This window comes from Candoia aspera, chromosome 1, assembly GCF_035149785.1.
Source record: "Candoia aspera isolate rCanAsp1 chromosome 1, rCanAsp1.hap2, whole genome shotgun sequence".
NCBI lineage: Eukaryota > Metazoa > Chordata > Lepidosauria > Squamata > Boidae > Candoia > Candoia aspera.
In genome coordinates this window covers 149,462,708-149,594,482 of record NC_086153.1, presented here as the reverse complement: position 1 = coordinate 149,594,482, position 131,775 = coordinate 149,462,708, and the positions used below count along the sequence as shown (strand labels likewise).

Below are 131,775 nucleotides of genomic sequence, written 5' to 3'. Positions count from 1 at the left end.
CCATGACTCAGAGAAGGACTTGAACTTCTGATTCAAACTCCTGCTTCTTGCCATTGATCTTCTATACTATGTAAGACAGATCCTACTTTGTTAGTTGTAACCTACCAACAACTTGCATAAACCTTAGCACATGCATCACACAAGGACCAACGTTTTGTTACTTGTATATTTTTGACTACAGCTAAATTTGACTTGTGCATGTTCAGGAATTGAATTTCTTGATGAAGTAAACCAGCTGTGTACCATTCTGATCTGGGGGAATATTAGCTAATCCTATTTAATAGTGCATAAATGCTTGGATCCTTTTGATGAGTTACTGAGATACAGTTTCTGGTGATATTTATTTTTGTTTTTTGGTGCCTTTAAGTCAATCTTGACTCCTGGCAACTGTCTGGACAAGTCCATATAGTTTTCTTGACAATCTATTTGGCAATGTTTTTCAGAACTAGTTTGCCCTTGCCTCCTTCCTAGGGCTGAGAGGGAGGGACTGGCCCAAGGTCACCTGGCTGGCTTTGTGCCCAAGGCGGGACTAGGACTTACAGTCTTCCGGTTGCTAGCCCAGTGCCTCAGTCATTACATCAAACTAGCTCCCCTCTGTGAAGTATAGGTAAAGGTAAAGGTTTCCCTTGACATTAAGTCCAGTTGTGTCCGGCTCTAGGGGGCGGTGCTCATCTCCGTTTCAAGGCCGAAGAGCCGGCGTTTGTCTGTAGACACTTCCGTGGTCACGTGGCCGGCATGACTACATGGAACGCCGTTACCTGCCCGCCGAAGCGGTACCTATTAATCTACTCACATTTGCATGTTTTCGAACTGCTAGGTTGGCAGGAGCTGGGACTAGCAACGGGAGCTCACCCCGTCACGTGGATTTGAACTGCCGACCTTCCGATCAGCAAGCTCAGCAGCTCAGCGGTTTAACCCGCAGCGCCACCACATCCCTATCTGTGAAGTATACATGTTAAATTATTTTGGAATGTGTATTACAGGCTACCAGTTACCAGTGATTCCCAAAATTATTCCCATGTGCTATTTAAAAAAATTGTGGAACCTGTAAATTTCCAACAGTATGTTTACAAAATGTAGAAATCAGATTGCTTATGAAATGAACTTACTTTGTGATAGATCAGTAGAACTGTTAATTATAATTTATTATAAAAATGCTACCACTGTTTATAAATTTTTGGAATTACATAATTCAGAAAAGGAGCCTACCTCATGATTTTTTCCCCTTGCTATAGTTATTATTGTGGTTTTGATATTGTTTGTGTTTTCTAGCTCTTTTCTTTCAATATATGTACTACTTGGCTTCTATCCAATCTGAAATGTAAGTTGTTTTTCAGGGAAGTAGGGTGAATTAGAGATTGAATACTGACAGGATTTCATTTGTATCCGATTCATCAAGTTAGAACCAGCTTCTAATATCTAATATACTAATTATTCAATTCAAATTCTCACCCTGTCCTTAATTGTTCAGCTAGCCTAGAGGTACAGGGTTAATGAGGGCAAAATGAGGCACAGACAGCATGCGGATACTTGGATCTTCTTGGAGGAAAGGTGCTAGAGACGTTTGGTGAGACAGGTAGACAGACAGACAGGAAGAGGCTCTTACTAGTTGTAGGCATAAAATCTGTGCAATTTAAGATGTGGACTCAGTCTCTGTAATAGAGATGGAGCAACTAAATGCCATACTTGCATTAGCTTTGGGTTGCCAGGGAAAGACCATCTACAGATCCTAAAGGATGCCACATGTATTTGTAGATGAATCAACTGAAGGATCATAGTTGTCTAGGGACTCTACTATTGTTCTCAATAATGTTAAGAATTTTGATGCTCTTGTAGGGAGAATGGGGGCTACTTGTTCAAACTTCGCTGGTGATCCTGAAATGGGAACAACATTACCATTGCCGTATAATCTGTCTTAGTCTTGAATAAACATACCTAATCATGTACCCAAAAAGCAGCTACAATGAGCTGCCTGTTCAACATTTCTCTAACTGATCTTCCTTGCATAAGCAGAAGGCACCGTAAGGACGAGGGGAGCTCCAAACACCCACTGTCTCCATCTCAATTATAAAATGGCATAGGACAAGGGAAACAGACAAGACAGGAGAATTAAGCACCCATGTGAGAAGAAAATTGGTCCTAACTATGCAGAGACAGGGGATCTGAGTCCTTCCAGTTTTAGCTGAATTGCATTTCCCTCTCTCTCTCTCTCTCTCTCTCATCATTGGGCATCCTGGCTTGGGCTGCTGATCCCCAGCTCAGAATTAATGAGTAAAGAGATGGGTAATGAATTACAGCAGAGTGACCGAGATAGCTGTGGCACTGAGTGGTCTTTCAGTAAGTTGGCCAGAGCAGAGTGCTCACCATCCTGAAATGTGAACATGTTTTATTACTGGGATGAAAAGATATTAGCCATGTAACAGGGGAATTGCCGGGGAAAGGAAGAGGGAAATTATATGTTCTGACATATACCCATTCAATGCAGGGCTTTTGTCTATTCCAGTCAGGAAATATTTAAGCTGTCTGTATTTAGACTCAGAGACAAGGAATGAAGACTTTGCTACACGTGCAGGACAAAGTTCATCTCCGTAGCTTTTTAACTAGTGGTCTATTAATTAGACCGCTTGCAATGAAATTAAGAATTAACTACTTGGCTAAGTTCCAAAGAACATTTTTCACTGTGTGATGGAGGAAGAAATCATTTGAAGAGAAGAGGCACCTGGACCACATGTTTCAGAATCCAAGAAAAGGCTTCTCCAACCATCTTAGCCCTCCACCCAGTTTGGGGAAATTTTCCTTGCCATAACCATCCATCCATCCATTAGTAAATCATGCATTTAACTGCAACCAACAATTAGAAGTAATATTACCTTATATCAGGATGGATAACCTTTTGGGGGTCAACTCCAGTAATCTGGGTATAGCAACTAACTGGTTAGGACTGTTTTTCCATTTGACTTGAAGTGCTGCTGGGATTTTCCTTGTTATATAACCAGAAGATAAACTAGTTCTGTCATGTGTTTGCAATTGTAGTATTGTCCTTATTGTTTCAGTCAGAATCTCCCAGAAAGTGAATATTTTCATTCCTGTTTTTCACTACTAATGGCTTATCCAAGATCAAAGAAGAGTATAATATTTAAAACCTTCCCATATACCACTGTAGTCTTCTCCAAGCTGATGTTGGGACCACAACTCCCATAATTTGCAGCCCATGCTGACTGGGAATACATCTTGAAGAAGGCAGTGGTTCTACATGTTTTGTTTTTCCAAAGAACAAATCACAGCTTAAGAGGAATGATTCTTGGTTTACATCGGAAGATGGTGTATTAGAAATTGATGTGTCTTCAAACCTACATGGCTGCTAAGTTTTTGAAAACTATAGTAAATCTGAATCAGTAGAGAGCATGCATAATGATAAGTCTTATGCCTACTAGCTCTCCTTAGCTGTGCAATTAGATAAAATGACCTGCTTTGAGGTAATTAAGTTACTGTTGGTCTTGTCGATCCGTGATCTCGATCACTTAGTCCAGAATAAGCTACTTCAATTGCATCCAGAGTTCTTTAACCTTTCAGTAGGCAGAACCAGCACCTAATCTGGGTGGGGCCACTAGGAGATTATGAAACATAGTGTGAAAAGTGTAAAGAAGAGAAATAAACTTTATTTCAGCTGTATTGAAACTTAAAGCAATGGCTATTATTTATTTACTTATTACACTTATTTGTATGCTGCCCAATTAATTTTCAGCTCTAGGCATCTTAAAATCAACAAAATGAATTGCAAATTGAAAACAATCAGAGAAGCTGAATATCATCTCAACCCAACAGCCAGCACCCACTCAGTAGCTGCTTCCAATCAAGTGATATTCCTGACAATGAAGGATGGATCCTTACAAGACCACTGTTTTAATGCTTTTCTGGAATGACCATAGAGAAATGGCCAAGCTGACCTTGGATATAGGCTATTCTAGAAGAAAGGAGCTACGACTAAGAAGTTCTACTTCTGGGTTCTCATCTCCTTCAGGTCTCAAAGAGAGGGATCCAAAACATGCCCTTTGGCCAGAACATACTATATGGATAGATTCTACCTGGAACAAATGGTGCCAGGTCACACTTACCCATACCTTGAGTTGGATCTGGAACCCTCTGGCAGCCACTGCAGCTTCCCCAGGAATCGTGTTATTCTAGTAATTCAGTTTCTCCTGGTCCACATGAAGGCTGCTGCATTTTGTGTCAGCTACAGCTTCTGAATCACCTTTAAAGTAGCCGCATGGAGAGTGAATGTTCACTCTTGGGATAGTGCTTCCATGCTGATATTATTTGCAGGTTATTATTTTTTGTAAAAATGTAAAACTTAGGTTACAGAAATAATAGTAAAAATCTTAATGTGAAGGCTGTACCTCCTTTTCTTATGTGATCTTCAGGATGTGCAGAGGGATAGATTTTGCTGAAATCCCAGTTGATTTTTCATGAGTTGACATCAGTTGATGTTGTATAGTGGCCGTGCTTTGCAGTTGTTAGTTTCTTTTTTTAATAATAATTTTATTAAACATTATAGTTGAATAGATAAAAATATAAACTACAAAAAATAAAATAAAAATAAAAAGTAGGAAGTGCAGAAAAAAGGAAAAAATAATATAGATAAGAAAGAAAGAAAGATTAGCAAAGAAAAAGAAATATATAAGGAAGTGACTTCTCCCTTCATCACAACAAGTATAAACAATTTTAACAACTTATCACCTTCTCTTAAAATACAATAAATGATTTCTTCATCCCATATCTCATCTATAAACAGATCTTTACAACCTTGTTGTCCAGTCCTGGACAGCAAAACTTGATTAAGGGTTACCAGAAATAACAATGTATCTATTTTAACCTTGATCAAATAAACCTACTTTATATTCCTTCCTTTTACTTTTAACAATTGATTTTTAATCCCTTCAAATAATGTTCTAAAGCTTGTTCTTTTTTCATTTTATCTTGTTCCTTATCACAAAATCCTTCAGAACTTTAACAGATCTCTTTTGTAAATCCAATATAAGAAAGTTATCCAAGTCACTCTTTTGGTTTGCCATTTGCATATCCCTTTTACTTATTAAGATACCAGCTGGTTTCATTTGTATATCCACTGTAACATCTTTTTCCATATCATTTTTGTAGCTTGTCATTTTTAAATCCACTTTCAGATCAGTCTCAGTCTTGTCCATAATACTATTGCTTGTTCCTCTTCCATAACATTGTTTAAAAGCCATTTATATATAATGGCAGACACTTTTAAAATTAACTTCTGGATCCAGCACTCACAATATCCCCCAATATGTCCAGTGTTAAAATATTTTGCTCCAGCCTGTGCTAGTAAATCAAATTTTCTCCTTTAATTGTAATCTTTAGTTCCTTCTGGTTTCCTCTAGTGTCCAACATTCAAATTCCCATCCTATCATGTTTTCTTTTAAGAATTCAAAACAACAGCATTTTCCCACAGGTAGGATTCTAATGATTAATTTCAAAACCTTATTTCAGATCCATCTGGACCCTTAGTCCATTTATAACTTTCCAAAATCAACATTCTAATCACCCTTTTGCTGTTTATTCCAAAAAAAAAGAGAGGGTTTTTTAAGTCCTTAAACTTATCTCTAAAATGTCTTTCATTAAGGATTAAAGGAAACTCACCCAGTGCATGCTATAAAACTTGTTGATCAAAAGGTTCTTAATAGTTGAAAAGCAATTAATAAGCAATTTCGAAAAGTGATTAAGAAATGAGGCTTGGCAGAACTTTGTGTCCATAAGGCTACATTGCAGTGAGCTCATGGTGGAAATCCCTCGACCCCCAGCTGTTCAACTCACAAGCCGACTGCGGAAACCTCAGTTGCTGCAGTTTACTCACGAGAAGCAGCTCTCTGGGGTGCAAGTGGGTGATCTCACGGTCTCTCCTTTATTCAGAAAGACTTGGCCGGCCAGCCAAAAAATGCCATCTGGCCACCAATCTCACCACAATGCCGTCTCTGCTCCCACAGAGACATGTAGTTCACCATCAATCCTCACCGGAAATCCACAGATGTTAGCTTCAAGGAAGCAGTTGTTAGTTTCAATAAGAACTGCTCAGAGTGGTAAGGAATGCCAGCAGTGATGTGATCTTCAGAGCCTGCATTCTCAGAGATGTTATACGTTGTTTGTGTATAATATTCACTTGTCTAAACAGAATCTAAGGGTCTGCATTTCAGGGCAATGTGTAAAGCTGTGAATATCCATGCAAATGTGTAAATAAAATATAATAACATCCACAAAGAACCACAATAAAATGCAAACAATGATTAACAAATTGTTTGGTTGCATAACAAAGTGCAACGAGCAATTAAACAAAATGAAAGTAACAGAAGTTCTTCCACTTGCCTGGGCAAATTTTAGAGTCCTTAATCAGCAGCTGGAACGACTGTACAGCAAGAAATGTTACGGACTTGGGGTGCCAGTTTAGGCACATTAATCTCCATGAAGTTTGTTTGTTTGCCTGTTTGTTTATATGTCCACCCAACATCTCTGGGTGGTTTACGAGAAATCATCAAATACAACAACAACATGTTATTAAAAACCAGCTAAGACAATAAACTGGTGATCAGAACTAAAACATACTATAATGTATATTATATCATGTGTCTGTGTCTGTCTGTCTGTCTGTCTATCTACCCACCCCTTTTTTATTCTTCTTCTGAGTCTCTTCCCCATTTCTGGAAATGTATTGCTTCAATCATTGGCTCAACTTACTAGGAAGGTGATGAGCTGATCTCTAAATATCCCACTTTGTAACATGGAGAAGTCAGAGGGGTATCTCCCAGGTAACAGAAATAACATCATTCCATGGCTTAGAATTATGGAAATGAGCAAACATGAACTTGAGGGTTGCACGTTCTTCAACAGCATTGCTAGGTCTGACTGATCTGGTGTGGTACGCAACAAAACAAAGTATAACAAATATTCAAAACCATGTGTGATACCAAGTGTAATATATTAAATTATAATAATTAAAATTAATATAATTATTGTAATAAGTATAATACCAAGGATATTATAATAAATGTCCAATACCATTTGACCTTACGCTGGTTTCTTTTTCCTTCAATCTCTCAAAAGGTATATACAGCATGCATTTATATATGTGAGATGTGCACTTATTCTTGTTCACCAGTCCAGGACCTGATTATTTTCCTCCTGACTTACCTTAAGAGATGAAAAACAGGAACTTCAACATCTAACCTAAACATGTTTCTGCTGTTCCTGTGGAGAATCCTGTGTTCAAGTTATTAACCACACCATCCAAGGCATAACTATAAAAATATGTATCCCATTATGTCTGATGGTGCTTTAGTGGGCATCTGATTGCAGATGGAGAAATGTTGAAGTGCAGGGAATATATTTTAGCTGTTTCAGGAGGAAGAACTGTTGTAGAAAAATGCTGACTAGCAGGATGCATCAGAAAAAATGAAACAAAACTAGAGACGGTTGCTTATAACTTACACAAAACATGTGGACAGTCCTGCATAAATATTGTTTCCCTGGGACAATAACAGTAGGGACCTACATAAACTACATACTGGCATGTGGGTGGTCCCCAGCCCTTTTGGGTCAGTGGGAAAATCTGGACTGTTGAGAACATGTCAAGGGTGCTTGTCAGACGAAGACTGGGAGTGGGATGACTTGCTTGCTCACACATGGCTGCTCTGATTGGTGTAAAAAACCAGCTCATAAATATATAAAAGAGGAGAGGCACTTTGGTGCAGTGGTGAAGGCACCGGGCTAGGAACCAGGAGACCATGAGTTCTAGTCCCACCTTAGGCACAAAGCCAGCTGGGTGACCTTGGTCCAGTCCCTCTCAGCCCTAGAAAGGAGGCAATGGCAGACCACTTCCAAAAATCTTGCCATTAAAAACTGCAAGGACTTCTCCAGGCCGCCACCAGGAGTCAACACTGACTTGAAGACTATATATATGCTGTATGTATGTATGTATGTATGTATGTATGTATGTATGTATACATACACACACACCCCTTCTGGTTTCCTATTGCCGCTCCAGGACACTGGAGGCCATTATTTTCATTTTCTATGAAGGTCTGTGGTGCCTTTGTGTATCCCACTGGCCTTGTTATTACTCAGGATGATACTAGAGCTCCAGAATGAATGGCACTCCATGAATTGAGTTATGCAGCCTCACCATGAATTTGTTGACCATCGCCCCATTGTGAGAAAGGAAGAAAAAACTTCATTCAGATGATTTTATATCTCTCTGCTGCAGCTCCTTAATAATTTTGATTGTTATATTCTGCCCCTTTTCCAGCATTTTACAGTGATCAGAACTGGATTGGAATTCCAACTATAGTTACACCATTTCATTGTATAAGGACATTATGGTTGGCCTGATGTCAAGTGGGAAGGTGTGTTTTGACTAAATTAATCAGTGGGAAGAGAAGGTGCTTTGTTTCCTGCCCAAATCAAGATAAGCATAAGCATCCCACTGCAGGAATCAAAGTATAATTTATGTTAACTTTAGTAGTCAATCAGAACTGCACATGCAGGCAATCGTCATTATTAATACAGATATGAATCACCCAGATTCAAACAGAGAAGAGAGTTGCCAGAAGGCGGGGAAGAAGCTGCAAAGGGAAAGGGAGAGAATATTAAATTTTAACCATTCTTTCAATAGAGACTTTAGAAAATCAACAGTGTTAAGTCATGAACCTTCACCATTTCTCTTGGTTTCATTGCAAATGGCTGCTATGAAGTTTTTCCTTTTTTGTTTAGTATCAATCTTCAATCAAAAGGCCTTTGTCTCTGCTTTCCAAAGGTATGTATTTACCTTTTAGTGAGAGAGGTAGGAAGTATTTCCAGAGAATAAGGGCATATTCCGAAATGGATGTAGAGATCAGTACATTGTATTGCCAAATTATTATGGGGTGGGGTGGGGGGAAGAGTCATAATGAGAAGTTTGTGACATAGACAAATTACATACCAATTTAGTTTAATGCCAATATGTTGCACAGTGAGACTAAACTCAAGACAGAGCACAACTGTTTATTAACAAATCAGTTTAGCATAAAGTGTTTAAAAACTGCCACCTAAAACAAGGAAACAGTCTCTACTTCCTGACTGAAACAGTATATATTTCTATAAAGACAGTACTGCATGCTGTTTTTTGTTTTTCTTCTCACAAGCAAACAGGTTTCTGCAAACCTTTTGTGATCACCTTTTATGACATAATTAACATCAGGTTAATAATCCAAGTCTTCAGTGATTTCTAACATTCAGGCTCCAAATCTTTGACATGTTTTGAAAGACATATGGACTTTCAAAAAGCAAATACACTTTTATTAGTTAATAATAAACTTCAAGAAACTCAAAAATTAGATCACAATACTCTTTTCATAAATAAAAAATAAACTTATCCATCAAACCCGAATCCAATTTCCTCAAACTCATTTTATATATGGGGTAATAAATTTATTATATGCACTATTTTTCCTTGGATGTTCAATCCCACTTTTGCTCAAAACAATTGCTCAGTGGATTCCATGCAGATAAATGTGTTTACTCTCTCTCGTCCAGCCTTTCTCAACCTTTTGACCCTGGAGGAACCCCTGAAATGTTTTCCAGGCCTCAGGGAACCCCTGCACATTCGGGCTCAAATATAGGCTGGAAGTTACAAAATTATTATATTCATTCCATGGGTAGGCCTGTATATATGCATTAACACTGTTCTTAAACTAAAAATAAAGAATGAAACTTACCTCTTTAATGTGAAGTTGCCCGAATTTGAAATATTTTTTTAAATAAAGCGTGAACTCCCAGGGAACCCCTAGTGACCTCTCCTGGAACCCTGGGGTTGCATGAAACCATATGTTTTGTATGTTTATTAATCTTATTGCTTAGGTGCTCTTACTGCATAAGGTTTGGCTGTTCCAGAGATTCCCAAGAGGAGATTGCATTGTTATTTTCTGAGAGATCTTGTGAGTCACATAACATCGAGAACGAGGTATCAACAGTTTTAGAATCCAGCTCATTGTTTTGAAACCCTGATAATCATTCCATCAGTGCCGCCTCCAGTTTTCCAAGTAGGATGGTAACCCCTCAATCAAGGAAGGGATTGTACCTCCCAGCTGTTGGAGTTTGTGCAGAGTGCTGGAAAGCATTTCGCCCGAGAGATCAGAAAGAAGACACCAGGCATTTCAGAAAAAATAGTTGCATTCAAACAAACAGAGAACATAAACAGTTTCACCTCTAGCTCGCTGGAGGGGCTCAAAAGCTTCTTAAATACAAAAAGAGCATATTTACAAGTACATGCACACACCCAAGTGTGCTGAACAGAAAGAGAGGCTGCAAAAGTTTCAAGAGGCAAGGCAAGCAAGAAAGAAAGAAGCAAGGAGCTGGCAGAGCTGGCTTACTTAAATGCAAATTAAGCAAGGAAGTGGGGGATGGTTTGTTTCCCATATAAAGTCATTTGGATACTAAAACCTTGTTGACCACTTGAGGCCTGACCTTTTGACTCTGCCAAACACTTAAGAAAAATACTTGTTACCATGGATATCTGGCACCCTGGCATCTCTGTGACTTGCTCCCAAGCAAAACAAACAAATACCAACACCAACTTCTGGTGGAGACATGGCGGACTGAACAGCTGTGCCCATGGGCTCAGCAGGAAGAACTGACAAGGTGGCAGTTTTTTGGGGATTAGGCAGGTTTTTCTGTAGCCCAGGAGTGTTTTCCGGGTAAGGAAAACACCTGGAATCATCCCATCTGTCCTCAGAACGGCTGCTTGCAGCCCGAAGATTACAAAGAGTGTTCATGCTTGACTGGTAAGAGCAGCCGGGAAGCTGGGGCATCACCATTTCCAAGCCATGCTGTAGCCTTAAAGGGACACTAAGACTGGCCACCCCATTTCTAAATCACCCAATTTATATTTCTTTTAAGCACACGTACCCAAAGAGAGGCTTTCTACAGCAAGGAGAAGGGGGCTCTCTTGGTGCTTATCATTATTTTTGGGATCAATTTTTTTTAAAAAAATTCTTTTTAGGTTTTGGACTTGGTTTTCCATTCAAATATTAGGGAGGATGGAGAGTAAATAATTGTCTCCCTGTTATTATTTTTGCACTAAATTTGAAGATATTAGCATTTTCCTACATGTTGAATCAGCTGTTTCGAACTTTCAGTTTTCTGCTTCTACTTTCCCGGGGGAACTGTCTGCATATCTCACTTTCTCTTGTGTAAACACATTCCGGAATCCTTTCATAACTTCGGCTTTCGCTGGTTAAACTCCTAGGGGGCACCATAATCTACTATGTGAGACATGGAGGATTTCAAACAGATTTTCTCTGACTTCCAACAAGTTTTTAAACAGATTCTTTCTGATTCCTACCAAGTTTTTATGCAAGGCATTCGGGACACTGTGGAAAATATGAGGTCTAAAATGTGTCATCTGGTTGGGGAAGTTGTGGATGAAGCTGAGGAATTTAACAGCAACAGAAATGTCTCTTCTAAGAGTGAGATCAGGACTTTTGTTGAAATGCTAGATGAAGATGGAGAAATTAAAGGGAGAGATCAAGTTGCAAGCCATAATTGAAATTGATCTTCTGATGGAACGCCATGGAAAAGAAGGGGTTGTTATGTATGGGAGGTCTCCTGAAGAGAAGTTGGAGTTTTTGAGGTGGGCAGTTGGGCTGTTCAACTTTTTAAGAGAGAAGCTCTGTGTCCATTGTGGGGATGTGTAAATGCTCTGGTTTATTTTGAAGTGGGATAAGGGTTTAAGAATATTTATCTGGGTTGCTTTTAGGGTTTGGCTGATTTCATTTATCTAACAATTTGGATTAAGATTATTGAGGTATAATAAAAAAATAATAAATGTCTGGTTTGGGGTTTAATATGATTAAGATTATTAAAATTGTTGTATTATCAAGTACAATGGCAGACAATTTGTATATTTTTTAGTTTCATCTTTATTATAGTAGACAGAAATGTATAGACTAGTAATAGAAAAGAAATAAATGTTATCTTTGGGGGAGAAGTTGATTAGGAGGTGTGTGTTTATGTATGTGTATGTATGTGTGTGTGTGTGTGTGTGTATATATTCTTTTATTATAAGGGGAAGGAGCAACTGTATTCAGTGATTTTTATAATGTGCCAATGGAATGATTTATGAAAATAATGTGATTTTGGTTTAATATAGAGTAAGGAATTGATTATGTAAAATTGTTGTATATCCTTGTTGTTAAAAGTCAGAAGTCACCTCTTTCTGTAATTTTGAAAAATTTTCTCATATTTCTACACTTTCTTAGTTTTTTCTTTTTTTTCTTTGTTGTTTTTTGTTTTTCTGTAGCTTTTATCTTTGCTTGAAACTTAATAAAATTCTTATTTAAAAAAAAAAGAGGAAGAAGTTGTACCTTCCCTGTACCTCCACAGCACTGTCACCTGCTGGATATGATCATGTCAGGTTGCAACTTCCATGTATGGTTTAGGACAATGGGGAACTTCTCTTTGCCCAGAACAACATGACTGAAGCAGGAGGAATTCAAAGAGCACATGCCTGGTTAAATGGGAGGACTGGGAGGGATATAATTTCACTCTGCTGATGGATCTATGTGTACTTGGCTGATTTATATTTGAAAAAATGCAGCAAACAGATTATAACCAGTATCACACCACCATAAGTCCACAGTTCCTTCTTTCAGATGAATCTATACCAAGAGGTGCACCAGATGATTTCCCAACCTCAGGAAGGGGTATCTCTTAGTTCTGGTAAAGGTAAAGGTAAAGGTTTCCCTTGACGTAAAGTCCAGTCGTGTCCGACTCTAGGGGGCGGTGCTCATCTCCATTTCAAAGCCTTGGAGCCGGCGTTGTCCATAGGACACTTCCGGGTCATGTGGCCAGCATGACTCACGGAACGCCGTTAGTTCTGAGTTGGTAATATTTGTTCCATCAGCAGAACAATTTCATTGGATTTCATTTATAGAAGTTTCCATTATCTTTAAAAAGTTATCAAGCAGACTCAAGTGAAATTCAAGCCAATATGCCATCAACCTGGTAATGATGTTGAGGACTTAGTATTTGAATCTACTGTACATGTATTATAATAAAACTAATAGAAATATTTTAAAACTAAATTTAAAATAACATCCTGTATCTCTACATTTTTTACAGTTGTTAAATTAACTATATGCATGTTATAGGCTTTGGAATGCATGTCACCTCAACTCCAAGTAGTCTGGGATGCAACTGATTAAATATCTTTCAATCTGGTTAAGACCAAGCACAATTATGGGGCGAACACAGCCTTGGCCACCCTGGTGGTGATTTAAGCGAGGGCGTGGAATAGGGGATTTTCCATTGGTTCTCCTGATTCTCTTGGTTGCCTTCAGTACTTTCAGCCATGGTCAGGATGGATTGTTTTCACTTGCTACCTTCTCATCTGGAGAACCAGATGTGCACAAGACTTCCTGTGAACTTGGAGCAAAAGAGGAGAGGTCATGAATCACAGCTTACTCCAGCCCTTGCCTTATACTTCAGTTGAAGCCTAGAAGGACTTGCCAGACAACCTCATCCAGCACTAGATAAAACCACACCTCAGATCAACTGGTTTCACCACCCACCATGCTTCTGTTTGCAGAAAATTGCCTTCAGACAGGCAATCAGAGATTTGTTAGAACAAGCACAAAGCTAGAGCAACACCCAGGCATTTTGATTTGTTGACCTGAAACTCAGGCCTATTTAACTAGGGTTACCAAACGTGCTGATTTCCTTGGACAAGTCCTCTTTTAATTGCATTCTTGTGTTCTGCCCAACAGAGAAGAAAAGTTACCTCCAAATATCCAAGATTGAAGCAGTGGTGGTCAATGGCACTCCACACAACATCCATGGCCACCAGGAGGAGATGGCATATAAATAGAGGTGTTGGTGGCCACATGGTTGCAGGCAGCACAGATTGGGGATTCGGTGCCTCCAAGAAAGGCGGCCAGAGACCGCTCCTTTAACAAACATGGTTTCAGTGACCCAGCCCTTTCTGACTTCATATAAGTTTTGGTTTTTAGGTAGTACTGAGTGGTAGAGACTTTTGATTTTAAATGAAAATGAAACTGGCCAAAGGAAATAAAGCAGATTTAATGAGCTATTTGCACTTTCACTATGATGGAAAAACAAAAATAAATATACAGTCCCTTCACTAAAGTGTTCTCATCTGTCAAAGCTGAAATATGGTAACCACCTATTAGCTGGCTTTTGGCATATATCCATTCAAGCAGAGCAGTTTGACTGTCCTGGGCTGTTCCAACACCTCTAGATGGTCCAAAGTTCCTGGAATGCCTCCTCGCCACATTATTTGGAGTCTACGTACATTCATGGCTGCTCAATCTTTCTGAATGAGAAACTCATAATTTCTGTTCATGGTTTCTGCAGCTCACATCTTTTCATCCTCATTCCTTCTCTTCCAGTGACCAGGTTTTGTGGGCTTTTCCAAGATCTGACAAAGAAGCTGACATTCTTCGGAATCTGACCACTGCTTTTGAGGTAACAGCTTTTGGCAAACCATGAATATAGGGCAGAGAGGCTAGGTTCTCACATTGCATTAAACTGTAATGGAGTTAATTTGTTTTGGCTTAATGTAAGGTGAAACAAGCAACTTTGGTTTATAAGCAGTTTATGGCTTTGCATGTAATGCAAACCCAGCCAATTGGGGTCGATTAATAATCAGTAGCTTAGTGTGATATATAAACCTAGTCAGAATACAATATTCATTGAGGACCACTAGAGTGGAGCTTGAGAAAAAAAAAGGACACAGAAGGAAAGGAAAAAAGTGAAAAAAACTAGAGTGGAAGTAGAATGGCTGCAGGAAATGAAAGTATGTATCCTATATAACAATCTATCAGAAGGTAGATTAATCTCCCAAGAGAATGTATGGTAAGTAGACTTAAAGAAAGAGGATGTAGAAATTGCCTGGAACAAAATGAAGAGTTATACGTGCACTGGAGAGGGCAGCTACATTAAATGATCATCATCAACATCATCATCATTCCATAGAAATGTGTGGAGTTACACTAATGAGCCATATGAAAGTATGCTTGGTGGAATATTGACATGAAAGAGGGTGAAGGAGAAAAGTGCATATAAAAGAATGATTGCTGCAAAAAAAAAAAAGATTGAAAGATCCATATAATGCGTACTGAGAAAAAAAGAGCGTTACACAGAATATAGTCAAAGAGAGCAAGGAACAGTTAAACCAGAGCAATTTGGATGAATACAATATTTTGTTTTGGAAATGAGCAAAACGGGCAAAAAAGGAGCCTCCAGCAGAATGAGTAAAATTAAAAATTAAATTAAAAATTAAAAAAGGAATGACACTGAAGCAGGGAATGCTGGAAGGAGTATTTTATTGCTCTCTAAGGGAGCGATAGTGGTATATTGAAGAGTGGAATTGAAATGAATGCTACAACTGTAGTGTCCAAGAAAAAAAAATAATGAAACAGAAGTCATAACTGCTGTGCGAAAGTTGAAAAACAGGAAGGCTGCAGGTTTAGAGAGCGTAACATGGAACTGGTTTGCTTGTGGGTAAAATATGGAACTGGCTGTGCAACATGCTCTACCTGGGTCAGACTTTCTCTACACATCAGACCTGGGAATAACTTACTTTCCTCAGTAAGTTGACACCACACAGTTGCTAACTGCAGAAGCTTAAAGGCCATGCCCCAGCTACTTAATTACTTTTACTGAAGGTCTAACAAAGTCATATACGCAGAGAAGATAGAAGAGCACGGGAATCAAACCCTATATATGTGTGCATCAGCCCCAGGGTTTGATCCTAGGCCTTTTTCTCCAGTTCTTTTGAACCAAGGGATTCTTAGCCACCGAGACTGGAATCTCTTCTGTGTTTACCCAATTGTTCCACCTATCTTTATTAGTCATGCTGCCATCTTCAATCCTGACCAAAAGTATATGTGAAGATTGCATCTTTGTCTGGCAATTGGAAGAATGCTGTTATTTTTCCCCTACACAAAGAGGAAATGCAAAAACAAGGAGGAGGGTGGAACTAATGAGTTAGGTGTGCCTGAGAAGGCCTTTTGCAGGCACCTGGTTGGCTAGGGTGCAAAAGGTGACAGGGAGCAAAATTTAGGAAAGGGCCTGCAGTTTTATGCCAGACCAGGTTTTTGTTCTTCAGTGGGTCACTGAGAAGTGTTTGAATGTGAGAAAGAAAGATTACATTTGTTGATAGAAAAAGTGTATAATAACATGAACAAGCTAGAATTATGGAATGTTTTGCATAAGTGTGGAGTTGAAAGCTATTCGCTGAATCTAATAAGATTGGTATGTGATTGAAGTAAAAGCATAGGTTAGGATTAGCAATTTTGAGCAGGGCGTAAGATAAAGATGTGTGATGTCCCCTCGATGGTTTAACTTATTTATAGGTAAATGTATATGGAATGCTTATGGTGATGGTAGGAGTTTGCTTGCTGGCAATGAGAACATCATTGCAGATGATGCAATATCGTTGGCTGAGAACCTGAATGATTTGCAGCAAATATTAGATTGTATGATGCAACAAGGAGAATGGATATGTAAATTAATGTAGCAAAACCAAGGTAGCAGTGTTTGACAGAAAATGGTTAGCTTACCAGTTTTCTCTGAGTTTAGGTCCAGAGACAGTGAGAGGAAGCCCCCCAACCACTTCTCTCAGAATATTTTGCATATAAAGAACATAGAGGGAAAAGGCTGTAAAATAAAACAGATTGCCATGAGAAAGTATAACAAGTAATTACCCCATTCTCTATTTCATTCTGTTTTATTTCAAATAGATTGTCCTTTGGCAACCTGTTTCCCCTGAGAACATTATAAAGAATAAGGAGGTACATTTTTACGTCAATGTTTCTGATGTAAATAACGTGAAAGCTGAGCTCAACCGATCTGCCATTTTATTCAGGTATGATTCTTTCTTTCCTGTGGCTAGGATACTATCAAGCCATCTTCTCAAAGATGAAGAACTTTTACACCCTGTCTTTCTTTACAGAGTTTCCCTGGAAGATGTTCACAGAATTATTGGCCTGCAAACTGCTGAAGACACAGTTACCCCCCGCAGCTCTAGCTCGTTTTATGAACAATATCATTCTCTGAAAGTGGTAAGACTTGGTATAATTGGTTCCTTGGTTCTGCTCTTTATTCCTAAAACTGTGGTGGGTTCTCAGGGAACTTCTACCCATGGATTTCATTGTGCCACTACTCAATAGCTGTAGAGTCGTTTCAGGCCAACCAGCAAACGCCTTCCCTGGAGGCCATGAGCCAATACTTGCTCCATGCAACTGACCACACTGAAGTCAAACAAGGCAGAGTTCTCTTTCTCCAGAAGCCACCTGGTTGGCTGCAACTTGGCTCTGCAACTTGGGAGTTCTCCTGGATTCATGGGGGAGGATATGGCTAGGGTGACCTTCACCTGGCTTTGGCTGGTCCACCAGTTGTGGCCCTACTGGAGTGGGAGATCCTGGCCAGATAACCCACACCGTCATCGCCACCATGCTAGACTACTGCAGTGCAATTTTCAAGAGTTGGGGTTGCTTTGAAAACTACTTGGAAACTGCATTTGATACAAAATGCAGCTCAGAGGAAACGCTGACACCCCCCCCCCCCTTGAAATTATAATGGTACCTTCCTTGGCTTTTTCTTGGAAGGCTGTTAAGGCTAGGCTTTTTCCTATGGCCTTTAAGGTAACACATGGCAGTTTGTTCGAAAAATATCCTATTATTGTCATTTTGTTCCTTATTTTTATGCCAGAGAGACAAGTCAATCGTATATGCTTCATTTTATACCCTACAGACATAATTTAAGAGCTAAGACTTAACATTTCGTACTTGGCAATCCTATGCATGCACCTTCAGAGTTTAGTCACACAGTGTGGAATTTACTTCTGGATAAACCTACACAGGCTTGTAGCCTGAAAAACAAATACAAATACTTTAGGCAATATTGGAAAATAAACATGATTTCCATTATGAGGTATAATAACTGGATTGGTTATTTACATTTCCATTGGCATTCACTCAGGGCCACCAGATCTGTGGAAAAAATCCCAGGTGGTATCCATAAACTCTAATTCACTGCCACCATCTAGTGACCATCCTGAGTTTTATGACCTATGTCTTATACCACTAATGTAATGTTTTTAAGCAACTCCAGAATCTTTTTAACAACAATAAAAAGTGGGGTTTAGAAACATGCAAAAAATACACCCATGTTTCATCTTGTTCAAATCATTACATCAAGGCTGTGAAGTGGGCTAACGTGGCACTGTTGTCACTATATTGCAGAAACAGAGTTAGGACACACCAATTCCTTTCTCCTTTCTCCCCCATTATTGTTCTTCTAGTTGTTGGAACACCTCCTCGCAAATTGCCCAAATGGCTGCTAGGACCTTCAGAAATGCTCACTGTACCCCAGTGTTATGGAACTTGGTATAGTCTGTGCACAAGATACAATCACCCTGGAAAAGTGAGGGAGGGCTTGAATAGAAGAGTATTTGGGATCCCATCTATGTCATCTGGAAGTTCCTACTGGAATAAGGGTAGGATGTTGTTGCTTCAACAGTTTAAAATGCTCTGTCCGTGCTAAAAGAGCCCATTTTATTGTCTTAGATATATTCGTGGATGGATGAGATAGCTGCAGGACGTCCTGATATCATCCAAAAGATACACATTGGGAATTCCTTTGAGAAACGGCCGCTTTATGTTTTGAAGGTATGCTTGGCCAAGAACTCTTGATTCCTACACAGAAGCCCCAGAAGGGGAAATGCTATCTAAAACAGGGAACCAGGTAGAGGTGGAATCCAGGGAATATGGGAGGACACTGGAGATGACAATTGGGTATGCCCAATTGCAGCTTGAAATGACTTGGTTCAATAAGAAAGTGGACTCAAGAGAGCAGAAATCTCTCCCACCATTTTCTGTCCACTGGATTTTGGTTTTATTTTCAGCAGAGGGAAAACTTTAAATTTTTTTGCTTGTAGCATTGACATCGAAACTTGAAAGTGGCATATTATTTCAGAAACTGTTTTACAAGTAATGTCGACTTAGGATAATAAGTATGATCAAGTGGCCATGTGTCCTCTTGGGAACCTATGCCACTGAATTCCCTTTCATTAGCTTTCACACAGAAACAGAACTTCCAAAAATGCCATCTGGATTGATTGTGGAATCCATGCAAGGGAATGGATTTCGCCAGCTTGTTGCCTCTGGTTTATAGGACATGTAAGTCGATGGATTTCTTTTTTCATAATTTATTAACTTGCACATACATATCCACAAAGGGTACAAAAGAAAAAGGGTGGTGCATTGCAGAATTCAATGAATAAACATATAGATGGGTTTTGGCTCCCAACAGCTTGGAGTCTTTTATTTATTTTAAAGAGAAGGAAGAAGGCTGAGAGATTCTGTTAATGTGGCCTTACAATAAAGGGGAATTAGTTCATCTTGGCATGCTTCTTGTCTGGACAACCTTGCAAGGCTGTCATCAATCTTGCAGGTCTGAAAGTACATCTCTCCCCTGTTGCCTTACAGCCCAAGAAACTGGGGAGGGTCCCTTCTGAGACGTCTGCCACACCCCCATTCCTGCTGCAGGCCCAGCTGCCTCTTACCTGACTGTTCCCCTGGCTGCACTTTTCCCCCCTGTCTCCCAGGGTCATTCCCACATAACATTACAGAGAAGGAACAAGTCAGTAGGTCAACGATGACTGTGTTCATGCGGCATCCTGATCCACATCCTGGACCAGCCAACCATATTTAAGCCTAGTGGTGGCAAAACACCAGGTCACGTAGTCAGCTTGTAGGTTAGCACATCACTCAAATTCAGATAATTGGGTTAATTCCATACATCAGCTTGAAAGGGTAAAGTGGGGGGGACCTATTAGAAGTACACAGAACCAGCTCAATGTCTATATTCCCTGGAAGGATTCCTCATTCTTCATGGCATCCTAGTGGACATAGGGTGAAAGCCTTGATCCAAGAAGTAAGAAGCAATGGCAATAACTGGCAAGCAACTAGATCTACTCATCCTTAAGCTTTGCCCACATAGTGGGACTCGAAGGCACGGTGGGAAAGTCAGAGGGCAGCTAAAGAATTCAGAGCCTCATATTAAGAGGTTTTGTTTTGCTTTAAAGAAAAGCCTAATCCCTCTCCAATCTGCTGCACTCAGCTTGGGTCTTCCCTGTCATCCATTGACGTAGCAGGGCGGGAGGTGTAACCCAACATATATGACTAGCACAATGTTGGTGAAGACCAGCATAAGGAGCCTGTCCCCACTTCTGAAAACAGGACGGAAAGCGATAGGAGTGGGATAAGCTGCCCTTTCTTCCCACCTATAAACTCTTTCCAGTCCTGCCTGTGTATGCTACCTTGAGCTCCTGGAAGAAAAGTGGGAGAGAATTCCAACAGGTGTAGGAGAAATCTCTCCATAGAGTTCTTCAGTCATGGGGATCAGACACATTCTTCTGGTGGAGTACAATTGTTTACCAGAGGCAGCAAAAGAAAACCTAAAAGTGAGTGGGCTCCAACCCCTCTATATAGACTTATGCAAATTAGAATGCAGCTATGCTCAGATATGGCAGCACCTTAATAATTGATTGGATATAGCAACCTAGCATGCAGTTTCCATTAAATCTTATTTTTGCACCCACCTACACCTAGGCTATTTGGTTGCTAAACAGGGATACAACAATGGCAAGACTTCTACAGCATCTTGATTTCTATGTCATGCCAATAATGAATGTGGATGGTTACGAGTATACATGGACTACTGTAAGTGTACAATTTTTCTAGAAGTATTATGGAACTTGGTCTGGAAAATTTGAAGGCCCAAACAACCTACAATGAGATGTCTTGTTACAATGCTGCGTTATCCTATACATCATAACACAGTGTTGAAATTGGTAAGCTTTGTGCTGCAGGATTGCCTCTTTAAAGGTTACCGGAGGACAGAATGCAAATTTCCTACTAGATTATACATAAAAAATTAACTTCTAATTTCAATTTTTATAGAATCATTCATAACCAGGATAGTTTCTCCTTGACTATGGATTTCAGTTCTGTGTATAACAGCTATGGTGATGAATGGCCTTTCTTGTTGGGGGGAGGCACTGGGGATTGGGCAAGCAAGCGATAGGCGTGGTAATAAAAATGTCTGCTCTGGCAGATGATCCTGTGGTTGCAGCCAGTTACAAAATACCAGTTTCACCAAAGGCATATTGATGAGTTTATTCCCCCCCTCCTTGCAACCTTCCTCAAGCTTCCCATTTTAGTGCCCCCAGTAGTTTTATAAAACAAGTAAGTCTAAGAGGGCACAGTTCCACGGTTGCCTATCCCAAGCTATGAAATCCAAAGTCAGTTGGAACAACGTAACCTGTTGCAGCCTATTCTCTGGGAATAATTAGATGGTGTTTCACCTCATTGTATTCCGTCTCATCTCATCCCTGATGCAGGAAGAATGTATTTCCAAATATTGTGTAAGTTTTAAACTTAGCAATGAGCTTCACATTTGGTTTTTTTTTCCCTTGGGGCTCATCTCAACAAAATTGTGCACCTCTTGGAAGCAGGGAAAACCTAGGAAGTTATTTTGGCCCACAGGCTGAATGAATGGTTTCAAGAGTCATAGGGGCCTTGCTTGATAGCATACATTCATGGAATAAAATAAGGGAAGACATTTCTGCTTTTCAATATATTGCTTGATCCTGTACTCATTTGGATCCGCAAGATGGGTTTAGCAATACCTGAGCATTTAGTTCAAGCTATCTTGATTTGTATCTTCATTCCACACTAGATGATCTTAAGCCGTACATTCTGGTTTGGTCACATGCACGGTAAACTGTACTGTTCTTAGCTTAGCACATGGTGAACCTTACCACTTTGGTTCTAAACCAAGGTTACAATTTTCTCTGACTCTAAACGCTTATACCAATGTTTAGCGTAATGTGTGAACCTAGAACCTCAGTCACACATGACTCACAGGCTGCTGTGGGCAGAAAAAGGGTGAAAGGCAGCTCTCCTGAGCTCATTAGGAAAATAGATGGGGCAGATGGATAGACAGACTGAGACATATTGGTCGCACATTCTCCTCACCTTAATTACTCTGAAGTGAAATGGACATGTTCACTAATGTTTAACCAGAAAGATAATTTTGGTCTGTAAGCATAGATTCCTTACTACAGTCACCTATTTTACAAGTTCTTCAGCACCTCAAGCATTGGAGGCCTTAGTTCTAGACTCCAAACATTTGCTCTGACCGCAGGGCATGCTACTGTAGCTATGATGCCCACAATCAACACAAACCATGTAGCATTTTAGACCCACATTTGCTTGCTTCCACAGATCAGCCTAAGCATTTACAATACACTTACTGCCTACTCAGAACACAATGAGATTTCAATGGGTGGTTCTTTTGGAAGTTCTTTCGGAAGTCCTGTCTTCAAAGGTGCAATTCTGCGCTATGAGATTTCTTTTATGTGACAAATTACGTATTGGTGATATTAACATTAAAATATTTACGTACTTGGGGACGGGGGTTGTTATCTACAGAATCGAATGTGGAGAAAAAGCCGCTCCCAGCATGGCGACAACAGGTGCATCGGGACAGATATGAATCGCAATTTTGATGCAGGCTGGTGTGGTAAGATGATGTTCTATGTACATCCGCACAGGCACTATGAATACTTATTACATTAATAAGGTGCAGACTGATCTACGTCTACCAGGGGAAAACAAGTCTTGGACTGCACTTAAGATATATAAAGTACTCTCCAAAGCTATCCTATGTTAAACACCACTGAACTCAGTTTTATTTTCCTAGAGGTAGACATAGAATTACTCAGAAGATTCCCCAAGACTGGAATCCATAGGGGTTGGACTACATGTTCCATCAGTCCATGCTGGTCAGGGTTAGGGCTATCATCACAGCAGTTTTGGTGGACATCTGATTGGGGAAGGCCAAACTAGATCTTAATAGCTTGGAAAAATTAACAAGGGTAAATAAAAACGGTGGGTCTGTACATCACATCAGAAAAGCATCCAGATTCACCCAGTAATGAAGATTTTCTGATGGTTTCAGTTAGCTGCAAGTGGGAGGAGGCACAGGCTACACTGTTCTCATCCTCTAAATGAAATTGTCCTTTTTCTTAAATTATGCTAAGCGTCAAAATGCCATGTGCAAAACAGCCATATTATAAGGAAATAGGCCAACTACTTCCCTGCACCTTTATTTTTCTGAATAGACCCAGGCTGCAGAAGCCACGACCCATCTATGCCCTTCCACATTTGCCCTCAAATTGTAATTTTTAAGGTGACAGAACGGACATTTATTAAATACATGGGGAAAAGTTTTTTTAATATGACTCTGATTAGTTTTGCATTTTTTGGCAGTCGACCCCAGTCATGTGAATTAAAGGCCCAAGTGCCTCAACCTGGAGATGGGTGAACACCCCGATAATACAGGATTAGCAGTAGCCGACTGAGATTTGGCAGATGATCCCATTGCACTAACAATGTACAAGCACTTCACTCAATTTCAACCCCTGGTATAAATAGAAAAAAAAGTCATTTTGTTGCCACTGGATCCAAAAGTTTTAAGCTAATTAAAGCTTTCAATTTTTTTTTTTAAATAAAGGAAAAGGTGCATCTAGAGATGGCTGTCAAGAGACTTACTGTGGGCCTTACCCTGAGTCTGAACCGGAAGTAAAAGCCGTGGTTAATTTTCTCAGAAAGCACAAGGATCATATTAAAGCGTATATAACAATGCACTCTTACTCCCAGATGGTTCTGTTTCCATATTCATACACTAAAAATAAAAGTAAAGATCATGATGAGCTGGTAAGAACCGTTTTCTTTAAGTCCGAGTTCTAGAGGCCCTTTATGTTGCAGTTTTCGGACCTGGATTTTTTTCCTTCTTTTCTCGGCGGAGTACAAAGGATACTTCTTCCTTAAAAGAAATAGCCAGATGTTGAGTGTCTGTTCATAAGATCAACAAGTTGTAGCAAGCCATATTGTTGTGCTATGAATAACCAGCAGTGATGGCACCTTAGATGCTGTCATGTCTCCTCCTCTTCTTCATCTGAATGCAGCAAGCCATTATTTACAAAACAGAGCCAAACCATGGTCTGAAAATACGTTATGCTTTGTATAAAACGCTTTGCTACATTCAGCTAAAGGGAAATCAGTCTGCCATATGTCACAATCAAAAGTCTCTAACTTCCTCCTCCTCACGGTCATTCGCATAAGCAACTATTTGTTACCACATCTGAACTGAATCACTACATAGCCGCCTTAGTTTTGGCTTTTATGTACTGAGAAAACAGACCGTTGGATCACTGTGCACGTGTCTGATACATTTATCATTTTGAGGTATGCTTCAGGTCTGAGAATCACAGTAAGAAAGAAAGTAAATGTGATCACTGTTGTTGTAAAGAAAATTGGATGATCAAATGGCAAACCATATAACCCATCAGATGGTGAGGACCTTAATGACTGCCTTCCTTAGAAAACAATTAATTGCTCCTGGCATTGATAGCATAAAGGCTCTTTTAAGGATGCAGAGTTGTGTTATCAGACCCTACACACTCAGGTTGTATGGCTTTACTGACAAAACACCACAATGGATTTTGCTTGTCCTGTGCTCTTCAAGAGTTTTCACTGTATAACTCACAATCAAAAGACTGCTGCAGCAGTTAGAGCAGCGTTCCTCAAACTTGGCAACTTTAAGAGGTGTGGACTTTAGGAGTCGAAGTCCACACCTCTTAAAGTTGCCAAGTTTGAGAAACGCTGATCTAGAGGCTTCATGGAATGTTATTTCCACAGTTGGCGGCTTTCAGTAAGACGAAGGTCTTCTTTTGTTCTCCTCCTCCTGCAACTTCACAATCCATAAATGTGCTGCAGAGGCTCAACTCTGAGAAACCTATAGAAGGCTGCAGAGGGGACAGAAAAGCTAGTCAGCAGTATCAGTTCCACTGGCAGACAAACACAACTAGATACAAAATTAAATTCATTTCTACAGTCACGTTTTACGCCAGTTTTGCTAAAAGAAAGTCAATGCTGCCTTTCATGGTTTAGATCTCCCCTCCCTCCCTGAAAACGCTATTTGAGCCACAATATAATGCAGGAATTTCAAACCATGAACCAAAGTAAACAAGCATAGTAGCACTTGTGAAAAGGACACAAAAGCAAAAGGTGAAGTTTAAATGCATCACTGGAAATAGGGAGATTAATAAAAGGCCATGGGCATACAATAGCCTTGTTTTTACATTACGGTATGCCACAGATAGGATGTTAGGTCTAGAACTGATACACTCTTCTGCTTATTTGCAGCCTTAGCATTTATATTTTCAGAATGTTCACTATAAAAATGTATGTCTTTAAATTTTGCTATAAGGTGGTGAAGATTTCAGAATTTCTGGGCCATTGTTGGGAAGCTTAATTTAAAAGGCAGTTCCTAAACATTCAGAATAAGCTAAGGTCTGTTTGGACAGCTCTCTTTTTGCAATCAGGCTTAAACGTAAATTCTCAGTGATGATTTAATTAACTGGTTCTCTTCTTTTCAGCAATCTGTGGCAAACCAAGTGGCTATGGCTATTAGAAATGCGCATCACAACCACTATGTGACAGGGTCTGGGGCACAAACAATCTGTAAGTACAGTAAGAACATGAGGTACCTCTGTTTATCAATAGGCCACTGTTAAGTTCAGATGGCTGGGCTTGGATCATTAATACTTCTGGCTTCTCTCATAGATTTAGCTCCAGGAGGCTCGGATGACTGGGCTTACGACCATGGCATAAAGTATTCTTTCACTTTTGAGCTTCGAGACAAAGGAAGATACGGATTTTTGCTTCCTCAGAATCTAATTAAGCTGACTTGCTACGAAGCGCTTACTGGAATCAAAACTATAGCTTTACATGTGCTTCAACATATGTGAAGCATTATACAGTATGGAATTATATACAGACCACTTAATTGGTTACTATTTTAATTTCAATAAAACGTATTTTCTGTTTTTTGCCTCTCTTTTATTTATGATTAATAGTGTGGGTAACACTGCTGTTCAAACCTGATTCAGAAGAATGGCTTTTGAGCTCACATGAGCATAGCATTCCTTAGCTGCTGTTAAAGCAGCCACAACTTTCTTCTACATACATTTGAAGGAAGATGCTACTGCTTTAAGGAGTCAACTGGGACTCTTAAGGTAGCTGAATTTGGGGGTTGGGGCTAATGTGGAAACCTAAAAATATTGTGGCTGCTTTAATGAATAGCAGAGAGGTGCTATCCCTGTGCAAGGTTGAACACCTTTCTTCTAGATCATTTCTGAAGTGTGACAGTCCTACTAGAAATCATTGATTTTTATGTATTGTCTGTAACTACATTCAAAGGATAATGGCCAGATTTTAAGCCATTTTTTTAGAAAGAACCCAGCCTTTCATCCTTGTGTAGTTAACAGTGCACTGTATGAAAACATCAGAGAACCTGCAAGGTAGAGGATCAAATATGCATGGCAGTGATGGCTTTATAGTGATCCCCAACTTAGGAGGAATATAAAATACTCATCCTTTATAATTTGGCAACCATGTGGTGCTGAGTCCCTCTATCAGTGCTTCAGCCAGCAACATTAAACAATTTTAACAAGAACCAATAAACAAAACCACCCCACATTTCTCTTAATAGGACAAAGAGATCACACATGTAACTGGATCTTTTATCTATTGTAGACAATGAGAATATTTACATCATTCCTCTTCTTTATGATACAGTCAGGACCAGACATATTGGAACAAGGATAACTGTTTTGGCCTTTGGCCTCTGTACACCACCACATTGAAGTTGAAAGGAAATGCACCCAGATGGGAGCGAAGTCAGGACTTTCAGCTGTCATTCAAGGGGTTTGACAAAAGTGGGGCACCAACCATTCAGGAAGTACAGCCAGTGGCATACACACACACCCATCGTTGGTGGCTCATAAGTAATGGAACGAATGGCTGACAAGCAGCTGCATGGCCAGGTGTGGCCTGTTTCCTGGGTACCCCATGACCAATCAAGCAGATAAAAGGCCTGGAGGTGGTTCGGAGTGTTACATTTGCATTTGGTAGCTGTTCACTGGAACTCTCAACATGAGGTCCAAAGAGGTGGCCATGCGAGTGAAGGAGGCCATCATTAGGCTGAGAAAACAAACCCATCAGAGCGATAACAAAAACACTGGGAGTGGCCAGTACAACAGTTTGGAACATCCTGAAAGAGAAGGAATTGACTGGCAAGCTCAGCAACAGCAAAAGGCCCGGAAGACCATGGAAGACAACGAAAGTGGATGACCGCAGAATTCTGCTCATGCTCATGAAAGGAACCCTTTCACAACATCTAGCCAGGTCAAGAAAGCTCTTGAGGAGGTAGGCATGTCATTGTCAACATCTAGTCAAGAAATGGCTTTATGAATGTAAATGCAGAGGCTTCACAACAAGGTGCAAACCACTGGTAACGCTCAAGTAATGCTCAAGAACAGAAAGGCCAGATTAGACTTTGCCAGCAAACACCTAAAAAAGCCTGCCCAGTTCTGGAAGAAGATGCTTTGGACTGATGAAACCAAGATTAACTTGCATCAGAATGATGGGAAAAGTATGGAGAAGGAAAGGAACAGCTCATGATCCAAAGCATACCACATCATCTGTCAAACATGGTGGAGGCAGTGTTCTGGCATGGGCATGTATGGCTGCCAATGGAACCAGGTCACTGGTGCTTATTGACGACCTGACTGCTGATAAAAGCAGCAGGATGAATTCTGAAGTCTATAGGGCTATACTTTCTGCTCAGATTCAGCCACATGCTGCCAAACCGATAGGATGCCGCTTCATATTGCAGATGGATGATGACATTATCCATCTGCAATATGGATATAGCAAAAGCTACCCAAGAGTTTCTCGAGGCAAAGAAGTGGGATGTTCTTCAATGGCCAAGTCAGTCACCTGATCTCAACCCAATAGAGCATGCTTTTCACTTACTGAAGACAAGATTGAAGGCAGAAAGACCCACGAACAAGCAGCAGCTGAAGGCAGCTGCAGTAAAGGCCTGGCAAAGCATCTTGAGGGAGGAAACTCAGCATTTGGTCATGTCCATGGGTTCCAGACTTCAGGCAGTCATTGACTGCAAAGGATTTCCATCCAGGCATTAAAGGCAATCCTGTTTTTAATGATGTTGGTTTGTTCCATTACTTATGAGCCATCAACAATGGGGGTGTGAGCATGCCACTGGCTGTACTTCCTGAATGGTTAGTGCCCCACTTTTGTCAAACCCCTTGAATGACAGCTGAAAGTCCTGACTTCGCTCCCATCTGGGTGCGTTTCCTTTCAACTTCAGTGTGGTGGTGTACAGAGGCCAAATGCCAAAACAGTTATCCTTGTTCCAATATTTCTGGTCCTGACTGTACAACAGGGGTGTCCAACCCTTTGGGTTCCCTGGGCCACACTGAGTGAAGAGGAATTGTCTTGGGCCACACATAAAATATATAATATAGTTAATGTATATAAGTAATAAAACTTCATCTATTTTTTATAGTTTTATTACAAAATTTTAAAGAAGAGGGCAACATAAAACCAGAGATATTTGACCTTTGTCTTTGTGAAACTAATGCATCAATGTCTGGTTCAATGAAAGTGGTTGCAATTCTGTGAGTTCTCAAGGTGGTCAGAAATTTTAATTCTAATTTTACTCTTCGTGTGCTTCATCCTTGAAAATAGTTGCTCACAAATGTACGTGCTGCCAAAAAGCAATGTCATGAATAAGGTGTGATTATGAAGCGAGGGATATTTTTCTCTGGGAAGATAGGTCTTCTAAAAGTCCAGTAGAGAGACATGATCAAATATTTCTTTGAGTTGAATGTCTGATTGTAACTCTATGCATTCCATTTGAAAATTCGGAGGTAATGTAGTTATGTTGACTGAAAATGGAGTCAAAAATATACCAAAATATTGATTTTTCCAGAAATCTTGAAACCTGTTCTCAAATTCCTCTATCAAACCGAAAAGCAAGGTTGCATATTTCTCGCTGTTCGCAGGACTGTGTTTAGCCAATGTATTAAAATGTATACAATTATTTTCCGTAACTTGAGCTTGCCATACTTTAAGTTTCATTTCAAACACTGTTATGGTTTGAAACATTGCAGTGGTAAGTTGGTTTTCACCTTGAAGACGCATGTTTGACTCATTTAAATGAGCGGTCACATCCCCCCAAAACACTAAATCTGTGAGCCATTTTTCATCTTCAAGTTCCGGCACAAATTTTCTTTTTGATTCCATAAACGACTTGATTTCATTTTGCAAATCATAAAATCTTTTCAGCATTTTACCCCAACTTAGCCACCGTACTTCAGAAAAGTAAAAGATGTCCCGATAATCAGCATCCATACTTTTAAGGAACTCCTGGAACTGGCGATGATTCAATCCCTTGGCCCTTATGAAATTCACTGCTTTGATGACAATTTGCATGACACCATCCATTTTTGAAGCTTTTGCACATAAATTTTCTTGATGTAGAATGCAGTGATACTTCATAAAATGTGAGTTGCCGGTGGCACTTGCATCGTCTTCGATCAATTTTGTAAGTTCCTCACTTTTACTATCACCGGGGCACCATCAGTAGATTTACCAGGCATGTTGACAACGGTTAAAGAAAATCACTTTTATGTCATTTTTACTGCTTCATACAAATCAAGAGATTTAGTTGTGTCTTTTAATGGCACCAAAGAAGCCATTTCTTCAGTGACATTATATTTATCAATACTGCTAATAAAAATGGCAAGTTGACCTGTATCTGTAGCATCAGTACTTTCATCCATTGCCAAAGCATAAAATTTGAAATTAGCAGCTTTACTCTTCAAACTTTTTTCAATAGATTTTCCTATTTCTTCAGTTCACCTGGCTATAGTCTGGTGAGACAAACTGATTTTAGAAAAATCACTTTATCAGGACAAATTATATCTGCCACGCTTTCCAAACATTGCTTAATAAACTCACCATCAGTAAATGGTTTTGAATTTTTTGCAATTAGATTTGCTACCAAATAACTAGCTTTTATAAGAGTCCTTTTGAATTGTGACTTTTTAAAAAAAACATTGTTGAGATGACAAGGTTTTTTTTAAAGTTCCACTAATTTATCCTTACAAGTTCCTTGATACGCATCGAATTTGGTATGTTTTTCTGTATAATGCCGTTTCAAATTGTAGTCCTTGAAAACTGACACTTTCCCTACAAATTAAGCATAGTGTCTTAGTATTTGTCTTGACAAAAAAGTACTCATCTGTCTATTTTTCGTTGAATACTCTTCCTTCATCCGCAATTTTTTTTTTCTTTTTTGGGTTCTGTTTTCTGTTGAAACGATGTTGAAGCCATGCTGGAATAAATTTATTAGGAATAAATATAAATAATAAATATATTTTTAAAGAAATAATACAACAAGCCCATTGTAAATTCTTAGGTGAATAAACAAAGCAAAGTTTAATAATCAAGTAAGAGTGTAAAATGGGTGAACTTAGGGGCACCCAACACCATATGCACAACTGCATTCTGGACCAGTTGTAACTTGTGGGTGGTCCTTAAGGGCAGCCCCATGTGCAGTAATCCAAACGAGTTGTAGCTGAAACACCATCATCTAAGCAAAAAAGTGTTGGAGTAAATTTATATTTCACTGCTGCCAGGGTAGATCTCAAAAAACCCCATATCAGAATACAAAATGTGAGTTTTGGTAGTTTCATGAATTCTGGGGCATTTTTCCCTCTTAAGAATGTTTAAAAAAAGAAAACCAATGTCCTATTTTATTTTCGAGATCCATGGACATAGTCTAGGGGCCCTGATGATCCATGGCATAATGGATCTTGGATTTATTAGTTGCAACCAAATCATAAATTACTTAGCTATTAATTGGTTAGGCCTGGTAAGAAATGTAGAGGAAACAGGAAGAGAACTGAAGGAAACAGAGACTATTGCTATTAACGTAGACTTCAGCTGCTCTCAGATAAATGTTTATTGTGTAATTGTCCTTCAACATCAGACCCATAGTATTGACATCATTGGGTCCCCTTGAAACTTCTTGATTTGGACTGCTAAATATCCAGCAAAAGCTGTTTTCTGGCACCAAACAAGATGTCAGGCACATAGAAGCGCTAAATTTGTCAAGTGCAATGTGGCTTAGTTCCCCTTTTTTCTACTTTTGATATGCACGCTTTCACACTTTCTCCCCGAAGGGGACCTCCAGTGCCGCGTCTCCCAACCCCCTCCTTTGGGAGGAGAGGGCTGGGCAGGCAGCCCCCCGCCCTGGCTTCCCCATGTGGGGACCCCTCCCCAGCATCGCCTCCCTGGACAGCTGCAGTGCAGGCAGCCCTGGAAAGGAGGGCCAATCCCTTTCTAGCCAAAAGGGATCAGCCCTAAATTAGGTTGATTATATTTCCTTGAGACAAAAACGGGACATTGGGATGCAAAAACGGGACGGGGTTAAACTTGAGTAATATTCTGTATCAGTCCCTGTGGTGCTGCTTCCCAATGCCAGGGGCAGTCAGGCTGGGATCTCACAGCAGCGAGGCAAGGCAGAGCAAGGCTGATCTGGAAGGCTGATACATCACAGCAGCAGAGCTTCCCTGGCACAGCAGGGCAAGAGGCAGGCACTAGGACCGGCACGGAATTGCAGCCGGGCTCTGAAGCAGAAGTCCACGCGGCAGCAGTCTCAGAGGCAGCAACAGCAGGATGCAAGCCAGCAGCAGACGCAGAGATGGCGGTGGCAGGGAGACAAGCAGCAGCAGCAAGCCGGGGGGCAGCGACAGCAAGACCAGACCCGGTGACAGGCTTGGCGGCAGCAGCGGTGAGGTGCAGGTCAGCAGCGGTTTCTGGCACGACGATGAGGCAGAGTGACGGGCTGGGGTCTGTTACGTTGGCAGGGCAGGACTTCTGAGGCGGTTCCGGAGCAGAGGCTTGGGCTGGTTCTGGGAGCTCGATAGAACGGTCGTCTGTGACAACCAGCTCTTCTCTGGAGTGCCTTTTATTGCCTCGAATCTCCTGCCGCTTGCGGGTGGGAGCCAATTGCCCCTTGCGCTCCTGGGCTCTTTTTTCTGCCCTCCATGCTTGAATGCTGATAGGTTGCCTAATGTGCATGCTGATAGGCAGTTTTTTAAAAAACGGGACAAAATGGCCATTTACATTAAAACGAGGGGATGTTTGGGGGCTGCTTTACTAGCTGTTCAGGGCCGCATGTGGCCCGCAGGCTGGACACCCCTGCTGTGCAAGCTTTCCAGTGCCCATTAAAGAACAGCCTAAACTACACCACCTATGTGCAGGAGGTGCAATTATAATGCAAACTGCAGATGGTGGAACAAATCTTAAGAAAAAACCCAAGGAGGAAAATCTCCCCCAAATTATCCAAGAACACAGAAAGAAAAGGACCAATAATGGAATAGAATATTTAGAGAATGAAAACAAACGAAGAGGCAGAAATAAAATGAGCCAAACAGAATCACCTCATTTTCAGAATGGTTCACACACTGAAGCTATTTTAAAATGTCTCTGTGGATGGTTTCGGATAAAGCCAAATTAAAACGCAAACTGAAGATACATGTCACCCACAGCTAAACTTGCCAACTGGTCTATGCTTTTTGGGTGCCTCTTACTGGCCGATCACAGAAAGCATCCTTGGTTGGAGAGGCAATTGCCGACAGCTAAAATACAGGCAGCTAAATAACACAGTCAGCACTTCCAAATAAACAAAAAGAATATATACAACAATATTAGCTTCTGCATTTTTAGATTATGGCATAATACATTTCAAGAACATTTGGTGAGGATGTCTAGATAAGTTCCACACGGAACTTTTTTCGAATAAGCATGTTAACCAGAAACTAAATTAAACACAGTGTCAGTTTCAGATGTAGCCATTCTGGGATCCAATGAAGATCTGCCATGGAGGAAGAACTAGTAAAAATAATCACCCCACTCTTTCCTCTAGCATCTGAGAAATTCCACTGAGCATGTGTCTGGATCTATCTCATCTTCATACTTAAAAAAAAATAGACTTCATGTAGATAACATAAATTGCATTTTTCAAGATTACTTTTGGATGGTAGAGATTAGCAGCTTACTGATCTTACTGGCCAGTAACCTTACAGAGGAAATGTTATGGAAAAGATAAAAAAGAAATTTAAAAAAAAATCAGAACTGTTTTCTTCTTAAAAATTTAATAGGAGGTGATGAAACAGCCAAAAATGGACATTTTTACGTTCTTAAACACAAGTGAGTTATTAAATAAAATCCACGGTTAGAACTCAATGTTGTAAAACATGCAGTGAAACAGACAAAATGGTTTTTGTGTTTTGTACTAAATACTTTTCCTTGTCATTCTGTCTCAGAATCCACACAAGTATTTAAAAGAGTATTTCCATTCTTCCGGCACCATTATACTTAAAGGGAATAAGGACGAAAACATCAATATTATCAAACAGTGAAACAACACAACTGTGTGGCCAGGAGACTCTGGCTCAGGACAGGCACATTTCTGGAACATAGGGTTGTGAAAGTTTAGTGTCCTCTGCCTTATCTGGTCCAGACCCTTGCTGCACAGTCTTGCGTCTAAACAATCGTAGGCTCAGCCGTAGTAACTCATTGTCCACCACTGGAGGATTTGTGTAGGTTTGTTTCGTTGTGCCCTGTTGGGTAGAATATGACTGTGTATTAGCAATGGCTGCACGACAGGTTCAGATATTCTAACACACATTTTGGGAGCAGCATCTATTATCCGGTAAAAATACATACGCCACTCAGATTATTGGAGGCACAGCACCAAAAGCTCTAGATGAAAGATGTCTGAAACAATCTTAAGCCTTCTGCAGATAGCTAAGGAAACTCCAAATATTAAGAATCAGCACCTTTTTCATAAGATTAAATGTAAATCTATTTTTCAGAAAAATATTCTGCCAAAGCATTCAGGAAAGGCTTCCCAAGTAAATGAAAAACAAATAATTTTTACTGATTATTACTAGACTGGGGATTCAAGTCCTCACTGGATCATGGAAATTGCTGAGTGATTTAAGGCCAGTCACTTTCTCTCAAGCCAGCCTACCTCCCAGGGCTGCTGCTGTGAGAAATAACATGTGGATTGGGTCCACTTACGTTACTGTGCTCCTCAGGGAACAGGAGGACGCAAATGTAAATAAATTCCAGGCCTGTGGTTAGGCAGAAGGGCGGATACAAACAAACAATATATAGAAAATATTCTACAGTGGCTTGATTGTTGTAGTTCAGCCATACGCAGCTTGCAGCCAAAATTTAGCAGCCAATAGTATTGGTTCTGACATGTAGCAGAACTGCTAATTCTCACCAGCAAATCAGGCAGGGGTTTTTGAGGGCTGCAGCACTAGCTTGAGGGGGCATATCTCCTCAGACAGGTTCTCTAGCCCTGTCTCAGAGCCCCGAGCACTAGGGTATTCTGGGAGAACATTTTGAGGAAGATTATGCTTGCTAGAATATTTAGAATATTTAAAAGCACCTCTGAATGTCATGGATTTCACAGAAAGGCCATGAATATTATTTCAGTGGGACAACAGCTGCTCAACAAAGTTATATTTCATTGTAAACTGCCCAGAGTCCCTCCTTGCGAGGGAGATGGGCAGTAATAAATTTATGCAAAAAAAATAAATCCCATTTTTAGAAGTCTCTAACTTCCATCCATTCATTAACTTCATACTGCTTTCACAAAGAGGGGGGAAAAAAGCTTTAAAAGTAAATGAGAAAATACGTTGTAGCTCTGTAACTGGATGACTATATAGGCATTGATTTCCGCGTTAAAGGTTACTGAATGTTAAAATATGTTTCAGGTACTTGCCTTCTCATTTTTCACGAGCTGCTTGCGGATTGCGGAATCCCTCCTAAAGCAAAGAGCTTTACAACAAGGTCCCAGGTTGCACAGCAGTCCGGCTCGCTCTTCCTTTCGCAGTAGGGCAGCCATATTTAGGGCCCCAAATTCATGTTCAAAAAGATTCTCTGCATCTAAAAAGAGGCATAATCATAATCATAATAATATCCAAAGTCTTCTAAAATGGTGATTCAGATCTCCAATACTGACAAAGTACTTTGCAGAATAATATGAAGTCACCACTTCCTCTCACAAAGTCCAGTTTCCTGAGTCTAGCCCAACCCCACTTCCTCACCTTCTCCATGAAGGAAGAGGCACAAACGGCTTGACTACCTCCAGTATGGAGAAAGGGAGGTTTTATTCATACAGAGACACAGCAAAATTGTTTCAACAGAACAACTCAGTAAGATCTTTACAAACCAGTACGCATCATCCTGGTGAGCACATTGCTATCAGATCTATAAACGGGACTTGCACAATTAGAGGTAGCCTTTTCAGAGTGGCATGTGCTCAAAAACAAAAATTAATATGAACCGTTAAAGTTTTCTAACTTCTCTCCATGATCTGCTGGGAATAAATCAATTACCTTTAGGTTTCTCCAAAGTTCTCTGACAAGTTTCTTTGATTTTTGTGAAGAGTGGAGGGCCAGCCAGTTGCTTGGAAATGCCAACTCTCAACATAACAGCAGCCGGAGTAAATTTTAAAAGAGCGGCTCCGGGCTCTCGGGGCTCTTTTGGCTGCTTGGGCATCAGGCTAGACCAGTCTACATCAATGACATCCACAGGATCTGCAAATGCATACAAAAAGTAAGATATTTTCACTTGTCATTTCAGTCCTTTTTCTAAATAAGCAGCAGAGAACTTGAGCGTACAGTAACTCAAGCAAATGAGCAACATGAAAGCGAAGAGGAGAAGAGACAGAAACTGTAGAATAAGAAAATGCAAATGTTTCCTCTTTGAGATACCAAAGCACCCATCAGACTGGCACAGAGGCTGTTGCAACTGTCTCCTGGCTGCAGGCAAGCAAAATCGGTTGTCGCTCTCACTCTGAGGCAATCACTGCCCCCTTCAAAGGAAAACCAAAGTGGGATGAGACCCACTTTGAGATGGCTTAGGACACTTCCAGGATTTTTCTTTTCCCTGTTTGGGCTACTGCTGTCTTTGTCTTCTTTCAAATCTGCTTTCTGGGGTAGAGCCAGCAAACCAACTAGCTGCTTCCAACCATTGCAGAAGCTAAAGGAAAGTGCTCTAGGGAGGAAATGGGAGGTGCTCCTTAGGCCACACCAGCCAGCCTTCTTCAATTAAGAAAAGGCCCTGCCATCTCTCAAGGAGAATGGACAACCCCCAAGGACTGAACCACTAAACCAGACCTGTCTCCATTTCTAAAATGTTACTCTAAAAGTACAAGATGAGAGGGTTCAGGTGTCATAGCCTAATCCAAGCAAAACTGATTGGGGAATCTGGAAGAAGAGTTGTTCTTAGGCACAACCGTTGGCCCGCCTCTTATGGACTTGGCTCTGGTGCTAATACTTCTTAAACCACGCCATAATTTCCCACAGATATCCAAACTAGAAAACTGTAATTTCTACCTACCACCTAGATACCAAACTGATCTGATCTTTACTCTGCTCTTGGAATGAACTGCCAATGATTTGCACTGGTAAGCAAATTCCTCTTTCCTGGGGCCAGGTGAAGTGGAACAGCATAACATTATGAAACCATGACCATTTGTTTCCTTTGTGCATAGGTTATGCTGGCTTCAGTGTCTCAAGTCAGAAACTGTAATTTTGGAAATAACTTCCTAATACAAATGCAACTGATGGAAACTATTCCGCTATGCCTACCCGGCATCTTCTCCTCATCTTGCTGATCCTCTCTTTTTTCAGCATCACCTGCCAAAATTTCATCCAATTCATCGTCACTGATCGGCTCATATTCTCCAGCACCAGATTCCATTGACTGCATATCATCTATTTTTGTTTCATCATCTCCACCTACAAAAAGAAAGAAAAGCTGCAACATGCACTTATTCTTTCAAACTCTACAGATCCAACAGGAATGGCATGCCAAATGAGATGATGCAGAAGGCATAATTAGGTCTGCACGTTGTTCATGTCTGGAGCCAGATCAGGGAAACTGCACTCTGTGTTTAATCTTTTCCATCCATTTCCTTTCTGTGCAGCATAACATCCCATCAAAACTGCCATCAGTTGGGGAAGAATGGACAGGAGGTAGGTAAGCACATGACCTGTTTCTGTCTCTTTTTTCCCACCATCATCAGTTTTCACAAAGGGCAACAATATAATTCATACTGGGAAAAGTTGTGGCAGTAAAGAGTTAACTGTGCTCTCCTAGAGAACCTACTTCATTTGGAGTCTACTGGTAACTATACTGCTCAAAAACTGTATGAGGAAGCCTGAAATTCTGAACATTCAAATAAGGGGAAGAGCTACCAAATGATGCCAATAACATTTAGGTTGTTTAAAAGCAGAAAAACTGCCAGCGCTGTATTTTCAAAATGACTTTACCGTCTATGTTTTCCACTTTCTCAGCTTCAATTCCATCTTCAAATCCTGGCAAAGGGCCTAGGTCTTTATCCTGCCTTTCCTTCTCCTGGGAGGAAGAGTCCAGAGAAGTGGCTTCAAAAGCCTGATGGTCTTTACTTGCTTTTGCCTCGCTGTGCTTGGATATTTCTGCTTGAGAGGAAGCGCTAACGCCTCTATCTCTTTCCAGATTGTCAGGAAGCAGGCGTTCTTTTTCACGGTCCAGATCTCTTCGTTTTTCCCGCTGTCTGTCTCGTTCTCGAATCCTTTCCCGGTCTCTGCTCCTCAACCAATCAGATTTAGCTGCATCTCGGTCCCAATCTCTCTGCCTCCCATCTCGCCTCTCTCTCTCCCGATCACGGTCGTGCTCATGACGATCTCGGTCCTGCACTCTTTCTCTGCTGTCAAAGGACCCAGATCTGGAGTGGCCCTGGCGATCAGATTCAGGAGAACTTCGCCTTGAACTGTGGCTCCTCGAATCTTGTCGATCTGGAACACACAACCAATCCCATCAAAACAGATGATCAGGCTTTCATTTCGAAAAAAATCAGAACTTCAAAGCAAGGCCTGGCAGGACAACAAATCTATATCAGATTGCACAACCTCAGGTTAGTAAACCATGGTTTGCTGATCTGGAAACAAGTCCTTTGCCTTCCCTATTTTCCTTGTAACTTCAAATGGGAAATTTCTGTCCCCTCCCTTGCAGGAAATCTGCCAGGGACACCATACCGCTGGCAGACAGAGTTGAAGCCAACAGTACCAATTCCAAGATCCCCATTTCACCTCCCTCACACACAAACGTATCCATTCCACAAACACTCTTATCCTTTTTCATCCTTCCTCTCTCATCTGAGTCACACTCATCCCCAAAATAAAATTTTGGAAAAAGTTTCGACTGACCCAAAGCGTAGCTTTTTAAGAGCCCAATGACCACATGCAAGGGGGCCAAGGAAGCAAAGCACACAGGACAAGTTAACTTCCTTTCTTTTCCAACTCCCTCACTTAAAATAGATCCACCAGGGCTACTGACTAGAGGGGTTTTTTAAACGCTACCAATAACAAATGAACTTCTAAAAACCCTAACTGTAGGGTCTGAAGAAGGAAAGACAGGTTGAAGGTTGCCCAGCCCTGCTTGAATGACATTATACCTGGACAATTTATTACCACCCCCTTCTAAAGCAATTTTACACGGTTAGCCATCGTACAGCTGCACAAAGGGATGGCAGCAAGTCCCTCCTCACAGTGGCTCTTCGGGCTTCTGTCCTACCCGCCAGCCCAGGCTCTGGACCTCCCGAGGGTTGAAAGGGTCTCAGGAAGGGCCAGGGACGTGGCACGGGAGCAAACAAAGCAATGCCACTGAAATTACCAGAAGAGGTGCTACGGCTGGCTACCCCTCGTTTCAGCTGATCGATTCTGGACTTCCGCTCTCCAGCAATTTCAAGGCACCTCCTGTCTCTGTCGCTGGAAACGCTGTGCAAGGTCTTCTTCACTGCAGCCTGGTCATCTCCGCTGCGGTGCGCAGAATCGTTGGAGGGTGATCGGAGTCTACTTGACGTATGGCTCCTGTTGCTGCACAGGCTGCTGCTGCGCTTCTGCTCGGCAGGCCGGAGGCGAGGGGTTTCTTCCACCACGCGAGAAGCTTCCATGGTTTCACCTCGGGCACGGTGGCGATTTCTATGGGGTTCCTCAGAAGCCCTTTCCAGAACAGTTTCTCCGCGCTCCGGAACATCTTCATCTGACCAGTCACTAAAAGTTGTCTCCTCCCTCTTGGGAACTTCCACTACTGCCGATTTCTCAGGCACCACTTCCACCAGTTCTTCTCTCATGGTTACAGGTGGCGTCCTGGGGCCTTTTTTCTTTTTCTGATGAGGGCCACCGTCTTCCTCAGAAGCGTCAGAATCTCCTTTGGATCTCTTGCGCTTCTTTTCAGCGTTTTTCTTTTTCTGACCTTTCTTGGGAGAAAACACTTGGGTTTTCTCTGCTGCTGGCTCACTGATATAGCGCTCGATCCCACCATCGTCGTCTTTCTTTTTCTTTATTGTTTTTTTCTGCATTTTGGCTTTCTTCTTGTCTTCGTGCATATGATCCACAGCCTCACGCTCTTCAGAAACTCTTACAGTATCTGGGATCCTGCTCCTTGAACTCTCGTTGCCCTCTCTCTGCTCTCGCTGTTTGTCCCCAGAAGAACCCCGTTCTTTGTAATCGCTTTCTTCATAATGTCTCAAGCTCTCCTTTCGCTCTGGCTTTCTGTCACTGTCTTTCCACCGGCTCTGCTTCTCTTCTGAAAGGTGCGAAGGACTAAGCGAACGTGATTCTTGAGGTCGTACAACCTGACTCAATAAACGGCGTTTTTCATCTATAAAGGAGACAATGTGTCATGACGCGTCATTTTGGAACAAGCCCTTTATATCTATGGGTATTTTTTTAACCTGCAGCGAAGAAGAAAAAATTCTAGCTATGCTTTCTATTATGAGAAGAGGAAATTATTATACAAGATTGGAGGCTTGGCGTGAAAGTCACTTGTAGGAAAATCATCAGCATGTCCACACATTCTTCTCCTCCTCCTAGAAATATATCCCTCCTCTCCAAAGCCAAATGAATTTCAATCAAGATTTTAAAATCAGGCTGTTAAACACTACTGATTCGTTCATTTTCTGGAATACAGTACACTCTGGCCTTCTCAACAGTGGCAATACCAGCAAATTACTATATTCCACAAGATAAAGCAGACCTCTGAGAGTATATGTAGAAAGATCATACGTGAAGACTAAGGAAATCTCAGGGATGACGGGAGTTCTCTGGAGTTCCCTTCTGAAGTCCGAGACAGCATGCTTCGGATACCCTTTTCTGTTCCCTCTGCACTGACTTTCTGCCTTTTGCGGGGCGGGGAGGGTAGAAAAATGTGCTAAGTTCCTCACGTATCAGCCCAGACTGGAGACAAGTTGGGAGTTTATATGTGGTTATGGGTGGTGGGGTTATATTAGGCGGGGGCAGTGAACTTGTTAGCCATGTAGAGGAATGTATGGCCTGAAAGGGGGTGAAGGAGTCGCTGCTATAGTGATAGGTCAAAAGAGAGATGGCTGGAGGTGCTGGGCAAGCCACTGCAGACTATGGGAGACCAACAATTGGTGCTTGGACCTTGCTGCTGGATTTTGGAGTTCCCCCGTCTTCTAGTCCTGGAGATCTTCAATCTCCATATCTTGAAGATAGGTTAGAGGAAGGGGAAGGCTCATGAAAATGTGTCACAGGCAAATGTTTTGTCTTGTTGGAGAGTGCATGATCTGGATATGGAAGACATTAGACTGAGACCTTTGCAGTGGTCTGGCCCAGCTGAGATTTGTTACTGCCTTTAAGTTCCACAGATGGATGGACATATTAAGATTGTCCCAGTCACCAAGTGGATCCAAAGGAATTCCAAAGGACACTTGAGCACTTTCTGGCCAGTAGTTCCCTTGCATCCTGTCAAAATGGAAAAGATGCTCTCTAATGTGACCTCTGCCACTACGAGTTGAATCCATGCCCCTCTTGGCTTCTTCAAGTCACCAGGTGGGGAAGACTTGGGTGCAGGAAGTAGTTAATGTTCCTTGGGATAGGGTGATTCTAGCTATCCTTAGGAAGGTGGGGAAGTGCCCCCTCATCAAGAAGCCTTCTCTGGATCCAATTATATTAGAAAACTACTGCCCAGTTTCCAATCTTTCCATGGGGGGGGGGGTTATTGAGAAAGTGGTGGGGAATCAGCTGCCCTAGAGGAAATTGATTACCCAGGCTCCTTTTAGTCTGGATTCAGACCTGGGTGTGAGATGGAAATGGCACTAGTTACTCTGGTGGACAATGACTTTTGCCATTACCTGGAAGGGAAGAATGCAAGAATGCACCCCTTCTTGTCTTATTAGACCTCTTAGCAGCATTCAGTACTATTGACCAAAGAGCAAAAGGTGAAGTACCATCACTTTGCTAATGATCCACATTTTTACATCTCCATCCCAGCTCAGAAACACCATGGACGTGGGACTTCTGGAGGAAGAAATGGCAGACTGAAGACAGCTCTGCAGAAAGTGGAGCCAGTGACCACGGTGAAGAACGAAGAGCCAGTGAGTAGCCTGGCTCTTCGAACCTCTCCAGATAAAGAGAAGATGGGAGATTGCCTACAAGCGCTCCAGACAGTTGCTCCCCGTGAGGAGATCACAAGACAGCTGTCCCCAGGGTGTTTTCAGCACTGGGAGACGAGGGAATAGCCATCTTGCTCAAACCACAGTCGGCACCTTTAAAAGGACACTAAGTTTGTGTACTTCTTTTTCTAATCACATTTGGAAATTGCTTATTATCTACTTTTCAGCTATTAGAAACCTTTGGATTGATAAGTCCGAAACACTGGGTGAGTCTGCCTTCAATCCTTAATGAAAAAAATTTTTAACTACAAGCTTAAGAACTCAAAAAAAAATTTTTTTTTGAAATAAACAGCAAAAGGTTGATTAAAACTTTGATTTTAGAAAGCTACAAACAGACTAAGGATCCAGATAAATTTGAAATAAGGTTTTGGAATTAATTACAAAGAATCCTTCGTGTGGGAAAATGCTTTTGCTTTGAATTAAAAAAAAAACATAAGATTTTAAAAACTGGAAACTAGAGGGAGCTAAAGATATCAATTAAAGGAGAAGTACACATAAGCTTGACTAAGAGTTACAGAATGGCGCAAAATATTCTAACACTGAAAATATTGAAGGATACTTTTGAAAAATGGAGTCAGAAATTAATATTAACGATGTCAATAGTGATATCTAACTCTAAGGATAGATAATGTCTAAAAGATGTTATGGAAGAGGAACAAGTTTTACCTGACAAGACAGAGACTGAGTTGAAAGTAGCCTTACAAATGACAGGCTACAAGAATAACACAGAAAAAGATGTTACACTGGACATACAAAAGAAACTGGCTGACGTTTTAATAATTAAAAGTGACATACAAACAATAAACCAAGAGAGTGACCTGGATAATTTTTCTATACTGGACTTAAAAAGAGATGTGTTAAAGCTCTGAAGAATCTCATGAGAAGGGACAAAGAAGAAATGAAAAGAAATCAAGTTCTAGGATATTATTTGAATGGACTAAAGATTAAGATTGTTAGAATTAAAAGGAAGGAATATATAGTTGTTTTATTTGATCAAGGTTAAAACAGGTTGTTATTTCTGGTAACCCTTAATGGACTTTTGCTGACACCAGGACTGAAATGATAATGCTTCATAGATTGGTTTATAAATAAGAGATGGGATATGGGAAGAAGAGATCATTTGTTGTAATTTCAGAGGAGGTGAAAAGTTACAATTGTTTCTATTTGTTGTGATAAAGGTTGTGAGTCACTTCTTTATATATTTATTTTCTTTTTCTTTACTACAGTTTTTTTTCTTTCTATTCTTTATGTCTTTCCTTTTTTTCCTCTTTGTTCCTTTTGCTCTATTTTTCTATCTTTCTTTTAGTTTGCATTAGTTTGTACTATTGTAATTATAAACTTTAATAAAATTACTTGGGGAAAAAAAGAAAAAGAAATGCCATGGACATATTGACCAAGGCCTATAGGCTGTTAGGGCCTGGACTGGACAAAACAGGTGAGGCTGAAATCAAGCAAGATGGAGCTGCTTTTTCTTTTTCTTTTTTTAAGTTTTTCTGCCAGTTCTGGTTATAACTGGACAGAGTGGCACTCCCCTTGAAGGAGGTCGTCTGTGATTTGGAGGTCCTGACTCATAGCTACTGGTAGATATAGAGGTGGAGGCTGTGCCTAAGGGGGCGTTTGTCAATGTCTACCAGAGTGCCAGTTGTAACCCTACTTGGAATAGAAGGTCTTGACAACAGTGACTCAAGAACTTGTCATCACAAAATTGAATTACTGCAATGCGCTGTCACGGGGCTGCCTTTGATGATCACCCAGAAACTGCAATTGGCACAAAATGCAGCAACCTGCTTGCTAGCAAACAGGAGTCAACACAGCCATGAAACATCCTGCACTAGTTGTCATAGTTGCAATTCTACGTGCCTATAAAGCCTTATGTGGTACTCCAGGGCCACCGTCTCTAAATGGAACTGACTTGTGCAATACGTGCTATCCAACCAGATCTTCAAGAGTTCCCACAACTGCAAGTTTACAGAGGCAGGAGCTTAGTCTACACTTGTGACGACTATGTTGGGAAAAAGCTTCCCCACTGAGGTGGGATGAAAGCTCAGAAGCATTCCAGAAGCTACTAAAAAATTTTTTTTCCCCACTTGGAGATGAGTGTGTGCAATCTGCATTATTGTATCATTGTCTTGGTTTTTATTTATCTATCTATCCATCCATCCATCCCACCTTTACTATTTTTATAAATAACTCAAGGTGGGAACAGACCTCATACTCCTTCCTCCTCCTATTTTCCCCACAACAACAACCCTGTGCGGTGAGTTGGGCTGAGAGAGAGACTGACTGGCCCAAGGTCACCCAGCCACAGTAATACTGTTTTACTGTTGTAAACAGCTAAAAGTCCATGCAGATCACAGCAGTCTATAAATGACAGAATCAATAAATCAGTTCCTGTGACATTTTTAAGCCAATGTATGTATTATCTGTTCTGATGTTTTCTATCTATCTTTATTACTATAAAGACTGTCCATATCAAAAGACATTCACTCGATGTGAAAGAGGCAAAATACTGGAAGTGGGCCAGACTATGACACGTACAATGCAAGGTATCTGTCGTATCTAAGAAACACATTCTCTGCAAAGAGGACAGCCATGTACAAAAAAGAGGCAGCTTTGTTTACATTGTATCTTCTTCGGTCTTAGCTGGCAAAGTGACACTAAGGGGAGTCCTCATTTAATGTCCACTTATTCAGCGACTGTTCAAAGTTATGACAATGCTGAACTTATGATTGGTCCTCGCAGTTACAGCTGTCGCAGCTTCCCCACAGTCATGTCATCTTGATTTGGGCACTTGGCAACCGGTTCGCAATTACAACGGCTGCAGCATCCCATGGTCACGTGACCACCTTTTGCGACCTTCATTGCCAGCTTCTGGCAAGCAAAGTCAATGGGGAAGCCAGTAGCAGGTCACAAATGGTGATCATGTGACCGCGGGATGCTGCAACTGTGTGGGATTCACCTAACAGTGGCAATTAGGACTGCCACTGTTAAGTCGATATAGTCATGTGATGTTGCGCCTTACGACCGTGTTGCTTAGTGATGGAGTTCCTGGTCCCAATTACCGCCAGTAAGTGACGACTATCTGTAATTACTTATCCTATATACAAGAGTTTAGTCAGTTTCCCAGCTGCAGATACCACTGCACAATTTCATATGATGTTCTAGGTGCCAAAAACTATAGTTGAACAAATCAATAAATAAACAGATGGTCAAAATCTCGCCAAATCTCAAGTGAGAACAGAAAACTTGTAAATTAGAAATGGCTCCAGTCTCACAGGTTTTGAAGGTTGGTGGACACTATCTCAGGACATGGTGAGTGCTGTGGTATCCATAGGGGCTGTGTGGCCAATTCCTGCTAATCCAGTGCTTCCCAAGCCTGGATAAATTACCCCAAATTGGGTAAGAGTGGATTTTCTTTGGGTAACGACACTTGATCCCATTACCCAATCACAAAAGGGACATTTAAATTGACTTCAAGTGTTTTACCTACATTGGGTAAAAAGGACTTTCTGGTAAGCGGTTTTGGGTAATGAAGGAAAAAGTTTGGGAAGCCCTGTGCTAACCAGTACATGCTTTCACTCACTTTGATCATCTCCACTATTGTAGCCATCACTATCAGGCGAATGCTCACGGCGGCGTTTAGGGGATTTCCGAGGGCTGGGGCTACTTTCATTTCTATGACGTTTTCTGTATTTGACAAAAAGAAAATGTAAGTCATTAAATTCTAGGCACTTAAGTTCTAAGGAATCTCATCCATCTTCTAGCACAAATACAAACAGAACTGTTATATACCAACTTTCAAAATTTAAATTAAAGGTCATCATAGGTATTGATTAAACTAAGTAATACTCCTTTTAAGAAACCTTTACAGAAAGACAGATGAACTGTCAATGTTTGCTTGGATAATATTGGCTACAGCTTGTTCATTCCTTTTACTGTCCCACACTGCATAATAATCTATTTTCTTTTTAAAAAACAAACTCACTTTGATTTCCTCTCTTCGCGACTATCTCTTGTGGCCCTTTCTTCACGGACATCTTCTCTCTTGTCCCGGCGTTCTTCTCTTCCCCGCTCTTTGTCCTCCCACTCTCTTTGTCGTTCCCTTTCCTTATCTCTTTCCCGGCCCCGTTCTCTTTCCCTTTCTCGTTCCCGTTCTCTTTCCCGCTCCCTTTCCCGTTCTCGCTCCCGTTCGCGGTCATGGTCCCTATCCCGTTCGCGTTCTCTGTCCTTCTCTCGCTCTCGCTCTCGTTCTCGCTCACGGGCACGATCACGTTCAGCTTCTCTCTCTCTTTCCCTTTCCCGCTCCCTAGGTCTTTCATCCCTCCTATCTTCATTCCTGTCTACTCTTCGTTCTTCTAGTCTTTCATCACGATCCATATCATCGTTTCTTCCCTGGTGTCGTATAGGTGAGCTTTGCCTCTGATCTGTAACGATAAACAGGTTTTAGCTCCAATTTAATAATCTAATTCATTGTCCAATATCTGTGCACACTAATGCTTTAATTTCAAATCACTGCAACAGTTATGAAATCAGTAATTCTGAAGATATGTTTTGCACTGAGTATCCATAATGATAAAGAATTCAGAATCCACAGAGGGGGGAGACTACAGCTTTACTGTACAGCAAAAGGAACCCTCATCTAATTTCTAGTATTTAGGAGGTTTGCGCAGTAACAGTACTGGGCTAAATGAACAAGTAGTGCTTGTAATGGAAGTTCATGAAGTCAGTGTTGTCTCCTGAAATCTAGATTCCCCGACAGTGAAGGCTCATAGTTCATGAGTAACTGAAACAATTTAAACTTTGTTAATGTGAAACCCAAATGATGAATTAGTCTGCTATCAGAATGAAAAGATTATTGGTAAAGCTGTCACATCTATTAATGATGATTTAATATTTTTTTCCCTTCTTGGAGCATTACAGTATTATACTCTGGCAATATAACCTGATCTAATCTGTTTTTTTAATAACATTCAATAAATCCCCCCTCACCATGGGCAATCCCCCTTAAATGTCCTGGGCTAAGTGCCTTATGGGAAGAAATAAAAGGTGCAGCCAAAGAAAGCATGAGGCTGTGCTCTATCTGGTTAGGTTGCTTTTGTTTTATACAGACGGTTTTTAATCTAGCACTGCAAGCTACTTGTGAAGGCCAATAAAAAATCAGGATACAAAATCCATTATACCATGGTAACTTGTGGCCCTCCAGATGCTGTTAAATTCAATGCCTAGTATCTCCATTATTGTATTAGGCATACAAGATTAATTTATTTGAATTAACATCAATCAACAGAAAAGTGGTGACAATCACATCCCTCCTTAGCTAATTGCACAGGACAGAATGTATACTTTGGAGAGAGAACTTCAGGCAACGAAGTACCTGAAATGGAACTTCTTCAGTGCCACCCTACACCTGTCACATTAAGTGTGCAACACTGCTTCTTCCATAACAGAACATGCTACCCGTTCTTTCTACAGAGAAAAAGCCCCTTTGGTTTGTCAGGTCCAACATGCTCCCTTCCTCACAGTTCCACTCTGTGTTTGGTTGCTTTGGCCACATACGAGCGGCATGCACGAGCCCCAGCTTCTACAGATATGTTCACCTTTAATGTTATTCTAGTACTATCCCCTTTTAGAAAGGATCAGTCTATAAGCTAACAGTCAAAAACAAAGCCTGAAGAGCACCTACCCCTCTCTCTATTGTCACGCTTATCCCTTTCTCCATGTCTTCTCTCAAAAGAAGAATCTCTTGCATGTTCGCGGTTTTCATAGCGATCCCTATCGGGGTAACTGCTCCGCGATTCCCAGCTGTCATGGTAGCTGCTACTAGTAGTATGGCTATCAAGTTGAGAGCCTCTTGTTCCTCGATTGCCTGCTGAAAACAGACACACAGAAAACACGAAAGAATTGTTACATATGCATGTACGTATTTGTTTTCTCCCTGCCCATCTCCTCCCATCAGGGGACTCTGTTGCCACATTTAGATACTACAGATTTATTAAAAGAATTGCATTTTGTAAAAGGATTTCTAAATTATGTATGGGAACTGCCAATATACCCTTGGGCAAGTTAAAATGTTATTCCTGACCCACGTTCATAACTTGTTATATAAATCCGCCATAACTATAAGAAATTTTTGCTTACAAGCTCTGTCCTTTCCAAGTAATTTCAATTTCAAACTACAGAGTTCTGTATGTAGAAATCTAAGCAACCCAAGAGCTGTGAGTTTGCAAGTCATCAGCTGAGCCGAGATCAAACCCTGTGGTGAATCAAAAGCCTTTCACAGATTCAGCAAATCAAGCATAGACCCAAACAAAATCCACTGCTATGAAAAGAGCAGCCATGTTTAACCCTAACAGAAAGGTTTAAAGTCACCTGGCAGACAAACCTTCTCAAGCAATGGCGAATCTTCAGACCACTTTTCAAGAGCATCTATGCTTCAGTAAACAAGTCTGCATTCATAGACACCCCTCCTGCCTAGTCACTTCAAGAGCTACGGTCCGTTTCTCATCAGTGAAAAATAAAGATGAGACCTCAAGGGCACTCAGTGTCTGACTAAAAGTAACTAAACAATTAGTCTTCCTTTAGGATGAACAGGGTAATTTTCTTTCTTATTGAAAAGCAGAAACCTGTGTGATAATTACTTATTACCATCATTTCCACATTATTGAATAGTTTTTAAGAAATAGAGGATCCATTGGCATTATGGATAATGGTGACTAAATCTGGTGAAGTCATAGAAAGAAATTAGTTGCCGTGTAATTCATTTCTACCATACTGATTAAACGTATGTTTATGTAATGAATAGTGTAACATTCCTATTGTTTCATGTATTATACCCTTGTCTGTTAATTCAGGACCTCTCCCTCTACTTCTTCCAGATGTTCTGGATTCATTTCTCGTTTCACTTCTTGAGTCCGTCCGAGTTTCAACACGGGAACTATCTTCTCTGCCATGGGCTCTTCCATAGCTACGTGCTTCCTCCAAATACTGCTCTTCTTTCTTATGTTCTCGACACTCTCTGTCTCTGTAATCATGTGCATCTCGTGTAGAACGTAAGTCCCTCTGATCCCGACTTTCTTTATTGTCTCTACTACAATCCCTTGTATCCCGTGAGTCCCGTGAGTCCCGAGTGTCCCGAGATTCTCTTGGATCCCTGCGTTCTCTGTTATCTCTGGTTTCCCTTCGATCCCGTCCATCCCGGGATTCTCGATCATCTCTGTGATCTCTGGGGGTACTTTGCTCTTGATCATAGTCACGTTCATCCCTATTGTCTCTTTCTCTTCCCCTTTTTCCTCTTGTTTCTGGAAGTAAAATAAATACATGTGTAATTAAATATATAATCAACTCAATAGTATTAAAAAGCATAGGAAAAACTTGAGAAACAGTACTACCATAAAAGCATGTTTTAATTTCTTTAAAAAGAAACACTACATTTTACAGATATTCTTTATCCAGCTGTAATAGTATGTTTCATCTATAAGTAAAAGGTAAAGGTTCCCGTTTAGTGGTGTCTGACACTAGGGGGCGGTGCTCATCTCCGTTTCATGGCCGAAGAGCCAGCGTTGTCCAAAGACGCTTCTGTGGTCATGTGGTCAGCACGACCATCATGGAACGCTGTTACCTTCCCGCTGAAGCGGTACCTATTTATCTACTCGCATTCGCATGCTTTCCAATTGCTAGGTTGGCAAGAGCTGGGACAAGTGCGGGAGCTCACTCCGTCACGCGGCGCTTGGGTCTCGAACCGCCGAACTTGCAACCTTCTGGTCGACAAGCCTGGCGTCTTAACCGCTGAGCCTCCACGCCCCCATGTTTCATCTATAGTAGGCCTTATATTAAGGCCCTCCAGGATCTTTTTTCAGAAACTGTCAGACCTAATGAGGTCTAGAAATGTTCATCATTTGTTCCATACTGTGCCATTCCAACATACTACTACATATTTTGCACAAGATGTTTTTGAAACTCCCAGAAGCTGTTCACAAATTCCCCAACCTATTTAATTCATTTCCACAACTTTAACTGGTTACTGATCAATGGGCCCTTTTCCTTCATCACTAATCAGCTGCTTATTGCCACTTTAAAGAATTGTAGCCGGGCAATGAATAACAGCTTCCCTTTGCCACTACGTGCGGACACTTTTCCAGAAAGCTTCTTTTATTATATAAGCTTTAATAATGGCTTCCAACAAAATCTGGGACAATATGAGGACCTTCCTCAACCTGACATTTTGCAGATATGCTGAGGAAGTCCAGGTTTGGTCAATATCCACCGTTCTTAAGATTCGATAAAGAAACTGACAACATGATAGTGGGGTCTGTGATCAACTAAACCTGCTGCCAATAATTTCTTACCTGGTCATTAAAGACTTCTAGGAGAAGCAGAAATTGACATTTTTTCACTTTTATAGAAGAAATCAGGCATTCCAGTCCCTGGCTTATGTAAAACTTGATTCAGATAAACTCAAGGTTACAAATATTTAAATATATGCTACATTTATGGTCAGGTATATAACATTTATATTATCTGTGTTAAAAAAAAGTTACATTAACTGCACTGGGATCCCTCTTATGCCAAGATCAGTTTACATAAGTCTTTCTGGAACAGAAGGGTTCCATTAAATGGGATTGTCTGTATTCATACGGTCTTTATGGTTATTCATACCATCTCTTCTTTCATGGCGACGATCGTGTGATTGTGAAATCCGCTCGTGATCGTGCCGGCTTCTTTCTCTAACTGGCGAACGATGCCTTGAAGACGTCTGCTTTTGCTGTGGAGAAGGTGATGCTCGGTGAGGATACGGAGAGGAAGATCGACCTACAGGTGGTGAAGTTGTTCTTTTATAAGACGGGGAAGGAGTTCTTTTGTGGCGTGGTGATGGAGAACGTCTTTGAATAGAAGAACCCGACTGGGATGAAGAAGAATGATGCCTCGACGATACAGGAGAATGATGCTGTGTTGGTGGTGAAGCAGACCTGCAGACACAGAACTGTATACACATCTTGGTGCTACATACATTTTGAGCACTATCACACACACCTTTATAATTTTACCTTGCTAAAATTGCATTCAGATTGGTTCCACAGCTAAGCTGATTCCTGCCCCATGCACAATTTTCATTGCTAGGCATTTGTTTTCACTAGTATCTGAATAGACTGGATGGCTTTGGGTGGTTAAAAAACATGCAGCATTCAAATCATTTTCAATATCCATCTATACCAAATAGCAGAAGTTCCCTGGGCAAATTCGGTTAGACTACAGGTCAAATTTCATCTTCTTGTGGCATTTCTCACAGCTCATGGTTTCACTCTGCACGTAGAACACCCTACGTACAGCATTATGTCTTCCATTACAGGTATGGGAAGATTAATTCTAAGACCCAACCTGCCTTAGGCAACCATGAAGGGCTTGCACCCCAACCACAAAAAAGGCCACAATCCAAAATACGAGGGAGCACCCCTTACTGTGGCGTCATGAGCAAGCAACACCAAGAAAAATTCAATGCTCTGTTTCTCCCATACAGCAATTAGGCTTTATAACAAAAATTGAGGAAGAACCATCTTTTAAAGAGGGTCACTGGAATTGGGAAGAGGATGGTTAGCCCCTTTTTCTCCAGCACTGATTTCCTCTCAAAAATGTTCCTCCCAACACCAAGGAGAATTTTAAATAACCCCCTTTCATGTCAATGAAAGCTGTTCCAAAGACTCCCTACAGTGGGAAGGATTGTTTATTGAGGGAGCTGATGCATGCAGGTGAAGAATATCCCTTCCCCACCCAGCAAGAACCCCCAACTGAAAATAACCTGTTTCTATGTGCCAACTTAACTTTGAAATAGCTGTCAGTGATAACAATACAAGGCTATATTAAAGCCTGCAGAGAAAAAAAAAGTTGCCAAAATGAAATAAGTGTTTTCGTAAGAGGGTAAGGGGGGCAGGACAGTATCAAGTCTCAGGAAATGGAGTGTGGGGTGAGAAAATGAATGGGTATCAGTTTGGGGACCATCATGAGTTGTGTGTGGGATGGAGGTTACCCATGCAGATATATTATGATTAAATTGCGTTTGTTTTCAATCTTTTCTAACGATCAAGATATGTTTTTTTACCTTTTAGCTTTCAGGTGCAGAGTGTAGGCAACTGCACTGCAAAAACAAGCAGACCTACAACCATGTGGGACAAACACTAAAAACACTAAGAACATTTAGCTTTAACAGTGCAGCAAACCCATGAATAAACGAAGTCTAAAATACATACACATAGTATAACATATACATTTTTCAAAAATCCTACCTGCCAGATGGTGAAAAAGAATGTTTATGGCTGCTAGATTTAGCTGGAGCCCAAGATGTCTGCCTTCTTCTTGTGGCAGGAGAATATTCTCTTGAAGAAGAATTACTACCAGAATGATCTTCTGGACTAGGCGAACGTCTTTGTCTATGGGAACTTTCTGAGGGATCTCTGAGGAATATTCAGACAGCCAACATAGACATAATGTCATTAACAGCAGCATGGGTATTGTATTTGTAGCTCTAGTCAGCATGCCTTCACTTAAGGGAGAAACATGCTCCTTTTCTGGAAGGAGTGCTATAGGGTGCTAAACTTGGCAGGGATCTAGAGATGGAAGTACGTAACGGGTTGCTATCCATTTCCACAAATTCAAAAAAGGGCAAGCTACCCAAAGCTTGGTTTTTACAAGACATTTGCAAGTCAGAAATCACACTCAGCTCTCTCTGCGTGGCATCCATCAGCACCATCCGTCCAAGGGATTTTTCCATTAACAGAACAGTTAATGAAGTTATTTCCTTTTCCCACTCATTTTCTCACACACGTAGCCTATTTGTCTCAACATCTGTTTTGGAAGACTTAGTGATCCTCTGAAGCACATTTTGGGAAGGCATGGGGAAGGTCACAGAGAGAAAAAGTGGATCAGAAAATTGTGTTGAGTGAGACCATGCCTGCTTGCAGAATGTTATATTTTGCTCCAGCCTTTAGTAGTAACATGAGGATGTCTGAAGAAAATGAAAAAAGGTCAATTCCTATAATTCCAAAAATCTGGAGAATTGGGAATTCAGGCAGAAGACTAGCAGAGAGCATCCACGAACACCATCATGTCAGAAGACATGATGAGAACCCCTTAATCTCACAACACATGGTCAGACTCAACCATAGTTTCAACTGGGAAACTGTGAGCATCCTAAACCAAGCCAAATCCAAAAATGCCAGAGAATTCCTGGAAGCCTAGCACTCAGACAACGCAGACACATAGAGGTAAACAACATTTACATACCATTCAAAAGAGACAATAAAAAAGCCAAAAGACCAGTACACTCCCTTGCCAGCAATCAACACCCAGATATGCAAAAATCAACACTAGGATTAACACCAGATGAACAATCAAACAGCACAATGCACCTTAATCAAGGAACTATTAACTCAGTCAATCAACCAAGCAGCAAACAACAGCCCAAAGATCTCCCAAGGAGAGAACAACACCCCCACCAACACAAGCAGGGCAAGCCACTGTATATAAACTGAGAGCAGGGCCCGCTCCCTGTTCGCACTGAAGATATTGCCTAGTCTGGCAATGAAACGTCTGCAAGAAAACAACAAGGCTCAGAGAGCATCAAGACTCCACAATTGGGAATTCTGCTTAGGCTATAAATCAAGGATTTTGCCCTCAACAATTTTTTGGGGTAAGGACCTTCATAGGTAGGGCAATCTGGCAAATTTGGGTGGAGCTAGGTTTTTGGGACGGAAGAGCTGTTTTTTAAACTGTGTTATTAAAGCTCTCATGTTGTTTCCTGCCTTAAAATGTTACAAATTTTCAACAACAGCAATCAAAGCAAGCACCACAGAGGTACAAAGGGGTTTCAGAGCCGAGGGTGGCCTACCCCTGCTATAAAAGCCTATCTCATATGAACGGCTTTATATGATTTCTGAATATCTTGTTCAATTCTGAAGACTGAGAAAGCAATTCTTTCCAGAATGTTAAGAACATATGCTGAGAAATATTTCATGAGTCCTATCGTGCACAAAGTGTTCAAAGAGACGGTAAACATACATCCTTAGTGGGATTGGCGACTTGAATGCAAGTATGTCTGTGTTTTATTTAATACTTCGTGGATTACAAGTATAGAAAAATTAGACAAACTGAACAACAGTACAGAAAAATTAAACATACTGTATTTACCTTTGCTTCTCTTTTTTTTCTTTATTATGTCTTTCAAAATCACGCCCTCTTTCTTTTATCTCCTTTGGCTTTTCTTCTACCCTCTCTTTAGCTTTATATTTTTCCTTATGTTTTTTCACTTGGGTAGAGTCTTCTTGTGCTGGTGGTGGTGGACTAGGGGTACGAGGACCTTTCTTTTTATTGTGGTTGCTTTTTGAATTTCTAAAAACCAATATACAAACCAGTATTTTAAAAATTTAATCAGCTTATATTATAACAACATTACCTGAGTACCCTTGCAGTATTTTCTGACACCTAAAGTACGAAAGTGATCTAACAGCTGAGCACACAGACAGATATCACATTAAACTCCCATCTGAAGTCTCCCACAGTCATTCAAATGAACAATTGCTGTTCTTGATGGAATTGCCATGGATGAATCTTCTGCATGTGCCTCTGCCTAAGAGCTGGTTGCAAGGGCCTGCTACACATACTTTGGACACCCATTTGGCAAAACGGTATACCCAAAGGATGAAATCCAATGAACCAGGAGAAAAAGAAACTACCCCTCCCCACTACATCCTCAGAACTGGCTCCAGAGTAGTCACCAAAGCAGACCTGAAGGGGACTGCACTGAGGAAAAAACAGAGGAGAAATCCTCACCATGCAAGCAGTCTTCACCTAAAAACAGGTCTACGATCAACAGCAGGCGCTTAGTGTTTAACAGGTTTCATAGAAGTCTCCCTCACAATAACCCTACTCCATATAAGCCACAGCATGCCAATGTTGCTGGTCACCTCCATGCTGGGAATGTCCGCGCAGGGCCGTAGGACTGCTTGGTAAACAAAACCACTAATCCACAACAGCAATCAATGTAAAAGATAACATTTTATTTACAAAATATGCCAATCTACTTACCTCTGTTGCTCCAGGAGGGGGGAAGATACTGCTGAAACCTTCTTTTCCCTCTTACCAGCAGTGGAGGAAGATTTAGGGCTTGACCTTAATTTTGGAGATTTACTTGATTTTCTTGGTGAAGGCGAGGATGATAATTTTGATCCAATTGCCTCAGGAGAAATCTTTAAAAGAATGAACAATCAGTACATTTATATAACCCAATACTGCCCATGCCAAAGAACCAAGTATCAATGAAATTGATCTATAAATCCACAAAGCAATTCCATTATCAAATAGTCATTATATAAATGCATACATAACCTCTAAGGACCACCGAAGTACAAAAATTCAGACAGTTTTAAATTTCAATGTTTTGTTTATTTGGTAAAAAAAATCAGGCTGATATAGGCATTCATCAGATATTTTAAAATGACATCTAAAATATCAATACATGTAATCAGCTTTGCTTGCTGATAGGAGTCATCTAGCAGTTCGGATTCAGAACTACTTATTGTAATTTTGTGATATACTGAAAACTAAGAATAATGTTGATTTTAAGAATAAAAATAAATGTTTATGGATGAAACACGGTGAGTGGGTGTGTGTGTATATATATATATATGTGATTAAAAGCAGCAGATAAATTATTATTAATTTTGGGGGAGATGGGCGGTAATTAAATTTGAATATTAATAATAAATTATTATTATCCTGAAGATCTGTTAATTACCTTATCCAATAACTGAATAAATGCCCACTCATTTACTTAGTTATTTATGACTATGCAGTGATTCTTTTCAAGATACAAACCTCCTTTTTAATTACTATTTCTTCCCTTTTATCCATGTTCTCTTCTTCAAGCTTCATTAACTCCCTCTGGATCTTCTGGCGCTTCATTTCCAAAGACAGTTCATGATCATAATCATAATTAACATCCCCATTATCAGAATCTTAAGTTATGAAAAAGAAGGCAAGAAGGGAGTAGGGAACACAGACAAACAGTTAGTAACTCTTTCTTTATACAATTACACTTTAAAAAGTGGACATAATTCAACACATACAGACATTAATTTAAGACTGATTCCAATTAGGAAGTGAACATGCTTTTTGGAAGTTAGTCAGTGATGGCAACAGTGTAAGTAGATCCAAGAGAGAATATGCATTTTCTCTTTTCAATCCTTGAAACAACCTATCATCATAGTTTAGCTGTAGGCTGGCTTAAATGCAAATGTAAATGTTCTTCCCAAAGGGACAAGAGATCAAAAATATTTAACACAGAAAGAGATGGACAGAAATAAGTGCCTCTGCTATTGCTTCTCAACTCCCAAACTGGCTGTTTCAGCACCAAAGATCAGTCACCTCTACAATTCAAATCACTCAGTTCTCACTCTTGCCCTCCTTTTTATACATGAACTCAGTTCCCTCCCATGTCCTCCTTTTGTCCCTTTTCCTCTGTTTTTGCCTCCCTGAGTTAGGCAGCAACAGCATACAAGGGTTTGCTCTTCTAGAAATTTGCACTCTAATGACATCTCAAACAAGACAACACCAGGAGTGCATCCAATTGGCTTCATAGGTTGTCATTAAGTAATCTGTAAGTCAATGGTACGATGCATACAGGTAGTCCTCACTTACCGACCATTTGTGCAGTGACCATTTGAAGTCACAACGGTGCTGAAAAAATAACTGTACAGCCCATTTACAACCATCTACAACCTTCACATTTACAACCTTTGCAGCGTCCCTGTCACACGATCACCATTATAGTCAGCACAAATCCTGTGCCTGACCTGCATTTTTTTTTCTTTTTTTCTCCCCTTGCAGAGCAGACAGATTGGAGAGAAAGGGATTGCAAGAGAGTAAGCTGTTTGCTTTTCTACACATTGAAAGCAATACAATCACACCAGCAGCCTGGGGCTGGGAGCTGTGGGTGCACTACACAAACAGCTTACAGTACTCTGAAGTACTCTGAAAGAGAGACTTGAAATTTCTCTCCAATTTCTCTGCTATGCGAGGCAGGGGGAGAAAGAAAGAAAGCAATTTCTGTAGGCAATCTCTCTTTTGCCTGACCCTTATAAAAGGAATGCATACCAGAAAGGCCTAGTCAAAATACATGTTAATTTGTTTGCAAGGTTTAATAACATATTCTGTTTACCGTCTCTATTTGTTTCCCAGTCAGGATTTTCTTCTTCACTTTCTGGAGTCCTTTCTTTAGTAATTTTAATATCTTCCTTTCCCCTGTGCCTCCCTCTTGTAGACTCTTTCTACAGAAGAAAACATAAAGAAAGCTAGTTAGTTGCTTTTCAAAGCAGAAAATGGAAACTATGTTTATGTTAGCTTTATTTGTTGCAGTGCAAGGTTCACAGCTGACTTATTTCATAACTCAATTCCCAATTTTAAAAAACTGTATGGTGAAATATCAAAATTGATAAAATATTCTGACACATTTAATAATATATCATGCATCAAGAAACCTACTCAGAGAAGAGTACTCCTTCAGACAAAATGCTAAATTTGTGGTTTAGAATTCCAGAAGAAAAGCAGAAACAAGTCTTGGGCTTTAGTCCCTGAGTATCAATATGAACCTGAAGGCCAATACTAATTATGCTTTGAACAAAGCTCTTAGCCCTTATGTGCAATTTTAGGAAACTTCCTACACTCAGGTGTTCAACTCTTAGTTGCTACTTCACTCCCTTCATGCAAGTCGAAAACCAAATCTGGAAGCTGCAGTTAATCCAAATTCCCTACTATGTGTGAAGCAGAAGTTGTAGCAATCAGCATCCCCCACCCCCCGAATCACAATTTGGAAGCAAGTTTTTAAATTGGCTTCAGGACTGTTTGGTAATGATCTGGAGCCACCCACAAAGGAGGGGGGGAGGAGGCGGGGGAAAAGGGGGGTGGTGGTGGAGGCTTTGGCATCAGGGTGCCAAGATTTCAGGAGAGGTCGAGGAGTCCAAATATTAAAGGGAGGGCTGTTGGAGGTTGCAAGGCATCAGCCCCTCTCTAGTTTTGCAAAGGGGTCCTCGGGAGAAGAGGTGGAAAGGTGGGGAGAAGCTGGATTTGGGGAACCAGGTGCTGGTGGTGCAGGGAGTTTAATTCTTCATTAAGTTTCAAACTTTATTTTTAGTTTAAGAACACTGTTAATGCATATATACAGGCCTAATAATTTTGTGGCTTCTGGCCTATCTTTGAGCCTGAATGTGCAGGGGTTCCCTGAGGCCTGAAAAATATTTCAAGGGTTCCTCCAGGGTCAAAAGGTGGAGAAAGGCCAGTATACACCATAAGAGAGAGAGAAAAAAACAGTGTTCCGTTGGCATCTGAACTCACGTGTTCAACGAACTTGGTAATGGCTTAACAATAGTTAACAAACATACAAATTTTGAAATTGGAAGGAAGTGACATCTTAAATACTGTTTTTCTTATCAAAAATAAATTTATTGCTTCATTAAATAAAGTTGCCACGTTTTAATGAATCTTCTCCCCTAGGAACCTACGGTTTTGCCCCATGAACATGTATTTTAAAGCAACTAGCTTAATAAGTTTGAAACCAAATTACAAACAATTGTTACAGATCTATCTGTAAAAGGTGTTTTGGCTACATTTATACAAAGAAACTTTCACAGTTGAGCCAATAGAAGCCAAGGGGAATTCTCACTCCCTCACTCTCCTTACAGCCCCCTTGGCGAGAAAGGGAACAACATTTTTTCTTCCACAAAAAGAGGGAAGAAAACTATAGAGGCTGTGTATGTACACACACACATGAAAAAATAAGTGAAACTCTGACAAAGACACTTCACTTGAGTAAAACGCTAACATACTGAAAAGGCTTGGGAATTGAAATATGACAGTAAGTATGAGCCCCACATGGGCAAATCCAATCCACAATTTATACTGAAAAAGAACAGGATTAAAACCATTCATTCATTCATCCATTCATTCATTCAGTACAGTGAGATTCTTTTCCTTGCATAACAGCTCATAACAACATAACCACAAACTTATACAAGCAGTCCTCATTTAACGACCACTCATTCAGTGACTGTTCAAACTTGCGACAGCGCTGAACGAGTAGCACTTATGAGCAATCCTCGGAGTTCCAGCCATCACAGCATCCCCACAGTCACATGATCACGATCAGGGTGCTCAATGCCTGGATCGTGATTATGACGTCACAGTGTCCCACAGTCACGTGGTCTCCATTTGCAACCTTCTTTGCCAGCTTCTGACAAGCAAAGTCAATGGGGAAGCTGGCAGGAGGTTGCAAATGGTGACTGTGGTGATTCGCTTAATAACAGCAACCAGAAGTGCTGGAACTGCCATCACTAAGCAGTGCGGTCCTATGACATCGTGCTTTATGACTGTGTCACTCAGTGACAGCAATTCCGGTTCCAATTGCTGTTGTTAACCAAGGGCTACTGTAAAAAAATCCTTTTCAATCCCAAAAGAAGGGTTGTTAGAGAATATACAAAGAAAGGAGAGATATGTTAGTTTGAAAAATACACATCTAAAGCTTATTTCAGCATCCAGAATTACAAAGGAGATTCAGTGGATTCTGATCAGTGTATATTAACCTTCCCCAACTTAGTAGCTTTTCAGATGCTGCATGTGAAATTTTGGGAGTTGGTCCCACATAACTGGATTCACTAATCACATTTAAATAACTGGTGCTAAAGATCAACACTGGCAGGATTGCATAAAAGCCTGACATTGTTCCAAACAACACAAGATGGTAATTTTTGCAAACTCCTTCATGCCTTTGCAGTCCCAGTGCTTCCTGAGAAACTGCTCTTGACAGTTTTTGTGAAAAGTGGTACCAAGGGATGCAGGAACTATGGGGAACTGGTGAAAATCACACCATTCATTAGATCAGCAGGGACCCTCTTGATTCCCTCCATAAATCCAAGGAGCTCATGCAGACAGAAATCTGGATCCAACTTACTGTGCCCAGTTATATTTCACAGGTCACACCTCTCCATTTCTAATACTATTGTAGTAACCCTGGAAATATATGTATCCTACCCTAACAGGAGAAGACTGTTCTTCTGTATTATGTTTCTGTGGTTCACTTTCAATGTCTTGACGCTTATTCTTCATTCTTTCCCGAAGGTCCCCTGTAGGCCTTTCTGGTGACCTGTACAATGAAGACAGAGAAATATAGCTGCTTCTATAGAATTTATTATTTAAGAAAGACAGCTTATTTATAGCATTAAGTCCTGCAGTTTTATAGTTCAGTTCCATTCCCCACTCTTTCTATTTCTTGTTTATACAACACAGTTCCTGTCATGTTCATACATATAAATCACAATTGATCAAGGAGGGAATTTGTCTAATCATTTGATAAGCTAAACTGTTGTTAAACAATGGTACAGAAAACGCAAACAAACTCTGCACAAGTCATTGGGCACATTCTCAAAGACTTCAATTCATTCCCCCAAGGGAAAAAAAGTTCCGTAAATACACATTTTATTATATTCCTTCCACAATAGCAACTTAACCATATCAGATAAAACTGTGGATTGAACAAATAGGTAAGAATTATTAAACCTTAATTTGAACTGATATTTCAATCCTTTAATCCTTCTACTTGAATCATTTTCATCAATTTTCCCAAACAGAAAATCTTCCAATAAATATTCAGGATTTTCCCTTCTTGCAACACAAAATGCATTAACAGGGACTGGAGCATGACAGACTTTACTAAGATTTAGAATTGGAGCTAATCGTAGACTAAACTAACTGAATCAATGGGATTTAAACTAATCAAACTAATAAGCCCCAGTTAATGTCAATCAACTATCTCCCAACAGCATCCAATTCCTGAACAGGCTTCACTTCTTCTTCGGCCATTCCCAAAAATCTGTTCCTAAAATTGGTTGGGGGCATGGTGGATATAAATCAACCATTAAATACATACATACATACATACATACATACATATGTGTATATATTCTGAATTTTTTTTCATTTTATCATTTGAAAAAACAATTCTATATTTCTTTCTTACCTTGGTACAAAAGTCACCAAGGCTAAAGTATGCTTGTTTAAATTAAAAACAAGAGGATATGGGGAAAAAATCTGAACATTTAAAAAATATTAAAACAACCTTTAGAAGCTTTCTAATACTGTACTTAAATGGATTTGTTCTACCACCTTCTGAAAAGCTTAAAGAATGAGAACTGATCTTAGTTCTGAAGGAGAGTTTCCCGCTGCTGAAAATGGTACATGAGAAGGTTTTCTCATATGCCCCAACAGCAGGCCTTCTGCCAGTGGGAGTGATCTCAAAACAGCCTGTTACTAAATTTAACACTTGGATAGAGTCAAAATGGGACAGGCTCAAATACTTAAATTGCTTAAAGTTTTAAAGGTTGAGACTAACATCCTGAATTAAGCCCAGAAAACTATTAGTAGTTGGTGCCACATTTTTAAATGTTGCAGCGATATGGCCACTATGAATGGGAACCAATAAACTTCAAGTCCTCTGTAGACAACCTACAATAATCAAGACATGAAATAACAATATCCAAGACTGGGATAACTATTCAAAAGATAAGACTGAATGACAACTACTTTCCCAGTCATGTATGTGACTGAATTAACACTTTGTGCTATGTTGTGATTTATTTAAACATGGTATTCATTTTATTTTAGCCTTGTAAAAATGGCTCTGTCTAGTCTAACTGTCAGCTCTTGCATCTTAAAAACCATCGGCTCTGAATTTCTATTTCTTCGACAAGCTATAGGTGTGAAGAAGCAGGCCAGACAGGACTGCTGTAACCCTGCGTTTATCTGGAGCTTCCTGGGAGAAGCAAGACACTGCAGTTAGCTAAAGACAGCAACAACACAGTGAAGGAGGGTGAGAGGCAAAGCAACAGTGGACTCAATAATCCTAACGCCACTGTTATTTGCAGTAGGACACAGGTACCGAGTATTATTCTCATTCTGAGAGAGAGAATACTTTTTCCCCCCGTGACTGCAATATATTCGATCACTAGGCCGCATCTGCTGGTTGGAGGGGTCCCTGATCACATATGGCTTCCCCTTATGAATTTCCCACCACTATATGAACTTCATGCACAATAGTCTACTCCATCTAGGAAAGCAGTGCAATTACAAGAAGATTTAGGGGCTGCCAAGGTCCAGGGAAGTTAGCTCCTAGGAACTCTCTTCTGCCAGCACGTTAGATGCTGGCATTCATTTCTAACAAAGGGACTACAATTACACACAATAATGTGGTATTAAGAGATAATATGTAAGCTCCCTAAGGAGGCATATATTGGTTAGTATTAAGACATAGATTAGAAACAGCTAGGTTACAGATTTGCTATTTATTTCAGCAAGAATTTTCACACATTTGAAATTACAGAGTTCTTTAACTAATACAGAGAAGTACTGCTAGGTTCAAGTACCTAACATTAACATTTAATCAGTTGCACTACAAAAAAAAAAAAAAAAGCCTGGGGCATGCCTGGAGTAACTAATCACCCAGATAACCTGAAGCAATTAATTAGTATATATTTTCTTTTTCTACATCTTCAATTTGAAAAAGACTGTCCAGTTCAACCTGACGCAATACATGTCACTTCATTCTTCTATAAACTCAGTATATACCCAGTATGAAACACACACACACAGATAAATAGCTATGCAACAAAGACAAACAGATAAAACTTGATGTATATCCCACGATCACAAAGCGTCTGCAACTCACATGCAATTTTCCTACAATGCCTGAACAAGTGATGTTATCTAAACTATAATAAAAATTAACATTCAAAAAGATGGGTGTTTTCCACAGGTGAAAAGAGAATGCAACATACACCAAACCTAGTTTTCCTGAAAGCAGATCTTGACAATCTTTAGACTTCAAAGATTAAAGAAATTAGAAATGTTTTCAAGGAATGTTCACTCTTCTTTATCACTCACTGGCACATCCTGGTTTGCTACAATCCTTTTTTGTTCCTGTGTGATACTCAAAGTATTTGCTCCTATTCTTAAAAATGTACCAGAACCTTTTTTCAACAACAAAAAATATAGTAAACTCCAGTTGTATACTGTGAAATGTTTAAGACAATGGAAGCCAATGTGTCATTCACAAACTGTCAGTGTTGTTGTAGGAAAGACAGTATCCCCATCTTACTCTTCGAAGAGTTATCTGTTTTACATTATAGCATGAATTATTAAAATAACATACATGGTTCTTTGAACCATATTTTACTTAAAATATGACACATAAATGCTTCTTATTTTGATATTCAGATTTAGCTCAACTTAAAACCTCAAGGAGGCAAGACAAGTATTAAATTGGAAGAGGATAAGGATTTAAAGCAGAAAATCCAAGATGGTTAGAGGTTAAAAAATCATTCACTATCTCCAGATGATTAAAGAAGGTACACCTTTAGGAAATTAAATAATGGTGCTGTTTAATACTATTGTTTTAGATAAGGATTCTCCTTATAATGTAAATGATAATATATGAAATTAATGTACTTAGAAATACTAAAACGGATTGCCATGAATTTGCCCATTTTACCCTCTCAATAGTAATCAGCTTATCTGTGGGAAATAGCCGCTGATGGGGGCAGGTGGCAGGTGAGACAGTGTTGATAGGGACTGAAGAGAACTCAAAACACACAGTATTGAATTAGGAGAACTAGGCTATTCTGAACACAGAGCACTTCTCAAAAGAGTTGGGACAGGTCATTTAAGTTGAAAACATTTCAAATTTTTGCACACAGCTAGTCAAGATAACTCCCCCTTCACCATGTTCTTTATCAGAATGACTGTTTCCCCATAACAGCCAGAAGCACACAACCGTTTTGGTCAAGATCATTGGGGAAGGAGGCAGAAAACGAAAAAGGTTTTAATTTCCCTCTATGCGTTCACTACACTTTTCACAGCCTGCCAAACAGGTATATTGGCAGACTGTGCAGAGCATGATCTCTGCCTCCTTGAATGAAAAGAGACCTGCTCTTTTCATTCAGACCAGGATGGATAGCATCTGAAATCCAGCCTTTTTCTCACTATTCCTACCTGTCCCGCCTTCAAAGGCCTATTTCTTCCCAACTGAACTGAGTCTCCACTCCCAATAGGAAGAGCATGAAAGAAAAACATTACCTAGAGTTATCCCCATACACGAGACTCTCAATTGAGTGTATTGAAAAAATAAATGAAAGGAAAGCACATCTACAGTTATCCTTTGGAAACTGAGATACAGATGAAAACAAAATAATGTTAAATGTACATTTCTACTTCAGACTTAAGTCAGTTACATATAACTTAATGCTCTCCCCACACAAACATGAATCTATAGTCACCAAATTTACACGCCCAGAGTCGCTCTCTGAGTGAGATGGGCTGGGAATAAATCAGATATATATAAATAAATAAAACTGTATCATTTCAAGGAGGATAACTAAATTTATTTTCATTCTAGAGCAAGTTTTCTTATTTATTTTATTTATATTTGGCCCAAATGACATGTACCCTTGGAACGGTTTAGAGACAAAAAGCCCAACTACAAATAAAAGCCGAGACAATACAACGCTCTTATAAATTGTAAAAACCAGTAGTATTAATTAAAAAAATTAATGAACAATTAAGGGCCTGCTGGAAAAGGTCTTAGTCTGGTGTTCCTCAAAGTAAAGAATCATCTCCCCATTTGAATGGAGTATTATCTTACAGTAAAGTGTGCAGAGATATATGCTTCTGTATGCATTTTGCCTATTATATATGGAGGCTTATTTATAGTGTTTGTTTCTGCCAGTATACATACACACATCTGTCTACATAATACATATAAATATTATATAACACAAAATATACAGGGTTGTTCTGTTCTAATTAACAGGACTGGTTAATATTTGATGGATATCAATTTTCCAAAACATACTGAGAGACATGATTCCCTATATCTGGAGTGGGAACTTATGGCCTTCAAGATTTTATTGTATCACAGTTTTTATCATCTCTGACTATTAGCTTTATGGACAGAAGAAGATAAAATTGGAGTCTAAATAACTGGAGGGCTACAAGAACCCCATCTCTGTTCTACTTTCTACATCATTTTACATCCATAAATAACATGACAACAGAACTTTTACCACAACATAAAATGTAATATATTATGCTCCTAATCTATATTGCAAACAAGAGAAAGAAATCAGGACAGAAATCACACTGGGAGAAGGAAGCTGAAGGAGTTTGCAAGCCTTCTCCCAAACATTTAATGATTATTTAAAGAGCTCAGCAGACTTACATGCTTGTGGAGAGAAAAAAATAAATCCACTGATTTCAAAGTCTTGCCTTTCCCCAATCTAGAATGCATACTTCTTCATGAAATGCATTAATTACTATATGGCAAAAATAAATATTATGTTTACTCAGAATTGTGGACGTTACATGGGGTTAATTTCCATTACTGATCTGAATTGCTTTCTTTTAAAATCAATTCACCATGACAAGTCATCAATCAATTATAGCACAGATTTCAGAAATATGAGGATTCTTGTTTCTACAATATCTATTTAACATATATTATGCAACAAGAAAAGTGATTAGTACTGAATATTTTTATCAACTATTCCCATGAGCAAGTATAAAATCAAGCTTGTTTCCTGACTCAATAGAAGTATGCAATCTCAGTGATTGTTCAGAAAAGACTGTGCCATCAACTGTGTAAGATTTAGATGATAAAGACAGCAGCTTTATGTAAAAAAACTGGGCCCAGAAGAAAATCTTACTTAAATCAAATACTTCCACGTCCATACAACATCACATCTGTCTTCTTTCCTCACCTCATCTACTGAGCGCCCAGTCCCATTGTCACTTTTCACCATTTCACACCCTTCTCCCTCCTTTCCTCTCAGAATGACTGATTTTCTGCCATATCTTCCTGCCTCTGCCAATCCTTTCACCTATCATTTGTGTGTTCATTTTTCACCATATCCCCACAACAACCAAATTGCTTGTTCCCAATTCTTTTTTCAAGACTACTCTTCTGTCTTGCATCTCTTTTCTGTCTAGTCACCATTTTTAATCTCACATTCCTGTTCCAAACATCTTCTGCCTCCTCCACCTGTTTTTGCTCCCTTCCACTCCAACACTTACCTGCTGGCATGCCCTCCCACTCATTCATTCATTTCTTGCTCTCCTTCCATGGTGTCTCTTGTTTCCCTACCACTGGGGAACTATTCTAGTTTAACTAACCAGAGGCCTACTAGAAGTCTCTTCTGTTATTCTACTTTAACTAACCAGAGACTTATTTGAAGTACCTCACTTAAAAACAACCTTTACTTGTTCTTTTTTTGAACCCATGCACCCTTTCCTTGTTTTTGAGGGAAAAGTGGTTGTTCTCTAAAGTGTTTTATATAAAAATAACTGATATGTTTCTGTAAACCTTGAGATTTATCTCAGCATGAAGGTACCCCCTATTATTGCTCAGAGGCCTTATCCCAGCCACCCTACATTTGTGGCATGCAAGGCCTAATTCTGCATTAATATGATCAGCTGTTTATATTGTAGCACCATCATGCTTCCTCTGAAACGAAAGAATCATTATCACTTTCCTTTCAATAATGATAAACAATATTGGTCCCTAGGGTAATGATCTAACTTGCTATAAATAAGGTGGCTCCTTATATATTCATAAAATACCCACACAATGATTGTTTGCTGGTTAATACATCTTATATTCCAAACCAATCAAAAGCATAATTTATAAAACAGAAGTTCACAATTGTAATTTCATGTTCAAATGAAAATCAGAAATGAAATGTTTAACATCATGTTCCACACAATAATTCAAGTTCCTTTCCTTCAAAAGAAAAAAGAAAAAGAAAGCACATATCTCAAAAGAAGCATGAGCCATACCTGGCATGGCTCAGAAACAACTGGCACTGCAATCACACACATCTATTTCAGAAGTAAGCCCCACTGAATGCAACGTGACTTATTTCCAGATAAATGTTTATAGGATTGCAGCCTAGATCTTTTATACACTTATTTTTCCACACCTCAAAATCTGTCCTCCAACCCCCACTCCCATGAACAAATTTCGGAAGTGCATGGAAAAGTATAGGAGGCAGCAAAAATTAGCTTCTGTCCCAACTCCCCCAATGCAAACAAATCTGTTAGTGGAAGGAATTAACTGGATTCTACACAACATACATACATTTTAGCTGAACAAATTATTCCACAGTGTGAATTCACATGAGATCACAGCTCTTCATGAGTTACAAATAAAAATAAACTTCTCATGTACATCATTTTTCATTTTATAATGACAACTAGGAAAGAAATGTTGACATAAAGGTGTACCATACTGTGAAAGGATAGTTAGTTACTGATCACACTGCCAGATATAAAATTTTATAAACAGTTTGAGATTTTTGGTGTTGTCTTAATCATCTACTAGGGAGAATTTGAGCAAAACAAAGCTGTAATAACTACAATTTGTAGTTCTGATTGACAATGGTAAATTTTTTAAAGCAGAGATTAACATGTAACAAAAACATTTTATTTCCTGGAATCTACGCTCAAAAAGTCAGGGCATACCAATACTTCCAGAGTAACTATGTTCTTTATAAGCCACATCACTGCATTGTATTTTTTTTTTTAAGATGACAAGAAACAGCTTGAAAAAGCATGTGAATATGAAGCTGAGTTCTCCATTTACCTTCGGTAACTGCTGCTAAAGCCTTTACCTCGTGGTGAAGGGCCATGTACGAATCTACATGTGTTCCCATAGAGGCAGTTGCCAGTCTTCAGCCAGTTACGGCACTGTGTCTAAGAGACAGACATTACTGGATGAATTTCAAACTAATGTTGGAATACGGCTTGCGTGAAAAGTCACAGAATAATTCCACATATCATTCTAACCTAACAATAATTTAGTGCAAAATCAGATGGTTCTCATCACCAGATGTTGGATAACATAAGACATTTCAAGGTATATCGGCATGAACTAAGGTCTCTTCTCTCCTCCTAGCAACTAAAAGTCTTTTTTATGACCATGCACAAGACATGTATCACTAAAAATGTGATGCATGCATACAAATGTTGGAATTTGTCCTGTCTTTTCCTAACCTCTAACTAAACAATTCATCCATCCACATGCTTCATTCTGTAGAATATGGGTGGATTTGGTCCTAAATGTTTATAGAGAATTAGAGTTGGAAACAGATACATCATATCCAAATACAGCACTTCTAACCAGTCTGAACTATTAGCCATCAGCAGAGTTAAACATGGTGCACTGCATCAAAGAAAGTTATCCTGATGGCTTCAGATATTAAAACAAGCCACAATACGTAGGGGCAAAATAACAAGAGAAACAATCTAACAGAGTCACTTCCTCAGGAGGGGGATTTCTTTTCCAAGTCCAATATATTTTCATCATGAAGACAAACATTTATTCAGTCAGGAACAAGCGGTGGACAGACATGTTCCCCCCCCCCATCTCATCCCATCTGAAAGAGTGCAGTAGTTCATACTGTATCAGTCTAAGATAAGAAAGCCTTCATGGGTTTATTAAAACCAATGAGGCAATTTACTCCAATAGTAAGAGAAGAGAATAGCATTCCCTGCCATCATCTCTGGCCTATGAGAGTGTTACATTAAGAACAAAGAATACCCTTCAACTCACCTCTGCAGAACTTCCAGTGCTGGGTCCAAGTCTTTCAAATACACTGGGTCTTCTCGATGTGCTATCAGATATGGTCTTGGTATTTTCCACTGTGACCTTCCTTCTAATTTTTGACATTTTGTACTACTTCAACCAAAAAAAAAAAAAAAAAGGCAACACTGTAAAATTCTCAAGTTGAACTATGCAACTGAACTCACAGGAAAAAAAAATCAGTTACGCTATTAATCACCAGAACTTTCTGCAGGAAGTAGTCAAGTAGCAAATGCAGAATTTTATTTCAAAGGGATTACTTTAATTTACTTCATACTAGTAAACATTCTAAGACAAAGGGTCCATCTTTATACCTTCTTTTGGCTACCTTATCCATCTCTGGCTATTAGCTGAAGTAATGTACCTATGAGGTACTAAAATCAAATGGGGGGAGATGTTACCCATAGAAGAATGTTTTATTTATAGTAGAAATTAAAAGTACTTCCAAAAAGCTGCAAACAAATATGCTTATAAATGGTATACAATTTTGGACTGTAATCAACAGTTACATGACTTGAAGATAGCTCACCGGGGGAAAGCAGCTCATGCAAGCAATCTTTTCTTCCTCCACCGTACTGTCCCCAAACTTCCTCCAGACATTAAGGAGGACAGAACAATATGGGGCACACTGTACAAGATTTCAGTAACATGTGCTTGTATGTCAGGAGTGGGATGAAGAAACTGCACCAAATCTAGCAAAAGCGTCAAAAGTGTAAAAACTGAGTAAGAAAAGCTTCTTCAAGTTTTTCTTATTCAGTTTTGGGCAATTCCACCATACTGTAATGCCCTTTACTCTCTGGGTTTTAGGAGATAAAAAGAAAGGGGGAAAAAAAGATTGGTGCAGACTGCTTTCCTTTTGAATATTCTGTAACATTATCTTCAAAACATCAGTGACGCTATCAATTATAATATAAATCAATACCAACACTGGAAATCAGAGCTACTGTGCTGCTGAAATAAACGAGGGCACTTCTTTAAGTTAAGTTTTAAGATATGTGATAATTGCTAGCAACACTTTACGGGGTAAATACAGAGAAAGAGTGCTAGATCCCAGCCAAAAGAATAAATGTGGACTTCAGTAAAAAAAATATATATATATGTGTTCAGATATACCCCATAATCACTGTTTGAAAGCCATCTGAAAGCCTAATGTGTTTTGAGTCTTTCTTGCTTTAAACTGTGTTTTTATTTTGTATTCAAGGTGAGCAGTATTTCTCATTCAAGGCATCAGATCTACTCTCACCAGCATAGCCTCTGACAGACACATAAAATGCCTCTAAGAGTTTGTGCATTTTTTCCCCACAATATAAGAGAACACCTTGCAAGTGCCTAACATTTATATCAGGGCATTGCATATCGTTTCATATTAGTAAGTTCCAGAAAAAAGGCTTTACTTTTCTACAGTACTTCATATGTAAATGCAATATATCTATATTTATCAGTTGTATGGGGTACTGCGTATCAGAGAAGAAAACAAAACACAAACTATTCTTTAAACAAGAGCTCTTAAACTGATAGTATTATTAATACTCAATAAATTGGAAATCAGTGTTATGCATTATCACTTTTTTTGAAGCAACATTTCAGGCTCAAGAAATGTTTCTCTGGTTAGGGATAAGGGTATCCGTTTTGAATGAAATCCATCCTCTTCCATTTATTTTATTTCATTCTTTTTATTTTAAAAATAAAAGGCAATATTCTGCATGACGCAAACGATCTCCTAAACACCCTCCTGTCCCTCCCCCAGCAAGCCTGCAGAACGTGTTCCAGAAAGCCCCTAGCGCTCCAGAGCTGATGCGGTGAGAATACCAGAGGCTGCATGAGGAAGGAGGCAATCTTGGATTTCACCCAAGTTGCACCACAGCAGCAGTGGGTAATTTACTACGCATGACCTACTTTGATAAGTAGCTAAAGTAATGTTCCAATTCTGTTGCCTCCAAAGTGTTGGACTACAGTTCCTAGAACTCCTAGCCAAAATGGTATACTGCGGGTTAGGCATTTTAGGAACTCAACATCCCTAGAGGCAACAAAGTAGAAGTGCGGAGCTACAAAATCAGTGGTCTGACACATACCCAAAACTCTAACCTATTTTAAACTGTGATCCTTCATATATTATGTAATCCCTAAAATTATTCACAATTAAAAAAAATATTTTGATTTAGACTTGGCTTATCATACTTTGCATACGATGTAACGTGATTTGAAAAATCAAATCAGAGAACCTAACATTTTGGGAAATCATGGGCCTCAATTTTAAGGTATTAATAAAAAGAGATTTAAGAATGTAGTAAGGTTTTCATATTAAATGAACTCTAAAGATTTGAGAGTAGATACAAAATATAATGAGAATAAACCAAATAAAATAGTATCTATGCAAAATAAAAAGCAATCATTCTACGAAATACACCCAGGTTATTAAACTAATTTAAACTTTTAAACATTACCTTGACTGGGCAAAAAGTAAATTTTGATCTTTCACCAAAAAGTACCTAACACTAGCAAAATAGATAGATAGATAGATAGATAGATAGATAGATAGATAGATAGATAGATAGATAGATAGATAAAGCACCAATCCATACCTCCATGGGAAAGAATATTCTATTATCAAGATGTCACAATAACATAACATGTTTGAATCAATTACTTTATAAAAGGGGAATCAGTAGAAAATTTATTTATAATATGAACTAGATTTTCTATCCTAAAATTCTCTCATACCACTATAAACAGAGATTGCTTGAGTGAAGGCCCAAATCAATACAACACTGTACAAATAAGTGCATCCCTTCCTCTATTCTGAAGCCTCTAAAAACTTTTTGGGTAAAAAGGGGAACAGGGAAAAGCAGGAAAGACATGACCTTTGCACAGGTCCTCACCGTATATAACTTACTTCTATTATTTTCAAGAGTCTTTATTGAGAGACAACTGTGCTCTTCTTGGCTACATTCTGTACCATGACTGAGGCAAAAGTCAAAATAGATGTAGAAAGATTTTAAGAGGTCTTACTTCAAAAGCCGTATGTCCCCCTCTTCCCCCACAAGAATTGAGCTTATTTGCAAAATATAAGCAAAATATCCTGTATTCAAGGGGCACATCACACTGGCCATACTCAGATGCTTATCACTCAGCTTATTTATGAGATATGTGCAAATTGCAAACACACAGACACTGTCAGGGCCAGCCCAAGAACAAGGTCGAGTCAGTGTAATCCAAACTCCAGTTCTTTATTGCTCTCGCCATACAGACAGAATCTTGCCAGACTAAAGCTACTCTAACTGACCTAAGGGGAAATAACCTGGCAGACTCTAGGGCGGAGCTACCTTGAACCTCTTAACTTTCCCAGCAACAGTCCCCAGACTGTGAACCCTCTTATCCGCCTGGAATGCACTCCCTCCTTCCTGGGAATAGGCGACAGCGCCGAAATCCACCACAGATACTTTGTATTTACAGGATTGGGATAAAATGAGCAGCATGGTTAATTAGAAGCTTAAAAGTATCTTGCTCAAAAGTAATACACAGCTTAATAGGCTCATAGAAATTTCACCCCATTATTTATAGAAAAAGAAGTATTATTTCCATTCTACACTTGATCTTAGCCAAAAGGCTTAATCCCCCATGTTTCAGGTATTACTCCTCAATGGGGACAGGGAAAAAGAATTCCTTCGAACTGGGATAAACAAGCAAGAAAGAAATTCACTGCATTTTTTTATCTCTCTCCAACAGACTTAACCATATTAAAGCTTGTATGAAAAGCATGGAGTGGGGAATAAACCACACCGCTGCCAAGAAATCTACATGAATTAAGTCCCCAGGAGTTAAGAATGTAACTTGGAGGTAAACTGAAGAATTTACCCTTATTTAGCAAGCATGTGATTTACCAAAGAAGTTATAAGAAATTCTTCCTGCAAGAGTAAAAATATGAACCATTATGTTGCTTCCTACTGATTAATGAATGAATATTCATGATTCAGCAACATTTTCCTCCAGTGGTTTTGAACTATAACTTGCATAATTATTTGACATTCCCATGTTAGCAAGAGATTGTGGGCAACCATGGATTCAGAGCAAACTGGACAATGGAAAAAGTATTTAAGGGGGGGCAGCACTAGTTCTTGGCAATTTTTCAAGGAATGCAACAAGATTACCAAACTATTCACATGTTCAAAACTCATTACCGTAGTTATGAATAATCTGATTGTCCTCAATGATATCAGACTGAAGAATTAATTGGCTACTTAGTATGGCATCACTACCTTCACACTCTTAATACTAAACCCTATCTGCTAAAAGAAGTAATAGTGGAACAACAGAAGAGAGAGGAATTTTAAAAAGGCAACTAACTTAACAACTTATCTGGAAGTTTAAGATGGATTTCAGTGAACAATTCTATCCCTATTCCTTGCCTCCCACAATTACTTTCAAGTCAATCAGCAAGACAATTCAGACCAACACAATCTGTATCTATGCTAGAAAACTAAAGCTTGCCTATTGTCAGCACTGCAAAATCAGACCTTTTTCTTCTCCCTTAAATTGTTAGTGATCTGCTGCATGTCTGCTTTAAATTTAGTAAACAATATTAAAAATATATACCAATTTCATGAATTGTACAATAGCTAAAAAAATTCCAACAGCCTTAAAGTAATTCCACGGAAATATTTGATTAGGCAATATAGTATATAGAACTACAGTTTTATCTTACAATTACTTCTATCAAAAAGTTACTATTTTAAGATATGCTAATAATGCTTGCTTCCTTAGGTTTATATTTAAGCAAAAAAGCGTAGACATATAAATATGCACTTCCTAGTCACCTAAAGAAAAATTAATTACAGCTTGGCTAGGGCTCGCATATTCTTGCTGTTCAATTTGAGTAAAATTATTTTTTATTTTTCTGAAGGATAATTATGTAAATTGTATAATCTTTTGTTGGACACACAAATAAGTCCAACAAAAGATTATACAATTTATATATTTATTTCCCATTACACATCTATCATAATTTACACAAATCTTGATACATTTTTTAAAGATGAATACTCATTGCTTGTGTAAGAGCTGAAGTACTCAGGACAGTGCAGAGATGGGGAATCAAAGAGCACAATATTATTTGGGCATGCTCGTAGCACCTGTCAGGAACACCTTAATCCACATGCATCTTTTCTCATACCATGGCCAGTTACAAAGACAGCTGCATGAACCCAGGAGAAAAAAAAATACAGCTACTCTAAGGAACTCCTGTCAGGTGCAGCCCACATGCACCCCAAAACACAATTTGCATTACAAATTTGGATCTCTGCACAGCCTTAAAAATCATACCATTTCTCATAAAGACTTTTCTCCCTTTTGTTTATCCAGTAGGTGTATTTTTCTCGAAATCTTTTCAAGCACAGCAATTGACTTGAGTGTCTTGAGCCACATTTGAATAGAAACAGTTCAGATATTTGCAACACTAATCATTTGTTGTTATTCTTGAATATAAGAATATTCAAGAATATAACCATTTTTTTTTATTCTGATGACTGAATATATGTAACAAACCTGATCTTGGAGAGCATTCAATCATTTTCTAGTTAGAAGACCTATTTCACCAAAAACATTGTCTCCAAATTTTGAAATTCTTATCATATACCTACTAGAGAAGAAAAATGTATCAGACATTTATATGTTTATACGATACTCTTCTTGGTGTTAAATGTCATAAATGTAAAACTTTGAGATATAATTTTTGTAGTGCATTGGAAAGAACCCTCTTTGGCACCCTTAAGGATAGCCATATATTATTATCCAGGTGTTTACATCTCCCATTCTACTTTCAAAACACAAATAAAGTTACTTATTTTTATTTGTAACCAGGGTTTATATACCTTGGAAAGCATGTTTTTAGGTCGTGGAGAATAAGTAAAGATTAACTTCTCCAAGTTCAAAAGGTAGCAGCTAGCTAAATCTGGTACCCTCCTGTTTTGTAAGAACAAGTTCACTTGAAACTACAGGAATATGTGACCAATTACTCTAGTTCTGCCTTGGTGCAAAATCAGATTTTTGTACTAATGTCTTATATTGAATAATCCATGCTAGTACAGTAACTAACTTATCTTGATGATAAAACAAGGAAGTACCCTTAGAGGGTTGACAGGGGAATACACAGCACTAATCCTGCAATACATTTTCTTACAATTTGTACTGTAACTTGAGTAAATTTGTTAAATGTATTTATAGTCATTTTTTAAATAGAATTTGAAAGATATATTTAAATACTGGGCATATTCAATGTCAACCCATTGTTTTATTGAGATACCTAAAATAAACAAAGAGTGTGAGTTAACTGTGCTATAGGAATATATACTTACAAATATAGTGCTACCCAGTTTTTCTTTTTCTGAGATATATATAAAATATCTGTACTGATATTTCACTTGGTTGATTTAAAACAATTCAATTTTTCTTGCCAGCTTGAGATGGTTTTATCTGAAATATTTACAAGAAAAAGCTGAAAGAACATCAGCCTTGGAAGGGCTGTTTGAATGGCACTATTAATTCTAGAACGCTAAAAACATTTATTCTAACACTGCAAACTTCTGCTGTTTCTATGTTGGAGCATAATGAATAGTAAACTTTTAAAAATTGGTTGGATACATATACTCCTAAGTATTTAAAGGTTTACCTGACACAGTTTCCTAACATTTCAGATATCATATTTTGCAATATAGGGGGATGTGAATGCAGGTTCACTGAGATTTTTTTAAAATTAACCATTAAGCCTGACAGCCTCATAAAGCTCCAAATTTATCCTTGTGCTGCATTAGAGGGGAAAAGAAACATGTCATCTTCAAATAAATTTAACAACTTTCTTGAATTCACTTGCTTGTTTACTTGTAAGGTGACTAATGTTTCTATAACTAAACTGAATAAAGAGGATAGTGGATAGCAGTAAAAATTAGCAGTAATTTGGATTTTAAGTTTTATATTGATGTAATCAGTCCTTTTCTAATCTCTTAGTTAACCATTTTCGATGTTTGTTATTACATTTATAGTAGTGGTTGTTTTAAATATAGGACCTATACAGGTAGTCCTCACTTAGCAACCACTCATTCAGTAACCATTCGAAGTTACCACAGCACTGGACAAGACTTACGGCCAGTCCTCAAAGTTGCAGAGTCCCTGCAGTCACATGATCCCAATTCAGGTGACCGGCTCGCAATTATGATGGTTGCAGCATCCCACGATCACTTGACTACCATTTGCAACCTTCACTGCTGGCTTCTGACAAGCAAAATCAGTGAGAAAGCTGGCAAGAAGTCACAAGATGCAGTCACATGACATCGCGGTCAACGACCACACGCAATTTGCTTAACGACTGCAACTGGAACTGCCATTGTAAGTGTGGTCGCACAAGTACAAATTGCACTTATAAAAAAAAACTAGTCTTTCCCCAAATAATTTTACTTTATTTTTGCAAATAGCTTTAAAATGGAGTGTCATTAGATTCACTAATAGTCCTTTTCTGTTTAATCATAGATTGGCTTAAAGTCATGGTCATCTTCCTTTCTGCTACATACTTTGAGTATTGATAACTGAATACAAAAATGCAAGTCTACTCTGCTTAAAAGGACTGTCATTTTCTCCTTTAAAACAATGCAAGTAGAAAACCAATATTTTTCTGCTCACATACCTTTAAAAATGAATTGTTAAATATATCTATTTGTATCTTTACTTAAGACCCAGGGTCAATCACACATATATTATCAACAAAAAATCTCTGTCACGTCTCATCCAATGACCATAAATGAAATCAACCAGTTTGACTTTTGATCACCTTAGAACAAGAAAAAAAAATGTTCAACTTACTGTACTTGCTAAGTTGCTAGAATTACAATCCAATAAATTGATAACTAGTTTTTCAGGAACATCAAATTTTTAAAAAATCATCAAATTCATCAGCTTTCTTAAACATACAGTTCCAAAAATAATGCAAGCCACGACAGTTAAACATCAATTAAATCTATACTATGGATATAGCCAGATACACATCAGCCTTAACATCCAATTTTTAAGAATTCAGAGAACCAGCTATTCATATTTTCTCTACTTTCCACACAACACAATCACAGCCAGCGCTGTCCGAAGACGCTTCCGCGGTCATGTGGCCGGCATGACAGGCACGGAACGCTGTTACCATCCCACCAAAGTGGTACCTATTTATCTACTTGCATTTGCATGCTTTCGAATTGCTAGGTTGGCAGGAGCTGGGGTGAGTGCGGGAGCTCACTCCGTCATGCCGTGCTTGGGTCTTGAACTGCCAAACTTGCAACCTTCCGATTGACAAGCCTGGCATCTTAACCACTGAGCCATTGTGCCCCTTATCAATCGGATACTCAGTAATAAAACTTTTGTTATTATTCCAACTTAAATATTGGAGCAAATAATGGGAATCTGATAGTATTACAAAACTTTGGTCCAAAATGCTTTTTCTACAACAAATCCCAAGCTTAAAAACAAAAATCAGTAGGCTAAAACATGGTTGACCTTGTTAGGGAAATGGCACAAGACAGAGGAGAGTCACAGGCAAACACACACTGGTGTAAAGCAAGCCCACACCATACAGCTGATGAATATGGTCAACTCGTTTAAGCTGCAGTCCTATGCACAGTCATTTGACAGAAAGCCTCACTGAGTAAAGTAAAGCTTACATGCACAGGAATAAACTATAACCCTACAATTTTCTGCAATCTTTTCAGAAATGTTCTTCCAAGGAACTGTAGATAGGCAGACTTGAATATTTCTAAATGGCTCCAATAAGAGTGAACACTTTCTCATTTTCTGCACAGATATTAAAACATACAGGATTTCACCTAGCCATCCTAAAATAGGAACACCACAAATTGTATAAGCAACCATTCTAGCATATAAGCAACATTTATTTTTACCCCTGATAACAGAATGGTACAATCTACTTAAAATTTCCAGTGAACAGAATCAGATCCATCTTGCACTGAATATATAGAAACAAAAAGGGACCCTTATTCGCATATCTATAAGTATACATATGTATAAGAAGTACAGTACTATTTATTTTATCAATGACCAGTATAAGAAGAAATGGTGGCAGATAAGACTTCATCTTAAAAACAGCAACACCGCTTTCCAGAACACTCATACTGAGAAATATCTCCCACTGAAATCAGCCGTGCTTCCTTCCAACTTCAGAGCCAGCTTTTAGTGTTCTGAGCTCCTGTATAACTAATTTATATAACTCTCCTTTTTTTAAAATGTTGTACATTAAATATATGAAAATAGTTTACAGAGTTTCGAAAAACAAGCTATCTTCTTCATAGCCGATTCTGAGCTCCCAATCACACCGCCAACCTCTGACACATACGAATATGCACCTGATGGACTTGACAGTTAACCTAATGCAGTTCTCATATTCTTAAAACAAAATAATTATATAGAAATATATGGAAGAACGGCTTTAACTAAAATTGCTACCTGATCTGAAGTATTCTAGCCCAGTTTGGATTCTGCCTTTCACTAGGTTCAGGGGATACAAAATCAGAAGAAATCTCATCCAAAACATCTGTGAAACCACCAGCATGCCCTCCCCAACAGGCACCATGAGATTTAGGGCGAAGCCACTTTGTAATGTGTTTTATCACAAGGCGGAAAAAAAAAAAAAAAAGCAAAACCCCAGCACGTGTTCACAGAGGTTCAATCCTAAGGGCGAGAGTCACGGCAAAACTACTGCAAAAGGGGGGAGCCCTTCCCATCCTCGCAAGGGGTGGCACTTTTCTCCCATACAGTCCGAGGTGAGGAGATGGATCTCATGGAAATGTCTCCGCGGGTCATTCTTCTCCTCGGCTCTGGACTACCCTCAGAGGCGCGCACTGGCGGAGGAAAGCCGCCCCGCTGCGCGCCACCGCGCTCCGCTTCCTCCCTCCCCCTCCCGGGCCCCGTGACTCACCTGCTCTCTGCGCACCCGGCCTGGTCCTCCCCGCCGCCGCTTCCGCCGCCGCCGCCGCCCTGGGCGGAGAGGGGGGGAGAGGGCGAGGGGGGAGTCCGTCCTCCCGGGCCTAAAAGCCGCGCCACACAGGGAGGAAAAGGAGGAGCGCGGCTCGCTCCGAGAGCGGAGGCCCCCCAACGGCGCTCGTCCGCCTCTCCTGCTCGCCGCGCAGGCCAACCGAGGGGGCGGGGGGGGAACCGGCCCAAGCCGCCGTGATTGCGCCTGCGTGACCAGCCATCTCCCCGCCTACCACTTCCGTTGCGAGGCGAAACGCCGGAAGCCGTGGCGGAGGCTTCTGACGGAGCAACGCCAAAGGAGGGCTCCTCGCGGGAGGGGCCGGAGACCACGTGACGTCCTGCAAATGTTTGAAAGCGTGCCGTAGCAGGTGCTTTCTGCCTAATAGTTGGCACAATTTCATCTCCTCCTGATTTTTTAGTGCTGAAAGTCGCCCGGGGGGACTTTCGCCGTAGAGCTGACCCAGGCCGTGGTCACAGCCTCGGTCGCGGCCATTGAAAGTCGTAGCCAGGCCTGAATCTTCTTTATACGTTGTGGAATATAAAAAGCCCTCATGCTTCGGTATGCATTAACCGCAGCAAGAGGGAAGGAGCTCCCTCCAAGCCGTGGTCCTGCCCCCCCCAATATTCTTGAATTTTCTCTCGTTCTCCCTTTGCCTCTCTTCATGATTATTCTCTATGGGCCCCGAAAGGAGTGCCGCTCTAGCGCTCTATCTCCCTGGTGAAAGCCGGGCATGGTTTGATTTGCAAACCCCGGAGTGGAAAAACCACGCTCAGTTTCGGAAGCGACGCGCTTGCGAGCTGCACACGGAGCGCGCGAGCCCCTGAACCTGGGCGATCAGTTCCTCTCCCGCCAAGAACACCGGGCCCTGGCGGCCGGAGGGGCGGGGCAGCTGCAGAAGACGCGAGGACTACGTCACCCAGGCTGCACTGTGCTCGCGGTCACGTGATCTTCCCGGCTGCTGGTGGATCCTTCCTTCCCGGCTGCTGGAACATGGCAGTACTGAGTCCCGGGGATCGCTGGGCCGAAGGTAACGCTCCGTGCCGATAACGCGGCCAGAATCGGGGGAACCCGGCGGTTGGGGACTTAAATCTTCTTAGGGGACACTGGTGATCCAAAATCCCAGGTTACCAGAGAACAGAGCTTGGTGATACGTTAAAGTTAAAGACTGACCGGTGTATTGTGGCTGCAGCTTTAATCAGAGGGATGTTGGGGCACTGGTCAAATGAGAAATGCACATGGGAACAAAGGAAACGATAGTACTTTAGGAAGGCACTGCTTCTATTGAAAGTTCAGTTGTGTAAAAATATTGCATAGAAAAGTATAAATTTATTCCTTCCTCTTGTCTGCGTGGTTTTGAGTTTTTCTCAGTCCATGTATGTGTGTGTGTTTACAGAAAAGGACAATCATCCACGCATGTGGTTTGCAACAGTTTTGTGCTGCTGTTTAAAAAGAAATCGCCTTTGAAATGCATTTTTCTTGCAGCAGATAAACATAGCAGCACTTTGATATGTCTCAGAGGACCAAGGATTGGAGAGGAGGAACTACCTAAAAATTTAAGGAAAAACTTTCACCAGTACATATAATGTGGTACCTGGATGTACTTGCACAGTAACTAGAAATACAGCATAAAAAATAGAATTGTATGAGTTTTTAATCCACATTATTAATGAAAATATTTGGTTGACATGCATTGCTGTTGAATCACAAATCAGACGAGCTGAAATTTAATTTAAGTCGCCTTTCTGTTTCCTGTACCATAGGAAGAACTTCTATGTTGCTTCAAAATGATGTTTCTGACAGAATTCACACAATCAGCTGTGTGAGACATATGTGAACTGGTTCCAAAGATTCAAATCTTAGGTGATGGTAATCTTGGAAGCTGCTGAATTATTGTCGGTGCTTATCATCTTTTCAAAATAAACCTGTGTAACATTCTTCATAGTAAGCTTCCCTCAAAAAAGAAAATATTATTACACATTGTTAGACAAAGTTTAAATAGGTAAAACAAGATGTGGAGAGATGAGTATATCATGATTTTAAGGGACTTGCACAGCAGTTTTCTTATGTATTTTATGAGTGCATGGCTCACAATAAAATAGGATATATATATATATATTGTCTGTCATTGTTTCAGCATTAATTGATGAGCTCAGAAGAAATCCATGCCCATCGGAGGAACTAAGAGACAATTTTGACTGCTGTGGCTGTAGTGACTGTATGAGAATGAAAAAGGAACGCATGTGTGACAGTGGAAGAAGCCAGTCAACGTGTGGTGAAGGCAGCATGACCTACACCAAGGAACAGTTACTTGGAGTGCAAAGGTAAGTAGGAACTTTCTTAACTAGAACATGTTCCTATTTGTTAGGCTTGCAGCCTGTTAGGCCTGTTTAATTAATAAATTAATTTATAAAACTAATCTCTACGTCCCCTGGTCTGGTGCCCACCAAATGGGTTGAGCTGCATATCCTATTATCCAAGATGCCTAGAGAAAATTATGAAAATTGTCAAGCAAGACATTTGGAGAGCTCCAGATTTGGGAAGTTCTTTCCACTTTGGGCATGTTATCTTGTATGCACTGAATTTCAGTTAAATGAGCCAGTTCCAATGCATTACTGATGCCAGATAGTGGCCTACCAAAGAAATTAGCAGTGGCCTCTGTTTCATTTGGAATGGAGCCACCCATATCTTACATATTGTACAGCAGATATGTCAGTTTTGAATTACATGGGGATACTGTAGAACACTAAGAAGATCCCACATATTTACTCTCAGAAGAACGGTAGTTGCCCAGTTCTGAACATGAGATTATAATTGGCTTAGTATGTTGCATAACTACAGAAATACTGCATCTCTTGGTTAATTATATCAAAAGCTGCTGGGTGATCTAGGAAGCACAAGACAAGGAGTTCTCACTTCTGTAGGATCAGAGGCTTTTGCCAGAATTATGAAAGTGGCTTTGTGACCCAAGCTCTGCCCCTTTCATCTGTCACAATGCAGGTAAAAAAACCCCACTGGAATTGGCATCACAATAGTGCAACACAGGCGTCATCTTTTGAAACCCCACCCTGCTTCCATCTATGGATGCTTCCATTTTAAATTCTCAAAGCTGAACTTGAACTTGGACCGTGCTGGATGCCCAAGAGCAAGAACCTCTTTCTATCAGTGAAGCAGATCTGCAAAGTATAACAAAATTAGAAAAGCGCCTTACTAGATTGGAAGGGATGCTTGGGTATCTGAGAAGACTCTGTAGGTGCTATTTGGGAAAAAGTTACAAAATTAAAGAATTGTGCTTATCTTGTAGAATAAAGGACAGTAAGAATTACTATGAAATTCTGGGCGTAGGAAAAGATGCAAAAGATGAAGAACTAAAGAAAGCTTACCGGAAACTTGCCCTTAAATTTCATCCTGACAAGAATTGTGCTCCAGGAGCAACAGATGCATTCAAAGGTAAGTTGAAAGGGACTACAACAGACTGTGAAGATCTTACTGTGCTGTGTTGGCCAATGGGAAGAGATTTTTTAGGAGATGTTCCTGTATACAAATGTAGTATTTGTATAAGTGAAACGCTAAGAAACGTTCTAAAGTTGCCACCTCTTAGGAAACAGTTGCATTTGAGTCTTCCTCCCATAGGCTTTTTTGTAAGCACCTTATGTCAGTGATTGATGTAATTTCTCAGGTTAGTATGAGGCCTCATCCAGATTATATGATGATTTGAAATTCCGTATTTGCGTTGCCATCGGACACAAAAGATGGCTGTGTGGTGGCAGGTCATGCTTGTGTAAGAGAACAGTAAGGCAATCCCTTTACTGGGATCTCATTCCAAGGAGAAGGTGTCTTTAAGTACAGTCGTGGTTACCACCCAGAAGGATGTGAAAGGAGTGCAGTCTGTCTCATTTGGAAAGTGATTCTAGTATGTGAGGTGATGTTTTCATTAAGGCAAGTTGGCTTGTAAAGCCTGTGGTCTACTCCCAATTGTGCTGCTTTGGTATTGTGCTGAAAACCAATTTTCCTTCAGAAAGAGCTAATTTCCTGTTTTCTAACATTGGACTGGAACTAATACTCAGGTATTAATATCAGACGTCCTTGTCTGTAGAGGAGTTCATGTCATGCTAGGGTGCAACATAGCTTGGCTTTGGGTTAGCATGATAGGAACCTAGTCACTGTGCTTTATAAGCCACAATTTATGGCTTTAGGTTCTTCATGGATCGGGTCATTAATGATTGATTTAAAGAACCATGTTCAAACGAAACCATTGACATACTGCAGTATATGAACCCAGATATTTGGGGTCCGATAGTCAGTAAGTGGTTTAGGAAGTTTATCTTTCTCATAGCTGAGTTTGTCTTTAGTTGGGAGAACTGGCGGAGGAGGTGATCTTTGTCAAATTCTGTCGCAACCTCTGGATATCAGAAAATTTTGCATTGTTAAAGCGGTTTTTGAACCAAAGGAAGCTATTTATTTGTTTGTTTGTTTGTTTGTCCTAAAGCCATAATGATTTTTATCCCTGCCATATAACTGTTCAGCTTTCCAGAGATGTCTAGTAATATAGCAGTAAAGTGGAGGATTGTAAATTACACCTTTCCCTGTGTTTCATCTATTAAACATTTTTAATTGGCAGTTACTCGTTATTTTTTGCCAGTCTCTGTCAGTTCTCCAAAACAGACCAAACTTGGAAACCAAAGATAAGCAAACTAATACTACTATTATAAGGTTGTAATAATAGAATCTTGCAAGTCTGAATGTCCTTCCCCACTCCCTCCCTTTATCTTCTTGAGAACTAGGGAGGGTCCTGTCTGAGACGCTTTCTCAAATTACATCTCTGCCCCAGACTCAGATTTGCTTTATTTGACCCTTGTCTTGGTTGTCTTCCTCCTGTTCCTCAAGGTTATTCTTTCTACCCATTATAGTCTCCCAACATTCAAACAATAGAATAGGCATCTCTATTGGATGTGGAACAAAAAGATGTCTTGTTAGTTGGAGTTACTCCTATAATACGGTCATGCATTTCATCAGATTTGGTTTTGGTTTTTGATTGGTTGTGTTTGTTTTCTCTTGCACTCTACAGCAATAGGCACAGCTTTCGCAGTTCTGAGCAATCCTGAAAAGAGATTACAGTATGATCAGTTTGGAGATAAAGAAGATGCTTTTTATACCAATGTACCCAACCATTGTAACTATTACAGAGAATTTGAAGCAGATATAACACCGGAAGAAATATTTAATATGTTTTTTGGAGGGAATTTCCCAACAGGTGAATATGTATCATTTTTAGCTATGGTTTAAAGTGCAATGAAAGCTACTGTTCAGACATCTGTTCAAGCCTCTGTCTCCTGCTGCAGGTGGCCTTCTTCATCCCTCTTTGGTCATTAATTGCTAATGAAACTCCAGATATGAGTTTTTATGAGTATCTGAAGCTTCCGGAGAACTTCCGAAACTAATTAGCTGTATTTTCTTAACATGTGCGGCATATATGGCCATTCAACAAGATAGAATGCTATTTCAAATAGGCCATTTCATAGCACTATAGCTATAAAGGACAGGAAACATAAAATAGCTTTCCTTAATTGTTCAGACTGTTCCTACTCTTAATGTAATGGTTGCCTATCTTAAAGTATTCTCAGACTCACAAGCAAGAGCTTGAATAAAATCTGGTTTATTTAAGAATAGTATGCAAGTACAAAGAAAGCTGAGAATGAGCAAAAGTGCGCCAAATACAAACTAAAAACCCTCGGTGCGAATGTAAGCCCTCCCCCTCGTACAACTGTTTCACATTCCCCATCCCAGGTGCTCCTAACGAGTTCTGCTAATCAATGGGTAAAAAGGAGGACCTTGAACACAAACGATAACCCAAACACATTCCATCCCAATGAAGAAAGCTAGAAAGCCTGGTACAAGGTCTCCCAGCAGCTCCCTCCCAACCGGAATGCGCGTCAGCACCATGGCATGCGAAACGTTATGATGTACATTAAACACCATGGCATGCAAAACGTTACGATGTACATTAAACATTGCAACGATGAACATGACACTTAATAGTACAGTTGGTTTCCTCTCAACCTGAGGCCCTCCAGGTATATTGGGTTAAAATTCTCATTTTTCCCAACTGATATTGAAGAATTGTGGAATGTAGCCAATACATTTGCAGGACACATGGGTTTGAGAAGGCTGCTCTGCTTTATATTAACATTACTAAACCGATCCATACTGCAGCTCTGAGAAATCTAGCTAACTTACGACAAAATCAAACCATGTAGGTGACCTGTAAGGCAATATGGCTGTTACTGGTTTAGTTTTACTGGTTTACTCCCTCAATTTGGGCAGTCTGCTTATATTATTACATCAGCTGTGGTAATCTTGACCCTTTGTAATGTCACCAGAAACGGGAAAAATCATGTAATTCTACAGTAGCACTGTATTCCTTTTTTCCTTAATAAGGCAAGTACTATAGATGAATGTCTGGATCCCAAGTTTCACATGCAGAATTCTGCTCACTAGATGTTCCCACTGCTGGAACATGGAGCCCCTTGAAAGTAAACTCAGGGCAATGAGAACAGCATAGGAAGAGTCTTTTTAATGAACCAGAAGAGCTCTTGTGTTTATGAAAAAAGGCAAGCCAAGTTGAAAATTAGCTTTTTAAAAATAAAATGAAATCGTAGGTTCTTATGACTCAAGCAGAAAGTCATAAAGAAATCCCTTTAGAACGGCACCTTTGTTCTACTGCTATTTCAACAGGAAATATACACATGTTTTCCCATTCTTCGGTGGACCCCCCGTGTTATCCACAGCGGAACAGATACGAGAGGACATGGACCCAGGATGAACAGGAGGAAGAAATTAGACCACAGGTACATGGGGAAGGGAAGGAGTTATAATCACACATAAACAGTGCTGATTTGTTGCCTATCCATAGGAAGGAATCTTGTTTTGTTTGTAATTAGTAAATATTTGAACTATTTTAAAACAAAGTGGTATTTGCAGATCTTAGAAGACTCTTAATTGTAACTTGCTCCTCTAAGAAAGATTCTAAAAGCATTTGAGGACTTAAAGTCTTACGTAAATGTGGCTACAAATTCCATTGAACGACATGGTGTTTCCTTTGGAGGATTTTTTTAATTGATTCAGAAATATAATATCAATAAGTGGACAAAGGAGTTACCAAGGTTGTATAGTTAGTGCTATATATATCATTGATGAGAAATTAACCAAACTACATTGAATTATTTTTATAATATGTGAAATAATTTAAATCTCTGAGATGATTTTCAAAATCTTCACTGTTTTGTTATAGATGGATGGGTAATATTTAGTTTCTAACTTCAGCTTTCTAGTATCCTGACTGAGTAACAAGCTGTCCTTTGCATAGCACATTGACCAACTCTCTTATGCAGTGGCAATACACCTTCCTTTGAATTTGAATCAGATATTTATTTAGTTAAAATAAACTCTAAATGGTTCTGCTTCCCAGATCTCCAGCCCTTCTTTCTTCTAAAGAAAATATGAGCTAGAACAGGAATGAGCAGTCATCCTAGTACCCATATCTGCTTCAAACTTGTTGTACCCAACTCTCTGGAGCCTATTTCCTCCTTCTGCCTTCTATTCTTTAAATATATTATTATTAATAATGATAATGATAATAATAATAATAATAATAATTGTATGCTGCCGACTGTCAACATCTCTGTAGATACTATTCCATTTTATCTATCTATTGTTGTCTAAAACCTAAAAATCAAGACTCAGCATTTTCTGACTCCTGGGCACCATCAAATTAGCTTGCATCCACAAACAAAACAAACCTTCCAAAACTGAAACCATGAGAGATTTTGGCATAAGATTTAATATTATTTTTTTAATGTTATTAGAAGAACAGAGGATAGTTCTAAAGGGTCCAGCAACCTGAAGTAAACGGGCATTCATTTGTCAGACCAGAAATAAGAGCTTGGTGTGGTAATGAAGGGCCAAAATTAATGTAAAATTTGATAATTCATTAATGCTTTGCTGTGCAATGTCATATTTGCTCAGATTTTGCCCCTATAGGCAAGTGACTTAATCAAAGGTACTACGTTTTCACCAATACTTACTTTCGTGCTAAATTAAAACAGCCCCCTATCTGGGGATGATCGTGTTATCATTATGGTTTCCATTTTCATCCATTTTGCCCTTTTATGCTTCACTAACCATTGTTTTCATTTCCAGAATACCTACTCAGCATTTATCCAGTTACTGCCAGTCTTTATGATAATAGCTGTATCAATAGTAACTCAGCTGATGGCTACTAATCCACCCTACAGCCTCTTCTTTAAATCGTAAGTCTAGATCAGTTTCTTTGCTCACCTGGGAGAATAGAGGCCACTTCTTGACACTAACTACATCAGGTTTAATCTTGGTGCCGGAAGAGGCCTCTACTTAGTTATATATAAATAAAGTTTAGTTGAAAAGCTTTTTACCTTGGAAAAGGCATACCCATAGTTATACATGCCACGATTAATGCTTTTTTGAAGAGAGAATTTAACTTCTGTGCTGAAAATTGTCTGAAAGATGGCACATTAAACATACAAACTACTTTGACTTAGCACTGTATAGAAAGCAATATTGTTTTCATTAAAATGTGGGTATTTTTTTTCCTTTTCTTATCTGAATATATTACATTAAGATCCACAATGCCTTCACAGAAAGTCAATTTCCAGTTTAAACATTTTGATGCCAAAGGATAGATAGGAAATAATTAAATTGTTTTCAGTGGTTTTTGTATCAGGCAATTTTAAATAAAAACTAATCAGAAAAAATGCCAGTCTTACTTTGTAGGTAGCCACTTTCAGCAGAATGTTATTTTTTAAAAAAATAGTGTAAAAGCAAGATTATAAGGCAACCTAGGAATTTTAGGAGTTGTAATCTCAATACATCACAAGGACCACAGTTTGTGGAAGGTTGTTTTATTGCATATGAAATATGGTTAGCTGTTATAAGCTAGATTCAAAACAAATAAAAAGACCACTAAACAGAAGCTGGAACTCAGACATTTACTGCCTATAATATTAACATCCTTAAATGATACAGGTCCATGAAACTTGTAGGAATGCTTCCTTCCATATGGTCCCACAGAATTAATGAAGATAAGTTTTAGAACCTCCTAAACAGTTACATGTTTGTTTATTTATTTTATTACTGCTCATCTCCCCTCCAAAGGAGGGACTCTGGGCAGTTTACAGAAACAGAATTTAAAATTCAGTATAAATACAACAATAAATAGACAATAAAAATATTAAAATATGATAAAATCCAGATGGCTAAAAGTTGTGTTTCAGTCCATGAGTATACAAGATTGCCCTAGGGCGCTAGCCATCCCCATGAATGGCTGTTCCCCAGCCTGCTCCAGGCATGATGGCAAAACCAGGTTTTTAGCTTTTTTGTAGAAGTCCAGGAGCAAGGGGGCTTGTCTCACCTCTGGGAGAAGAATGTTCCAGAGGGCGGGAGCCACTGCAGAATATTGCAGAATCCCTTTCTCTGTGTTTTTAGTAGATTTTATGGTAGTAGGATTTTAAAGAATTGTATGCCACTCTGAATGAGGCATAGAGCCAGGATAGATTTTTTTAAAGGAACGATACTACAAATAAAATAGATAGCAAAGAGGTTTATCATGTTAAATTATGTTAGCACTCTCCCAAAAGCATAATCTTACATCTTCTGCTAATTCGTTTCATCTTCCAGACTGTGGGCCTGTGCCTTTCAGAAATGAGATATGAAAAACAACAACAAAAACTCATGATAGTTAGCTACTGAAAAACTGAAAAATCTATAATTCTTCTGGGTTGTATTCAAAAGCCTTTATGTGTAAGCCATGATATGTGGGCAGGATTCTGAGCTTTATAGGATTATATAAATTGATTAGAACAAAGAAATATGTTTTATTGTGATAACAAAGTTAAAGCTTCTCCCTTCACAGAAAATGCAGCTGCAGATCAACCACTCCTGCTTTATCTTAAAGTTGTGTCATGTAAATACAGTGCAGTAGCTCCTTCTGGTCAAAAGATGTTTGAGATGGGACTCATGGTTTGCTTTAAGGAGTTTATGATTTCTCTCTCTGGCTACTTGCTGCTGGATGTAGTGCTGACAGAGGTGGTTTATAAGTGCACCACTTGGAAGAGAGGATATTGGAGCTAGTCATAGTGAGCCACATTTTGCCTCTGCTGAGCCATGTCAACGATTCCGCTTGCTTGCTTGCTTGCTTGCTTGCTTGCTTTCAGAGAGCAGGAAATGTTAAACAGAAGTATAAGTTGGAGAAAACATATTTCAGGTTTGTAAAGAAGACATTAATCTATTACCCTCTTGTTTAACATCACAGGTCTCTAGGGCACACTGTTGTTAGAGATACACAAAACCTGCAGGTTCCTTATTATGTGGATAAAAACTTTGAAAATAATTATCATGGAGAAGAACTTGAAGAACTTGAAAAACTTATTGAGAAAGATTATATTGATCACATCCAAACTAGTTGCAGGAAAGAAAAACAGCAAAGTAAGTTTTTTTCTTTTCCTAAGCATCCTGCATTGTTTTCAAATTTAGATTAAAAAAACTCACAAAGAATCAAATACAACAAGCTCAGCCGCCAAAAGGCCTATTGTTTAGAAGTGATATATCGAGCAAAAATACAGATAATGTGGTTCACTTCGCTGTAGAGGACCCTGACAACATGAAATCTATCTATTTGATGTTAAGCATTTGTCTGCATCAATATAGTTGTCTGTGGTTCTGATTCCCCAGCCTGTATCAAAAGACTTCTCTAGCTGCTGGGTTTTACAGCACTCATGGATGCTGTTCTGCCAGTTGGATCTAAGAATTGTATTCATACCTAACTTTCTGTGTTTAAGTAGCTTTTCTTTTTGACCCAGCCAACGAGTCAGGCTTTGAAATTAATATAACATTTTAAATATTCACATTTTTCAGTACATCACTGACAAATATGTTTCATCTTTCAGAATCAGAGTTATCTAATTTGGCCAAGCTATACCGAGATGAGCGACTGAAGCAGAAAGCCGAATCCATCAAACTTGAGAACTGTGAAAAGCTCTCCAATCTCATAGGGATTCAGAGGAGTCGCCAACTGGCAGAGGCATGAGAGAAATGTTGTGACAAGTCATCTCTTCTGTTGGCAGGAATTTCCATTAGACTCCCTTCCTTTTATAATGAAGGGGAAAGACAGAGAGAAAAGCGTCCCATTCAAACCACACACCAAATTATTATTGTGTTCACGGAAATGTATTTGGACTGAGATGTAGAGGGAGCACTTGCTGTGGTGTATACAGTATATTTAGTTCCAGGGTCCAGTAGTATTTCAGTGTTAGTTATTCTTTGTTTACTTACATTTTGTTGCAGTCTTCATGTGATACATTGCCACCATTCAAGTGCCAAGTAGGTGCTTTGCAGGATCATAGCCATCACGCTTACTGAGCCTACAGTTTCTCAACATTTACCTTGCAAGGCATCATAGATAGAAGAGAAAAGGGTGGTCCTAGTCTTTCATTTGTGTATATGCGTATAGATACAAGGACATATATACTGTACAAACATATATACAGTTCAGTTTCAAGAGAGCGTACAGAGGAGTGTCTTAAGGATACTCTGTTTTCGTTATGCTGTAATACGTAAAGCACTTGGAAAACCTAAAATGCTGCATGGAGATTCTGCAGGCTCGTCATCCAAATGCATAAGAAAATGGGGAGAGAAGAGAAAGCAGGAACTGGAGCAACGACTCTTAATCTGGCCAGTGGATGAGGATGGATTGGTATTCATGTTGCCAAATCAGACTTGGACACAAAGAGAAGAAAATGGCCTTAGGTCTCCAGAGCATACTCTGAGAGAAGCCAAACCAGGGGGCCTCACAGGTGACAGAGTGTGAGCTAGGTTCCAACCTGTGGCCCAGAGCAGTGTTTCTCAACCATGGCAGCTTGAAGAAGTGTGGACATCAACTCCCAGAATTCCCCAGCCTGCATCTTCAAGCTGCCAAGGTTGAAAAACACTGGCCTAGAGCAATCCTGTGCATATTTACTCAGAGGAAAGCTCTAGGTTGGCTAATTTAATTTATTTCAATTATTACAGTACTGTGACCTAAATTACATTTCTTTTGACCTAAACCTTGCTGTCAGAGCAACCTAGGCTGGTACCTTCCAGATGGGTTGAGAGCGGAACACATCTTCTGATTCCTAAACTGTTACCTCTGGGAGTTCCAGTGCCAAACTAAGGACGGCATTACCACAGTGTGTGCTGGCATCGTACGTGCTGAATATTGTGTTTGGAGGGGCATGCTAAGATCCAGATTTCAGTGAATTTCCTTGCAAAGGTCATTTTGCTTGTGACATAAGCAGTATGGTCATAGCTACAGCTACTTTCAAGTGAGGGTTCCATGCAGAAGCCTTACGTTCCCTCAATGAGTATAGCCCAGCTACAAAGTCTAGAGGGGAAATCCATGCCTTCTTAGGATCTGTTGGCGGGAAACGTTTGGCGTAACTTTCTTCTACAAATGTGAATGGCTAGCCTTATCCATCGGGCTGTGATAGAAGAGCAGCTGTGGGGTTTGCTTCTCTTTCCTTTTCCTTTTGTGTAGCATCTGAACACAGGGTCATAAATAATTCCCTACCAAAATAAAATGTCCGGTAATCCCGTGAAATACGATAGCCTTGAAAAGAACAGCATTGTATAAGATGATGGTCTAGAAAGTTTGTGTGATTAAAGATTTTAATTATTTGATGAAAGGAGATGAACGGGGCATCATCCTATGCTACATGGTAGTGTGATCAGTACATAACAGTGAGTTTTATAAAATACTGTACTTTCCTCCAAGGCAATTAATAAGCTTAAAGAGTTTGCTCTGTCATTTTGAGATCCATGGTTTATCCTTAGGGTTCCTCCCGCAATTCACTTGATTCTGCACAGCCCAGTGTTGCATAAGATACCTTTCAGGGTTAAACAGATCTCATAGACCGTACCCGACACTAAAATTTATTTTGGAAGACCCCTGCCTCATCAGCTGCATTTTACAAATGTTTATATTGCAAATTGCAGGAAAACCAAGCTCCTGAATTTTGATATCCAAAATTAACTCTATTTTTGCCAATTACCCCATTTAGGCTATAGGTAAATCTAGCAGATGTTTGCATAAACTAAAGGCATGGTTCAGCCTTCGTGAAATAGTTTCTTTTTAAATGTTCTTCAGATGTGCATGAGTTCTGAAAAAGTTCTCATTTATTTCAGATCAAGAACCAGCTGTTTATTTATTTGTTTAAGTTATTGGTGATATTTATTTCTCTGAATGTACATATATATTGGCAAAATGGTGATTACGTGATAGCATTGAATCATTACTGTATAGTTCATTTTACAGAAAATATTTAGGTGTGTGATGTTCCAGAGATGCTTTCCTTATTTAGAGAAAAACACCACACACACTTTGTCAGAGCAATTTGTGAATTTGAAGTAAACAGCTCTCTGTTAATTTGACCACCTCTTGGGTAATTTCAGTGCATCTGCTGTTGAAGATTTCATCCTTGGATTGGGAAACAAAATTTTGTGTGTTTGTGTGTGTGTTTTATATACAAATCATTAAATGTATTGCTTTAAAAAGGCAACTAGTGGCTGTATTGTATGAAAAATGAAATAAAAGATACGAGTATCAAAACTCCCGGTTAGATTTGTTGCCTTTGTTTGGGGCTGGATTACTGCAATCAAGTCCTTACAAAGACTGATTTGTAAGCAGTAACATATCTCAGAGGGACTTAGACTGAAAACCAGGAAAACGCATTGCCCATCTCTAGCAGGGCAGAAGCGCGCCATCAAGCGGATACTATTAGGAGCCAAAATGAAGAGTTTGTGCTGAATACAAACGACAATTCTGAATGCCACAAACAAGGCAGCTGCGCTTAACTCCATAGCCGTGTGGCTAGTTTACGGTTGCGTGTCAGTGCAATTGTTCTGGGATTGCATAAGTAAACCATGGTTCCTCATGCAGCCTCAGCTTGTGAAGAGCTCAAAGGTGCGGCGTTACTTTGCTGTGGATAGGAGAGAATTTTGGAGAATGAGAAGGTAACGCCAGAGAAAGTCAGTCAAGGCAAGAAATGAAGTAAGAGTTTTCCCAGCACGGGGAGAAACGACCAGACTTGCCCTCCAAATTCAGGCGTAACATCAAGGCTGCTGCCTGATTAAGTGAGTTTGCACAACTCGCCCTACCAGCACCATGCGGGGAGGCATCGGGGGAACGCGCCCCGCCACAGCGCTCGGCCCAGCGCAAAGGCGGCGGGAGGACCCCGCGCGTCGCAGGAAAGCAAAGCGCGGCTCTGCGCCCAGGCTCGGCCCCTCCCTTTAGGACCCGGGAGTTCCATTTTCGAACGGGGAGGCGGCGCCTCGGGCCTTCAGCCAATAGCAGCTCCCTCGCCAGGATTCAAAACGAGGCGGAGTCGCGCCGCTCCCGGTTACTTTTGACGGCGGGAGCCGGGGCGTCGCACGGGAGTGCCCGCGGCTCTGAGGCAGAGTTTGGCTTGGCCGGAGGAGGAAGCGCGGCTACTTTCACCGGCCGAAACCCGGCGCTCAATGGCGTCGCCCGCGGCCTTCCAGCAGTTGAGAGAGCTGATCGAGGTCCAGGAGACTTTACTGGACCAACTGAGGCGAAAGGTGGGGCAGGGGGGATGCGAGAGCCGCACTCCGCGTTCGGCAGCTTCCTTCCCTCTCGCGCGCTTCCAGATGCGTTGGACTATGAAAAGCCTAAATTCAGAAGCCTGGGACTTTTAGTCCCGCACTCTTGAAAAAGCTGGCCGAGCAGCTGGTGCCGAACAGCAGCTCGAAGTCGCCTCGTTCCGGCCGGGAGAGGGGCAGAAGCCGCACCGGAGGAAGGCCCGTAGTTTACCCGACATCCTTGTACTGTACACAAGTCTTTATTTTTTCCTGTTTGCTGAGGGTGAGGAGAGCATCGTCTCTAAAACTGCCCCACTGCTTCGGTCAAGTGTGAGGAATGCCAAGATTTGCAAACGCCCAGAAATACCTTAGAAACACTGTACCTGGAGCGGGCGCAGGGCCTTTCCCCATTCGCATCGAACGTGCCCTTTCGTTCTCGAGGTCTGCGTGGTGTTGTCTTCCTCGGGTCCCCAGCCCATGAGTGGAGCGGGTTTATGTTGCCCTTAGCTGTACTGTCTCTGGGTTAAGGTAGCATTGCGGAAACTCTGCCAGGATTTTTTCCCCACGCCTTGCCTTGGAGGGTGGTCAGGTGACCACAGTGACTTGACACAGGCAGCTTAGGGGTTGGCAATAGGGACAGCAAATTTCAGGCTGGTATCCTTTTTTGACAAACTCACGATGGTCAGAGAGCACTTTATTTATTTGCTTTTCAAATTTAGTCACCGCCCTTCTCACTCAAAGAATGACTGGGTGGTTTAAAAAACAGGAATAAATAATAATTAAAATACAATAAAACGATGTTCTTAAATAAGTAATATAGTTCTGGATGGGGTTGAACTGCCCCAGACAGACCCGGTGCATAACTTGGGGGTCCTCGTGGACTCACGACTCCTGCTCGAAGAGCAGGTGGCAGTCGTGGCCAGGAGGGCCTCTGCACAACTTCGTGTTGTGCACTAGTTACGCCCTTTCCTGGGTTGAGATGCCCTCTGGACAGTCACTCATGCCCTGGTCTTCTCCCATATAGACTACTGCAATGAATTCTGTGTGGGGCTACCCTTGAAGAGTATCCAGAAGCTTCAGCTGGTCCAGAATGCAGCCGTGCAGGCAGTTATGAGTGCCCCGAGATCAGCATATGTGACACCACTGCTGCGCGAGCTGCACTGCGTGCTAGTCTGCTGCTGGGTCCAATTCAAGGTGTTGGTTGGGACCTTTAAAGTCCTACATGGCATGGGGACAGGCTACCTGAGGGGCCATCTTATCCCCATAACATCAACCTGTCCCACCCAGTCATGCAGAGACGGCATGCTACGGACCCCATCTGTAAAGGACTTCCATCTGATTGGGTCCAGGAGGCGGGCCTTCTCTGCAGTGTGCCCACCCGTTGGAACATTCTGCCCCTGGAGGTGAGGCAGGCCCCTTTGCTCCTGGCCTTCCAGAAGGGTTTGAAGACCTGGTTCTGCCACCTCACCTGGGATGGGAAGGGCAACAGCTCTTCCTGGGGAAGGCTGGTGTCATAGAGTCCTCCCTACAGAATATAATATCCCCCACTTGGATTTTATATTTATATGTATTATTTTAGTATCTTGGTTGCTTGCTTTGTAATTTTATATCTTGATGCTTTTAAATGGTTAATTTTATTGTAAACCACCCAGAGTCCCCCTTTTCAGGGGGAGATGGGCGGTGATAGAAATTGGAATAATAAATAAATAAATTCTGAGGCATAGATGGCAACTAAGAAGTTCTTGATCTATGGGAGCATCTTCAGGGTGCTAACCATCCCCGGTTTGGTTACCCCTCATCGTGCCCCATGCGAAATGGCAGAGCCGGGTCTTCACCCGTTTTTGGAAGGCCGGGAGAGAGGGGGCCTGCCTCACCTCTGGGGGAAGAGTGTTCCACAGGGCAGGGTCCACAGCAGAGAAGGCCCGCTTCCTGGGTCCCACCAATCAACAGTCTCTCATGGACAGGGTCCGTAATATGCGCTCTCTGCCTGACCGGGTGGGACAGGTCAATGTAATGGGGATGAGATGGTCCCTCAGGTAACCTGGACCCATGCCATGTGAAAGGGGTACTAAATATGAGTCCTTCACTCTGCAATATTTTGTTGAGAGCCCAGTATATAATTGATTATGAAAGGTGAAAGGTCCCCTGTGCAAGCACCAAGTCATGTCTGACCCTTTGGGGGGATGCTGCTTTTGCAACATTTTCTTGGCAGACTATAGAGCGGGGTGGTTTGCCATGGCCTTCCCCAGTCGTCACCTTCCCCAGCAAGCTGGGTACCCATTTTACTGACCTCAGAAGGATGGGAGGCTGAGTCGACCTGAGCTGGCTACCCAAGAGAGAATCCAGCTTCCGCTGGGATCAAATTGATTATAAGTCATGCTAAGTAATAAAACAGTTGTGTTTGGAGGCTGTGGCCTGTCCTTCAGCCTGTTGCCAAAGATAATTGGTGCCTGTAAATTCTCTTGCACACATAAGGGATGACAGTGGGAAAAGGCCAGAGTGTGACAGCCATTGCTAGAAACAGAGCTCTGGAAACACTGATCTTTGGAGTATGTTTTATCATTCTTACAATATAAAGATAGCCTGCAGGACACATTTAGACTCTTAAGAATCTAGCCCAGGTGTATAAGGTGAGTTTGTCACTCAGACAAATTCCTTTCTCCATGCCACTGTTGCTACAACTATGCTGAGGAGTATGGTCAGAAAACTCATCCTTACACCTGGTCATTTGCATTATGCAAACAGCTGACTGGTGGTGTAGGTTAATTGTTCCTTTGCACATCTGAAGAGACAACATTGTAGGCCTAATGAAAATGGGGAGTCTGCAGACACTCTGTGGTTTTCAGTTTTTTCCTCCGGTGGGGTGAATAAAAAAAACAGAAGTGTATGAGGGAAATGAAGGCCATGACTATATAAGAAGATGCTTATCCCAATTGGCCCATTGTAGACTTCGTTGTTTTGTGTACTAATGAAAATATAATTAATAAAGAAGGATGTGACAGCCTCCTTTGCACATATTGTGAGAACTAAAAACCAGGCCATGAGGACAACAGAGACATTCCAGGTCACACACTTCCACTGGACAGTTAATTCACTGGATGAACAGATTCCTAATCAGCCATGTAGTTTGAACATAGCTGTAGTCATTTAAAATAGATAACTGTTTTGAAATAATCTTTAAACAGGCTAATTTTATATTTAGATGTGCTTAACTCAACAGATCTAATTACATGAAGTTGAGACCTCACCTAATGATAAGGTTCTTATATACAAAAAATGATTTACAAAATGTATTTTTTTTAATAGATAAAAATACAGGAAGAGAACTCAGTAAACAAGGAGGAATATGAAGCTGTTGTGAAGAAACTAGAGGTGCATAAGCTTCAGTTACTAATTTGTGATATTTCTTGTGTAAAGATAAGGTAGGGATAAGTAAAATTTCTGTGATATCTGGAAGAGCTGTATCCTGGTTGTTATGTGACCTTTACATGTGTTGTTATTGTTTCCATTTGTAAGAATTGCGCTGTAAGATTATAATGGTTTCAGAGTTACCTGAATACTTGAATGTTGGTGAAAACAGAGATGGTACTTACTGGTTAACATTTAGTCTAGTAATATGAATTCTTCACTTGTACTTTAATTTTCAGAAGGAAGAGAAAGAACATGCAGAGACGAAAAATACCTTAGCTATAACATCTGAACGTCTGGAGTTCGCCCTAGGAGAGATTGATATTTTGTTGAAACAACTTGAGCGGGAGAAACAAGCATTTGAAAACGCGTACGCTTGTAACTTGGTGGGGGACACCCTATGAACAGAAGTGGTTTTATAGTTTGGCTGGGATAAAAGGAAGGTGTCAAATCGCCTTTACCATCTTTAAATTAGCCATTGGATAGTCTATCTTATGGGGCCATCACTTGCCCTTTTCCCACCTTCTGAATCAACCATGTACTGCTAGCAGCAGCAGTGATCATCTAAATGCTGGGAGAAATGAAACCTGATGATAGGCAGAGTCAGGGCCGCTTCAATCACCAGTTTCAGTAGATTTAAGCATAGCTAATTGCATTAAATCATGTTACTTGCTTTTGGAAATATAACCAGATTTGATTTTTTTTTTTTATTGTATTTGAAACAAAGATAAAAACTACAGAAAAACAAAACTACAAACAGAAAAAGAAAAAGAAACTAAAAAGTGTGAATCACAAGAAAAGAGAATTGTAAAGATTACATACAAAGGTGACTTCCAGCTTTCAACAGCAAGAATATACAGAAATTTCCATAATCAAATCTTTATATCAAACCATGATCACATTATTTCTATAAATCCTTCCATTAACACAAGTATTAATCACTAATACAATTGCTCCTTCCCCTTATATATAAAAAAGTGTGTGTGTATGTGTATTTCTAGTTCAACTTCCCTCCACCTTAGAACACCATCCATTTAATTATTTCCTTCCTACCACTATTCTATGTGTTTCTGTCTACTATAATAAACATCAAATTATAAAAATATATAAATTGTCTGCCTTTACAATCAATAAAACTACAACAGTCTTAACCCTATTAAACTTGAAAGACAATATAAAATATATCTTATCAATACCTTTTAAGTCTTACAAATCAAAAATCCTGTAAATCTTAGTCCAAATCGTTAAAAAAAATGAAATCATAATAGCCTCATTATCAGTCCAGTTACATGTTCTTGATTTTTTAGCCCTCCAGGGCATTGACACATATCCCCATTACACAGAAGGCATTTTTTTTCCTTTTGCTTTAGAAAAGCCCAACAGCCCTACTGCCCATCTCAAAGACGCAGACTTCTCATCTGAGAATCCCCCCCCCCCCCGTATTCTCTTCTTTCCCATATCACTGATTCAGGTAGTCATAACAGTTCCCAGCATGGTAACTCTCTGTGCAGTCTTAAACTCAGACTGTCATTTTAACCTCCTCAACACCAAACCACAATCTTCATTACTTCAATCTCACTGACAGTAGAAAAGTCCCCATCTTTCCCAAAATCATCTTCATCCATCAGTGTTTTCAGCCAGATGACACATTTTAGCAACAATCCCTTCTCCAATATCCCGAACACTCTGCAGAATAGCTTGGCAGGAGTCTGAAAGAATCTCTTTAAAAGCCTACTTGATGCTCACGATGGAACTTTGAGAAATCTTTAAAATCTTCCATGCTTCAGGCAGTAGATTATGGTGCTGCCTAGCTAGTTGACTGGTACAAATAGGAGTTAATGAATTAATAAAAAACTTCTGTCTGAAATTGACAAGAAAAAGTGTACTAGCAAACAAGTCCCAGAGAAAGTGAACAGAAAGCTAAAAATTTACAACAGCAGATCCAACAGGTAGGAAAACAATCTATCCTTCAAATTCAGCAAAAGAAATAGTAACAGAAAGGCAATTATGTATTCTCAGCCCTTGTTACACTTTAGATGGGAAAACCAAGCCAAAACTTTTTAAATAAAAATTAAAAATATAATCCAAAAGTAATGATAATTACCAAGGGATTTGTCCTGACTCCCAGGAAACACTCTGAGACAGGGAACTGGTCTCTAATGTTTTATTGATAATACACAACAGTAATCCTAACAAACTGAACAAACGTGGGAAAACCCAGCCATATAAACCCTGCAGGTTAAGGCGGTCCCAATCTGTGCCTCTTGGAATGGCTCACCAATTCCTCAGTGCTACGCATGCGCTTAACAGTCTGGAAGGGAGCCCCCTGCTCACCATCCTTACTCATGACAGGATTCTATTTCTTCTTACTGTAGAAAGCTTCTTTTAGGGTACAAAACTTAAAAAATAAATTGGGTGCTTTAGAAATGGGAAGGCAGGACTTACTTCCCCATTAAGAGGCTGCAGCGCAGCTCAGAAAAGATGAAATCCCAGCCTCCCGGCAAACTCTTACTGTTTGTGCACGCTGTCCACAATCTCCTGGCTACAACTCACTGTCTGGAGGACAAATGGGTCAATTCCCAGCATTTTCCTTACTCTGGAGAAACGCTTTGGGATATAGAAAGAGCCAGCCTGTGCCCGAAAAAACTGCTACGATGCCAACTCTGCCCACGACGCTCGTGGGCAGGGCTGTTCAGTCTGCCATAATCCCACCGGAAGTCTCAAAATATAACCAGCAGATTTGAAACTTGCCACAAAATTCTGGAATGTGGAATGCTGTTGGCTATTTGGCTCTCTCTGTAAATACTGAGATTAAACCAGGAGCCCCCCAGCTCTTCAACTCATTGACCCCTCCATGAAGTTTAAGATTGTTCATCGGCCCCCAAACATTTATTGTATGAAAATAATTTAATAAATATTTTAATAGTACTATGAATAATAATACTAATAACAGCAACAAGTATGGACAGTCCTATTGATCCCTTTGGAGAACCCTGAATTAGACCAAACCTGTTGACAATCCCTCTTTCTGGATACTGCCATTGGGCAATGCCCACATTCAGAGAACTAATTTGTTACTATTATGTACAACAATATTGAATGCTATAAAGAACTGTATGTGAATGTTTTGAGTCACTACAACATAATAGAAATATATGAAATAAATAGCAGAAGCTTAAAGGGAGTCCATTTGTGGGCATAACTGATGTTGCCCTGCAGGTCAGACAATTCCAGGTTTCAGATGTGACTCTGGTAAATACCCTAAGGGATACGTATAACTAGCTCCAATTCATTTTATCCAAAATATGACCAAAAAGGTATGGAGTCCCTATTCCAGCTGCAGTTAATGGCGCTGGCCAGTCGAATATGTAAATGAAGCTGCTTCGTTGTTACTTGCCTTGTAGGCTTTCTCAAGTAAACAGCAAAGTGCTAAAACAGTCACTTCAGAAGGACAAACTTATAAGCAAATGTACAGGTAAGTTCAATAGATGTTTTAAATGTTTGAAGGGCACATTTTATTCATTTAATTTCTATCCCTCTATTATTTTTATAAATAACTCAAGGCGGCAAGCATACCTAATATTCCCTCCTCTTTTCCCCACAACAACCACCCTGTGAGGTGGGCTGGGCTGAGAGAGAGTGACTGGCCCGAGGTCACCCAGCCGGCTTTCGTGCCTCAGGCAGGACTAGAGCTCACCATCTCCTGGTTTCTAGCCTGTTGCCTTCACCACTAGACCACTAGTTTTTTTTTTAGTGAAACACTTCTAAATGCATGCTTTAAAATAACATCTACCTTGCAGTGTGACTGGTCTGCTTAATTTGTTTTTAGACACACAGCTCTTCACATTTGCTGTGTGAGGTTGGGATTCTAAGGGCATGTTGAGAGGAGAGGAAATGGATCTGCTCACTGAAACTCACCAGTGGATTCTGCTGTAGCCTTTTGAGATTTAGGAAGGGAAAAACTAAATGATTCCCAATTTCCTGTTACAGAAATTGAAACCCATATCCAAAAGCAGGAAAACATTCTAAGCTGCAAGGAAAATGAGATCAAGGAGTTGCGTCACTTCATCAACAAGCAGAAGCAAACCTTAAAGTAGGTACCTCAAGCAGAGATTTCTTTCTCCCTCTGTTATTGGTGGTTCACTCCAGCAGGAGACCAACGTTCTTTTATTTAAAATGCTTTTAGTAAATTTAGTGAAAACGTATTATTTTATTTATTTAAAACATTTGTATGGCTGCCCATCTTAGAACACAACTCTGGGCAGCTCACAACAGCAATACAGGTAGTCCTCACTTACCGACTGCAACTGGGACCGGCAACTCCATTGCTAAGCGACACAGTTAGAAAGTGATGCATCACGTGACCGCGCCCAACTTAGAACGTCAGTTCTGGCTGCAGTGGGTAAGCGAATTGCCCATAGCTGTTAAGCACAGTGTCACGTGACCACAACTTGCAACTTATTGCCGGCTTCCTCATTGATTTTGCTTATCAGAAGCTGGCTGTGAAGGTCACAAATGACTGTGGGACACTGCGACGGCTGCAAGTCTGAGGACTGGTTGTAAATCTTTTTTCTGTGCTGTCATAACTTTGAACGGTCACTGAACAAGCAGTTGCTAAGTGAGGACTACCTGTAAAACAAACAAAAAGAAACCCCATAAAAACAAAAACTTGGCATCACAGCCATCCTCCTTGGATGCCTTCAACGAGTTTCCATCTCACCCTGTCCTGGTACCTGGGGGAAGAGCCAGTGGCCTGCCAGATCTGTAGGAGAAGAATGTTCTGTAGGGCAGAGTCCCCTACAGAAAAGGCATGGTTCCTAAGTCCTACTTGATGGCAACATTTAAGGGACAGGACCTGGAGCATGCCCACTGTATCTGACCTGGTGGGGCAGGCAGATATCCACAGGGAGAGGCATTCCCACAAATAATCTGGCCCCATGCCATGCGGGGCTTTAAAGGTTGAATTGCACCTGGAAAGAAGCTGGGAGCCAGTGCAGTTCATCATGTAACAACATAGGCCAGCCTTTCTCAACTTTTTGACCCTGAAGGAACCCTTGAAATATTGTTCAGGCCTCAAGGAACCCCTGCACATTCAGGCTCAAATACAGGCCAGAAGTTACAAAATTGTTATATTTGTTTCATGGGTAGGCCTGTATATATGCATTAACAGTGTTCTTAAACTAAAAATAAAGAATGAAACTTACCTCTTTGATATGAAGTTGCCCGAGTTTGAAATAATTTTTTAAATAAATCGTGATGTCCCAGGGAACCCCTAGTGACCTCTCGCGGAACCCTGGGGTGCCACAGAACCGTGGCTGGGAAACTGATATAGGCAAACTAAGAGGTGCCCAGCACTGTGCATGCTGCCATATGCTAGATGAGTTGTAACTTCTAGGTGGTCTTCAAGGGCAGCCCCATGTAGAGCAGATTGCAGTAATCCAACCAGGAAGTGACCAAGGCCTGAGTGACTGTAGCAGGCCTCCCTGTCCAGGAATAGGCACAGTTGGCCCATAAGATGAATCTGGGCAAAGCCCCTCCTGGTCACAGTTTCCACTTGCTCCAGCCCAGTTCCTAGAGGTAGCATGGTTGAGTTGTCCTCTTGACATAATCAGTTTCTTTCCATTTTAATCCTTGTTACGTCTATAATGTTTGGCGTCAAATTGTCCTCTTTCTATTAGTTCCTTAGGTCTCAATATGTAATCAACAGAAAAAGCAGGCATAATATTTAGTGAGATATAAAATTCCTGTTTCCTGAGGGTATCTGGTTTCTATCAGTTGTTGGCTTCCTAATATAAACGGAGTCTCCTGCTTTTTACTCTTTTCTCTTCGTGTCTATCTGCCTTTCTTTTGGCAACACCTTCCAGTTTGTTTTCAAAGGCTCTTGGCCTGTTTTGATATCACATGGTTTTAACAGTATCCTTTTGTTGGTATTTCCATGAGATAATATTTACTTGCCATGTGTTATGAAGTTAGCTTATTTCAGCAAAGTGGTTAAGATTAAACACAGTTCATCTGGTTTCATTAGAAGTGCAGTTGATCAAAATCAGTAAAAAAGGGTGAGCCTCCTTGCAGAACTACCAAAGCAAGGGACGATATGATGGCTCAAGCCCACAAGCTCAAGGATTGCTGCAATTCCTTCCTCCCTCCCTCTCCCAATAATGTATGATTATGAGGACATCTAAACCAGCTCCATTACTGGCTAAGCACCCACATACTGTTTTCCCTTAAGCAGGAGTGGTAATAAATCTTTCCAGCTGTGTGTGTATCAGGAAGGACTTTGTATGGGTACACATGAGGGTAGTCCCCCATTTATTTCTTTGAGTTATTCGATATACCAGTAAAGACAACTCAGTCTGGATGCCTGATCTGACACCAGAATTATGTGGTAGGGGCTCTTGCTGTTTTTTAAATGGTTGTGTATTGTTGTTTTGCAGGAAACAAGCATCTGAATTCAAGATTCAGAAACAGCAAGAAAGTTACATAGCAAATGTGCTTGGAAAAAGGCTCCAGAAAGATTTTAAGTAACTGCCAAAGCATTCCCTTAAGTTGCTAGTTGAGGACTGTCTTTCTACTCCAAAGGATGGATTTCCCAGGTTTCCTCACTGAGAAATTCACCACAAAATGTCAGCTTTCCATTTCTCATTCTGTCTATTGGGCCAAAATTGGGTATCCTTTATTTGTGTAATTGTCTAAAATACTGGGAATACAACACAGCTATTCTGAAATGAGCTGCCATTCTTTGAATGTTCTATTTTATTATTTATTTATTATTTAAATTTATATCACCGCCCATCTCCCCCCAACGGGGGACTCTTTAAATCCTGTAGAGCAGTGTTTCTCAACCTTGGCAACTTGAAGAGGTGTGGACTTCATATGGCTGGCTGGGCAATTCTGGGCTTTGAAGTCCATACCTCTTCAAGCTGCCAAGGCTGAGAAACACTGCTCTAGAGGAACACAATTAAGGGTGGGAAGAGCCATACAACAGCAAGCCTAGCCTATCCCAATTCCTTATGTTGTGTGTAATATGTGAGTAATTAGATCAGAAGAGTTGTGCTAAGAAATGTGCTTCTGAATTTTTCATTACCTATAGAAAAGACTTGAAAAGTTCTGCTGGACTGTGGATGGGAAAGAATCAGCTCCACAGATATAAAGATCCATTATTATGAGAAGGCAGCCCTTTGGTAGGATTGAACAGAGCACACCCTAACTATTTTAGTACAGCACTTCTCAGATTATCATGAATAATTTCTGATTCTCTGTGTCTTGGAGAAGACATGCTTGTGATTCGTATAATCAGCCATGCCCTGATTACATCTCCTGGATGACCCTATTTAGAAGATACCATACATGGGAGAAGTAATATATTTTGGCTTAAGCCGCCTCATTTACCAGCCCAGGCGATGTACCAATTATAGCTACACAATAGGAAGACAATAGAAAGTCAAACCTACTCCAGGCAGAAATGGCCAATTTCAGTTTAGTCTCTGCTGGCTCTTATCCCAGTAAATGCCCAACACCTGGCATTTATTCCAAATGTGATCTCTGGATTCACAATGAATTGGCCCTCCCAGCTCACTTAGGTCTTACATCTCTGATTTATATGAATGGCTGAGTTGTTATGGGAGTTAAGAACAACTCTACATAGCATTTTGGATTCTGATTCTTTGAAATGCAGTTTCAAAAGTGCAAACCTCAATTAATATATTGTGTTTACTTTAAAGAATTAATTGTCATGAGATTTACATATTTCTTTTCTTTTTTTTAATTCCCAAGACTTTAAATTTAGCTCCATTGGTGAACTGATCTGACCCAGAGTATCCAGTAGCTTATGATCTTGGCATGCCTCCAGTGGATTAGCACCTGCTGCTGTTCCTTTGCTGATCCTTTTTGGAAAAAAATAAACAACATATTTTGCTATAGTTTCCACTAAGTGCAGCCCATTGCATCTCATCCATGTGCTGTAAATTAATATACATGTGTGTATGTTTATCTGCTATATGTAGAATGGTTTGGTTTCAAGAGAAAGAAAGAAAAATAACATTTCCTATTTTGTGGATATTGAATGTAAGAGAGATGTTTTATGTAAAGCCTGAAAGCCATATTGTAGCTCAAACTGAAACTTTCTGGCCCCGTCTTTGAGAACAGAAGATTGAGTCTCTCCACTGTAAATCAGCCACTTAAGTCAGTGTCAGATATACTTCAGCTACAGTACCTTGGCTACATTTCAGTATTGAGATGATGTTTGGGGAATTGGATCAATATAATCATCTGACATTTAGATGCTGAAACATTTAGAAGAACTCACGTTGTACCAGTAGTCCAAGTACTTCCAGGGGTAATTTTAAACATCTTAATTTAGCAGTTCTACTTATCAATAGAGTGTTTGTTGCTAGTACTGTTTGGAATAAATGTCAACTTTGCCACTGAAAAACATGTACTGTATTTACATATGTAGAATAAATCACAGTCACAGTGACAAAGCATAACACGAGAAATTAAACAGAAGGTGAAGTATAAATATACATGGAAAGTGAGAAGGAATGCTTGAAATTTCCTCCAATGTGTACTCACTTCAGGTGAATGGAAGTTAGCGTAAAGTAACCCATGGGTTTTTTAAAAGCTATCTTATGAGCATGCAAAATAATATAAGTATTGTATAGGTTAATGCAAATGCTGTGTTTCCATTATTAAAAAAAAATGAAGACTCCAAACTTGACTCTGTTTATATGGGATGGCCATGTAGTCTTCAGCCATGGAGATATGGCTTGCCACTGCCTTCCACAATGTATTTGTACTTCCCAGTCTAGTTTACAGAATTGGGATTTCCATGATCTCCCCTCCGAATGCTAATCATCTTTAGCTTCCAAGCCCTGTCAAGGTCAACAAGTTCCTATTACATGCTGAGACATTTGTTATTTCCATAGTAAAATGTAAAATACACTAATTTATTGTATATCTAATGTTAATAGGGGAAGAAATGTATATTTGGGTGTCTTAGTGTATTACATGTTCTTAAAAGAGTAGTGAAGGTCTATTTTAGGTAAGATCATTTAGTTGTAGAACAAAGCCACCTTAAAACCTATCAAATCTATGATTGGAAAAGGGTACGGAGTAATAAATGGAAATGGCACATTTGATGAAACATCTCAGCATACACCATAATTGATATGGAGTAGCCAAAAGTGTTCAGAAATTCAGCTGGTCCACAAAGGTGCAGCCAGATTATTATTTGCAAACCACAGCACTGGTGGGAGAAGCTGTGCTTTCATGCTGAGCTATTTCTCTTTCAAAAAAAGTGTCCCAGGATAAAAAGGTTTTCAAAATCACAGATCCAAGTTTCAGAAAGGCTTCTCTGCTTGCCCCAGTGGGGATGTAGTATTCCATTCCTCATTTAGGGAGAAAGAGCTTTGCACTTTCAGCCTGGGAATCCAGACTATCAAGAGATGGTCCTTTTGGGAAATGAGTGCAGAATCCACAGAGCTGGTAATGAGCTTTTTATATATGTGTGAAGATCTTAATGGAAGAGTAGGCTGGATCTGGCCTTCTTCAACAAAATGACCCCTGGAAAAGATCTAGATGAAAGGACCTGGGATCTTAGTTCCCAGAGAATGAATTATGAAAGGGTCAGATGAAGAGATCTAGACTTGGGTTATGAAAGTCTGCATCCATTGCTTTAAACACCCTGTCATCTACTGCACCATATTCAGTAATGGAGATCACCAAGGTCAGTTCTCCATAGCCCACAGGGACCCCAAAAAAGACAGTAAAGTTAATCCTCTTCCACCCCTTGGCAAAATGAATGCTGGGAGTTGGAAGTCCATGTGGCTTAAAGTTACCAAGGTTGAGGAACACTGGTATACTGTGTGGATGATGAGTGCTTCCAAAGCAGATTTTTATCCAGTTCTTGGGCAGCATGTCCCCCTGCTGATCACGTGACGTCTTTGAATCATCTCTGATGTAAGAGAACCCCACAGAGACTCAATTTCCATTTCATTCTCTGAGGTTGGCTACATCAGCTGTCCTTTTACCTCTCATTTCCACTGCATTTTAAAATCAGCCCATGATTTCTCCACAGTATCCTCATTATAGCTTTCAAACATTTTCAAGAGTCTGAAACCTGCAGAGAACATCTTCAGCCAACTAACAAACATCAGTCACTTCACTCTTCCTTCACAAAGGAGCAGCAAATAAGTTTCTAGCTTCTGCCCTCCTTGCCCACCTTGACACATATATTTCCTTTGCAAATGTGTGTTTATGAGCCATACATTGCATACATTCTTCCTGATATGCTACTACGGAGGAAAGACTGATCTTAAAAATTTCACAAATACAGCAAGGTGTTGGAATTATCAGGGATCAACTCAGCATTGTCTCATAAGCATAAGGGGGTTGCTCTAGTAAACACATCTCTATTGTGCTTGTGGGATGTCACATGGGTCACCTGATTTCCACTTCCTCCTCCTCCTTGGGCTTGGGGATTAACAATCTCCACTACCTCATGGGCAGACATGCAAGCAGTGGGGCTGCAGAATGCAGCTCCTCGCCCTTTCTATTCCACATAGAAAGTGTCTACAAAGAACCAGTGATAATTAAGTGCTTTCTACTATGAACCTACCAGTATCCAGATCTACTGAGTAAAAGTAAGCTATCTCTATTTTCTTCATCTAACTATTGTGTGAAGACTGAATTTATTTCTGAACGCAATTAAGCTTAATGTGCAAGTTCTCTTTTGGCTCACGCGTCTACTCTGCAAGATTGCTGTTAGCTGCTTTGGAGTTCTTTTATTAACATTTACAAACTCCATCACGAGGCACCTCAGAAGTTTTCTACTCACCATGGTGCCAGATCAGCCCTGCTGAGCAAAGGTGACATCTCAGCAGCTTTTTAATCAAGGGCTTTTCCCCCAATAGCAGTGATCACAATGGCATGTTTCTAAGATGGGCTCAATTAAACAATAGCTAGGAACAGTGAAGCAAGGGGTTGGGGAGATTGGCAGGCAGTTTTCCAGTAGCAAAACAAATGCCTAACATGCTGGATGAATTTGTTGGGACGTACATTCATCCATCTTGAAGCAATCTGATCTTCTGGCAGCAGCTCTTCAAACTTTCAGTCAGACATTTTTTTCAGTCCTATCTAGAGACACCAGCAAGTGAACAGGGTCTTCTGTATGCAAAGTATTTGGCCTGCTATGAAATGGAATAGAGAGGGCAGGGGCTTTCTAGCAGCAAGTGGTCACAGTGTCAACTTTCTGTCCCCACTGGAGGCAAGGAATAAGGGCTAAGGGGGGAGGGGGTGGCTTCCAGACTGTCTTAGAGAGGAACAAGCCAGAGGTCCCAATTTGGACATCACGCTCAACACACTCTGGAAAGAGTTTCTGCTGGTAAGAGAAACCAAGTGGGAGAGACTGAGAAGCAGAATACCAGCATACTACATGTGTGTGCTTTGTTTTAACATGGACCAAGGAAAAAAAGAAACAGAAAAAGACAGCCTGGAGTGTGAAAGCACTCCAAAGGCACTTGTAGAATACTGGTGCACCAAGTGAAGAGGCCATTTAGTGTCTACCCAATCTATGTGCTTGCCAGCTTTGGTGTTTTGTTTTGTTTGTGTTGTGGGGGGGGAGTGTGGATGTTAGCTGGCTTACTTGCCTGGGTTTGCATGCCTGTTTTGCCTATTAATTAATTAATTAATTAGCACACATTTGTCTGTGAACTACAGATTGAGCAGTATAGGTCAGTATTTCACTTCTGCGAATGTTTTCCTAACATCACTTCTTTAAAAGGGGTATTTCTTTCTGCTTTGTGTGAGAGTCCTGCAGTATGATTTGGATTTGTGGGCTCTGAATCATCTTTGCTTTGTACCTTTCATTAGTTGAGTTGCCTGTTTCTGGGCCGCATCAGATTGCCTTTTGTACTGTGAATATCGGAGCAGAAAACTGTTCAGAAAGAGAGGATCTGCATTTTGCAATTCAGGCTTCACCTCTTCCTGGTAATTGATCTAGCTCCTTTACCAAGTTACTTTTCCTTTAGTATTTATTGCTGGTCTATATTTTGTCTTGTGATTGATCACTTCTATCATTTTGTGAATGGGAAAGCCAGACTTCCCACTACCCCAATAACTGTTTTGTGACAGTGCTCATAATGTACTCTCATACTTTCTGTTGTCCAAAAAAAGTTACTGATTTATTTGAAGTCATTCTAGTTTTTTTTTAATTCATCACATCATCATCATCGTCATCGTCATAATAATAATAATGATGATGCCATCCAACTCCCAGCAATGCTCTGGGTGGTTTACAATTGTTAAAACAGTGAAAAACAAAGAACAATACAAAAACAGCAATGTTCCAGCCATCTGCTGTCTTGAGTTTAAGATCTAGCCCCATCATACACTCTTTTTTTTTTCCTCTGTCTTTGCTGCAAAACATAGTTCTGGCACTTACTGCACATGGCTGTAACAGCAAACCAGTGGAAACTCAATTTCCTCACCAACCTTTAGACCCATTTTCTCCTTGCCTTGCTTCACAGTTGAAAGCCCATTTGACCCAATGCTCCCTTCTGCCACCACATAATCATGTGAATTAAAAGGAAAAACCAAAAAGTTTTTCTAACCAGTTGGCACACAGGAACTGCTAGGTTAACATGCTTTGCAAATCTGATGCTTTGCTTTGCGTTGTGTCGCATTGCATTTGTGTCATGGGAGAGAGAACTTGATTTCATGGAGCCCTCAGGAGCAGGACTAAAGTCAATGACTCACAGTGTGGATTTGCTGGTGGATTCAGAACTGAGCTACTGGCTGACTTGAGAAGGAGACAAAGGAGAAGGGAAGGGGGAGGATGCAGGCAGTTTCTGCAAGATCACTGCCATGCTGGATCCCCAGATGGAGAAGACAAAGTTGGGGGATTAAGCACAGGGTTTTAGGTGTCTTAAGGATGGATTGCTAATGGAGTGGATGATGCGCAGCAGAGTTCTTTGACTCAGTTTACTCACACCTGTAGCTTTATTTGTGGACATTTCAGATATATAAGGACAGAGCTAGAAGGGATTTTTTAAAATCATCCCATGACAACATCCTTGCAGATGCTTTCCCCCTTCGTTCTTGCTCCTATTTTATGCAATTGTACGTAGATGAAATTAATGTCATTTAAAGACCAGCATTTCTTCAATTAGATTGCAAGCCTAAGATTCTGGTGGTCAATTTTATGTTAACTAATTGGATTTATTAACAAAAGGTGTTCCGCAAAGCATTCATTTTTCAGAGTATATTGCATTTTGAAACCAGCTATTACATATTTACATTTCAGACTGTGTTCTTTCTCTCCCAAGCAACTCAAATGTAGCACCGATATTTTGTTTTCATGGTGTTTTTTTAACACACTGTTTATATGTGTGTGTGTGTGTTTGTGTGTTTCTATTTTCTCAGCACAGTTTGAAAAGGCACATGACCCAGCTAGGGCTTTGGCTTGTTTTCTCATGACTGGATTAAACACGGGGGAGTGGATGTGGAACACGAGCTTCAGTTAGAAGATCAAGTTCTCAGGCTTGAGTGGGAACAGTCCCAGCTGCACTCAGGATGAAAAGGGATCGCATCTTCCATTGTTTCATTACAGGCTCACATGGTCTCCACGGCACAAAAAATGTTCTCCTCTGTGACAAGCAAGAGCCCACTTTCTTCTCAGCCTGATGGACTGAATGAAGAAGAGCTCAGCAACTACAGCTGCGAAGTCCATTCTGCTCTGGAGAAAGAAGACAGCCATGTTTCTAGCAACTGCACCTCGGACACTTCTAGCTCGTATCGTTCCGCACCAAGCTCAGAAGAGGCTGAGTGTTTTAAGGACTGTATTGAATACTTGGAAGAAGCTGGAGGGGATCGTGCCATGCAGTGCACTTACTGTGATTTGGAATACGAACAAGCAGTGTTGATCCTCTCTGCAGACCAGACAAAACCTGCTCACAGAAGCAGGATCTCCACAGCTACGGCCAGCCAACCTCACGAGACTTTTAATGGCTTCAGCAGCTCTTGCCAAGGGAAAGGAAACAGTTCTTCTGCAACTTCTGGAGACATTCAAGTTCATTTTTCCCCAAACAGGAGCGCGACTTTAGGAGGATCAACACCAGTCCAAGGGGCGAGAGTGCAAAGCCTGCAAGCAGACCTCCCCAGTGCTATAAAAGATCAAAACTGGAGAGACAAACTCTGCTCCAGTCATAAGGAAAGCCAACAGGTTCAGATGTCAATCAAAGCTAATAATAGCTCAGACCCAGTGTGCAGTAGTAGAATGGGTCTAGTCACACAAAGGCTGCAGCCAGGAGACAGCGGATCTAAATTCTTGGATCATCCTGCACAATTCAGTGCTGATAAATCCAAGGAAATGTTGCCCAGTGCTCGCAAGCTGAAGAAGACCAGTCTTGGCAGTCGAGCTCACGGTCCTGTAAGTAGCAAATCAGCATGCCCCAGATATTTTGTTGAAAATTCAAGGGTTTTGAGTGACTCTGATGAGGCTGATAACGAAGTGGAAAAGCTTACTGCTGTGTCTTTCCAGAGCCTCTCATGTCCCCAAGGCAGTTACCTAGATATGTTTAGTTCTAGTAATGGGACATCATCCAGCTTGTCCAATTCCTTGCCAGAAGATTGCAGTGGAATGAACAGGTGGCCGGCATGCAGTGATCAGAGGAAAACAATGGTGGCTGGCCACGGCAAAGGAAACTGGCCATTCCCACCACCAGGCAAAGCCCCAGAAACAGAACCGCTCAGTGGAGTACTGGGGAAGGAATGTTTTGAGTGCGCTGATCTCAGACAAGAGAATGCGGATGGCAGAAAGAGCCTTTCTAAAAAGAGAATGGTGCCCAAACGCCAGATCCAGCTGAGACGGAAGGACAAGAAGGAGACGGGCTTTTGTGCTCCCGGGGAGCCTGCTTCCTTGCAGTCATTCACACAGCCAAGGAAAGAGTCGTCCGCAAAGGGGAGGAATATTAGTGATGAGTTTCGGATAAATTATAAGCAATTTCTGAAAGCAGCCTCTCTGGGCAGTGCTTATAACAAAACTAGGCTTGCTTCAAATCTAGTGAAAAATGTCTTGGCTAAAAAATTGCAATATGAGCAAAGGATTAAAATGGAACAAGCCTCTTTCCAGGGCAGTTCACCCTCGTCGGTCCCTTCCTCCATAAGTAACGATCTCCAGGGGGATAGCTTAGAAGGCAAGTCAAGTTCTCTGTCCAAATCTGACTGCAGTTTTTCAACTGAAGATGTGCAGAGCCATTCTACCACCAGCGAGCGGTCTGAACCTATTGCTGCCAGTAAAGACAGCAGAAGGGCCTTGAGGCCGACAAAGGGAGTTGTGCTCAATGAGCAGCTAAGAGAGAATGTCTACAAACTGAAGAATACGTTTAATGAGCTGAATGAGCGAATGAAGTACCAAGAAGCAGCGCCACTGAACAGACTCCCAGTCTTGGCAGAAGGTGGGGTGAACGTGCTAGAATCCGGCAACATCAGGAAGCAGGCCTCCGGGGAACGAAAGGACTATTGGAGGGCCCGAGCAGTGTTTGAGGCCATGCAGGATGACCCCAAAAGCTTGCCTCGGGTTCCCAAATTTGCAAAGTCACAAAAGCCATGGCCAAATCTGAAGCAGCGAGCCATTCAGCAAAAGAAGCCCCTGCATTCAAAAGAAGAAACCTTTCCTCCTAAGCCCTCAAGCCTTGGGGTGCCCAGCGACACCTCTAGGAGCACCTTCATATCCAAAACTAAAGAAATGAAACTCATCCCACAGATGAAGAGCAAGCACAACATTCCCAGTGCCTGTAGGCACACGTCTTGGGACAGAGGTTCCACCGCCAGGAGGCTGCCTACATTTCAGAGCATGAAACTGTCATCAGTCATTGTTCCCGCTTCTGGCAAATCTCATAGCACTGGAAGATTCGATTGTCCTAAAGCAGCTTTCACAGAGGGAACTACTCAAAGGCAAGATAAAGGGAATGTAAGGATGCATCAATCTAGAGATGTTAAAAAATTAGTGAATGATACCTATAACTCTGGCTTTAAATCAACAGACACCTCCACCTCCAGTGCTGGCCTGAGTTCTTGTACAGAAACAGGTGAAAACAACTTAACTGTGTTTCCAAAGGAATCCGCTGCCATCTCTCCTCTCTTCATACACTGCACCTCAATATGTAGGAAGGACTATGTACAGGCAGAAAACCACATGCAGGAGAAAAAGCAAGCTCAGATCGGGGGCTTGGATATGTCAGTGCTTTCTCTCCATGAAGCCAGCACAAAGGAGTCCAGTGACAATTTTCATCCCGTGGTACCAAACAAATGCTCGGGCATCGGTGAATCTGTGGTACATATTACTACAATTCAGTCCAAGAAGTTAGCTATCGAAAATAAAGAATTTCAGCCACCAGTTGGAAAGAAACCAGTGCTTTATGAGCGGAGTGAATTGAAGGTCAGACCTTCTTCTACCACCACCAAGAAAGAATCTCAGCTTAATATTAAAGTGAACAGTTCTATCTCCAAGCAGTCACACATATCAGCAACTGATTATTTCCCATGCTTGGGTTGCTCTACAGCAGACAATATGACCAACAAAGAAACATGGCCTCAATTTAATCATAACCGCTTAAGAGAAAATAAAGCTATTGCTTCATCTGAGATCATTGTGATTCCACCTTCTGCATATGCCCAGGAAACCTCAACGAGAGAGAATAGTTGTGCAACTAAAAGTCATGTTCTGGACCCTTGCAAAATGCAAGAAGCTGAACTGCCCTATCAGAAACATCTATGGTGTGACCCCCTCTCAGTGGCTCCCAAAGATAGTAAAGGTTATTCTGTCCTTTCTAAAGAAGAAAATATGTTTTCCGAATCTCTGCCATCCTGTGAAAACTGTAGGCACCCACAAATTGTCCGACCTTCAATGATAAATTCTCCAAACATGCAGACACAAACTCCAGCAAATAATCAATTTGTTGATAGAGCATCTGAAACAAGAGCACTGGAAAATTGCAAACCCTTAGAAAGCCACCACAGAATACCTTCAGAAAGTACAATTTCAGATAATCCCTTAACAACAAGAGAGTATATGGAGGGAATCAAGCTAGTGTCAAATTCGTTGTTTACCCCATCAACCTCTTGTGGAAAGCTCCATGACTCTGGATGTGATTATTTTAATGACAGTCATCAGGCAATAAATGAACAGTATTTTTCTGCCACCCAAGCTGACAATACAAATTACTTAACTATTCCTGTGAAAACCCATCCATCTGAGCCAGTCCCTAAGCAGTCGCCACCTTTGCACGTGGATAACACTTCATTTACCTCCAATGTCTCTTTCCAGCCAGGATTAGACCTACCTGGAAATAAAATGAGCAATGAACTTTTCCCACCAAAACAAATGGAGAGGAGAACACCCTCTGAGAATTTCTTACACAATGCCCCATGCCTTGGGCAACTCCCCCTAAGACATGAAGAGTCCCCCAGTTTCACAAGAAGAAATGAAAGAGTTTCACCATTGGGTAAGAGTGCTCCAAGCCCAACAAGACATTTTGCTGCCCCTCTACAGGCACATCGAAAAATGCTGGTTGATCCTGAGAGTGGGAAATGCTATTATGTAGAATCCCCAAGGCAACCTCAGTTGAAGATGCTTTACGACCCAGAGACAGGGCAATACATTGAAGTGTTAATACCACCAGTTCCTCTGACATCACCCAGTGGGCTTTATCAATCTCCTTTTCCATCAATGGTAATGAATCCAGGAAGTTATGGGCAACCTTACATGACATATTCTGGATGTCCGGGTTTCCCCCCTCCACCTGCACCACCTGGCCCTCTGGATCTCCAAGACCAACCACCTGTTCAAGAAAATGTGAACTTTAGTGATGGTTTTAACCATTTTGCAAAGCATGAAGCTCCTTCAGCTCCTGATGGGAACTATATGGAAAGTTTATATTATATTCCCACTGGGATGAATTCAAGTCCTAATCCTAGCCAAGCTTTATATGCTCCATCTACAAGTTCTGGTCCTTTGCCTAGGATGTGACATGCAATGAAGCAAACACTTCTGCCAAAAACTGTTTTTGTATTCTGATTCTCCTTCTTCTCTTTCTCCTAAATGTCAAGCCAAACCTCTTGGAAAAGGGTATGGCAGGAAAGTTGGTTGCCTTTTGTTCAGTTTATTAATTTGTTGGGTTCTGAAGGATGCAAGAGGTAATGAGACACCATGCCTCATTACACACACTTTGCCTCCTTGATAAATATATGTTTTATACAAACATCTCTGTCAACAACAGGCCACATTCTAGTGCTTACTGAACCCAATGGGAGTTTTGGCTTTTCCAACAGAAGGACCAGGATCAGCCTAGAAGGTTTTCAATTGCAATTTTCAATTCGTTTCTTGAGGCATGTTATAACAGTGTAGTGTTCTAATGCTAAGCCTGCTCCTGAGGAATCCAGTTGTTCACAACCTTTGACTCTTCTGTAGAAATTAAATGTTCATTCACATTTCTCTGAGGGATGATACTTCGACTATTACGGACAAATCACCAGTACTTACAGACATCATTGTTTCTTACCGGTATTCCGCTTTTGCCGTTAGAGTTCAGTCAGTTAGTAGAACTTTCTCTATGAGAACCGAAGTCCATGTGGGTTGGACAACCTGAGAGAAGACTTGGATCTTCCCCTGAGCTTCACCTTTGTCAGAGCTCTGTACTGAAGAGACAGATCTCATAACTCCAGCCTTGGTAAGTGGCACAACAGAAATAGTAAAAATCATGGGTGTCCGCAGGGAGGTGGCAAAAGATAGGACACGTGGCATCATATGTGTGATGATACCATCACACAAATAGCACCTATTAAGCAATTTGTGTCATCTGTATGATGCTGTCATGACACATGAGACTTCCTCATGGCTAGTACTGAATGCCTATGATACAAATGCCAGCACTAGTATACCAGAAGGGAGACTAATCCTTGCCAACAAACAGGAGAGAATTTGTTGAAGGAGGCTTGGTAGTTATGTGTGATTAACAGAGCAAGTAAATACCTGGCATCATGCTAAACCAAAAGATGGTTGGTTTGGTTTTGGCTTAACATAATTAAAGCAAACTACAGCTTAACCAGATACATGAAGCCAATGTACCTAAATAATGAATTCATATGCTCCCATGAAAGTATCTGAGATAGCCGGGTATAAAAGCAGGCAAAATGCTTGCTCCTTTAATAATTAGGTAGAGTAGAGAATTGTGGCAGGTGTACCTGAAAGCTCCTGTTCTACAGCATTATAAATGTGCAGGAGACCTGCCACACTGCTATTTCATTACCAGATGCTGTGAACCCCCTGGGAATAAGGAGTTAAGGAGGGTTATCACTTCTTGACTGCAAAGATCTAGATGTCAGCAAAGAGGTACATAAAACTCTCTTTGCTGCAGCCTCATGGTCCTCCAGAGTTTCCAGACCAGATCCAACAGCTCTCCAGTTAAAGGCCATCCATTTGTTCTGTCTTTGGGCTGGAGGAGACAGAATACCTCCTCCTCACCTTGTCAGCCTCTCTCAGGAGCAGTGATACCAGCTGCTTTCAAAAGGCAAAAAACTGCCGCCAACAACAAGTGGAAGTAAAGCCAATCCATTGTTGCTGCCCATTACCTGGATCTATCCTATCTAAGGCCGGGAACAAAGAGGATGCTAAGGGAGATTGTGATAAGTTAATTTCCTGGCCCTAGGATAAAATCAACCTGTCTCCCTTTTTTGCTGCCTTTTGTCCCTAAGTTATTCTAATTCCCAGTCTTGCTTTTGGTAGACTAACATAGAAGCCAGGCTTCCATGAGGCTAATTTTTCTCATTGTAACACTGCAGTAACAGTATTTCCCCAGGTATGTGTCACTTCAAGGTACAGGAGCTGCCCTCCCCCCCACCCCCTGCTTTGCTCTTCCCTTCAGGCTTCCCAAGCCACATTGACTATACCAGTGTTTCTCAACCTTGGCGACTTTAAGATGTGTGGACTTCAACTCCCTGCCATTTAATGCCAAATATGAGCCACAAAAAAATGTAATTGTACAATCAATTGTACAATCACACACACACACACACACCGACTTCTATGTTTACCTAGTGATCTGAGTTCAGAACAGATGCCACCTTCAATTCCTCTCACCTGGATGCTGTACCTGAGACTTGTGATAGACTGCAAGAGTCAAATGAAAGCAACCCCAGATGGCATCTGTTGCAAGTTCAAGCAACCCAGCAGTTCAAGAGTGCATGGGTATGGGGGAGAGTATAAAAATGTGGATACATGTTGTTTACTGCCAGGGGAGGTATGTGAACATGGCCAGTGGCTGAGTTCACACATTGCTTTTAACTGTGATTTGTTGAATAACCAAGAATGGTTGAGTTCCTTTCCTCCAGGAGCTCAAATGAAGTACCTGGAGATCTCTTTCATTCTCCCAACAACTGTCCTGTGAGGTCAGCTGAGCCACAGAAGAGTGACTAACCCAAAGTCATCTACCCAGTTCCCATAGCTTAGAACAAACTAGAACCTGGCTGTTCCCAGTCCTAATCCTGCCCTTTAACCACAGCATCATGCTTAATCTCAGGACTAAGCCATAAATCATTCTGGCTTGGTTCATACACCTACTTGTAACCAGTAGATTAAAAGTCCCAGTTCCTGAAACCCAAACTAACTTCTGTTCAGACAACATGATAAACCACAAAACTTGATCAAAGGGCCAAGGAGAGGGTAAAACAGTGGCGCATACCCTCTAATTTAACCAACCCTTTAATGTGTCAAGCAAATATCCAGCTATTGTTTAATCTGTTGGTTGACCCAGCCAATGCTGTCCTTGATTCCAAGTGCTAGAAGACCTTTCTCTGGAAGCATTCCTTGGCTATTTTCACATGGCACAACAAAACTGAGATTCAGTTAACCATGGGTTAACAAGCTCTTGCCTCCACCACTCTGCCTGTGAATTATTTCTGGCTACTGTCCTTGCATTTTATTTTCATTCAATCTTTCTGCCTACATGTACTTAGACTGTAGGCTGTTGATCAAACTACGGTGACCCAAGTCATGTCTAGCACTAAACACGCTGATGGAATGGAGCCAAAACTATTGGACCCTTTACATTTGGTGAGTTGGAAGGAGGTTAAGGAGGAAAATAAGGGCCAAAATGGGGATGTAGCACCCCCTGCTGTAAAACATGGTTGGCAAACCATAACAGGTGCTTCACACCACTTGTTTTGCCAAAATCAAACCAACCAGATGATGGTTTAGTGTTATTCTGAACTCAGCACTGATGTGGAAAGTTGTCTGTGTCAGAGTTACTGAGCGCGGGAAGGGGCTGATGTTTTCTCTCTGCACTGTGAAGATCCTGCCAGTTTTTACCCATCAGTTGACTACAGAGGCACCAGGCAGGTCAGGCAGGATTTTGTTCTCTTTTGGTTGTAATGCCAACTGGCTACTCAAGGAAGGAGGCCCAGCCAGTGCCACTGCTTTGGAACGTCTGAAGGGGCAAACAGCAGAATCACTGGGGATGTGATATTTTGCATTGTTGTGCAAACTCTTCTGACCAGATTTCTCCAAGTTTGGGTCCCAAGATATGCAGCTAGAACACCTATCGTCCTTGACCCCTGGCTACTCTGAGGCTTTGGTCTGGAATCCATTAAGCTGGCAAAGTGTTCCAGGCACTGAGAGATCCCATAAGCCCAATCAGAGCAGTATCTCTGTTAGACCAGTTCAAGGTCATGACCATTTATTGGTTGTGTTTGCACAATACATTGAACTGCAAACTAGCCAACCTCCTTTCACAGCAACTGTGCAACCATAGTATTTCTGAGACAACAACAACTCATGGTTGCACAGCTGTCGGCATGCTATTCTTTCACAGTCACAGACAGCAAAAGATTTTTAAGAGAAACAGTGGCTTGCTGATTTTGCAGCTATGCTTTTACAGAAACTGTTCAGACGTTTTGCAGATGCCCAGAATGTTGCATACAATATGTTCTGGGATGAGCACTAGCAATTTCTTTTACATCTTCTTAGCATGATGTGCAGAGTGCAAGAATTTTTGCTGCTCCAGCACTTGAAGTAGGCTTCTTTGTTTTTTTGTATTCTACTGGTCAGCTGGAAGGACAACAGTGATTTGCTCATGCTGTTCTCTGCATTTCAGGTTGGGAGAAAAATGCAAATTGTTTCGAACTGGTGGAAACACTGTAGCATGGAAGTGTTCCAGGTTAGCTACAAGCCTGGAGCCTTTCCCTTATTAACTCTTAGTCTCTCTTTTTCTCTCTCCTTTCTATCTGTTCCCGAGCAGATCAGGCTACCCGTGGATCACGTCACTGCTGGAAAGGGGAATTCTCTTCTGCGCAGTAATTGAAACGTTAAGCTACTTGTGAAATGAGAGAGAATATCTTTGGCATTTGCATCTGGTTGTCATAAGCAAGTCAGTACGAGTGATATGTCAGAGTGTGATCTTGTTCAGCCGTCCTGAATCAAGCTCACACCCCAGTTCTCCAAATTTTCATATACTTGTAAAAAAATTGGTGATAGCCATTGCTTGTAGCATAATTTTATCTTAGGTTATGTTAATTAACTATTACTCTGGTCCAGTATAATAGTCAATCCTCTTCTATATTCTAAACCAAGAGGAAGACATTTGTTTTGGCGTTATTAGAAGACTGTAGTTTATAAATAAGGGGATTCTCAAAGTTACTGAAACTTAAATTTGGGTCCATCACTGGCTCTGGTTCATTGGACATCTCTGAGGACATCTTTTAATCAAGTTTGCACAATTTAATTGGATAAAGCCTTGTGTATCGGCTGAGGCTGATGAGGCAGGAACCACCAGGTTTTATATAATCATATCTCAGCCACTTCCCATAGGCATCAAGCAACCTACCAAGTATCAATTAATTTAGATGGTTGGGACGAAGAAGCCTAGAGTTTAAACTCTGGAGCTTAATTATAAAATCTCCAACTTCTTTGCACTTCAAAGTGCATCGACTTCTTTGCACTTCCTTGCACTGTTGTGACTGAGGCTTCATTCTTGTCTGCAATAAAGATTCTGATCTAGGTGAGTCATGTCTCCTGCTGAGTCTAACCAAGAGCTGAATTAAGTGTCTGGAAGACTGTAATTCACTACTGAGCCTGGCTATGAAGCTTGATACTGTCCACATGGTCAAGCAGCAATTCTACATGAGTAATCTTTCCTTCACAAGAAGGCTGCTGTTCTGTATACTGAATCTGGCCAGTGATCTAGTTAGCCTGGTATTGTTGACACAAATTGGCAGCACCTCACCAAAGCTTCAGGCTGATTTTTTCTCCCTCATCTCTAGATGGAGATTCAGCCTTGGACCTTCTGCATACAAACTATGTGCTCCAGTTGAGCAAAAGCTCTCATCTCTATATTGTTTTATATGATATCAAATTACATGTGATCTCTGAGATCGTTCATTTTAAAAGTTATTAAAAAGTGATAACTTTCAGAGGCTTACTTGTAGAGTAAAACCTCAAGTTGTATAGCATCTTAGTCTTACAGACAACTTAATAAAATGACAAGCCCATAAGAATTTCTTATGCTATAATTAGATTATATAGAACACTCACAAATTCAATTTTTTTAGAATGGACAGGATATAAACATTCATATTTCTTTTCTTTGTTGCTGAACTGACTCTCTTTTCTGATGTTAAAAAAAACAAATGCAGGTTGAAAAACAAAACTGAAGGTTAATTTGGATGAGGAAGAAGATGGGGTATGGAATCCTTTGCAAATGAAGAGGGATTGCTAGTGACAAGATTGAGGATAGTTGAGCAATTTTACAGAAAGGTCTAGATGTTATTAGCTAGTTGTATGTTTTCCTACTCTTTCTCCCATGTCTTTTCTTTACCCCACAAAAGTATCTCAAATGGGAAAAGGTGGGATAGCTGCAGAATATCTTTTGACCTGGGGGAAGCTTCCAAATGGAATATAGATCCATCCATCAACAGAGTGAGATGACACCCCTCCTACTATATTTCCATGATAATACTACCCCCAGGCTTGTGCAATAATGCCAGCTTCTAATGCTCAGGTTTGAGTGAATAGACGTACAGTACACCTCCATCTTTTCTTTTTCTTGGTGCCTTCAAGTCAGTGTTGACTCCTGGCAGCTGCCTGGAGTAATCCCTCCAGTTTTCTTGGCAAGATTGCTGGCTGGGGAATTCTGGGAGTTGAAATCCGCACATCTTTAAGTTGCCAAGTTTGAAAAACCTTGATCTAGAAGGTGCCAAGCAGGAACTGCTAAGAGTCATTTGAAAGGAAGCACACCATGCAGGAGAACAACTATCAACATGAAGCATGGCTTACAGATTCTGCAAGAAGAATCTAGAGGAGATAAGAGCTTCCATTCCTTGGCCATCAAGCAAAATGAAGAAAGATGTGGTCTATTTTTCAGCCACACAGGAGCAAAGGGCACTATCTTGCTTGTTGTGTCTTTAGAGCACAACCTTTCTGTAGAAGGAGGAGTCAAGTGAAAGTAATATATAGAAGAAAGGGGGGAAGATGAGTGAGAACCAGAGAGCATCAGTGTTGAAAGCAAAACATCTGAATCCTGATCATCCTGAAAAGTGAACTTCCAGTTCTTCTATTTTTAATTAGTGTGAAAGTTGATTTTTAGGTCCATGACAGTAACAGAGCAGCCTTAATCAAGAACCCAGGCACCACTGGATTTTTTCCCCCTTGTTTTAGAACCCTGTGTGTTTTAGGAGGAACATGTTGATGAAGATTCTCAGTCATCCAGGTGGAATTGTCTGTAGGTTGAGTCATGGCAACTGGATTTCTTTCTTTTTGGTAGAAAAGTTTCGCTGCTTGTCCAAGTAGCTTCTTCAGTCTGGGCAAAGGTTGGTGAGGGGACCCCATATATGTCTTCCAGGGTGGCTGCAGGAGCAACACCACAGGACCAGAATCAGTGATTTACCTTCATCTAAAAGGACATTCATTTGAGGACAACAGTGGTAATATTTTGGACAGAGAAGATAGGTGGTTTGAGAGAGGTGTTAAGGAATCCATTCATGCCAAAGTGGAAAATCCTTCTCTCAATAGAGGCGGGGGCCTCAGACACAATTTGTCCCCCATTTTTCATGCTGCCCTTTCATCAGTCCCCAGGAAGATTAAGACCACCAGGAAGGCCACTCTTAACGATCCACTTGGGGATGAACAAAGGATCTAGGAGTAAGACATCCCAAAGGCAATCCATACCTCCATGGCACAATTAACAAGCCATTCAGGGGTAGGGACAATGCGGCCACCCTGGAAGACATATATGGGGTCCCCTCATCAACCTTTGCCCAGACGGAAGAAGCTGCTTGGACAAGCAGCGAAACGTTTCTACCAAAAAGAAAGAAATCCGGTTGCCATGGCTCAGCCTACAGACATTTTAGGAGGAACATTTTGCAAAAGGCTGGGGAAGGGAGCTTGAAGCCGAACCCATCAGCACACAGGAGTCTCACTGTGCAAGCCCCACAGGCAGACAAAACAAACAAAAGAAAAACCACACTCCACATATTTCATGTTCCATATTATTTAGCCTTTGGATTGGCAGCCAGGCATGAAAGGATGTTGGGAACAGGATTCGTCTGCATGCCCGCAGCACAAAGCCAAACTAGATTGTCTTGGAGAGCAGGTGAATGTCTGTATAGAACTGGTATCTTTTGCAGTTTGTAAACTGATCGACTTCTTTCTCACAATCTTTGTTTGAGACCAATCTGTACACATGCACCATTTGCCAAAAGAAGGTTCACCTGATGCATCTCAGTTGGACACTGATCCACAAAAGCATATATAATCAGTCTGTTAATCTCATATGTGGCACAAGATTCTTGTTTGTGCTTTCCTTAATATAAATTTTATATTAATACTTGGTTTGTGGTGCAAAGGATGTTTTTAATGATCAAAACACAGAGCTTTTAAATTAGTTTTTGACTACAGTCTGTATTTGGTGGAGTGAATGTAAGAGATTGCCGTAAAACCATTTTGTAGTATTTACTGTATATGTTTGCCCTGGAGGGCTTATAATGATAGCTTCTAATGAAAAAATTGCTGATCTTAAATACTCTATGGCTGAGTAACTGTAGGTTGTTTTACCGTGCTGGGATATACTTGAACAAGCTCAGTGTCTGGAAGGGTGTCCTATCTGTAACCTGTGAAGAGAAATTACTACTGATATCATGCAGTGTTTATAACATTTCTTAAGTTTGTACAACTTACTATTTATCCTTAATAATGGTCATGAGATTAAAAAATGCAACAGGTATTTTGTGTAATGAGGTATAACATTTTAACACTGAATTGAATATTGTAATTTGATAATAAAGACTTTATATTATTTGCCAGAGGTATTATATATTGCCGTATCAGTCTTGTGGAGCATGTCAACTAGGCTGTATTGAACACACACCTGCTTTGATTCTCAAGTTTAAAAGAAGTGGAAAAAATGTAAAATATTTTCAACCATACTTACTAAGACCTGGTTCATTATGCTAAGCATAATGGGCTTGTTTGGCTTAAGGTCAACATTTGTGTAAATATGGTCATTGTGAGTTTTTTATGGCTTAGTATGATGTAAGAATTCGATCTAAATCAGAAGCCTACACCATGTACGTTTACTGAGATGCTGGGAAAACAAGTTCCCGTCATGGACAGATCATTGAGTTTTTCATGGATAGACCTTTTAAATGAGGTCCCTCTGTTGACTACCCTTCCTACTTGACATTTTTCCATGTGGTGTGTGCACTGGTAGTTGGGGAGGAGACCCGTCATTTTGCCTTTCTCCCAGTTATTTGGGCTAAAGGGGGAAATTGACAGAACCACTTACAAAAGACGAGAGAGGAGAACGAGGAGAAAATCTACTGTTCACTGGTCCACCAGTGAACCTAATTTATTTTTTTTAAGTTTTGCCAGTCCACCGATGGAAAAGGGGAAAAGTTATTGCCTGTTTGACACACCAGTTGCATAAATGGATAGGAACTGGTAAACTGAGCAATTTTATTGGAAATAGATAAGGAACCCACGTAAGAGTCCCCCGTTGGGCGGTGATATAAATTTAAATAATAAATAACTAAATAACGTCTGAGACCTGCCTCACAGAGCACAGTGGAGTGCAGATTTTATGCAGCCGTGTTCCTTTTCTTGGAGACTAACATCCACAAAATGGCCGGGGGGGGGGGCAGCAGAGAGGAGGGAGGCTTGCCAGCAGATGTGGCTAAGACCAAATTAAACTGCAGAAACACAAGGCTGGTTTCATACTTGTGCAAGATGGAAAACACCAGTTTTGAAGCAGAGCAGGAAAGCATGATTGTAGGCTGCCGTTACACCGTGTAAGTGGTGAGCTGAGGGTGACATTGTCCATTGAAGGCATTTCAATGTGATTGTTGAAGCATTGCTAGCTAGTGGTTAATAGACTGGGTGGAAACACCCTTTCACTAATAAACTGGATTTACACATCATAAGTCATGGTTTCTTTAACCACAGTTTATGAGGGAAAACCCCCCAATTGGCTGGGTTTTCCTAACACGCAAAGGCATAAACAGCTTATAAACTACAGTTGTTGAATCCATATAATTCTCACCAATGGACTAGATTTGGGGACATGTAGGAGGGTTGTAGGGATGTTTTACATTTACAACATCACTCTCTACTTGTCACAGATTAATCACTGTGCTTTAAAGCTGTAACAACAGCTTTAGAGAGCAGCTGGCCGCCCACCCTTATTCCATTTTCTATTTGTACACCACCTCCTCTTTTCTGGATGGCCCACAATCATCTCTTTCTGGGCTGCAAGAGATCCACAGTGTGTGAGACAGTTCCCTCACTGATTATATGGATTCTTCCCTTCCGATTCTTTGTAGAATGGAATGGTCATTTATTCCCTTAGCCAATCACAAAGATGCTTCCATCGTATTGTTCCTTTGTCTCCAAGAATGTCAGGTACTACACCTTGCCAGTGTTCAAGTGCAACAGGGTATGGCTCCCAGCTTACAGCTGGAAGGTAAGAGTTTGACAACATGGCACAGCATTATTTTTTCCATTTCCTGAGGACAGCTAAGAGGGTTGGGTCACATGGGAGCGGAAAACCCTTTTTTTCCACATCTAATTTCTGAAATCAGCACTGCAAAAGGCTTTGGTGCCTATGTGGTCCACCACCTGATTAAAGGAAACAGTTTAGATGTAACCTGAATACAGCTGAAATAAATATTTTTATCCTTCTTGACACCTGCTTCTGATCCATATAGGCACTGTAAACAGAGAGCTGGGAGCTGGCAAAAGGAACTTACACTCTCAGTTTGAGAGTTCCATCTTAGTGCTTCCTCCATAGAAATGGGACAAAATTGTCTTCAGGAAGCTTTGTTCAATCAGACCCTCAGGGCAGAGTGGAGCACTCATGTAAAACATGACTTAGGTCTGAATCAACTTTCTGGGTCCATATGAAACTTACTGATGCATATATCTTTTTGCATGTAGATACAGTTGTTAAAGGCTACATAATTTTAGATAAAAGTTCTCCCTGCACCATGCTTTTGAGTAGAGGAAAACAAGAGTTACTTTTTTCTGGTTGTCAGGCTCAGATGTGGAGAAAGAATGGATGTAAATGCTCCTGAGTGAATGCAGAGCAGAGTCTCTTTGTCATCGTTGTCTAGGTAAGCAGTAGTTGGGAGAAAGGTGTCCAGATCAGACAAAGCAGACTTGAATCTCTCTCTCTCTCTTTCACAAAGAGCAATGGAAACATGGGTGCCTCGCCCTCTGCTGAAGGATCTGACAGCCTCCCATTGACTTGTTCCAGGACTGGCTAGTGGAACCCATGCACACAACGAGAAGCTTAACTGTTCTAAGACAACCTTCAGAAAATACAGTAAACACATTTGCAGATGCCTGTCAAAATAGTCACCTTATTTATTTATTTAAATGATTTGTATAGTGCTTGCTCAAGTGATTCTAGGCAGCTTGTGGTATGTCTGGAACATACATGCTGTATGGTCTTGGTTTACTTCTAAAGCATGGCTAGAGAAGTGGATTGAATGTGTGTTGGACAAGTATAACTGGAAAATGCATACAGTGGTTCAAAACGGGGGGTGGGGGGTGGGATGAAGACGGTGGAGGGTTCCTTCACATGCCCATACACCCTTTGCCCTCACTCAGAGTAAAGTGCCATTGCCTTTTAAAATCCTTGCTGTCTTAAAGGTACATCCCAGTGGTAAGAATTAGTGTGACACAGTATGGGACTGTTCCATACAAAGTTCTCTTAGGTTCAGCCTGTGAAGGAGAAAGAGGAGAACTGAGCCAGGCAGGAGAGTTGACACTTTTTTTATTTATAATTTTTATGAAATAAATTTTTAACAAGATAAAAACAGTACGAATTTTGAAAAGGAAATAAAGTAATGAGTAAGTGAGAAAGAAATAGAAGAAAGGAAAGGAAAGGAAAAGTTATAAAGAAGCAGCTTCTGATATTCTTAACAGCAGTTATAAGTGCATTTATATTTTACCCCCTCTCTCTAAGGGGTAATTTACATCATACTTTCCTTCTTCCGTAAGCTACTTTTTCTAATCATCAAACCCATAAATCACAAGTTCATTTTTTATTTTTTCAGCAAAAAGTCCATAAGGGGTTTCCAGTCACTAATAAATGCAGTTATTATCCTTTCCCTAATCAGACAAGTCAATTTTGCCATCTCTGCTAATTCTGTCATCTTCACCAACCATTCCTCCATTGTGGGTATTTCAGAACCTTTCCATTTTTGCACATATAATAGTCTCCCTGCCGTTACCATATACAAAAACAATCTTCCATAACTCTTTTCTAATCGTCCATTAGTCCCAGCAAGAAAAGTTCTGGTTTCAATTAAATGTTATCTTTAAAAATCTTTATAGCACTGTGTGTATTTGAACCCAAAATTTTCTGGCTTTTTTGCAAGTCCATCTTGCATGATAAAATGACTCTTCATGTTGTCCACACTTCCAGCATAGATCTGAAGTACCTTTATACATTCTAGATAATTGGGGGGGGGGTGTCAATCAATCTTACTCAAGCAGTCTTTATATCTTTTCTCCCACCCACAAATTCTTAGGCAGAATGTTGGTTTCAGCCCCTCAAAGGTCTCTACATACACATCCCTTAGCTGTATAACATTTGTAGGTGTATGTTTGCATGTGTGTTTTAGAAGATGAGTCTTAAGTCCCAAACACTTTAGAAAGCTGAGCTGCTTGTCTCTGGACATTCTTATTTTAAAGGGTGAGGTGTTTAAACATTTCTATCTCCTTCCCAGGGAGGGAGGGAGGGAGGGAGGAAATGAATTTGTAATTAGTTTGATTTCCAGCAACAGAGTACTGATATTTGTTTTCCATCAGCATTAACTTTTTTTGATAAAGGGACAAGGAAAAAGACTTTTTTTCCAAGCAATTTGTTTAAAAAAATGTTTTTTAAAAATGGAAGTTCTCATTTGTTTTTAATATAATTTTCTATCTCTTTTCTGCTTCCTTTAAATTTCAACTTGTATCAGATTGTTAACACAGTTCTATGTATGCAAAAGAAATTCTGTTAGTTATTTTGATATATTTTTTAATTGTTTCTTTCTCCCTACCCTACCCCTTGACTTACTACAGGTTTAACGAACGTAGGACCATGTTTGAGCTTCAGTTGCTCCGGAGACCTTTGTCTCCAAAGACAGAACCTGAACAATATATTCCAAAGAGGAAATGCACCAAAGGTAATGTTCAAGGCGACCTATATACGGCATTACTCTTTATTGTATTGCTTTTCCAAGCGCTGATGTGTAACTCAGGAGTGGGCACGTAAGACTGATTGTGGTTGACCCTGCATCATGTAATGGTAGGTTGGTGATGGTTTATGACTCAACTGTTAGGCAGCAAAATCATATCCTTGTTTCCTTAAAAGAAAATCTCATTAGTTTGTAGTGAGCATACTCAGAACTATACACCCATCACTCCATTTCCTTTCAGGATAAGCAGCTTTATGCCAAGTACAAAAAGGCTTTTGGTATGCCAAAGAAATTAAAGGTTGGGGATTGAAAAAGAAACAAAGCTAAATACCATTTTCACTCACACCATTCTGAATCTCTCTCTGTCTTTCCATCCTTTCAAAGCATTCTTGCTTCTGCCGGATCCATATATTGCTTTGTATGCTGAATTTTATTCTGTAAATTTCACTTTCCTTTTGAGATCTGGTCAACACCACCCAGCCACCAGCCTTTTGGTCTTGCCTTTCTCTTTTTCATATACAATATTTGGGTTGCAATTCAATCCCCATTCATTCAACTATCACAAACATCATTTTTTGGGACCGGTCACTTTTTAAAAAAAATTCATTCCATATTTATTCTTGGTCTTACAGTATCTCGTCTTCACACACTTCCTATGTGCCCTGTTCCCACTGCATTCAACTTGTTATGTCGCTCCTGACATATCCCACTCTCACTTCCATATAACAAAGTGGGCAGAGCCATGTTTGTATTCATAGCCGTATTCACACTGTTCAGCAAAAACACCTTCCTTGCAACAGATCACTTACTATCCACTCCCTTTATTCCAGCATTTCCAGATCTTAAAACATACTCATTTATTCTCCCTTCTTTAGTAAACATTCTGCTCTGTTATATAAATTCATCATCTTTCTCTACTTTTTCACCATTTATCTGTAGTGAGTTGCCATCATTCTCCCCATCTAACACAATTACCATGTCTCTGATAATTAATTTTTAGATCCATCTCCTCTTTGCATCATTTATTCTAACTAACCTTCTCTGCAAGTATTTGTGTTCTTGGTAAACAACACAGCATTATCTAAGTCCCTCTTTTGGGGGAGATGGGTGGTAATTAAATTTGAATAATAAACAAATAAATAAATAAATAAAAGCATATGTATATTCACATCCCCAACCAGTGCATCTCTAACATCACCACAATCATTCATTTATTCATAAATACATTAAATAATTGAGGGGACATCGAGCATCCTTGTCTCATTCCCTGCTCAGGGCTGAATCATTCGCTAAGCATTCCATTTACTCCCGTGCTTGCTTTATTTTCATATACCACTCTTATCCTATCAATATTAGTGTGAAACATTCCATGCTTATCCACTTCATTAGTTTCATAACCCTATTGTAAGCTTTCTCTAAATCAATAGACAAGCAATACATTTTTTCTTATACTTATCCATTTCAAATACCTGCTGAAGAACAAAAATCTGATTTGCACACAGACCTGTGGAGGCAGAGGAGGGTGGGATCTGGTCCTTTTCAGAAGAAGTTTGCCAATCCTTGATGTAGAGTAGTATTTCTTAAACTCTTTGTTTTCAAGACCCTTTCCCACTTTTAAAAATTATGGAGGCCCCCAAAAGAGCTTTTGTTTGTGTGGGTTATATTTATCATATTTACCATATTAAAAATTAAAAATGCATTTGTAGAATATTTGTTTATTGAATTGTGTAAAGATAACAATATTAACCCCATTAGACATTAACATAAATAAAATATTTTTCATTAAAAAACCCTATTTATTTTAACGAACAAGAAATAATAATGAGAAGAGTGACATTGTAAATTTTTGCAAATATCTTCAATATCTGGCAAATAATTTTGATTTTACAGACCACTGAGAGAGTCTTAGGGGACCCCAGGGGTCCTTGGACCATACTTTAAGAAACACTGATATAGAGCATTCCCTGCTAACAATGAAGTTGGTACCATTTGTTCAACATGGCACAAGCTCAATCAAAGCCCAGTTTTACCCTCAGCCTCTTCACTTTATTCTGTGCAAGCTAAAATCTCTAATCTAGAGACTACCTTGCAAGCCAACATAAGGTTGGGAGGTACGTTCAGTATTCTGATTCACCACCATCCTGGCCTTAGGAATGTTTCAATCCTTGTCAGAGCATGGGAGCAGATATTTTTGTGATGCAGTGTGATGCGATTTTGAAAGTGATGAACACAAACTATAAACGGGGCAGGTGACCTGGTTCTCCTCGGGCCTAGTTTATTGCCTGCTTGCCTGCCTAATGAATGAAGGATATCAGCATCTAACATCTGGTTAGTAACCTAAACAGGTTATTTCTCCATTGCTTCCTCCTTTCCTTTCTTCGTTGCCTCCCCTGTTTTCCAATCAGTTTCAACTTAGTAGTGTTAGATGTGGAAAGCCAGGCACTTGCTCCCTGTTTTGCTCAGCATCTCAACTTGCAAAACTGAAGTTAGCCTTCTTCATACTACCCCATCACTTCTGCTTCAGCAGCAACTGCCAGTAGGCTGTTCTTTATAATCCATTGCTGCTGGGGTGAGAGTGCGTATGTGTGAATATAATGAGTGGAGCATGCAATTTTTTTCCTGCATAATTCAAGTCAAATTAATATTTTCTTATTTTATTTATAAAGTGTATACTGTAGATACTTAGCAAATATATATTCAACTTGCAGTTCTCTAATCCTGGTGTTGTGTTGTTTTATTTTTGGCATCTGTTGTATCTGATTCTACAAAACAGGTGTTCCTGAAAAAGAGAAAGAATCCAGGAAAGTGCTTGGAGATGTTGACAGCCCGCCTCCTCTGCCTGAAAAGGGACAGCCCATTTCTTTGTGCTTTCCAGATTACGATTCTGGGGTCCAGGTTCCCAGCTCTCTTAAGAGAAACTTTGTTATCCCTGCCTGTTTGAGCGGCCCCCCTTGCTTTCCAATGCAAAACCGTCGTATCCCTATTCGGGTACGGCTTCCTACACTGAGAGCGTACCCATTTCATTTGCCACAAGATTTTATAGTGAGTGGTGTGAATATGGTAGCCTCTTCTCTCCGTTCTGTAGTCCCGAAATCTGTCCCTAAAAAGCCATTACACATTTCTCATTATAACTATGAAGTCTTCAGTAGCCATCTGATTGCTAAAGAGATGAAAGGTCCAGAGAAAATGGGCACCGTATTCTTAAAACTGAGCACGCCTGATCGAAAACTACTAAGACGAGGTACCAAGTCCTTCTGTTTCCTGAGTTTGGGTTTGTTTTAGTGGAGAAAAGGGAGAGATGGGGTCTCCCTTCATTTTATCCATTCAGAAACAACCATGTGAGGTAGGTTTGGTTGAATGACTGGCCCAAAGTCCACCAGTGGGTTCCTGCAAGCAAGTAGAGAAGAGAACTCAGGTTTGGGGTTCTAAGAATACAAGCCCTCATCGTGCAGAGTGGGTGAGTGAAAGGCTGAAGAAGTTAGGAAAAAAAGAAGCCCCTTTTTGTTTCCTCAGCTCCGCATAGATGGGGTCTTGACCTAGTCCAGTTGGGGCTTGAACAAAAGCACTCCTATTACAGGCTATGAATGTACTACAACATTTTGTTGTAAATCCTCACTTCTAAAACGCATGGTTGTGGGGCATGTATTACTTCTAAAATGGTAAAAATATGATACATTCAAGAACTAATTAAATGAAGTATATGCTGGCCTTCCTGGGCTGTATGACCTCTGCTGAGTTGTAAATGAACCATGCTTAAAATGTCTGCAGCAAGCACTGGCCAGGCACTCTCATCTCTCAGATGCCAGAAGGAAATATTTGTTTCTTTCTTGATAATTTGAAGCAACCCATTCCAACCATAGGAGGATACCACACGGCAATACATTCCCTGATTGAATCTTGGATAGCAAACATATTTTGAATTCCTTCTACCCATTTCCTTGGGATTGTATTGTGAATAGCAGGTACACATTCAAAGGTACATGGCTGCAAGGATTTCTCTTTTCCGTGAATAAACCAACCATTGTTAGACTGATAATATTTTTCAGGAAAAAGTAAAATGAGCATACTGGAGGAGGAACAGGTCGTATTGGATGGGAAGAAGATCATGCTGGGTGAGAAAAAGAAGATGATAAAAGAGGAAAGGGGAGTAAGAAAAAAGAGCAAGTCTTTTGTATATGAAGGTATAATTTATTTTTATAGTCTGTGCTGTGGTGGTACCAAGTATCTTGGAAGGATGTACTAACCAGCCAAATGTTGTAGATCTATGATTAAACCCTCTCTCTTATATTACTAAACATAAGCACATTAGCTGATTTATGCATCACATTATGCAATTACTTGATTGTAGCCATAGCTTATTGAATACGCCATAATTGCCTGGGTTCACAATTTGCAAACTCATAAAACATCATTTACAACTACAACAGCTACTTTCACAGATTATGCTAAAACATAAATCAATCACACTAAGATCCTACCCCGTGATGGAAATTACTACCCTGAATAAACAGTGCATTAGATTCAGGACAATTTGCACTGTCAATCCCTTGGTCTCACCATTGTTTACATCCCTTCTGTCTTTCATATCATACATTATATTTTGTATGATAAAAGCAATGCT

General features: G+C 40.3%; 4 protein-coding genes across 9 annotated transcripts; 3 read left to right on the top strand and 1 right to left on the bottom strand.

The window, feature by feature from the left end:
* The first annotated feature begins 8,716 nt into the window (after positions 1-8,716).
* Positions 8,717-26,032, top strand: CPB2 (carboxypeptidase B2). 2 transcript variants are annotated; one of them, XM_063315649.1, is made up of 11 exons: positions 8,718-8,830; positions 14,460-14,535; positions 16,815-16,939; positions 17,027-17,135; positions 18,642-18,743; positions 19,149-19,253; positions 20,688-20,798; positions 22,572-22,662; positions 23,656-23,858; positions 25,583-25,667; positions 25,770-26,032. In XM_063315649.1, exons 1-11 carry the CDS (start codon positions 8,754-8,756, stop codon positions 25,952-25,954), a joined length of 1,269 nt encoding a protein of 422 aa, XP_063171719.1. In that variant the 5' UTR covers positions 8,718-8,753; the 3' UTR covers positions 25,955-26,032. The 2 variants fall into 2 exon arrangements, with proteins under 2 accessions (XP_063171722.1, XP_063171719.1); XM_063315652.1 differs by lacking the exon at positions 20,688-20,798 and having other exon boundaries at positions 8,717-8,830.
* A 7,165-nt stretch (positions 26,033-33,197) lies between these two features.
* ZC3H13 (zinc finger CCCH-type containing 13) lies at positions 33,198-78,530 on the bottom strand. Of its 3 annotated transcripts, none has more exons than XM_063315530.1 (20): positions 78,303-78,530; positions 68,312-68,437; positions 67,343-67,452; positions 59,689-59,800; positions 56,825-56,933; positions 55,483-55,622; positions 54,694-54,854; positions 53,797-53,997; positions 51,897-52,064; positions 50,275-50,585; positions 48,453-48,917; positions 47,303-47,485; positions 45,605-46,043; positions 45,203-45,306; positions 38,817-39,806; positions 37,436-37,939; positions 36,752-36,901; positions 35,495-35,695; positions 34,871-35,042; positions 33,198-33,695 (listed from the first exon to the last, which is right to left on the bottom strand). In XM_063315530.1, the coding sequence occupies exons 2-20, from the start codon at positions 68,426-68,428 to the stop codon at positions 33,536-33,538; spliced, it is 4,797 nt and encodes a 1,598-aa protein (XP_063171600.1). In that variant the 5' UTR covers positions 68,429-68,437; positions 78,303-78,530; the 3' UTR covers positions 33,198-33,535. The 3 variants fall into 3 exon arrangements, with proteins under 3 accessions (XP_063171600.1, XP_063171608.1, XP_063171617.1); XM_063315538.1 differs by having other exon boundaries at positions 68,312-68,434; XM_063315547.1 differs by lacking the exons at positions 67,343-67,452; positions 78,303-78,530 and having other exon boundaries at positions 68,312-68,402.
* Positions 78,531-79,144: 614 nt separating this feature from the next.
* DNAJC18 (DnaJ heat shock protein family (Hsp40) member C18) lies at positions 79,145-92,035 on the top strand. Its single transcript, XM_063315520.1, has 8 exons — positions 79,145-79,386; positions 80,494-80,680; positions 81,661-81,806; positions 83,425-83,610; positions 85,092-85,204; positions 86,556-86,665; positions 88,702-88,874; positions 89,336-92,035. The coding sequence occupies exons 1-8, from the start codon at positions 79,350-79,352 to the stop codon at positions 89,473-89,475; spliced, it is 1,092 nt and encodes a 363-aa protein (XP_063171590.1). The 5' UTR covers positions 79,145-79,349; the 3' UTR covers positions 89,476-92,035.
* Positions 92,036-92,899: 864 nt separating this feature from the next.
* Positions 92,900-104,358, top strand: SPATA24 (spermatogenesis associated 24). 3 transcript variants are annotated; one of them, XM_063315598.1, is made up of 8 exons: positions 92,900-93,020; positions 96,327-96,392; positions 96,668-96,798; positions 99,833-99,903; positions 100,419-100,521; positions 102,863-102,949; positions 103,519-103,609; positions 104,202-104,358. In XM_063315598.1, the coding sequence occupies exons 1-7, from the start codon at positions 92,940-92,942 to the stop codon at positions 103,592-103,594; spliced, it is 615 nt and encodes a 204-aa protein (XP_063171668.1). In that variant the 5' UTR covers positions 92,900-92,939; the 3' UTR covers positions 103,595-103,609; positions 104,202-104,358. The 3 variants fall into 3 exon arrangements, 2 of the variants coding, with proteins under 2 accessions (XP_063171668.1, XP_063171678.1); XR_010068747.1 differs by lacking the exon at positions 103,519-103,609 and having other exon boundaries at positions 92,906-93,020; positions 102,863-103,051; XM_063315608.1 differs by lacking the exon at positions 103,519-103,609 and having other exon boundaries at positions 92,906-93,020.
* Positions 104,359-131,775: the final 27,417 nt, after the last annotated feature.

Coding starts and splice junctions, on each gene's coding strand:
- CPB2 (XM_063315649.1), top strand. CDS start 8,754: ATGGCTGCTATGAAGTTTTTCCTTTTTTGTTTAGTATCAATCTTCAAT. Junction 16,940..17,026: donor CGATCTGCCATTTTATTCAG/GTATGATTCTTT, acceptor CTTTCTTTACAG/AGTTTCCCTGGAAGATGTTC. Junction 25,668..25,769: donor GTCTGGGGCACAAACAATCT/GTAAGTACAGTA, acceptor CTTCTCTCATAG/ATTTAGCTCCAGGAGGCTCG.
- ZC3H13 (XM_063315530.1), bottom strand. CDS start 68,428: ATGTCAAAAATTAGAAGGAAGGTCACAGTGGAAAATACCAAGACCATA. Junction 55,623..56,824: donor CTGGGAAACAAATAGAGACG/GTAAACAGAATA, acceptor TCATAACTTAAG/ATTCTGATAATGGGGATGTT. Junction 33,696..34,870: donor AAAAATGAGAAGGCAAGTAC/CTGAAACATATT, acceptor ACAGGGCACAAC/GAAACAAACCTACACAAATC.
- DNAJC18 (XM_063315520.1), top strand. CDS start 79,350: ATGGCAGTACTGAGTCCCGGGGATCGCTGGGCCGAAG. Junction 79,387..80,493: donor CGGGGATCGCTGGGCCGAAG/GTAACGCTCCGT, acceptor TCATTGTTTCAG/CATTAATTGATGAGCTCAGA. Junction 83,611..85,091: donor TGGAGGGAATTTCCCAACAG/GTGAATATGTAT, acceptor CTATTTCAACAG/GAAATATACACATGTTTTCC.
- SPATA24 (XM_063315598.1), top strand. CDS start 92,940: ATGGCGTCGCCCGCGGCCTTCCAGCAGTTGAGAGAGCTGATCGAGGTC. Junction 96,799..99,832: donor AAACAAGCATTTGAAAACGC/GTACGCTTGTAA, acceptor CTTGCCTTGTAG/GCTTTCTCAAGTAAACAGCA. Junction 99,904..100,418: donor ACTTATAAGCAAATGTACAG/GTAAGTTCAATA, acceptor TTCCTGTTACAG/AAATTGAAACCCATATCCAA.